Source organism: Carcharodon carcharias, chromosome 5, assembly GCF_017639515.1.
Source record: "Carcharodon carcharias isolate sCarCar2 chromosome 5, sCarCar2.pri, whole genome shotgun sequence".
NCBI lineage: Eukaryota > Metazoa > Chordata > Chondrichthyes > Lamniformes > Lamnidae > Carcharodon > Carcharodon carcharias.
Window position 1 is genome coordinate 185,217,157 of NC_054471.1, and position 144,179 is coordinate 185,361,335.

General features: G+C 43.7%; 1 protein-coding gene across 1 annotated transcript; it reads left to right on the plus strand.

Annotated features, from left to right (window-relative positions):
* Positions 1 to 19,369: 19,369 nt before the first annotated feature.
* Positions 19,370 to 107,163, plus strand: apoba (apolipoprotein Ba). Its single transcript, XM_041187430.1, has 30 exons — positions 19,370 to 19,490; positions 42,282 to 42,422; positions 43,060 to 43,095; positions 43,681 to 43,796; positions 44,077 to 44,222; positions 45,647 to 45,800; positions 46,414 to 46,569; positions 46,692 to 46,813; positions 53,753 to 53,838; positions 63,377 to 63,602; positions 65,254 to 65,481; positions 67,946 to 68,063; positions 68,157 to 68,303; positions 72,966 to 73,177; positions 73,514 to 73,751; positions 74,728 to 74,907; positions 75,008 to 75,196; positions 75,606 to 75,773; positions 77,245 to 77,471; positions 77,566 to 77,748; positions 80,156 to 80,277; positions 83,367 to 83,577; positions 85,317 to 85,495; positions 88,092 to 88,291; positions 92,878 to 93,020; positions 95,202 to 95,608; positions 96,025 to 103,836; positions 104,233 to 104,347; positions 105,266 to 105,449; positions 105,697 to 107,163. The coding sequence occupies exons 1-30, from the start codon at positions 19,370 to 19,372 to the stop codon at positions 107,161 to 107,163; spliced, it is 14,034 nt and encodes a 4,677-aa protein (XP_041043364.1).
* Positions 107,164 to 144,179: the final 37,016 nt, after the last annotated feature.

The window sequence follows — 144,179 nt, forward strand, 5'->3', positions numbered from 1 at the left end:
GCCACCTGATCACCAGTCACCAAAGTGGGAAAGAGATGGGGGTCCCGAGGCCAGATAAAGTTCTCCTTACCATAGGAAAGATAGACACACAGCAGCTTCTATGACGCAAAAGCATAGGTCAGAACCTTAGTGATGTTGGAATGCAGACTGCAAGATCTTATCTGAATGAAAAGCTGTAAGTGGTGAGAGAGCGAGGGGGAGGCATTGCCCTAACTGGATTTTTCTTCACCTTGCAGGCTAACTGTGAGTTGAATGCCAGGGAGAATGAGAGGGCTTGCCTGGACAGCGTGTGTCACTGATGAACTCTGAGGAGCTGGTCCTTGATGTGGCCAGAGTATCAAGCCATAGTGACAGTGCAGCTGGGAAAATGGGAGTCTGCCGTATATAGAGTGAAAGCATCTCAACATCTCCAGTTTCAAGGGATGTGTGGCAATGCTCCCTGTGCAATGAGATATCAGAGCATGAACTGCCATCTCATTATTTTAAGCAGCTTGCGCATCTGTTGACTGTCCTGATCTCTCGTCACCATCTTCGGTCTCCCACACGACCAGTTGTAGAGGGGCAGACCAGCAAGTTCCCAAGGAATGAATTGATGAAGATACTTCAGAGCCTGTACCATCACATCTTTCTTGTGCACACTCCGTGAGCCCAGATACTTGCACCTTGGTAGGCTCTCACATGTTATTAGAGAGGTTGGCACAGGGTGAAGCATGCATTACATCAGAGCAGGAGGATACGCAGGGGGATACACTGTGTCCAGTCCCACTTGTAAGGTGGAAAACAGGCACAGCCCTGCTCAGCAGGATGGAGATGCAGTGTCTCGGAAGTCACAAAACAGGCTGCTATACTGGAGAACCAGGATTATTTGTGTATCCAGATGTTGGAGTTACCTAAAGTACAATGGAGTCATGGCATGTGAATGGAGGAGTCCATTTATCTCATTTGCTCCCCAATGTGTTGGTGCTTTGAGTGTATGTTCCCCCCCCACCCCTCCCCATTTGACAAATTGGCCAACTTCATGGAAAGCCATATGTGGAATCATTCAGAGTCGATGCAGGAACAGAGACACTGAATGCATGGAATGCCTGCCACAGTCTGTAACATTGACCTGTCAGCAGTGCAGTGAAACATTGAGTGGATGCCAGCTGTGCTGGTGGTTCTCTCCTGTGATCAAGGATGCCATGAAAGGGCTGAGATGACAACAGGGGAGCACTCCTGTTGGGGCACCTTCATTACCCAATGTTCTTCACACTGTCTTCAAACTGAGGACACCATCTATCGTATTGTGCGACACTGTCACTGTGCTAAAAGGGATAGATTCAGAAAGAGTCTAACAGCTTAAAACTGCCATGAGATGCTGTGCACCATTAGAAGCAGCAGACTTGTATTCAACCACAATCTGTAACCTCATTGCCTGGCATAGCCCTCACTATCATTACCATCAAGCCAAGCGAGCAACACTGGTTCCAGTGGATTGTTACTGCTTGGATTCGGAGCCTGGTGGCTGGGGTTCAGTCACCTTCTTAACAGCATTAGTTCACAGGTTATAAATTTGGAAAACTCACTTTAACATGAGGACCATGTGAAGGTTGCTGTCTCCCTCCCATTCCATTCCATCAGGTGGAAGAAGGACTACTCACTTGACCTTAGTTTCTTGACCCACGACAGCAATAGCTGACAACTGATGTGCTCCTGTCAAGTGCTGCTCATCTTCCCCCATTCCCAACAGCACCTGTTGTGATATCACTTTAAGGAATATGCAAATGAGCAAATAACAGAATGGAGAGCAGCATGTGATCAGCAGCAAGTTGTGTGTAGTGCAGTGCAGGAATTGCAGCTATGCTGTTCTCATGCATGATACTTGCTGACTCCATAAAGAAGATCTGTCTGCTGAGCCATCCTGTACTATATCTTCAAATAAACCAAACCTACATCTAGTTTACCAGTCCTATGTGTGAAATTGGTAAACTTGCGTAGTGCAAACATAAAAACACAACATGATGGCAACGATGTGAATTTGAAGACCACTGGATGATCCACAGACAAAATGTGACACAATGCAGAGGCTGTATGTACATCGAAATCCTGCGAGGCAGAGTCCCTCTACAGATGGACCTTGATTTGTGGACCTGCTGGATTTGTGGTTAATGGGAACAGCAAGTAGGTTCAGGGTTGTGCTGTGCAGTTGGTTTTGACTTGGGCAGGGAAAGCTGCAGGGCCATTTGCGAAGTCCTGAGGTGAACATTCTCATGTAAAAGACAAAAGCATGTGAAACAGGAAAAAAATCTGAACTGCGGTCACAGAACAAGATGGTAGAAAAAAAACACGGCAGCTCAAATGGTGAATCTCTCCATGGAATAGAATAGTTACAAATCCCCTACACATCAGGAAAATGATCACGAAAATCCCCAGCATGAATACAAGGGCCACAGATCTGAATTTAGCCTCTTCACCAAAAGGAGGGAACTATGCTTTTCCCATTTATGTCATAGGACTGGATATGCAAACGGTGAACGTAAAAGTAGCCATTAGAAATGAGGGGTTGCATAGAATCAACACTTGAGGTTTGTCCAAGAAGGATCTTAAGGGCCATGTTACGTCAGGGAACATGTTGGAGGGTCAGCTTCATGTAAAAGTGAACTTCAGAGTTCACTGTTTGGAGCTGATGTCCTACAGACAGCAGCCACACGAATAAACTGACCAATTTGTCAGCAGGATCTATGATAAGGGCAAGAGACTGCGATTTCTCGAACCCGAGCTGTCTGAATGGATAATGGAGCTGGTTGTAGCTTTGACACCAATTGAAGCTTTCCAAAAAGACCATTGGGAGAAAAAGAAAAGTAACAATATCGACACACCACTAAGAGACGACAGAAAATACAAAGCCATTGTGGCTGGACAACAACACCTGAAAGCATTAGGTGTAGCTACCAGTATTGGCATAGTAGCCAGGATGCAGAAAGCAAGCAAGCCATGTGCAAAGTGCAGTTAACTGCATGCACTGTGAAGCTGTCCTATATTCCAGGGTTTTTGCTAGGCATGCAGTGTAAAAGGACATTGGGCTCTCACCTATGTAGGAAATATGGTTCCAGATGTGTGACCAGTGCTTACAAGAAGATGCAACCAAACAAAGTATGTGCAGCACACTGGCAGCTACTGCAAAGAGTGCATCCGACACCTGCATAAGTGCAAGCATCATAGCGGCCACACGGACTAGAGTGAAGATTCAGAGTGGAAAAGTCTTTAACTGGGAAGTGAACAGGCTTTCCACATTGTGAATAATGTACAATGTGGGGATGAAGTCAAACAGTTAGAGGCTTTTGCTACCATCAGCATCATAGGCCCGAAGAAAAGCAGCAAACACACACTCGCAGCCAGCGTTGAACAGGAACGAGTGCGAATATCTTGCCAGTCAGGATCCTGAAGGGCACATATTTGGATAATTGGAAGTCAATAATACAAGCAATGAGAGAAAAATTAACTGCATACAATGGGCCACCCATTCATTGCATAGGTACATTGACATTGAAATGCAGGTATGGCAAGTCTGCATGAAAACTACAAGCGTTTTACCTGGTGGACACAAGCAGACCAGCAACAGCTGGGTATATTGACATGTAAGGAACTCAACATTCTGAACATACACGAGATCACCAATATACCAAGTGCGGCAGAAGGGGCCAAGAATAATTGCATTGAGTCAGTTCATGGCCTACAGCAGATATATCCAGTCCGATTCGACATTGTGGTAAAATTCAGAGGTGATGCTGTGCTACACTTCAAAGAAAATACAATTCTATTGATTGACCCTCCTAGAAAGTGCAGTGTGCATACAGAGGAGAAGTTTAAGAGTGAGTTGAATGAAATGAAGCATAACAGCATTATCCACAATGTGTATTAGCACACCGATTGGTGCAGTTCTTCATGTGAGCACTTAAATAAGATGCTAGAATCCAGGTATGCTTGGACGCAAAACACATAAATCTTGCTCTAAAGAGGTGTCCACACAAGATTCCAAATTAGAGGAATTGAATCCCAAATTTGCAGGAGCAAGGTTTTGCTCTAAGCTGGACACCAAACATGGATATTGATTGGTTCATTTGGCAAAGGAATCTCAAAAAGTCGCCCGTTCAGGACACCATTTGGAAGATACTGGTTCTGGAGATTACCCTTTGGTTTATCCTTCAGTCACAATTTGCTCCAGCTGCATCTGGACAGAATCACAAAAATATTCCTGAATGCATATACATTGTCAAGAAGAGCATGATCAAAACCTACGCACACTTGTTATGAAGGAATCATCTTCAAAAGCTGGAAATGCCAGGTGAATGTAGGTCAGGTAAACTTGCTTGGCTCTATTTACTCAAGTTCCGGGATCTGTCCTGACCCAGACAAACACCAAGATGCACAACACATGCCTACTCCCCAGGACAAAGAGGGCTGGCAGAGATGCCTCAGATTTTTCAGTTTCTTAGCTCCACACAGACCCAACTTTGCTATAAAGCATCATCACTAGGAGAGCTCTTAAGGGAGGATGTTCCATATGTAAAGCAGGAGGATGATCAACACATGTTCAAGTCACTTAAATAAGCATTGTCAGAAGAGGTATGCATTGTACAATAGTATGACCCAAAAGAGAGGCAGTCTTAGAGGTCAACACATCTCAAAAAAGGGTTAGGAGTGTGCATTATGTAAGATGGCAAACAAATTGTATTTGGCTCCAAAAGTCTATTTCAAGCACAATCCAATCACACACTCACTCTGGTATTTCAGTATCACAAGATTCCACACGTGCCTAGTCAGTAAATGATTAATTTGAGCAAACTGACCACAAACTATTGGAAATGATTTGGCGCAAGCCACTGATGAATGCACCACAACGAGTTCTGATAAAATACAGGGATACGATTTCGACGTCTGTTACAAAACGGATAGCAAAATGGTTACTTTGGACAAACTAAGCAGGTTCCAAATCTGAAAAATACTGTGGATATTTTGCTGGACCTACAAGTGGACGGTGTAGACATCAAAGTAGAAGATGTCGACCTGACGAGTTTTGGTCAACACAAACACAACCAACTTCAGACAGAAACAACAAATGAGTCATGACTGAAGGTATTATCAAGGGTTATTGTAGGAGATTGGCCTGATATGATACAAGAAGTGCCATATGCCCTCAGATGATTTTAGCCATACAGAGGTGAACTAGGTATTTCAAGAGATGTGATTTTCAATGGAAAACAGGTGCTTGTACCCAAAACTCTTCGCCAGGACATGTTTTCACAGTTACATCAGGAATATATGGGCATAGAGTGAACAAGGCACCTGTCAAGGGAAATTGCATTGGTCGGGATTAACAACAATATCAAGAAGGTAGTGAGAGTGTGCAAAGCGTGCCAGAGTCGACAACTACAGCACAAAGAATCTTTTTAAAATTCATTTATAGCTAGGCCAGTATTTATCACCCATCCCTAACTGCCCTTGAGGAGCTGGTAGTGAGCTGCCTTCTTGAACTGCTGCAATCCATGTACTGAGAGAGGGAGCTCTGGGATTTTGACCAGTGACAGTGAAGGAATGGCGAAATATTTCCAAGTCAGGATGGTGAGGGGCTTGGAGGGAAACTTCCAGGTGGTGGTGTTCCCATGTATCTGCTGTCTTTGTCCTTCCAGATGGAAGTGGTCATGGGTTTGGAAGGTGCTGTGTAAGGACCCTTGGTGAATTCCTAAAATGCATCTTATAGATGGTACACACTGCTGCCACTATTCATTGGTGGTGGAGGGAGTGAATGTTTGTGGAGGGGGTGCCAATCAAGCAGGCTGCTTTGTCCTGGATGGTGTCAAGCTTCTTGAGTGTTATTGGAGCTACACTCATCCAGGCAGGCGGGGAGTATTCCATCACACTCCTGACTTGTGCCTTGTAGATGGTGGACAGGCTTTGAAGGGTCAGGAGGTGAGTTACTCGCCACGGGATTCTTAGCCTCTGACCTGCTCTTGTAGCCACAGTATTTATATGGATAATCCAGTTCAGTTTCTGGTCAATGGTAACTCCCAGGACGTTGATAGGGGGTTTCAATTGATCCTCGTGAGATTCCATTATTCCATTGTACCCATTGGTCTAAAATTACAGCAGATTTATTCACTATCTGTGGCGATGACTTTCTCTTAGTGAGTGACTACTTTTCCAAGTTTCCAATCATCAGAAAATTGAAGGATACCTCAAGTGCATCTGTGGCAGACACCATGATTGCAATATTCAGTTTGTTTGGTACACCTGAAGAGGTCACATTGGACAATAGGTCAAGATAATTTGATGGACCTTTTAGGAACATGCATCCTAAGTGGGGCATGAACCATGAGACAGCCTCACCACACAATTCCAGATCCAACAGTCTTGCTGAGCGAATGGTTCACACAGTTAAGGCATTAATCATGAAGTGCAGGGAAACAAAGCAAGATCTTCGCATTGCCATGTCACACTTAAGAGCAACATCTTTGGATATGGGCTTACCATCACCAGCTGAAATCACATTCAGAGGCAGGTTAGGACAACTTTGCCAAGCCATCCATCCCTTGTTGCAGTTCTCAGAAATACAGGAGAAACTTCTTGAAAACCAGGGAGACAGCACAGACTGATATGAGGTGCAGAACTGCCTAGTCTGTGTGTAGGACAAAAGGTTTGGATCATACATCCTACCCAAGGAACCTGGTCACCTGCTGAAGTAGCCAAGTGTGCAGTGAGCTTAGAACCCATGAGGTCACAAACACCAAGGAGAAACAGAAGCCAGCTAAGGGAAATGTACAACTTTAAAACACTCAGCACTGCAAATGCATTTAAAACACATCCAAACTCAGAAAGTGAAATTGTGGAAGACCACCATGAAAACAACCAACACTCCAATAATACACAGGAGTCAAGAACACCTAAGTGACAAATCTAGATATCAGGAAGGTCATATCATCACGAGATCTAGGAGGAATATCATCCATACATTATATAGACTCTTGATTTTTTAAACTCTTAAACACAGATCTATGTTTTGTGTAATGTTACCTTGGGGGGAAAAAGGGGTTGTTGTGAAATCACTTTAAGGGATGTGCAAATGTGAAAATAGACAGGATGTAGAGCAGCATATAACCAGCAGCTAGAAGTGTGACAAATAGTTGCTGAATCCATAAGGTAGATGTGTCTGTCAAACCATCCTGTACTGTATCTTCAAATAAACTGAACCTAAGTCTAGTTTACCAGTCCTGGTGTAAGATTGGTGAGTTTGTGTAAAGCAAACTGATGTAGGGTGGCTGAGTTGTATTATTAATGACAGAGTTGATCTGCAAATACTTCTTGGGTGGAAACATTAAGTTTATTTACAATATACTCAGCAGAAACTACACGTGTGCTTTCAACTCCAACTCTATCTCTCCACTGACTGCTGAGGTAGTCTGTGCTACTCTCCTATTGGTTACTACGAATCGCGATCTTCCCTAACAAATATTATTCTTAAAAGTACATTACATACTAAATAAAACAATAATTATTACACAAACATAAAAACACAACAGTTCCCAACCATCACTTGTATTGGCCTCAAAAAACCATACATAAACTCAAAGCCAAGATAATGCTGGAATCTGCAGAACTAGGATGTCTACAGCCGACACATAGAAATCACCATTTAATCGGATTCCACCTCACCCTGAAAACTACAACCACCTTACTCGACTTCACAAACTGGCAGTCACCAAATTTATTCTCCGCAGCTTCAGAAAAACTTTCATCCCCTGCTGTATCCTGGAAAGTGAACGGCTCCTGGAAGAATGCAGGGATAATGAAGATCCCGATGTGGTAGCAGCGCTCTTATAGTCCTTGGATAAAGGATGCCTCATGGTGGGAAACAGTGGCCAGAGGAGATTGACTGCACATGTTTTAAGCCAAAAGGCAAGGAAACTCCTGTGCCATCTGGGTGCATCTGAGCAACAATTACACCAGTGGCCCAGAATCAATGCTGCTGGTGTTGTTTCACAGCTCCTAATAAACTCACAGGTACCAGCCAGCAGGGAAGATGAGTGGATGGTAAATATAGCCCTGACTGGAGTCTATCAAGACTGTGCCAGAGTTAAGAGACTCCTCAAACCCTTATATTCAAGAGGAACTGAACAACACTCTGATGCTAGCCGAGACAGGCAAAGCAACAGGAGCCGATGGGATTTACCCAAAATTTCCGAAGAACATCAGGAAGAAAGTGGCTAGCAAAGCAGTTTTACCAGCATCCACAGCACAGGCACCATTCCCAACACCATTCACCAATCCAAGATAGTGGTCATTGCCAAGCCAGGAAAACCACTTGAAGACAAAACACAGCTACTGCCCCATTGTCCTGCACTCAATACGATATAAGGTCATGGAACACCTCCTGCTAAACAGATTGAGTCCTACCCTGGAAGCATTGATACCACCCACAAGCAGGCAGGTTTTTGTTTAGGCTGCAACTGCTCTGAGCAGATCCTGATATTTTAAGGCCTTTTTCCAGAAAGGCCTGAAAAAAGGAACCAGCTTTATTGACTTATCCTGTGCCTGTGACAAAGTATTGCAAAACTCTATGTTGTTGAAATTCTCCAAAATCACCTGCCATGTGAAAACCCTATAACTAATCAGCAACTGATAGCTCCGTGTGCACCTTGGAGATCAAATTAGCTACCCAAACATTACCAAACAACAGACTCCCACAGGAATCAGCCCTCTACCAGCTCACTTCAACAGACTCCCACAGGGATCAGCCCTCTACCAGCTCACTTTAACATTTATCCCAGAGGATGGAGACTTCAACCAAACACAGGCAAGAATAATTTCAGCTTTCCACTTTGAACAACTCAAAGGCCGGGAAGAACTTCATGTCCTGTTCTGTGGTCAACCACTCCCTCACAACCCAAACCAAAATACCTTGGCATCACCCTTCACCGTACATTGACCTAATAGCAACACCTCCAGAATGCCTGAGCCAAGGTTAAGACAGGAGTGAATCTCATACAGGAACTGACAGGTACCATCTTGAGCAGCAGAACCAACACACTACGCACTGCTTTGCTCTACCAAACAGCAGAATACTGCTGCTGAACCTGGCTCAGGAACACAACATAAATCTACCTCTGGGAAGTGAGGATTTTTTTCTGGGACATTGAGACCAACACAGTTTGAGTGGATTCTGTGATGGCAGGTTATCAAACTTGCCGACAAGAAGGATGCTGCTGTTGTCTGGCGTGCTGACCTCTACCCGCAGAAGCCGAGCGCCAACTCTCAGACACTTCCTCCTTCTTCCCCCAGGACCATGACCCCACTACCGAACATCGTACCATTGTTTCCAGGACTGTCACTGATCTCATCTCCTCTGGAGATCTTCCCTCCAAAGCTTCCAACCTTATAGTCTCCCAACCTCAGATGGCCCGCTTCTACCTCCTCCCCAAAATCCACAAACAGGACTGTCCCGGTAGGTCGATCATGTCAGCCTGTTCCTGCCACATGGAACTCATTCCTTCCTATCTTGACTCCATTCTCTCTCCCCTTGGCCAGTCTCTTCCCACCTACATCCACGAGTCCTCTGATGCTCTACATCATATCAACAATTTCCACTTCCCTGGCCCTAACTTCCTCCTCTTCATCATGATCGTCCAATCCCTCTACATCTCCATCCCCCACCAGGATGGTCTGAGGGCTCTCCGCTTCTTTCTTGAACAGAGGCCCAAACAATCTCCACTCACCGCCACTCTCCTCTGTCTGGCTGAACTTGTTCTCTCACTGAACAATTTCTCCTTAAACTTGTCTCACTTCCTCCAATTAAAAAGTGTGGCGGTGGGTATCCGCATGGGCCCCAGTTATGCCTGTCTCTTCATGGGGTATGTGGAACATTCCTTGTTCCAGTCCTACTCAGGTCCCCTCCCACAACTCTTTTTTTAGTGCATCGATGACTGTTTCGGTGCCGCTTTATGCTCTCATCTAGACCTGGAAAAATTGATCAATTTTGCTTCCAATTTCCACCCCCTCATCACTTTCACATGGTCCATCTCGGACACCTTCCCTTCCTTGACCTCTCTTTCTCAATTTCTGGTGATAGACTGTCCACCAATATTCATTCCGAGCCTGCTGATTCCCACAGCTACCTCGACTACAGCTCCTCACACCCTACATCCTATAAGGACCCCATCCTATTCTCTCAGTTCCTTTGCCTCTGTCGCATCTGTTCTGATGATGCCATTTTCCAAAACAGCGCTACTGACATGTCTTCCTTCTTCCTTGACCGAGGTTTCCCACTCACAGTGGTTGACAGGGCCCTCTATGTCTGATCCATCTCCCACGCCTCTGCCCTCGCACCTTCTTCTCCCTCCCAGAACAATGGTAGGATCCCCCTTGTCCTCACTTTTCACCCCACCAGCCTCCACATTCAAAGGATCATCCTCCACCATTTCTGCCAACTCCAGCATGATGCCACCACCAAACACATCTTCCCTTCACCACCCCCCTGTCAGCATTCCACAGGGACTGTCCCTCCCGGACACCCTGGTCCACTCCTCCATCAGCCCTAACACCTCAACTCCCTCCCACGGCACCTTCCCGTGCAACTGCCCCTTTACCTCCCTCCCTTCACCGTCCAAGGGCCCAAACACTCCTTTCAAGTGAAGCAGCACTTCCCTTGTGCTTCCCTCAATTTAGTCTACTGCATTTGTTGCTCCCAATGCGGTCTCCTCTACATTGGAGACACCAAACGCAGACTGGGTGACCGTTTTGCAGAACACCTTCGGTCTGTCCACAAGCATTACCCAGATCTCCCTGTCGCTTGCCATTTCAACACTCCACCCTGCTCTCATGCCCACATGTCCATCCTTGGCTTGCTGCAATGTTCCAGTGAAGCTCAATGCAAACTGGAGGAACAGCACCTCATCTTCCGATTAGACGCTTTACAGCCTTCTGAACTTAACATTTAGTTCAACAACTTCAGGCCATAAGCTCTCTCCTCCATCCTCACCCGCTTTTTGATCCCCTTTTTCCAATATTCATTTTTATTTTTAATTTTTAATTTTTTTTCCACTTTTTTTTATTATTTTTTTAAAAAATTCGTTTTCATTTTCACTCATTGTTTTATCCCCACCTTTTAGCCTATTTTCGATCTTTTTTCCCACCACTGTCCCCTCCTCCCACCCCACCCCCACTAGGGCCATCTATCACTTGCTCATGTTGCTATTTGCAGAGTGCTTACCCTTGTCCGGCTATTATCACATTCTACTTTCTACCCTTGATGTCACCATCAGTACCTCCTTTAGCCAATATCACCACTAGCAAAACCCCTTCGACCTTTTGTTTATGACATCTTTGGCAATCTCTCCTGTGCCTCCACCTATCACTGGCCTTCTATCCAGCTTCACCTGCTCCACCCTCCTTAAGCAGTATAAATTTCACCACATTTTTACTTCTCTTAGCTGTGAAGAAGAGTCATACGGACTCGAAACGTTAACTCTGTCTTTCTCTCCACAGATGCTCTCAGACCTGCTGAGTTTCTCCAGCATATTTTGTTTTGGCACACATTAATCTCCTGATGTTCACAGGGAAAACATTCTCCTCAAAGAACATTGCCAGCTGACAGCTAACAAAGCATTCCCATTGACATAGGACTTAAAAAACACCACACACTCATCTGAAATCCTCTACTGGAACACACTACACACTCTACAGGCTGATGACAGCCCCACATCTCAATGATGCACCTGCTGGTTGACTGCAAATATCACCAACCATAACCTGGTAACTGACCTGAGTGGTGAAGTCCCAGGTTTCAACCTTCCACATAAAATCTGGGCAACCCTCAACCACTTGAGGACGGACCAGGGAAGATGTGGCCACTCGCTCTTAAGTGTAACATAAGGAACCACTTAAATTGTGACTATGACCATCCAAGTTAGACTATCGCCCAATAACTGAAATTCTGCCTTAAGAGAACCATCCCTGCTGGCATCACAATCATTCAAACTGTGTCAGCTGAAGTCATTGAATGGATTATAAAACTCGACATTGAACTATAACTGCTTTCCCAGCCATACAAACGAGCCCTGGTTCAATAAGGAGTGCTGGATAGCATGCCAGGATTAGCACCAGGTATGCCTAAAAACAAGGTGCTGACCTGGTGAATCTACAACACAGAATGATATGCATGCTAAGCAGCACAGCCAGAATGCAATTGACAGAGCTGAGCAATCTCACAACCAAAGGATCAGATCAAAACTCTGCAGACCTGCCACACCCTGTCATGAATTGTGGTGGGCAATTAAACAACTAACCAGCAAAGGAGACTCCACAAATATTCCCATCCTCAATGATGGGGGGGCCAGCATGTCAATGCAAAAGACAAGGCTAAAGCATTTTTAATCATCTTCAGCCAGAAGTGCCGAATGGATGATCCATCTCTGCATCCTCCTGAAGTACGCACTAGAGGCTTACGCTAAAAATATAAGTTGAAAACCTTTTCCTTGTTTTATTTTAGAGCTGGTAGGAGCAGTCCTATTCCCTCCAGCTCCACATTAGATGTGTATGCTCTGCCAGCTACTGTTATTGCCCCACCCAATTGCTTCTTCCTCCATTCACCCTTAGACTCTCCTTACAAGCTGTCTTGTTGTTTCCCTGGAAATGTCTCTCGAGCCGCAACTGGAACCTACTACTCACCATTAATAAATGAGGCTGGCAGATCAATTTCCTGTGACCTGTCATGGGCCTCAATAGACACATGTAGGGTATGTTGCACCAGGCATGACCCAGTTTCTAGGTCACTACATCAACTGTTATCTAGTTCAATCTTTGTTAAAACTTACATAGAAACAAAGAAAGTTTACAAAATTAAGGAAACAGTAACCATGATAAAAGTCCAGTGAATTATAATGAAAAGTCAATGCGCACTTTTCATTCCTGAATTTATGTTCAATACTAATAATAATTCCGTCTATAGTACTGTATAATTCATTGCACCATATATCTAATTCAAATAAAAATATGAAAGGTAATTGGGTACTATGAAACTCTATATATCCTCATTTAGTAAAACCCTGAAGCTATTTAGCTCAGTTATGCCAAAGAAACATTTTTTTTGAAAATTTTTGGAAAACAAAATAGGGATTCAAAAAGATTGATTTTATTTAAAACAATGTAAAATAACGATTATTATTTTTATGCACAAATATGATATCAAATACTATTGCTGTATTAACTTATACAAAACTATGATGATTTATTTTGATACAATTTACTTACCAGTGAACTGAATTAGAACTGACTTAAAGGAATATTTGACCGCTAGTCTTCAATTCTTCAGATCATAATCACCAGTTGGCTACATCACACAGAGCAATATAAATAAATTCTTCCAGCCATAAAGTAGTTAATCTACATCTGCACACTGAATGAATCTCCTAGTCCTACATATAGATGGATCCTTTTAAAAAAATTAATTCAGTTCGAAACTCCTCTAGGTTACAGTCACTAGAACTGTGATTTTTTTGTATAACTGCAATCAGTTTCAGATCAGCCTCATGAAGAAGCAAAGAATGCAGCACCTTTGTTTGATTAGGGAAATGTTGAATCAATGGTTGGGCTAAATTTTAACCTTGGCACAATAACATGTGCATTGTTTGCATCACCAAAGATATATTTTGGTCCCTAGTCCTAATCATAAACAGAATGTTCACTGGGCACAACCAGCAAGGTACTTAGACTTTTCCTGATTTTTCTCCTCTTGCTTTTGTTGCAAATTCGTGTCTTCCGTTGGTAGCTTTTTGGATATCACTTGCTAAGTAGATCTCACACTACTTACGCACTAAACTAGACTCACAGTGGCCTACTTACACAAATAGGTAATGCAGGGGCCTAACAAGGGTACTGCCTTGTGATCAGAGCATAATATCCATAAATTTTGATTCTGCTACCATATGCCTCTTCAAAGGCAGACTCCAGCAAGTTAGTTAGACATGATTTTCCTTTAACAAATCCATGCTGACCCTTCCAAATCAATCCACTTTTTTCCATGTGACTATTAATTCTATCCCAAATAATTGTTTCGAGAAATTTCCTCACCACCGAAGTTAAACTGACTGGCCTGTAATTGCAGGGCAGATCTTTACAACATTTTTTGGACAAGGGTGTAATGTTTGCAATTCTCCAGTCCTCCGGCACCTCCCCCAAATCCAGAGACCATTAAAAAATTATTGCCAGTGCCTCTGAAATTTTCACTCTCACTTCCTTCAACATTCTTGAATGCTTCTCATCCGGTCCTGGTGCCTTATCAACTTAAAGTACCAGCAGCTTATCCGACACCACCACCTCCTTACCAATTTTAAACCCTTCTGGTGCATGAGTTTCCTCCTCTGTCACCATGGCCTGGACAGCAGCTGCCTCTTAGGTAAAGACAGATGCAAAGTGTTCATTTAAAACCTCAGCCATGCCGCTTGCTTCTATGTGTAAATCCCCTTTTTGGTCCCTCTCCAGCCCCACTCCGCAATTTACCACCCTTTTACTATTGATGTGCTTATAGAATACATTGAGATTTCCTTTCATGTCAGCTGCCAGTATTTTTTCATAATCCCTCTTTGCTTCTCGTATTTGCTTTTTCAAATCCCTTCTGAACGTTCTGTATTCAGCTTGTTTCTCAATGTATTTGCTGCCTGTTATCTGTCATAAGCACACTTTTTCTTCTTTAACTTAATTTCTGTCTCCTTTGTCATCCAGGGAGCTCTGGATTTGTTTGTCCTACTCTTTCCTTTTGAGGGAACATACATTGACTGTGCCCAAACCATCTCCTCTTTGAAGGTAGCCCATTGTTCAGCTACTGTTTTTCCAGCCAACCTTTGGTTCCAGTCTATCCAGCCCAGCTCTGTTCTTGCCCCATTGAAGTCAATTCTCTGCCAGTTGAATATTCTTACACAGATTGAGCAATGTCATTTTCCACTGTCACCCTAAACATTTTGATACAATGATCACTGTCTCCTAAATGTTCCCCCACTGTCACTTGATCTGCTTGGCCCACCTCATTTCCAAGAACCAGGTCTAGCAGTGCCTCCTTTCCTGTTGGACTGGACACATACTGCTGTAGGAAATTCTCCTGAACACAATCTAGGAACGCTTGTCCCTCACTGCTCCTTACAGTACTACTATCCCAGTCTATAAGGGTAATTAAAGTCCCCTGTTATAATTACTCTATGATGTTTACACCTCTCTGTAATTTCCTTGCAGATTTGTTCATCTATATCCTTCCCACTAGCTGATGATCTATATATTACACCAAGCACCAAACTCCTAGCTATGGGCTCCACTGCCTTTTGGATACCTCAGGAGAGTTGAAACTAAAGGAATAAACCCTGACAAAAAACCTGGAGTGGAGCCCAAAGTGGATTGATGTCTAAGTATGCTATCTTTCTGGCAATTCTTGCAACCATGCCATTGCCAAACATAATGCTTTGCATTTCTTTGGGCTCAACTGGTGAGGTAGGGAGGGGGACTCTGACATTTGGGTAGCACAAGTTCTTTATAAATTTTGACCAGGTTTTCACCCTGGAGAACACACTCCGGTTTTGCTGCAGAGAGTTAGCACAACACAGGAGACAGCAGTTATGAGTGATAAGCCCAACTCAATTGGAGTAGAGTGCTGTACAGGCTGTCACTGATGCTGGGAGGGACCAACGTGCCCCACTGATCACTCACCACCCCCCCGCACCACCCCCCCGCATCTCAATGGCTGATAAGATGCTGAACTGCCAAGATCTATCTGCTTCAATGGGTGATTGGAGTTTAGAATCTTTGCTCAACAGTAGATGGAATTTATTGCAACAAACAGACAAACAAACAAACAAAAAGAAACAAGATGACAGCTCTTCGATTGGCAAGCTGAATGTAAGGACCATGTGCCGGGCTTGACAGGCAACTTGCAGCTGGTCAATAACACAGGCAAGACTGTTGTGTTCAGCATAGAGCTTGACAGGCTAACATTGACACAGCTCCCCAACAAGAAACCAGGCTTGCCGCGAGCAGATGACTGAAAGAGAAGCATTACACATCCACCTGGCAGAGGAAGAGTTCAGAGGTAGCACATAAGCAAGGTGAAGGCTTCCATGTAAGGAACCCACTATTCTTGATGAGAGACCACCCAATGAATGGTTCAGAACATGTTCTCTCCAATTGCCTCTCAATTCAAATAGGGCCAGTTAACCTCATGAACATCCATGCACCAACACTTTGCTCCTTTACAGAGACAAAAGACCAGTTCTATGAGAAGCTTGACACTGCTATCAGCAGAACCCCAAGGTCAGAACATCTTTACTTACTGGAGGATTTTAACAGAGGAGTGGGTGCACACCATGAGGCATGGTCCTCCTGCCTCAAGCACCATGGCCTTGGAAAGGTAAACAAGAACAGAGACTACTTCAGCTTTGCTGCTACCACAAGCTTTGTGTTACTGACACCTTCTTTCAAAACAAACCATGCTCAAGATGTCTTGGAGACATCCAAGATCAGGCATCGGCACCAGCAGGACTTGATCATCACCAGGCGTGACTCTCTAAACATCATTCTCAACACAAACAGCTACCACAGTTCTGACTGTGATACAGATCATTCCCTAGTGTGCACCAGGGTAAAGGTACAACCCTCAAAGCTTTTTCATTCAAAGCAGAAATGCCATCCTGCTATCAAGGTCAGCCACACTGTCTACCCAGATAAAAACCAATAGTTCCTAAACTCAATTGAACAGGCACTTTCTGGCATTCCGGCGCAGGGCACAGAGGTGAAATGGATCCTTCTGCGAAACAACATCTACAAAACACAATCTCAACATATGGGAAGCAAGAGCGGAGAAATGCTAACTAGTTTGAGGCTAACATCACTGTGATGGAACCTGTTATTGAAGCCAAGTGGTCTGCTCTCATTAATTGCAAGAGAGATCTGAATGAAAATACTATGAAAGCTCTAAGAGCAGTTTGAAGTAAAGTCCAATAGACTGCTAGGTGGTGCACCAATGTCTACTGGTTACAACTTTGCCAGGATATCTAGATGTCCTTTGACACATGGAATGCTACGGATATGTATAAAGGGATTGAAAGGCAACAGGTCTATCAGCAAAGGAAACAGCTCCATTTAAACAAAGTCAGGAGAGGTCATCACCAATTGCAATAAACAATTGGAAAGATGGGTGGAACACCACCTTGACTTGCACTCCAGGGAGAACACTGTCACCAAGGAAGGTGTTGACACCATAGAAATCCTGCCTGTCATGGCAGAACTGGATAGTGAACCCACAGTGGAGGAGCTTAACAAAGTTATTGACTCACTTGCCCTGAACAAAGCTCCAGGTGCTTTTGCTATACCACCAGAAGGCACTCATGCAACATCTGTGTGAACCTCTCTGTCTCTGCTGGAGGGAGGGGACAGTGCCCCAAGATATGAATGATGTGCAGATTGTAACCCTGTACAAGAACAAGGGTGACTGCAGTAATTTCAATAATTATTGAGACATCTCCCTTCTAAGCATCATGGGAAAAGTAATTACTCATGTTGCCCTTGTCAGACTGCAGATCCTGACTGAATGTATCTACTCCAAATCCCATGATGGTTTCAGATCTGGAAGATTTACAATTGACATAATCTTCTTAGTCCGGCAGCTGCAGTAAAATGCAGAGTACAAAGGAGTCTACTACATTCATTGTTCTCACAAAGGCATTTGACCATGTGAGCAGAGGTGGTCTATTTAAGCCCCTTGAGGAAATTGGCTGTCCACCAAAGCTGCTCAAAATAACCTCTTCTTTCCATGACAATATGATGAGTAAGGTCAGCTATGATGGGGCAACATAGGAAGTCTTTGAAATAGCAGAGGGGTCAAACAGGGCTATGTTCTGGCACCTTTCTCTTTGGCATATTCTTCTTTTTGCTGCTCATATGCCTTCAGGTCATCTACAGAAGGTGTCTACTTGCATATGAGAACTGATGGAATTGATGGAAGAGCATAAGGCCCTAAGATGTAGGAGCAGAAGTAAGCCGTTTGACCCATCGAGTCTGCTTCACCATTTAATGAGATCATGGCTGATCTAATAATCCTCGACTCCACTTTCCTGCCTTTTCCCCCGTAACCCTTGATTCCCTTACTGATTAAAAATCTGTCTATCTCAGCCTTGAATATACTTAACAACCCAACCTCTACAGACCCCTGTGGTAAAGAAGTTCACAGACTAACTACCCTCTGAGAGAAGAAATTCCTTCTCATCTCTGTCTTAAATGGGTGACCCCTTACTCTGAGATTATGCCCTCTGGTCCTAGACTCTCCCACAAGGGGAAACAATCTCTCAGCATCTATCCTGTCAAGCCCCCTAAGAATATTATATGTTTCAATAAGGTCACCTCTCATTCTTCTAAACCCCAAGGAGTACAAGCCCAACCTCTCTTCAGAAGAAAATCTCTCCACACCCGGCCTCAACCTAGTGAACCTTCTCTGGGCTGCCTCCAGTGCCAGTATATCTTTCCTTAGATAAGGGGACCATAACTATTCACAGTGTTCTAGATATGGTCTAGCTAGTGCCTTGTATAGTTTACAAAGACTTCCCTATTTTTATACTCCTTTCCCTTTGAAATAAAGGCCAACATTCCATTTGCCTTCGCTGTTACTTGTTTAACTTGTATGCTAGCTTTTTGGGATTCATGGACGAGGACCCCCAATTCCCTCTGTGCTGCAGCTTTCTGCAGTCTTTCTCCATTTAAGTAATATTCAGCTCCTTTATTCTTCCTGCCAAAGTGCATAACCTCACATTTTCCCACATTATATTCCATCTGCCAAGTTGTTGCTCACTCACTTAATCTGTCTATATCCTCTGTAGACTATTTGTGTCATCCTCACCACTTGTCTTCCCACCCATTTTTGTGTCATCAGCAAACTTGGCGACAGTACATTCATGTCCCTCACCTAGGTCATTAATATATATTGTAAATAATTATGGCCCCAGCACTGAACCCTGTGGGACTCCACTAATTACAGGCTACCATCCTGAAAATGCCCCCCTCATACCAACTTTCTATTAGCTAGCCAACCCTCTATCCATGCTAATATACTACCCCCAACACCATGGGTTCTTATCTTATTAAGTTGTTTGCCTGACATCCAAGACAATGGTGTGCGAGGTCCCCATCAGAAGGTTACTCTACACTGAAGAGGCTGCCCTAGCATTCCATACCAAGGAACACTTTCAGCTGCAAATGGACAGAATCTCTCATGCCTGTGAAGAGCTGGGTTTGACCATCAACATCAGTGAAGACAAATGTCATGGTCCAGGAGGTTGCCATACCACCATCCATCAGCATTGACAACATGACCCTAGAGGTTGTTGATAGCTTCACATATCTAGGCTCTACAATCACCAGTAATCTGTTACTTGATGCTAAAATCAGCACACATCTTGCAAAAGCTGCACCTCTTATGCCCAAACTGAGTAAGAGAGTGTGGAACAACAGAAATCTGACTGAAAACACTAAACTGTGAGTCTACCAAGCCTGCATCTTCAATGCACTCCTCTACAGTGATGAGACCTGCGCAACGTGTAGACAGGAGAAAAGGCTGAACAGTTTTCACTTTTGCTGTCTCAGATGTAGCCTTGGCATCTCTTGGCAGGACAAGTTCACCAACTCAGAGGCCCTGTGACATGCTAATTCCATCAGCATGCACTCATTCCTAAGCCAAAAACGCCAATGCTGGCTCGGCCATGTTCATCGGAAGAATGCTGGTTGCATACCCAAAGACCCGTGGTGAACTGGCCACAGAGTCATGATCTCTTGTGCTTCCATTCCTCTGCTACAAGGATACCTGCATGTGAGATATGAAGGTGGTGCACATTAATATTGAGGAGACAATTGCTGATGGGCGTAACCTCTGCAGGCTGATTGTCTGCAAGGGCATTAGGAGAAGCAGGCAGAAATGAAAAGCTCAGTGGACCAAGAAGAGAACCCAGAGAAAACAGAGGCCAGTGAATCGTGCACCTCCTCAGCCCACTGTCTTCCTCTGCTGTAAATGTGGCAGACACTGCCGTGTCAGAGTGGGGCACCCGAGCCACACCAGGTGATGCTTAGTACAGAGTTGACCACCACAGCGTAAAACAATGTTTTCATGTCAACTTTAGACTAGCTTTTCAATTCTGGATTATTATTCAAATTAAAAATTCCACCAATGAAACCATTGTCGATTGTCGTAAAAACTTATCTGGTTCAGTAATGTCCTTTACGGAAGGAAATCTGCCGTCCTTAGCTGGTCTGGCCTAAATGTGACTCCAGGGCCACAACGTGGTTGACGCTTAACTGCCCACTGAAATGGTGTGGCAAGCCACTCAGTTCAAGGGAAATTAGGGGTGGGCAACAAATGCTGGCCTTGCCAGCAACGCCTGCATTCCCTGAAAGAATAAAGACTAATCCACAATGTACCTCCCTTTTAAGAGATGCCTTTAAGTAGCACCAGCCACTCATGGGTCAGATTTTCCGGTCCTGCCCACTGCAGGAACCGTCGCAGGTGGGAACAGAAAATTTAGAAAGGCTGCCAAAAGTCCATTGACTTTCAGCGGAAGTGGAAAATCCTGGCCATGGGTGGGGGCCAGACAATCCTGCCCATGGTTTCAGCCACCCTGCTGATGAGTGCAGCCAAACAACAGCCTGGGTAGGCCAGGCAGCATGTAGCATTCATGTAAAACAACTGGTATCACAAATTTAATGTTCTGCCTGCAACGCAGTGAAGAGGTACAGATTGCTGGTAGACCAGTGTGCTGGCTGATGCAATGTGCAGGGGTATATTGGTACCTGGGTTCACACAACATTGCCCAGTCATCTTCAATGCAGTGAAATGTCCATTTCCATTGTACACAGCTAACTCTTGAGTTTCTCTGAGAGATTCTTGCATGACTACCCATTGAGCCTTGATACATGGATACCCTTCTGGACCTTCGTGCCCCGGGTGTCTAGGGGTATAGATCTTGATGTTTAGTTTTGAAATGACAAGATGGTGGTCAGTCTAGTATGCCCATCCCACCTGTCCTTCTACCTGATGATGACATGGTCAATTAGATGCCAATGCAATGAATGTGGGTGTGAAAAATGACCATTTGGCCTGAGCCACCTATGTGCAGGTTCATGGCTACAGCTCCCAATGAATCCACACCTACTGCTACATCGCTTTCCCATTGCAACAGGACTTGTGACAAATGAATGATGGATGACAGTTGATAGAAAGATGATGAACATGACTTGTGTGTGAATTGGATTACAGTGAGAGAGAGAGTTGCACAGCTTTACTCTCTCATCCTGGCTTATCTTAGCCCAATGGCAAGTTGAGTCTAGATGGCTGGGGGTGGATCCAGATGTAGTGGGTGACCAGAATGTCTTCTGTATCTTGTCAAGATCTACACAATCCACAGCACATGCTGACCTGCCTTAAAGACCGTTGAATCTTAGATTGGTCTTAGTCACCCCGTCAGCCAGACTCAGTCTTTGCATGCCAGGGTAGATAAATCTCTAAGTCACCAAGGGTAGGAGACCCAACGCTACATTCATCTGGTTTAGCCCACCCATTGAAGTGGTTTACCAGGCTGTAGCTGTTGCCACATGCTAACAACAACTTGAAACCACAGGTGAACGCTGGGTGAAGTTGAGGACCAGTACAGGATAAGCCATTCCAAACATTGCAGCCCACCTATGAGAGGTGCTATGGCTCCTTTACAGCCTTGACACCACCACCTTCCCAGCAGCAATTAGGCATGTGACAAATTCTGCCCTTGCCATCTCACATTACAGCAAGGAATAAATTTTAGAAAATCTAGGGACCAAAAATAAAATTGGGTTGTCAGCATAAATGTCAAAAGGGAAGGCCATGCTTCATCAACTTTACTGAATACATTAAAGAAGTAACGGAGAAGACAAATGTAATATAATAGATGTAATATTTGCATTTTCAAATGACCTTTGATAAGGTACTTGTTATGAAAACTATACTTACCTCAATATTGCGAGAGGAGATCGGGAACTTCAGCTCTTGACGGACATCGTAGCTTTGGCGTATGCACAGAATGGGAGCGGGATACACATGAGCAGTTCTATATTTTCACGTTCTTTGGGCCCAGCATGCCTGTACAGATAAGAAAAATGTTGTGAAAGTTCAGGTCAGGTGACTGGGAGTGAAGCGCCATCAGGAAGGCAAATGGCCCAGGCAGGGGACAGGGAGAGGGGACAGGGAAAGGTTCCAAAAGAAGAGCCCTGGGGAGGGGACGGGGCAGGGAAATGTTCCAGCTCCGTGAAAAAGAAAGGAGCAGACAAACAGGTTGCGGTTAATTGAAGAGGGCTCAAGGAAAGCCTTGGTAATCAAAGAGAGCTCAGAAGAAGCCTGAAGGCCCAGAAAGGTGGCCAAAGGCTGGTGGCTCCGTGCTTTGGGCTGTTGGGACAAAGGTACGCCTTTGGAGTGGTGGTGTTCTGCTTGGCATAACTGAAAATCTGAAGTTTCGCGTGTGAGTTGGTATCTGAGTGCACACTCAGCAAGGACCAGAGGAAAGGACTCTCAGGAGACAAGATTGAAACCCTTCAAGGTGGGCCATCATTGAAGCCATCCGAGTTAGAACGACTTTTGGAGAGAATTCCAAGGCGAGATCTTCAAAGGCGAAGATTGGAATCCCTCTTGAGAGAGACAGAGTTTGAGTGAGATTGGTTGACTCACAGTGTTTCCTGACACCTGGGTGAGTTGTTGAGAAATCCATGGACTCTGCCTTGGTTCCACCTACTATTTATTGTGTAGTGTGGCGTGTTTTACCACAGCTAGCTTGCGAATTCACATGTACATCATACTTACTCTGAAAGTTAAAGTGTAAGATAGAAATTGTAAATTATTTTATCTTTCTGATCTTGTATAAAAAAGTTTATTTTTGTTTGTTCAATGCTCGTGGAATCTTTCCTCATGTTGCAAGTATCTTAAATCTCAAACTTTTTCTACTTTAAACAAAACCTTATTAGTCTTAAGTAAATCTTACCAAAAACTTGAGGGGTCTGGTCAAGGATCATAATGTACTGCATTGTTGATTCATGACTAAGGTCAGAGCATGTGGAATCAGGGGAAAGTAGAAGAATGCATTGTACATTGGCTTTTTTATATTAATTTACAGTGAGCTTCACCGGCTAGGCCAGCATTTAATTGCCTATCCCTAATTGCCCTTGAGAAGATGGTAGTCAGCTACCTTCTTGAACCACCACAGTCCCTGTGGTGTAGGTACACCCACAGTGCTGTTAGGGAGGGAGTTCCAGGATTTTGACCCAACAGTGAAGGAATGGCGATATATTTCCAAGTTAGGATGTTGAGTGGCTTGGAAGGGAAGTTCCAGATGGAGGTGTTCCCATGTATCGGCTGCCCTTGTCCTTCTAAGTGGTTGTGGTCATGGGTTTGGAAGGTGCTGCCTGAGGATCCTTTGTAGATGGTACACACTGCTGCCACTGTTCATCGGTGCTGCAGGGAGTGAATGTTTGTGGAAGGGGTGCCAATCAAGTGAGCTGCTTTGCCCTGGAATGTGTGAAGCTTCTTGAGTGCTGTTGGAGCTGTACTTATTCAGGCAAGTGAAGGGCATTCCATAACACTCCTGACTCGTGCCTTGTAGATGGTGGACAGGCTTTGGGGAGTCAGGAGGTGATTTACTCACCTCAGGGTTCCAAGTCTCTGACCTGCTCTTCTGGCCACAGTATTTATATGACAAGTCCAGTTCATTTTATGGTCAATGGTAACTCCCAGGATGTTTATAGTGGGAGATTCAGTGATGGTAATGCCATTGATTGTCAATTGGTGATGGTTAGATTCTCTTTTTTTGGAGATGGTCATTGCCTGGCACTTGTATGGCGTGAATGTTACTTGTTACTTGCCAGCCCAAGCCTGGATATTGTCCAGGTCTTGCTGCATTTGGACATGGACTGCTTCAGTATCTGAGGAGTTGTGAATGCTGCTGAACATTGTACAATCATCAGTGAACATCCCCGCTTCTGACCTTATGATGGAAGGAAGGTCATTGGTGCAGCAGCTGAAGACACTACCCTGAGGAATTCCTGCAGTGATGTCCTGGAACTGGGATGATTAACCTCCAATAACCACAACCATCTTCCTTTGGGCTAGGTATGGCTCCAACCAGTGATTCCCATTGTCTCCAGTTTTACTAGGGCTCCTTGAAGCCACATTTGGTCAAATACGGCCTTGATGTCAAGAGCAGTCACTCTCACCTCACCTCGGGAGTTCAGCTCTTTTGTCCATGTTTGAACCAAGTATGTAATGAGGTCAGAAGCTGAGTGACCCTTGCGGAAACCAAACTGAGCGTCAGTGAGCAGGTTATTGCTAAGCAAGTGCTGCTTGATAGCACAGTTGATGACTCCTTCCATCATTTTACTGATGATCAAGAGCAGACTGATAGGGTGGTAATTGGCTGGGTTGCACTTGTCCTGCTTCTTGTGTACAGGACACACTTGCACAATTTTCCACATTGCCAGGTAGATGCCTGTATTGTATTGGGAAAGCTTGGCTAGGGGCCTGGCTAGTTCTGCTGTCCAAGCCTTCAGTACTATTGCCGGAATATTGTCAGGGCCCATAGCATTTGCTGCATCCTGTGCCTTCAGCCATTTCTTGATATCACATGGAGTGAATTGAGTTGGCTGATGACTGGCATATGTGATGCTGGGGGCCTCCAGAGGAGGCTGAGATAGATCATCCACTTGGCACTTCTGGATGAAGATAATTGCAAATGCTTCAGCCTTATCTTTTACACCGTGGTTTTGGGTTCCCACATCATTGAGGATGTGGATATTTGTGGACCCTCCTCCTCCTCCAGTGAGTTGTTTAATTGTCCATCACCATTCATGACTGGATGTGGCAAGACTGCAGAAGATCTGCAATTGCTTAGCTCTGTCTATCACTTGCTGTTTATGCTGTCTGGCATGCAAGTAGTCCTGTGTTGTAGTTTCATCAGGTTGACACCTCATTTTTAGGGGTGCCTGGTGCTGCACCTGGCATGCTCTCCTGCACTCTTCATTGAACCAAGGTTCATCTTCTGGATTGGTGGTAACGGTAGAGTGGGGGATATGCCGGGCTATGAGGTTACAGATTGTTGTTGAGTACAATTCCGCTGCTGCTGAGGCCCACAGAACCCCATGGGTGCCCAGTCTTGAGTTGCTATACCTGTTCGAAATCTATCCCATTTAGTGCCACACAACACGATGGAGGGTATCCTCAATGTGAAGAAGGGACTTCACCTCCACAAGGACAATGTGGTGGTCAATCCTACCAATACTGATATTATTTAATTAACTGAATTTTAAATACTCATCTGCCATGGTGGGATTTTAACTCATTACCGCAGGCCTCGGGATTACCAACTAATTAACATAACCACTATGTTACCTTACCTATTTCAATTAATGCTTTCATGAAAGGGAAACTTTATACCAGGGTGGTGGCATCTTAGGACAAACACATATATCCTTGCCACTAGCCCCTCTTATTCCCATGATTGAGGGCAAAGATTTTATATATGGAGGAGCAAACTGATGTCTCACTGTCCCAGAGCACAGTTCATTAAGGTTTCATTGAACTGCTTCACAGCACATGATAACCATGCAACTTTAAGTCGGCACTATCAACTTCTCATCTCACAGTTACGAAAACAAATCTGATAAATTGTGGCAGACTAACAGCAAGATTCAAAGGCCACATTTCAGGTCGTTGAATCACTGTGTTACCAAGGGAGGCCTACCTTTGTTTTAAATGTCAAAATACTGATTTGTTATTATCCAGGCAGAAAAACAACATCAACAAAGTCAAAAGAATCAGACGAAAAACCTGTGTGTCATAGGTCAGAATTCTCTGGCTGATTTGTCTGCACTTTGCCCCAAGCCTTAAGTTAAAGGCAATTACTTGATATCTCTGGCGTGTACTGGGAAGCTGTGTAAAAGAGCCATAGAACTCTTGTGTGTACATTTCTTCAGAGCTGCAATGATTAAGGGTGGAATTGTTCCAGATTTGTACTAAATGCTGGCTGCGATGGCGGGTTTTCACACCATATCGTCCCAAACCCGCTGCATTGCTTCTGCATTCCTGGGAAACACACTGTTTCAAGGACGGCAGCTCCTCATTCTCCCTCCATGCAACCACCTCGCCACTTCATCATGCCGGGCGCCATATTTAAAGTCCAGCCACGCACACACAGCTCACGGCTACTGCAGAGAAGACGTCCAAAAAGACAGCAGCCCCCAGCTTTAATGATGCGTCACTGAAATGCCATTTGTATGCCGTGGAGGCCCACCGTGATGTCTTCTATCCCCGCTCTGGCTGCAGGACAGGCAGCGGCATCACCATGGCAGGTGGTGGCAGCAGAGGTCAGTGCCAATGCTGCACAGAAGAGGTCAGCCATCCAATGCACATAGAGGATGAATGATCTCATCCATGCAGCCAGGGTATGGAAACCAGCTCATTGCTCTAAACTCACACGCTCAAGCCCATCACACATTCACTGGTATCTCACTCACTGCCAGCTCAAGGGACATCACCACCCATTCTCACACACACACCCTCACATCTCAATTTGGCCTCATCTCCTCTGGAGACTGCTTCCTCAGCCCTCACCATCTTGAAGCCACTTGCACAGATCTACATGTGCCCCCACACACTCCCTGGGATACCCTCCTTCCCAGCACAGCTCTCATCCTGCAGCCTCGTCCCTTCCCTGAGGCCAGTTTTCCCCCTTCCTTAAGCAAGCCCTAGCCCTGCAGCCATTGACAATACACCCACAGCTTATGGCTGGTCTGGTCTGCCCGTTAGCCTCATTAAAAAGTGATGTGGTGCTGCCTGCGAAGCCTGGCGCTGATGACTGTGAGTGCTGACCGAAGCAAGGTGGGCAAACAAATCATGAAGTCCCGAGCGAAGTGCAGCCTGTCAGGTGCTGTTGTGAAACACGTTGGCATGTTTTCCCACTGACGTGTACAGATGATCCAGCATGGGGTAATGGCTCCGGCAGGCTGGCCTTATAATGATTTGCAGATGTGTAACAATAAGGTTCCCAATGTTCAATGGTGGGAAATGCGACCCATCATTGATGGCTGAGCGGACGATCGCAAGCTGGTTTCACAATGTCGTGAAACCGATTTTTGGCCTTCTCGCTATATTGTCTGCTCAAAGCGCCAAACATGCCCGATGCTAGCAGACACGGAAAATTCCACCCTGAAACTCATGGGCTCATCGACATTTACAGCACAGAAGGAGGCCATTTGGCCCATCGTGTCTGCACCGGTCAACAAAGATCTGACTACACTAATCCCATTTTCCAGCGCTTGGCCCATAGCCCTGGAGGCTATGGCAACACAGGTGAATATCTAAATACTTCTTAAATGTTGTGAGAGTTTCTGACTCAGCCAACCTTTCAGGCAGTGAGTTCCAGACTCCCACCACCCTCTGGGTGGAAACATTTCTCCTCAATTCCCCTCTTATCCTTCTACCTCTTAACTTAACTCTATGCGCCCTAGCTATTGACCCCTCTACTAATGGAAAAAGTGCCTTCCTATCCACCCTATCTATGTCCCTCATAATCTTATACACCTCTATCAGGTCCCCTCTCAACCTTCACTGCTCCAAGGAAAACAACCCCAGCCTATCCAATCATTTCTCATAGCTCAGACCTTCCAGCCCAGGCAGGATTCTGGTAAGTCTCCTCTGCACCTCTCCAGTGCAATCACATCCTTCCTACAATGTGATGATCAGAACTGCACGCAGTACTCCAGTTGTGGCCTAACCAGCATTTTATACAGTTCCAGCATAACCTCCCTGCTCTTGTATTCTATCCCTCGGCTAATAAAGGCAAGTTTCCCATATACCTTCTTAACCATCTGTAGATATGCACACCAAGGTCCCGCTGATCTTCAGCACTTTCCAGGGTCCTGCCATTCATAGTGTAATCCCTTGCCTTGTTAGCCCTCCCCCAGTGCATTACTGCACACTCTTCCGAGTTGAATTCCATTTGCCACTGCTCTGCCCACCTGACTAGTCCATTGATAGCCTCCTGCAAGGGTCCCAGCACTGAGCCCTCCAGACCCCACTGGAAACAGACTTTCAGTCACAGAAACATCTCGCTACCATCACCCTCTGCTTCCTGCCTCTCAGCCAATTTTGGATCCAACATGCCACTTTACCTTGGATCCCATGGGCTCTTACATTCTTGACCAGAATACCATGAGGGACTTTATCAAAAGCTTTGCTAAAGTCCATGTAGACCACATCAAATACATTACCTTCATCAATATTTACAGAATCACAGAATCACACAGTGCAGAAGAGGCCCTTCTGCCCATCAAGTCTGCACCAACACATGAGAAACACCTGACCTATCTACCTAACCCTATTTACCGGCACTTGGCCTTGAATGTTATGATGTGCCAAGTGCTCATCCAGATACGTTTTAAAGGATGTGAGGCAACCCACCACCACCACCCTCCCAGGCAGTGCATCCCAGACTGTCACCATCCTCTGGGTAAAAAAGATTTTCCTCACATCTCCCCTAAACCTCCTGCCCCTCTCCTTGAACTTATGTTCCCTTGTGACTGACCCTTCAACTAAGGGGAACAGCTGCTCCCTATCCACCCTGTCCATGCCCCTCATAATCTTGTACACCTTGTATTCCTGGTTACCTCCTCAAAAAATTTGATCAAACTTGTCAAACACAACCTTCCCTTAACAAATCCATGCTGACTATCCCTGATTAATCCGTGTCTCTCCAAATGCAGATATAGTCTGTCCCTCAGAATTCTTTCTAGTAACTTCCCCACCACCAAGGTTAAACTGACTGGCCTCTACTTTCCTGGTCTATTCCTTCCTCAGTTTTTTAATAATGGGACAACGTTAGCAGCCCTCCAGTCCTCTGGCACCTCATCTGTGGCCAGAGAGACTTTGAAAATTACTGCCAGGGCCCTGAAAGCTTTTCCCTTGCCTCCCTCAACAGCCTGGGATATACCTCATCCAGTCCTGCGGATTTATCCTCTTTTAAGGCCATTAATCCCACTAGTACCTCCTCTTTCATTATGTTAATTTCCTCTAATATTTCACAGTCCTCAATCCTGATATTTATGCCTGCGTCATCCTTTTCCAGTGTGAAGACTGACGCAAAGCACTCATTGAGGACTGAACCCGCTGTTGAATCTGTATTGGGATTACATTGTTGAAAAATTGTCACCTGATAATAGCTGATATTTATCATTGCTTTCTGACCCTTGTTAAATTATTTATCATAACTGCACTACAGCATGAATACATTATCTCCCTTTGATTGTTATGCACCTCTTCAGCTGTTTCTGTCACTTTGTGTAGGCAAGATACAAGGGCCTGATTTTAAGAAGACCTGTCTGGCCTAAATGGTGTGGTAGCTCAAAAATGGCATAGTATCATCTGCCAACATCCAGTTTACACTGATGTACCAACCACCACAAGTTAGAATGGGTCTTCTAATGGGTGGCCAGAATGCCCAGCAGTTTGTAGCAGTAGATCCTTATAGTATGCAAATCAGGATCTTATGCCATAGATAGGGCCTTGGTTGCAATTTTGAGGCACAAATGGTCTCATCTTTTACTTTATTTTTGTAGGTTCTACAAAAATATTGTGGGCTACTGAAACCCCATGGTTGCCTCGCTCTGCGATCGGTATCCCTCTCACCCCTTCCAGACCTCCCCCCTGCTTGTCAGCCAGAATGAAATTTTTACCAGACAGGATTTCTCCACTGTCCAAGTGGCCATCTGCAAAGGGAAATCCATGGACTATGCTAATGAGACTTGAGCCTCAAATTGGTTTAAATGTCCTTGTTGGCTCAACAGGCAGATGCTGTAGTGGTCCAATACAGTTTTGTAATGATGGATAAATGACAAAGAATTTGTGTAAATTCTCCCTGCTGCTTCCTTCCACCACTGCTGAGCTAGACTGTGGCCACCTCCACAGCTATTATCGATGGTGCTTTGGACTGGCCTACAAGAGTCACATCGTCATGGGATTGTTCAGGTCACGTCTGTTCTGTTTCCCTGAGAAATGCTCTATCCTTGCATATGCTTCTAGCTTTCCCCTTTTGAAATTCATTTAAATATCAATAAAAATATCAATATTCCCTTCTGTTATAGCAAAAAACACTTGAACCCAATATTTGAGATGTCATTAAAAAGCGAAGTTAAAAATGCTCTGTGCAAAGTGTAATATATGGATAGGCCATGTGTAACCAGTGTTCCACTAAGGTTAAAATTCCATTAGGTTTCAACTGCTCTCCTGTCTTTGCCAGCAGCAGACAGCAGAACTCTTATGGAATTTCAACCCCAATAGAATGTGAGGTCATTTAATTATGACATTTTCTTTTAACAACCTATTGTTTAGAGTTCATTATTATAAATAGTAAAATGCATCTGTGCTTTGTAAAGACACACTGTTCTTCAAAAGATCAGCTCCTTCTTTACTCAGTCAGAGAATGTTCTACTTAACTATACCCCCCTCTGTTAGTCCAGGTAAATTTCAAACATGTTTCCCAAGTATGATTTTTCATGCCATAATTTGCATACCAGCACAAAATATTGAAAGCCAGCTGGATTCTTCAAGATAGCTCTCAGTTGATTATCCTGCTCTCAGGCAAATGATGTAATTACAATGCTTGTTGTGAACTATCACACACATTGAGAGATTGTGTGAAGATACATGCAGGTCCTCTTGTTTAAGGGTTGTTTCAAAATGTTTTGGAACCTCCAATTTTTATTTCATGATGGATGATAGAAATCTTTTTTGCTTTGCAGTTTGGTTGAAACCTTGTACTACTTTCCCTTCTAATTTCCACCTCTCCTGCCTGTTGTAATATGCCTTTAAGGGAGTGCAACATGACATCACTAGAAGGGAAGTGTGTCATGTGATCCGGTTTTTAGTTTCACTTTTGCTTTTAGGCAGAGCAGAGCACATACAGCTCTGCTGATGTCTCTTCGAACTTTCTGTTCTCATGTGCTTACTCTTAATAAATGAACCCACAAAGTGTTTATCCAATCCCTTATGAGTGATTGATGCTTTTATATCATTATAAAAATATGACATGGGGCGGAATTGTCCCAGATTTGCATTAAGTGCAGTAGTGGGTGGGAAAAAGAATGTTTTTCCCACCAGCTGCAGTGGTGGGTTTTCACGCTGTATTGTCCCAATCCTGCCTCATTAATTATGCATTCCCGGGAAACATGCCATTTCAATGGCAGGTGGGCTCTTGTTCACCTGCCACACCGTCACCTCACTGTTTCATCACACCAGGCGCCATATTTAAAGTGTGGCCATATGTACACCTCTCAGTGCTACCAGCCCAGGACTGTTGCACGGAAGACATGGCCCTGAAAGGCAAGAAGACAGCAACCCCTCGATTCAGTGACACATCCCTGAAATGCCTTTTGGACGCCATGGAGGTCGTCTACCCCCGCTCTGGCTGCAGGAGGGGCTGCATGGGAGGCGGTGGCAGTAGTGGTCAGTCCCAATGCCCTGCAAAAGACAACAACTACGCAGTGCCGCTGCAGGATGAATGGTCTCATCCGTTCCGGGTAACTCACTCTTCTCATCACTCTCAACTCACATACCCACAACCCATCACACATCCACAGGGCCCTCACACCTCAAGGGACCACACCACCAACTCTCACACACACCCTCACATCTCCATCAGGCTCATAACCTCTCCAGCCCACGTCCTTATCCCTTCCGTGGCTCCGCTTCTCACACAAACATTCCACGCAATGCCTTTTGTCCTGCTCACACTCTCTCCATCTGTTTTCATGCAGGAGAAGCTGGCTGACAACAGCAAGGAGAGGTAGACCGAGTGTGGAGTGGCCCACATTAGGCCACTCCCTCACTTTGAGGAACGTGTCATCACACTGACTGGTGAAGATGTGGAATGTGCCTACGGTGACGGTGAAGTCGGCGGCGAACATCCTCATGAGAATCCTGCACCACATCATCCCTCTCTCAACACAAATGTGGGTGCTCTCTTCTCTCCTGCTTTTGACTCTGCTGCCATGAACTAATCATCTCTACTTTGGTTCACCGGGAGCTCTGCCAAGTGACTGACACCCTCAGCCAGCCAGTTCCCTCAACTCCATCCATATCCTTACCTCCAGCCAAGAAGGCAGCTCCTACATTGAAGAGCTGGAAATAAGCAGCCACGAAGACCAGTCACATTTACCCACTCTCTCCACCAGTGCAGCGACACACACCTCGGTGGGACGTATATCTAGAGCAGGCTCGGGTTCACAATCTGGTGGTCACCACATGGACACAAGTCTGCAGCAGGAGGTGGCAGGTTCAGCCGAACCCCCTAGCACTCAAAGGACTGCTGGGAAAGAGGCATCTGTGAGGTCCGATTCAGATGACGAGCCTCTGGATTTGGCCTTTCAGCTCATCTTGGAGAGTCAGCAGAAGGTGTGGGAACATCACACAGAGCTGTTGGAAGCCCCCAACAGAATGGCATGCATCTGCCTGCTCTCTGATGAAGTGATGCCCACATGTGCACATATAGAGGTCTCATAGGGAAGATGGCGTATGCCATGGAGATCCTGGTGCAGCAGAATGTGGAGATGTGTGCAGACCTGAACTCCATAGTGGTAGCCATAGGTGAATTCCTACAGTGATGATGCCAGAGGGAAACGATGTCCTCCCAGGTGCCCCTTCCCCTCAAGGAGTCAAACCAGGGCCCTCGGACACCTGAAGGGAGGGGGAGCAGCAGCTGGACACTCCTGGGTCATCCACTGTGGAATCTCAGAAGTGTCCACTCCCTTCAAGTCCCCTTTGCCTGTGGCCCCCCTCAACCTCATTCTCTGTCACCACAGAGGGAGCAACTGTCCCACAGGAAGGCAGCCGAAGCAAGCTGGGGCACCCAAGGCCTCGGGTCTCCAGAGGACCCACACACAAGGCATTAAAGGCCACAGGGCCAACCATTGCACAGGTTGTGTCCACCCCTGCTGTAGATGTCAGGGCTGCAACTAGAAGATAAGGCATTCAAAAGTTAAGAAATTCTGATCACAGTCGGTTGCATGGCTGAACACATTTTCTCACTTCACAATCTGGAAATATATGCACTTTCACTGAATGATGTGCAATGGTGTCTTTCAGCTTCATTGACAGCCTTTGCGAGTCCTCCCACTGCATCTCCTCCCACTAACAGTTCAGCTGCATGCAACCAGCCCACAAGTGATTTTGGAGGGAGAAGTGTATGTGTGGCAGTGCCTTTCGGAGCCTTGTGCAAACACTCTCCCACGCACACGGATCATTCCCACTGAACACTCATCTCAATGTCCTGAGAATTTTCAATGCTGCCTGTTAGGATTCTCTTTCAGTTGACCACCTGAGCTGACCTGTGTTTCCATTCACCCACTAATCACACTCCTGATCTCACCCACCACGACTCTCATTTCACTTTCGATTTGACAAGCATGGGTCCTGCTTTCTCCTATGCTCCCCCATCCTTTACCCTCCCCAAGTCACCCATTTCCTTTCCCCCATCATCACCTTCCTCCTCCACTCCGTGACCTATCAGCCCCAACCCTTTTCTTTCGGGGATGTCCAGGTGAACGTGCACATTCCCTTCCTACCCAAAAATCCCGCCCCCATCAACATTAACCTCCCTGACCTCCTCCTTCCCACCCCCAGGATCCGTGCCTGCCTCTGAGTTCCCCACCAACCACCCTCGCTGTCCCTTTTATCAATACAGTCGCACCCTCACCCTCCCACCCTACCCTCACTCTGCTCTCACTCATCCTCATCATTCCTTCATACCACACCCACCCTCAGTTCACTCCCCAGGAGGCAGTCATGGACTCATCAAAGCCTCCCTTGCATGTTCACCCTGACATCCCACCCTTAGACTCCTTCCCCCCTTGAAATTTCTTCCCCTCTTGGAACTCCTTCTCCCTTGGAGCTCCTTCCCACCTTGGAAATTCTTCTCCCTCCTGAATTCCCCCAAGGAGCTCCTTCCCCTCCCCTCTACCCCCCGCTTAGTCCTTCCTCTTCTCTGACTCCTTCAGACATTTCTTCCTCTACCCTTACTTCTTCCTCCACCCTTACTCTTTCCTCACCCCGGACTCCTTCCTCCTCCTGCACTCCTTCCCCTTTCCACACTCCTTCCTTGCCCTGGACTCCTTCCTCCTCCCACGCTCCTTGCCCTCTCTGGATTTCTTCCTCCCCCCCCCTTACTCCTTCCTCCCTATGGACTCCTTCCCCTCTCTGGACTGCTTCCCACCTCCAAACTTCCCTTACCCCTTCCTCCCCCTTTACACCTACCTCCCCAATTGCCATATTCTCCCCCGTTACCCCCTCCTCCCCCATAGTCCTTACCCTGCCCCCCCTCGCAACCTCACACCTAAAACCTTCATTCACCCTTCCCAACCTCAATCCCCCTGACATGTTCATTCCCCTCCACTCCCCCACAACACCTTTTCCTCCCTCAGTCAATCCTAGCCTTCCTCTCCCATCCCCGGTACATCTTCCTCTCCCAAACACAGCTGGACCTTCCTCTCCGCCCCTCAACCATCATTTGTTGTGAGCAGACCCTCAACGATGACTTTCCAAATTCCGTGAGCTGCTTCACGGCAGAGCCATGTCCATGAGAATCCACTCAGCATGCCATGGACAATCCTCCAGGGTCCCATTGCTTTTGGGCTCTAGCGTCCTCTGCTCCTCGAATGTCCACAATGTGAGCAAGACCCCTGGTGATAAGTCCCAACTTCTGCACGTCACACATGTCAAGATGTATTCTGCACCGGCGAGTTTTCCCACTGATGTGGGTGGATGATCCAGCGTGGGGGAATAATTCCGGTATGCTGGGCTTATAATGGTGTACAAAAAAATTACAATGAGGGTCCTGATATCCGATGGTATGAAATGCAGCCCACCATTGACAGGCAGAGTGGATGATTGCAAACTGGTATAATGACCTTGTGAAACCAATTTTTGGCCTTTTCATCATATTGCAAGCTCATGCTGCCAAACACGCCTGACACCAATGGGCACGGAAACCTCCACCCATGGGTGTTCAGCGGTGGTCAAACAGCGTGGCAGCAAGACTCAGTACATATATGACAGGTTGAACATCCTTAGATCATGCTACATGGCATGAGATGACCCTCAACGTTCTGGTCAAACCACAACAAAGCCACAGAGTTAGGGAATGTTGAAACTGCAATGTGTTAACTGCACAGAAAGGCTTTGAAGAGACAGTGCAGAAATAATGCTCAAAAAGAGAACTGGGAAGCAGACGGATCCCTCATGGTTAGATTGCAGCACTTGGCCTGCCAGTTCAGTGAGTGGGACAAAGCATCAAGAGCATCAGCACTGGGTTAGCTCAGTCAGGAAAGGTGAGTGACCAGGTTGTGGGCTGGATCGATAGCGAGCAAGGGAGAGTCAAACAAAAAATAAAATATGAAAAGCTCATAAAAATTGGGACTGTGAAGGTTGCAATTATAACAGGCGGAGATTCGGAAAAGCACCCGAAAGTGGCCACCGCAACACTCATCCCAGGTACTATAGCAGAAGGAATGTCGAAGGGATATTGTCAGAATATCCACAAAATTCCCCAGTTTGAATTGAGATGCTGCTGACCTAGTATCCTAATGCAAAATGTTCAAACAGCGCACAGAGCAATGGTTTCTTGATTCAGGTGTATCTGAACCAGACAAGCAAGCCATAAAAACTCACCTAGCAATTTGGAATGAATGTCTACACGGGCTGAACACATCAGGTTTAACAGCAGAAGAGCTAAAGTATTCCCAAAAGATATGGACTACGTTGGAAGGCCAGTTCAGAATCAGGTTAAACTTCCATATTCATCGACTAAAGTTCATGTCTTTTTGGCAACAGCCCACAGAATCCATGCATCACTTCTTCAGCAGATGCAGGTGTTAGGGGGAAGGAAGTAGGTAAGAATTTATGGTAAGGGAGAATTTATTGAAAAGGAATGAATTACTTAAAATCTCCAGGCAACCAGGGCTACCAAGTACATTGGCAGTTAAAGGTTACCAAATGAATCTTGCACAGCCTTAGGGCCTGCAAACAACAGAAAGGCCTTGGGAGCCGGACTGCAGTCAGAGCACTGGCAATAACAACTAAGATTAAGTGTGCTCCTCAACAGATTGGGGGGGGGGAGAACAGATGGTCCCAGCTTAGATAGCAGGGATGGTCTCTGCCTGGGTGAAAATAGGGACATACGATGCATGTACCTGTTACAAGATGTCTGTTTAATGTAAACCTATAGGTCGACGAGATTGGAATCTGGAAATTGTTCTTGGACGTGACCAATAATGTATAAATATGTTGAACATTTGTAATTTAGCAGAGTGCTATCTCAAGCTGCATTGAGATGGTTCTCCCCTTGCTATTGCTCGAATAAACGATCGTGACCTGTACCTGAGAGTCCATTTGTCAAAGTGACCACAACACAGGGAAAAGGGTATATACTGTGATTTTTCAAATGCAGAGCTAGCAGAGAGAATAGTTGATTTGGTGATTGCAACCACTTCCATGGGTGCATTGCAGGAAGATATGCTAGACAAGCACAAGCATCACTCAAGGTGGACATAGCTACAAATGGACCTTTGCAGGTCAACAAAGCTTCCAGGTCCTAAGCACAGCCCCAGTTGTTCACACACTTACTCACATGCCCAAACCTAGCAAGGCATGTGGAAGGTGTGGCCTTCTGCATACACCAAGGAAATGCCCAGCTTCCTAGCAATTCTCAAATGTAGACAGGCCAAGCAAGATCTACACATTGCAATATTGCATATGAAAGCGACACCTTTAACTGCAACTATTCCAGTACTGGCAGAGCTCATGTTTGGCAGACTAGTGTGTACCTATCTACTCACTCTACCCAAACTACTCTCTCAGAAACTAGAGGGCAACTAAGATGACTAATGTGCATGAAAAAAATGCGGGAACAGAATTGCCAAGTTTACCATTGAGACAACAAGTTCGCATCCAGGATCCCACAGAAGGCACATGGCAACCAGCCAAAATGATGAAATTTTGTTTGGAACCAAGATCCTATTAAGTTATTACACACAAAGGCACGATGGTGAAACGTAGCCGAGGACAAGCCAGATCCATTCCAGCACCTCAGCTCTTATATGGTCCTATTGCAGCTAGAACAAGATCCCAAATGCAACCAGGAATAACATCCAAGAATGACAATCCCACAGATCACTGTGAGCAATTAAAAACACCTCCAGACAAGGTTACCGTTACAAAATCTGGGCACATCAGCAGATTACCTCTAAGCTTTACGGACTCATAGATTTATCACTTATGTAATGGTAACTAAACAGGTATTGTAAATAGTTATACTTCTTTGGAAGGGGGGGAAAGTATCTTTAAAAAGAAAGGGGGATGTTGGAATATGCCTTTAAAGGATTGCAGCATTACATCACCAGAAGAGAAGTGTCATGTGATCCAGTTTTTAGTTTCACGTTTGCTGTTAAGCAGAGCACAGCACAGACAGCCCTGCTGCTGCGTCTTCGAGCTTTCTATCCATGTATATCTGTTCTCATGTGCTGTCTTAACAAATGAACCCGCAATCCGTTTATCCAATCTGAGGGTCATCTCAGATTACCTTTCTTAACAGATCATTCTTCCTGTGCAAGGAAGGAATTGTAGTACAGTGATTATGGTACTGAAGTGGAGCTCAGTGGTCATGAGTTTGAATCCCACCATAACAAGTTGAGAAGATGACTCGCAGAAATCTGGACTAACATTAGGAAAATAGCCATGAAAGCTCCTGCTTTGTTTTAAAAGCAAAACCAGGTGATATTTAATGCAAATGATGGTGGTCTTGTGAGCCATGTCAAGTCCACTCAGGCACTTGACAGGCCAGTGGTAGGCTTTCCTCAGGGTCAAGGACACCTTGGGCAGAAGTCCCACCCACCGAGAGCTGCTGGGGAGGCGGTGGCTGCTGCTGGTACAACACCAACCTGAGGCCTCGGATTGTGGAAGGGCCAAGGCCATTGTTGAGTGATGGTGAGGGCAGGGTCACAGGATGGGGGTTGTAGGGGAAGGGTGTAAGGGGGGTCAGCATCAAGGGTGGAGGAGTGGCTTTCAGTGAGCCCCCCTTCCTGATATCATGTCCCTTGATCAGGCACTGAGTGCCTTTGAACATGGCCCCCACCTCCACCCCCAGGGAGCCAGCAAAGCTGGCAGGCAACTACACACGGGTTTGCTTGTTGTGCTTCCCACATGGCGAATGCCCCCACTCACTGCTAGGTTAACACTAGCAGCAGCAGGCCAAGGTTCTTAAGTGGGTATTAATTGCCCACTCAAGAACCTCAACTGGTGGCAGGGCAGGAAGACATCGGGGCCCTACCTGCTACCCTCCTGCCTGATTAAATGCCCACCCCACCACTGAACCCGCCACAAGGGAGGGTAGTAAATTACACCCTAGGTCACTAATGCTTCTCTGGAAAGAAATTTACATGCATGCCTAGTCTGATGTACCTTAGTCCTATACCAAATGGTTATCTCCTAATGCCCTCTCTGAAGTGATCCAGCGAGCCTTTCAGTTATAAAAAACATTCACTCAACAACACAACTTGGTATTTATAAAGCACCTTTAACAGAGCGAAATCTTCCAAGCTTGGGTTTTATCAAACAAAATTTGAAACGAAGCCACATAAGGAGATACTTGGACAGATCATCAAAAGTTTAATCACAGTGGTAAATTTAAGGAGTGTCATAAAAGAGGAAAGCCAGGTAGCAATGTGGAGATGTTTAGGGAGGAAATTCCAGAGTCTAGCATCTTGACAACTGAAGGCACGGGCGCCAATGGTGGAACGATTAAAATTGGAGATGCTCAAGAGGCCAGAATTGAAGGAGCACAGATATCAAGATAGGCCATAAGGCCTGGAAAAGAGATAGGGAGGGGTGAGGCTACAGAGGAATTTGAAAGCAAGGATACGAATTTTAAAATCCAGGCGTTATTTAAACGGGAGCCATTGTAAGCCAGCAAGCACAGGAAAAAGCCTGCCCCTATCTTCTTAGGGCAATTAGTGAGCACCAATGTGACATTGTCAGCTTCAGTATCATCAGAGAATAAATAAAATAGTGAATTTTAACATGCTGTATAAATGAAGGGAGATGGTGGCATAATGTGATATAGCATGAGTGTTGGAGTCAACAGTTTTCAGGTAAACTCCAAATGAATCTGTTCCTGTTCTTTTGGGAGATCTTGATTCTCATTGACTTTATAGCAAATTCTACACACTTGGAACAGACTTTGTGAAAAGCAGACTATCCATGCTGGTGAAATTGCTTTGTGGAGTTGCACATCCGGAACATGTCTAAGTTCCATCTCTAATTGTGGAAATTTCCTTGTACAAAAGCAAACATACAATCCCTGTAATAAGATGGGGAAAGAGAATTTTTTGGAGCAGGAAGGATCAGTAAACAACAGATGCTTTACGAGTCCTTCTGGATGATTCAGAATGGTAATCACCAGTAAGGTTGCAAGTGTGGTCTTTGGTCTGCGCTGAGTTAGCTGATTTAACCCAGTGCAGTTTTGGAATGAGCAGTTTGGCCAGTGCCATTACCCTCAGGACCCTGTCCTAAAGGGGAAAATCAATCAGGTTCTGTCTGTCTTCATTGTTATCCAGTACTTCATGCTGGAAATACACCCATTTGAATATGATGTAAGGGCCTCAATTATGAGACACCCTGCTCTCCCTGTTCACACGATGGGCAACGTTCCATAATTGTGCTCATATGTGATTTTTTGAAAAAGCTAGCAGTGTATCGATGGCTGCTGCTGCCTAGCTGACATACCTCATCGCAGGACCAAAAAGGTTTCTCAGAAGGATGTAGGCCTGGAAGAGGTAACAGGGATAAGAAGGAGCAAGGTCATGGTGGGACTTGAAACAAAGATGAACATTTTAGTATGGAGTCCAATGTAGACCAGCAAGCACAGAAGTGATGGGTGAACGGGATTGCAAGTTAGGATATAGGTAGCAGAGTGTTTGATGGAATATGGGAGACCAGCCAAGTCAACAGTGATGTAGGCAAGGCTAGAGATATCCAAGAAACGGGTGAGAATTTTACAAAAATAGGCTGAGCGAGCATGGGGTGCCAGGGCCTGGTGTGGGGATGGGGCGCTGGGGATATGGAGTGAACCAGGGTGCCAGAGGAGCCAGAGTCTACTCACCTTTCTGTGGGTTGAATTGGGATGTGAGCCTGAGCAGGCTGTATAACTTTTAGGAGCAGCTCTAAAACAATCCACTGTAAAAAAAAACAGTGTAAATGCTGAGCAATCAGCCAAGGTTCCCAATTCATAGGTCCTGGCACAACCATCAGCGTGGGATCCTCCGCAGCTCATTCGGGCACATGGAACTTCCAGGTGTGAGCATAGGTGAGCTCCCCAGAAGTTGCGCTGCAGTTGGGGCCCTCAAGGACTGGTGAATTTCTCAGGGTTCACTATTGTCGGGGCCGTAAGATCCAGGCCAATGTGTTTTTCGATGGTGTTGCTGAGGTTCAGCATTGAGATGAGATATGCGGGAGGAAGGTGGGGATTTTGCAAGAATAGATTTTTGGAGGGCTCCAGAGCTAACTTTGAGGGGATGGGGAGAAGCCATTGCAGCTGATTCTTTGGCTACTACTGAAATGGAGCCAGGAAAGGGCAGTCGCACCCAGCTGGGTGACAGAGAGCGTTGGAGGAGGATGGGGCATCAGCTCCATACAGTTAATATATACAGTACATCCCGTTTCATACAGTGCGATGAAACTCGAAAGGAAACTTACCTTAAGTTGGCTTCGTGAGTTGCAAGTCGGAAGTTGAGAGTTTGGAGGCCAGGAACTTCAGTTCCCAGCAGGCCTCAGGGTTTTGGCACACGTGCAGTTCATTCATGTTCACACTTTTAGGCCGGGAACCGGTCCTGCGCAGAGCGAAAGGAAGGGAAAAGGAGTGAAACCGCAGGTCAGCTGACTTGAACCGGAGCACCATTCGAGAGAAGGCACCCCAGGGAGCAGGACACCAGGAGGGGGATGGGGAGAAGGTCCCAAACCAAAGAGTGGGACAGAAAGAGGTCCCAGGAGTAAAGCTGAAAGAAAGGAGCAGGGAAATAGGCTCCGAATTAAAGGCAGAGCTGCAGGGAGCAGACTTGCAGCAAGGCGGGCTCAAGAGAAGCCCTGGGGGCTGGAGGAGGCAGCCAAGTGTTACCGTGGGCCAATTGGAGCAGTGGTGTTCTGCTTGGCGCGGCCAAAGATCTGAAATTGCGCTTGGAAGGTGAAGCTTGACTGTACTCGGACATCCAGGGGAAAGGAACCTTGGAAGGTGAGATTGAAATCCTGGCGATGGATCGGTGTTGAAGCCGTCCGAGCGGGAGTGACGCTCGGAGAGAATTCCAAGGCGAGATCTTCGAAAGTGGAGATCGGAAACCCTAGGGCGAAAGGCAGGGTTTCAGTGAGGCTGGTTGGCTCAAATGTGCCAACAATTATCCTCAATCAACTTCACAAAAACAGATTATCTTGCTGTCACCACAATGCTGCTTGTGGGAGCTTGCTGCGCACAAATTGGCTCCCATTTTCCCCACATTGCAATAATGGCATCAAAGATGACTTCTTGGCTGGAAGGTGCTTTGGGATGTCCTGGGCTTTTGAAAGGCACTATATAAATTCATCTTGTTTTCTTTGTGTTGCCTAGAATCACCCTACAAGCTGATTCCTTGTCAAATCATCGCAGGTCGTGACTTGCTACCAGAGAGAGAGAGAGAAAAAAACTTCCCAAAAAAAGTAACTCCTCCCCACCCCTCTGTAAACTCCACCTTTATTCATTCGAGGTAAAAGTATATTCACGGGCACCATCACATCTGGAGTTAAAATTATCTTGATGAACTGGCTTGAGTTTCGCTCTGAGTTTAATGATGTCATCTTAACTCATTCTGTGTGAAACTAGTTCTAACCAATTTCAACTCGCGTGGGTCGTTTTTTCTAATCATATCAGCTTAGCATCGACGGTTGGTCATCAGTATTTTTCCCCGTTGACCAGAATATTCGATGGCAAATATACTTACACAGAAAAGCTATTTCTACCTCCAAATTATAAAGTTATTATAAGCAAAGCCTCAGTTCCCTTTGTCCCAACTGCCTAAAAAAAAACCCTCCCCAAGTTTTAACCTTTGGACTCTCTGATAACTTTTGCAACTGCAATGAACTTCATAAACAGATTGGCTCAGCTTCACTGACTATATAAGGTGCACCAGAGCACAACTTAAGTTACTTCAGCAGGAGATCGTAAACCAGTTCAACATGGGCTTCAGCACGAAGCTCTTTTTCCTTTTGGTTTTCGGTAGCTGTGTTGCTGCACGTAAGTTTTCATTCATTTTTATCATAGCAAAGCAGGGCCCATCAAATGCGATGTAAAATACAGTCTGTATCGGTATCACGTTTTACTTGCTGAACAGTCTAATTTATACGCCATTTACATTGTAGCCTACATGAATGCCTTCCTGAGGACAGGCAGTAATTCGGATACAATTCTTTCGAATAGAATTAGTTAGAATTCGTTCAGATGAATTGAAAAAAAAATCACTTTACCCTCCAGGTCAGTGAGTGACTTCAGTTGGTTAATCTGTTAAATTCAAAAGATTTTAGTTTAAAAGCAGTATTCAATTGTACTCACCTTTTTATACTCCAGATTACTTGAAATATGTTAAAAACTAGGTTGCATTAAGATTTTTTTAAAAAAAAATCCTTTGACTTGATAAATATTTGACTTGTTTTTGCATCAGTGAGAGGCAGAACACTACTCGAGTGTCTGTGCTGTTTGGTTAGCGCGTTTCGTTAACGTAGAAACAAAACCATTGAAAGAGGAACTTGTTGAATGCTTTGCGTCAAGAATAGTAGCAGAGATCTTTGAAAGGAAAGATGCACTGTTAAAAGCTGTTAACTTTAGCTGTATTTGTTAAAAAAAATGCACATATAAATGTTTATTCTCTTTTCAGAAGGCAAACCTGAAGACAGAAATACACGCTGTTCAAGTAAGTCGTGCTGTATTAAATAACTACCTGACTATTTATTGTTGAAAATGATCTGATCTCAGTTATTAAATATTTGGGACCACCTTCTGGAAACCAGAGGAGACCAAATCGCACCTTGACTTACTTGGCATCAATCAATTAATACAAACCAGGAAATTTGATGGTTTGTACAGAACAGACTAAAAATGTTTAAAAAAATTGTCATTCTGAGGTGCAATCAGACCTGCAAGGAGGGTGTGAGGGGAATTCTGGAATTTGGAGTTGGGGATTCGGAGAACAAAAAAAATAAGTAAAATGGGGAGATACAACCCTCCTGCCTCCTGGGGACTGCCGCCTATGAAGGTGTGTGTGATTCTGTTTGTGGAAACTTGCCGTTTTACTTGGGAAGAGCGCCCGGCTGGTGGAGTAGCGCCGCCCGCTGGGGAACAGGAATGCTGCAGCCCCTACAGACCCATCCTGACAAGACATTTGTCAAGCAGCATCTGGATCTGTTGATCAGCATTATGGTATAAATCTTGGGGCGTGGCGTTGTTTTGGTTTGTTCAGCCTAATAATTACAACATATGCTTATTTTTCCCAATGTAGGGCAAACAACTCGCTTCAAAAATCTTAAGAAGTATTTTTACAACTATGAAGCTGAGACCTCCACTGGAATGGTTGGGACTGCAAACTCTCGCACCGGTGTCCATATATCCTGCAAGGTAAGTTGAAAGTTGCAGTCGATGTTTGCCTGCATATAGAACATCTAAATCCAAAGTTCACTAAAAGACAGTTGAAGAGCTCCCAGATCTTTACATATTTTCAAGTGATTAGTAGGCTGGAAAGATTGCTGGAGCCTATTCTTGATAACTTAGTATCTGTATCTATAATTTAATTTTTCCTTTGCTCAAATATATCTAACACAGTGATATGCTTCAGCTTAAATAATGTAAAAGATACAATTTCTTTGTCAAATGAAATAACCTGGCTTCTTTTCGACAGGTGGAACTTGAAGTTCCTCAGTACTGTTCCTACTCCATGCAGATAAATGCATGCACCCTGAAGGAAGTAAACAGTGTCAGTGCTGATGGAAAACCTAACTTTGAGCTTTCCAAGGACTCTGAAGAATTCCAGCAAGCTATGTCCAAGTGAGGAATTTTGGCATTTCTGAATCTTGATGTGGGAATTTCAGTGGAGCTTCTCATGTCATCTGTGATAGCATTAGCAGAACAGTCCCAGGCTGGTAAACTGGTGTAAACAGCAGTATACCGGGGCAGGCGGTTGCAGCACTTCTCCTGAAATTATTCCAGATGAGCAGCGGAGCTCAGCAATACAATCTGCTTTCTTTGTCTGTAAAAAAAAATGATGCTGTCAATGACTGCTTGTGATACAGGCAGCTGAATACTTAATACATTCCTAAGACATTCCTCTGTTCTTGACTTTACCAAGGTTTTAACTTTTTTTTATCATCCATGGGATGTGGGCTTCGCTGGCTGGGCCAGCATTTATTGCCCATCCCTAGTTGCCCTTGAGAAGGTGGTGGTTAGCTGCCTTCTTGAACTGCTGGAGTCCATGCGGTGTAGGTACATCCACAGGGCTCATAGGGAGGGAGTTCCAGGATTTTGACCCAGCAACAGCGAAGGAACGTCAATATATTTCCAAGTCAGGTTGGCGAGTGACTTGGAGGGGAACTTCCAGGTGGTGGTGCTCCCATGTGTCTGCTGCCCTTGTCTTTCTAGGTTGTAGTGGTTGTGGGTTTGGATGTGCTGTCTAAGGAGCCTTGGTGAATTCCTGCAGTGCATCTTTTAAAATAAATTAGTAAATACCACATTGAAAACAATTGACAAACCAGCTTTAAGTGCCTCTTCGCTATATGCTGCTGGTAGACTTTCTTTGTCCACTACTTCTTGTGACTGGTGGATGTCGCTTAGCTTACAATATAATTAATTTAGTGGGATTGTGGTATTAGGACACATTGGACCAGTCATAGTTGTGGCCCATTTAATATTTGAGGCCGACAGCTGCTTAGACTGTAACAGCCGCTGATGCATTGAGAGCAGAGCATGCCTAGCTCCTCCTCAACTTTGCAATGTCCAATTTCAAAGAGGCTCTCTTAAACAGGTCTTAACCTCTCACTTCTGTATGTAAGGACCTTTATCTTTAGCTGTCTAAAAAAATGGTTCAACCCAATTTCGGATATCTTTTAGGCATCCTTTGGTTGTAGCATTTTGGTCTTTAATACTGGCCCTAGTTGCGCTCATTTTACACATAAAACAGGTGCAATAAGGTCCAATTTCTAGGCCATCATAACTAGAATTCCCAAAAGGAATTTGGCAATCCTGGAATAATTTAAGAAATAATTTAATGCTGAAGAGGGGGACTTTACAGTCTTTCTGTATAGACGAACTAAAATGCATCAAGTGACTTCCTCCTCCTGTAATAATCTTGTGATATGGGAAATGACAATGAAATGGGATTGGATTAAGCAACCCATATGAAGAGCCAACATTGACTATCTCACAATGGACCAAATACTTGACTTCTAAATTTTATGAAATGCTTTTCCTCATAGGTATGAACTGAAATTCACAATACAGGGACACACGGGTGTCAATCTGTACCCAAACAGAAATGAACCAATCAATATTCTCAACATCAAAAGAGGAATCATTTCTGCTCTTCTGGTGCCTCTGGAGTCTAATGAAGATGTACAGACAGTTGACATAGTAAGTTTTTTTTTAATTAGCTTATTGCAGTTCAAGTGGACTTAATAAAGATTTCAAATGGATGCTCAGCTTTCAAATGTCCTTTCTACAGTGAACTTTCAACAATAAAATTACTTGCCCCAAAGCTGAAATGTTATGTAATGTCGAAGAGCATTATTAGCTGCCTCTACAGCTTGATGTAGAGTGTTCAGCCTGGGACTGAAACTGGTCAATGTTTAATTTAAAGTTAAGAAAATAAAGTATTTTTTCTTATGAGTTAATTCCCTGAAAATGTGCAAAATTGAACCCGTTTTGTTAGGTTCATTTGAATGTAAGCTCTCTAAGTTGAGAAAAAAAAATTAGGACGTTTCCAAAACTGTATTATTTTCATTAAGCTCGTGAAAAATGTACTTTTTAATCAAAATCTTTGAATGGTTTTCATTGACTTTCCTCAAAGAAAAAACAAAGTAGCAGGAAAAGAGAAAAGGACAAAACATTGCTGGCTTCATTTTTATTTGGGATGTTAATTACAAGAGGGCTTGGCATTAGCATTATTTTTTTTTCTTTTGAAGAAATTAAAAGCAAGTACACATTTATTAAAAAAGTAATTTTTTTTCTTTCCTTTGTGGCTCAGGGTACTGTGTATGGTAACTGCACAAGTGAGTTCACAGTGAACAACAGAGCAGGGAATGCAGCTACTCATATTACAATTGGAAGAGATCTTACTGCCTGTAATAGATTCACACCCATCATAGACTACAGAAGTCCTTTGGCTTTACTTACAGGAATGGTAAGAAAGTAAAAATACTTATTGAAGTGTGACTATTGTTAAAATACTGTATTTTTTTGTTGCAAATTCAAGTTTGATTATGTGACATTTCTTCCTTAAAAACATTTTATTTGTATACACAGCATACACCCCTGGCATCTTTGCTAAGTAGCAGTCAATCTTGCAGTTACTCCCTTGATGGGAAGAAACATGTAACAGAAGCCATTTGCAACGAAAAGCATGTTTTGCTGCCTCGTTCTCATAAGTAAGTTGTTTCACTAAAATACCAATTAATAGCTCTGGTTCACAGATCCTGCAGTAGATTTTAAATATATATATTTCAGCACAGTATAGCAAGAAAATACAAGAATATCTGCTCTGATAATTTTTTAATGTTAATGTTTTAAGGTTAATGAACTGCGTTTTAAAGGGTTTAGGATTTTTTTTTTAGTTTTACTCTCTGTAGATTTTGGGTTGTCTTGTGTGACACTGTTGTGTGTGTCACTATACACCAAGTTTAACCCTCCTAATGTGTTCCTAAAATTGGCATGCTAAAAAACAATGTGCTAAATGAAAATCACTTTCGTGTTAGGAAACATGTAATAAGGGTGGGTTGTGTTCCTGAGCTGTATTTTTTACATTAAAAGCCTATTGGCTGCCTTGAACCTTATTAAATCCTTATTAAATGCTTAACAACTTAAGAACTCTTAATTACTTACCAACTCTTGATAATTACTAACTCTTTCAACTTACCTCCTGCTCACCACTTCCCACTCACCACCTCTTTCGACTCGCCGCTTCCCTTCCTGACCCTCCCATTTGCCCCCTCTCCTGCGCGCTGCTTCCCTCTCCTATTCTCCAGACTCGCCACCTCTCCCAGTCTCCAATCCTCTCCCTGACCTCCCTCTCTCCGCCTCCCACCCTGACCCTCCTGCTCACTGCTTTGCTCTGCCACTCCCTCTTGCTTATCGCTTCCCTCTCCCGAACCCTCACTAAGAGTGAAGGCCTGGGAGAGGGGCAGCAAGAGGGAAGGAACAAGTGAGGGAGTGAGAGGAGTTACGAATGGGAAGTAGGAAGGGGGAGGGTTGCTGAGGGAAGCAGTGAGTGGGAGGGTCAGGAAGTCAGGAGGGCCAGGGAGGGCAGTGGTGAGCAGAAGGCCTGGGGGAGGGAAGCGGTGAGTGGGAGGATCAGGGGAGGGATGCAGAGGTGTGTGAGGTGACAAGTGGATTGGTCGTCACATGGGAGGATCGGCGAGTGAAAGAGGTGAGGAACAGAAGGATCAATGAGTCGGAAGAGACGATGAGCAGGAGATGTGCTGAATTGGGAGAGGCAGCGAGTCGGGAGAGACAGTGAGAAGGAGAGGTGACAAGTTGGGAAAGGTGAAGAGCAAGTGAGGTGCTGAGCCGGGAGAGGTGACAAGTTGGGAGAGGCACTGAGCGAGTAAGGTGGCGTGTCGGGGAAGGCAGTCAGCAGGAGGATCAGCGAGTTGGGAGAGGCAGGGAGTAGGAGAAGTGATGAGTTGGGAAAGGTGGTGAGTGGGTGAGGTGCGAGTTGGGAGTGGTAGCGAGTGGGAGAGGAGGTGAGCGGTGTCATGCTAATAGCTGATTGTGGTTGCAGGCTCAAATACTAGATGCTATACTGTATACGGGGTCACCTGACCAGGGGTTTGTAGGTCAGATAGCACATGTTGGAGGCTGTCCTGATAGAGTTCAGACACTGCAGATATGTGTTCATGTTAGGAAAATGTGTTATCAATAAAGTTAGCCCAGCTACGTTGTGGATGGCCTGTGTGCATCATTAAAAGAAGGAGCGAGCTATGGTGTCAGAAGTAAACTAAGTGCAACAATGGAGGTTCTGAAACCACCGACAGAGCTCAGTTTGGACGGCAGTCTCGCCAAAACCTGAAGTAGGTTCCAGTAGTGATTCGAGCTTTACCTTGCAGCGATGGACAGTGATAAAAAAGACCCTCAGGTACAGTCTTCCATATTTCTTCACATAGCAGGGGAAGAACCCCAGAAGTCTATATAGCACATTCACGTTTGAATGCAGCCCTAAGAAAACATGACGTTGAAAGATACCGATTTTTTTTACGTGCACACAACGCATTGACAACGTTAGTCTGTAACTGTGCTGAGAAAACAAGCTAAATCATGTGAATTTGGAGAACTTGAAAAATCTCATCTGAGATAGGATCATTTGTGGGATCGCAAATGACTCTCTGAGAGAACAGCTTTTGAGAGGAGTTGATCTCACGCTGGAGAAAGCAATAAAGATCTGCAGATCAGCAGAGACAACAAAATGCCAGATCAAACAGATGGCAGAAGATGATAAGCAGCAAATGATCAAGCAGCGAAACAGAAACAGCCCTGGGAAAGAACAAATAGACAACCTGAAGGTAAAAAGAACAAAACTGCGATTAAAACATTTAAATGCAGCCGATGTAGCACAGAGAATTTACCACCTAGTTTTCCAGCCTATGGAAAGCAGTGCAAGAACTCTGTTAAACTAAATCACTTCGCTAAGATGTATAAATCGAAGAAAGTGCACACGATTGACACAGACACTGAAACTGAACTTTTCATAGGTGCAGTAACAACAAATTCCAAAGAAGGTGAATGGAAGGTTGATTTTAAAATTGACAACATTATGGTGAATTTCAAGCTTGGCACAGATGTACAAGAAAATGCCATTCCTATAAGCCTGTACTGTAAGATAAGCAAAGAAAAGCAGCTAGCTAAAACAAAAGTGAAGCTGTCTACTCATACAGGTGATAAAAGTTGCTGCAGAAGACAAGTGCACACTTAAAGTGAACTAGAAAAAAACTGTCTCAAGCACTTCCATTCATGGCGGTGAAAACTGATGCAAAACCCATTCTTGGAATCAAAGCTCGTGAAAATCTGAAGTTAATCAAGAGAATAATAACTGTCACCACGGATGACATCCTGAGTGAATATAAGGATGCGTTCCAGGGGGTTGGCTGCCTAAAAGGAGAACATACCATTAAGATTGACAAAACTGTGACATCCAAAATACAGCCACCCAGGAAAATATGTAGTGCTGAGAGATCAACTGAAAGCAGATTTGGGCAGAATGGAGAAGTTTCACATCATCAAGAAACTTGAAGAGCTGACAAAATGGGTTAATTCAGTTGGAATTATAGAAAAATCAGATGGGAATCTGCGAGTCTGTCTGGATCCCAGAAACCTAAACCAGGCAGTACAAAGAGAGCATCACCAGTTGCCCACAGGGGAATAGATCACATGTAATCTAGCTGATGCTAAATACTATTCAGTCATGGATGCGAGTTCAAGCTTCTGGCAGATCAAAGTGGATGAGTGCCACCATGTGGGCGATACAGGTGTTTACGCTTACCTTTTGGTATTAATTCGGCTCTGGAGGTGTTCCACAGAACGGTGAAGCAGCTGTTAGAAGGGTTAGAGGGCGTGGAAACCTACATCAACAATGTGCTGGTCTGGGGAGCCTCACGAGAGGAGCACAACCATGGACTGAGACAGGTGCTGGCCAGAGCTGGAGAAGGGAACCTCCAAGTTGAAGAATGAAAAGTGCATAATAGGTCTTCATGAAATCAAGGACTTGGGACATGTGTTAACAAGTGAGGGACTGAAGCTGGACCAGAGTGAAATCAAAGTAGTCATGAATATACCACCCCCCCAGAATGTAAGAAAGGATTAGGAGAGGTTTTTGGGAATAGTGACCTCTCCAGAGAAATTCATTCCAAACATGTCAGACCTGACAGCACCTCTCAGAGAACCTCTATAAAATGATGTGGAATGGCACTGGGAACACAGTCACCAGAAGCTTTGACCAGTCTGAAGAGAACACTGACCCAGGCACCAGTGTTAAAGTATTACGATGTCAGTCAGCCGGTCAAGATCTCAGTGGACGCTTCAAAGACTGGTCTGGGAGCTGTCCTCTTGCAAAATGAGGCACCAGCGGCATACACTTCAAAGGCACTGCCTGAAACACAGCAGCGGTGTGCCCAAATGGAGAAAGAAATGTTAGCAATTATGTTTGGCCTAGAACACTTCCACCAGTTTGTCTATGGCAAAGATGTGGAGGTAGTCTGATCATAAGCCTTTCGAAGCTACACTTTAAAAAAAACCCTGAACTGTGTCCTAACAAGAATCCAAAGATTATTATTGTATCTACAGAAGTACCAGGTCAGAGTTAAATACAAACTGGGCAAGGAAATGTACATTGCAGACACGCTGTCACATGCATAGCTATCCATCACAGAGGAAGAGGATAAAAAAACAGAAGCATTGGTTCACATGCTGACAAAGAACTTATCTGTGGCTGTAACCAAACTGGATGAGATCAGGGAAACAACAAGACTAACACCACTCTGAGAAAAGTGCAGCAGGTTGTGCAACCTGTCTGGCCCACACATCGGAGCAGAGCCCCTTCTGATGTACAAGAGCACTGGAACTTTTGTGAGGAACTTCATGTAGCAGAAGGAATACTTTTCAAGGGATGTAAGATTATAATTCCTACAACACTGAGGAAAGAAATGCTGCAGCACATGCATGTCACCTCAGCATAGAAACATGCAGGGGAAGAGCTCGAGATGTAATGCATTGGCCTGTAATAGGAGCACAAATCGGGGAAATGGTGAATGCATTTGCAGTGTGCCAAATGTACAGTAAATTCCAACAAAGAAAACCACTTCAACCACACAGTGTTCCAGAGAGGCCCTGGCAGAAAATTAGAATGGATTTGTTCACATTTGACAATAGTAAGTACTGTCTAGCAATAGATTATTACTCAAAGTTTTTTGAGTCTGTGCTGCTGAGAAATGATAGTAAGAGCATCACAGTAAGAGCATCACAGTAATAACTCATTTAAAATCATTTTTTGCTCACCAAGGCAAACCCGAAGTGCTGGTCTCAGATTACAGTCCACTGTTCTCAGGCACTGAGTTTCACAAATTTCCACAGGATTGTGAGTTTTGCTACACTACATCAAGTCCCAAATACTCACAATCCAATGGAATGGTGGAAAGTACCACGCAGACCTTAAAACACCTGTTGAGGAAGGCAAAGACAGAAAGAAGAGACCCCTACCTAGCTCTGCTGGATTTCTATCTGGATTTCAGGAATACTCCATTAGAGAGCATTGGATCATCTCCAGCACAGCTCCTGTGAAGAACTAAGCTTCCAACTGTGCTCCAATTGTTATTTCCACAGCCAGTGAGATACATCGTGCAGGACCTGATCACACTGAGACAGCAGAAGCAGAAACAATAATTTGATCGAGGCGCCCGACCTCTACCTGACCTGAACATGGGAGAGACAGTGAGAATTCAGCATGAAGGGATCTGGAATGCTGCTGTTGTCACAGGAATCTTAGGAGAACCAAGATTTTGCATAGTGCAGAGTCCAAATGGACAACAGTACAGAAGAAAACGGAAATGAAACACAACCCTGCTCTGAACCAGAAAGTGTAGCTGAAGATCAAAAACTGAAAGAATGCGCCAGTGAAGCAACAGATAACCAGACAAAGCCTGAGAGTCCTGAAAACTATCCAAGGGGTGGTAGTGACACAGAACTGGAGGAAGCCCCTTGTCCTTCAAAATCACCTCTGTCACTATTCAGAACATCCAGTGGAAGATTTGTGAAAAAGCACAGAGATACAGAGTAAAAGACAAAACAGACTGATCAAAACAGAATGAGAAAGAATAAATAAGAGACTTTGTGTACTTGAGTAGCAGAGCAGTTTTTGTTTAAAAATAAAAGAACTGTCATGATAATAGCTGATTGTGGTTGTGGACTCCAATATTAGAACCTATATGATATGCTGTACTTTTTATGGCATCACCTGACCTGGGGGTTGAAGATCAGATAGCACATGTTGGAGCCTGTCTTGATAGAATTCAGTTACTGCAGATATGTGTTCATGATAGGAATACATGGTATCAATAAAGTTAGCTCAGCTACAATGTCGACTACCTGTGTGCGTCATTGAAACAAGAAACAAGACAAGCGGGTGGATCAGCAGTTTGGAATGGTCAGCAAGCAGGAGGATCGGCAAGTTAAGATGGTCAGCGAGTGGGAGAGGTGATGAGTTGGAGGGCTGGAAGAGGGAGGCAGGAAGCAGCAGATTTTTTCTCAAAAAGAATGAGCATGCTCAGTGACTATGCTGAAACTAAAATGGCAGCATCACTTTTCGGGGGATGTCCCTAATTTACCAACCACACTAAAATGAAAACTTGACATTAGAATGCATTTTAAACTGGGATACCTGGACAACTTTATTGTATTTCTCAAACTGGTAACTATCAAAGAAAAATGTAAATATTCTTTTAAACTCCTTTTTAAGAATCTTCGGTTAATGTATTCATTTTGTTGAATGCACATTCAAATGGCAATTTAAGAAAAATAAGCCATTTATGCTTTGGCTATTGTAATGTTCTTTGGCACACTTTCTGTTAATCATTGCTCCCTTCATGTATCCTCCATATTAACCTATACCCCATAAACATTTTTGTACACATAAGTTCACGGCTAAACTACCCACTTGGTTAAAGAAAGGCTAACTTTTCAACCTTCCAATTTGATTAGCGTTTCCACTGTGAAAAACAATTAATCAGATGTCAGGAGAAAGCTTTAAGCCACTTTCAGCTGCTGCGACAGTTGCTCAATTCAATCTCCACAACAAGTATGGCCAAAATAGAGCATATGTGAGGCCTTAGATTGCTTAAGCAAGGTGGCTTGTTCTCCTTTCCAGTGGAAATTGTCACAAAAAACCCACTCATTAGTTTTATTGAATTCCTGAAAATAGGAACAATTTTTATTGCATATATTGTTTCAGAAGTGCAGCAACGGGGCATGGAACCATTTTATGACAGCACTTCTCCATTGTTCGCTGTATAGGTCAATGGCATTTCATGTACCAACATCAGAGTGCCAGTTACATCTTGATGTTACCAGAGAGCCCCCTGCCTATCTGTTAAACATAAAAAAGTTTACAGCTGAAATGTTCTCAGTATACTGGGCAACAGAGGAACATTTCTAGGCATTAAAATCAAAAGTTGGAGGTGATCTCCCACCTCTAGTCCAAATGCACGTTAAATGTTTTTGCACCTAAGCTTTATGTAATTGGAAACCTAAAACTGTCTTTTGTCAGTATAGCCATTATAAAGTGCTTGATGTAGTTGTGACTTAAGATTTTATTTCTTTGTTAGAGATCAATATGGAGCTATGTCACATGTAAAGCAGACACTTAGACTTGAGAGTTTCAGTCAGACCAATATCAGATACTTTGCTAAAGGTAAGATACAGATCTTAAACTATGTTTTATAGATCTTGTTTACAGTATTATTTTATCTTGGTTTTATACTTTGAAATCTTTTCCAGTGGGAATGAAAAAAATCAGTCTCTAGCTTATCACTACTTTTCTGTAAAAGTCCATAAAATACTATATGATTTGGATTATGGTAAATTTAAATTATTGTATATTGAAATGAAGCGTGGAGGTAATTTTATGCCTTTACACTCTCAGTTGGGAGCCTAATCCACTGAAAACTTGTCTTTGGAAGTTTGGTGTGATCTCCTCATTAATGATTGGAAGATCATGAGCAATAAGCAATCAGTATTGCACTATGTGCTCTAGGAAATAAATGTGAGGGGAGGATTTTAATATAGATTATACCATTCATGGGAAGATTAGATGGGGGGGAGATTCTCATTTCTTTCTCACCCCAGCTTTCAACATGAATGGGATGGTACCCGGATGAAAATTGAAAGAAAATGCTGAATTCCTACCAGAGTCCTGCTCGCTGTGACTTTCGCTTGAGCCTCAGTTTTGGTGGTCAGCACACCCACTGGAAATGGATGGCAGCTTCATTTATTATTTTCAAAAAAAGAGGAGGAATGTGGAAGGGAGCTACACCACCATTTTCAGCCCAGGAGTGTGCTGGGTGTTGCGTTCCCAACACGCCAATGAAACCTGGTGGGGGAACAAGACATGGGGCAAACTTACAGTAAAATGCTTACCTGGCCTAATCAATGCTAATGTTGTGATAACAACCTCAAAACCGGGTCAGCTAATGTACTGTCCCATTAAGGTCAGGATTTTAGTGATTGCCATTTTTAAATGGGCTTCCAGGGCACTAACCTGTTACAGGCAGTCAATCTCGTCGTCCGGGCATTAGTGACCTAAATTGTAGTTAGGACCTCAGTCATAATTTGCAGAGGCTGATGGGCGGAGTGGTGCCATGAGCATTCCACACTTATTTCCTGGCATTTGGAGGCCTGAATAGTTCTTAAATAACGGCCTGGAAAAGTTTCTAGATAATATTTTAATGGAGCTTTTCCTGGCCTCACAGAAGTGGCCTAGGTCCAGGCTTGGGCTTTAAAGCCATTCCATGTCCGCCTCCCCACTCCCCTGCCCAGAGATAACTGCAGGCCAACATCATCATCATCATCATGATCATCGGCTGGCCCAGAAATGTCGAGCTGCTGCCGTATGCCCATGTTGTGTGTGCAGCTCAGTGGGGAGATATAAATGAAGCCCAAACACAAAATAGCTTGCATGGCCACCTTTTGGACAAAATGTTAAACCAAGGTCCCATTTGCCTGCTTGGGTGGATGTAAAAGTTCCATGGTACTATTTCAAAGAAAAGCAGGGGAACTTCTCTGGAGTCCTGGTCAATATTTATCCCTTGATCCACATCATAAAAACAGATTATCGTTATCACATTACAGTTTTTGGGGGGATTTGCTGCACGCAAATTGGCTACTATGTTTCCTGCATTACGATAGTGACGACATTTCAGAAGTAGTTCATTGGCTGTATAGTTCTTTGAGATGTCTGGTGGTCATGAAAGGTGCTATTTAAATGCAAACCTGGTTTTCTTTTTCATAATGCATTCCACCCAACCTTGTCCCCTGTGACTTCACTTGAAGGGAAAATCAAGGGGGGCTGTGCCATGGGAAGCTAATCAATGTTGTCTGCTTTACCCCATCACCAGTAAAACCTGGGGAAGGGGAGGAAGCCCATAATGGGACCTCAGAAATTTTCTTTAATGTGTACAGACCATGCAGGAGTATTTCTCCAGACCCACAAAAAAGTACGGTCTCTGCTGCCTTGGGATTCCCTGTTCCTCACTCACAAAATAGCCTGAAGTATCCTCCCACCACTTCCTTCATGCACCTCTCCACCCATGTATGGGTGGGTGGACCTGCTATTCACAATTGTGACCTTCCCAAAGCTGGGCAATTGTCTTATTGGGCAATTTTGAGTGTGCAGCTGGCCTCAAGGTATTAAAAATAAAATAAGCTATGTTGATTAAATATATAAACTTCAATTAATTCAATAAATAAAAAAAAGGTTACATACGGCAGTATAAATAGTGTGCACAACTGCAGCATGTGGGAATTTGAGGGGAGTATTATGGTCCCGGGCAACCATGTGCATCTTGAGGAACTTCAGCTCAAAATTGTTAAGCTGGAGTCTGAAGTGTAGACATTGAATGATATCAGGAAGGAGTGTGCTACCTGGACAGTTTGACTCAGGAAACAGCCAGACCCATTGCTTTTCTAAAGGCACTGGTCTGGTTAGTAGTTAAGGACTAGACCGCGTAACTGTGAGTCACTGTGTAGGAGGTGCCTCAGCCTTTGCCCTTACCAACGTGTTCGATGTTCCTGCTATCTGTGTGAATGAGTGTAAAGTCTGCAGGATGGATGAGTAATCTGACATGGCACCATGGTACAGGAGGTTATTCAAGTGGGGAGAGCGAAAAACAATGAAATGATGGTAGAAGATAGTTTGGTCAGGGAAATAGATACTGTTCTGTGAAGCTGCGACCAGGAGTTCCGAAGGTTGTGTTGCCAGCCCGGTATGAAAGTTAAGGATGGTCTCCTCAAAGCTGGAGAAGAACTTGGAGCAGGAGAGGAGGATCCATTTGTCATGGTCCACAGTAGAAGCAATGATATAGATAAAACTGTGAATGAGATTCTATTGGGAGAGTTTGAAAAGCTAGGGTCAAAATTGAAATGAAAAGCTTCTCTGGAATGTTACTTGAGCCACATGGAAAATGGCAGAAAAAAAATTAGAGGATTAATATGTTAAATGGTGAAAGACTGCTGTGGGAGCCACAGGTTTCAATTCAGCAGAAATCTGGAAGTAGTACTGGTGAAAGAGGAAGCTGTTCTGTTACAGTGGACATCAAGGCAGCATTTGACCAAGTGTGGCATCAAGGAGCCCTAGCAAAGCTGGAGTCAATGGGAATCAGGGAGAAAACTTTGCACTAGTTAGAGTCATAGCTACCACAAAGTAAGATGGATGTGCTTGTTAGAAGTCAATAATCTCAGTTCCAGGACATCACTGCAGGAGTTCCTCAGGGTAGTGTCCTAGGGCCAACCATCTTCAGCTGCTTCATCAATGGCCTCCCTTCCATCATAAGGTCAAAACTGGGGATGTTCATTGATGATTGCACAATGTTAAGCACCATTTGTGACTCCTCAGATACTGAAGCAGTCCATGTCCAAATGCAGCAAGACCTGGACAATATCCAGGCTTGCTTCACAAGTGACAAGTAACATTTGCACCAAACAAGTGCCCGGCAATGACCACCTCCAACAAGAAAGAATCAAACTATCACCCCTTCATGTTCAATGGCATTATCATCGCTGAATCCCCCACTATCAACATCCTGCGGTTTACCATTGACAGAAACTGAACTGGACTAGCCATATAAATACTGTGGCTACAAGAGCAGGTCAGATGCTAGGAATCCTGCGGTGAGTAACTCAGCTCCTGACTTTCCAAAGCCTGTCCACCATCTACAAAACACAGTTCAGGAGTGTGATGGAATACTCTCCACTTGCCTGGATGAGTGCAGCTCCAACAACACTCAAGAAGCTTGACACCATCCAGAACAAAGCAGTCCACTTGATTGGCATCCATCCACAAACATTCACTCCTTCCACCACTGACACACAGTCACAGCAGTGTGTACCATCTACAAGATGCACTGCAGCAACTCACCAAGGCTCTTTAGACTGCAACTTCCAAACCCACAACCACTACCATCTAGAAGGACAAGAACAGCAGGTAGATGGGAACACCACCATCTGGAAATTCCCCTCCAAACCACTCACCATCCTGACTTGGAAATACATCGCTGTTCCTTCATTGTCGCTGGGTCAAAATCCTGGAACTCCCTCCCTAACAGCACAGTGGGTGTACCTACACCACATGGACTGCAGCGGTTCAAGAGGGCAGCTCACCACCACCTTCTCAAGGGTAACAAGGGATGGGCAATAAATGCTGGCCCAGCCATCCATGAATGAATTAAAAAAAAAGTAGGCAACACTTGAACAAGGCTGGGGCCAATGTCCTGATGAATCAAAAAGCTAGAACAACAAACAAGGCTTTACATTAAAGGACACGCGGGATTGGACGGATTCAGGAAAGTTTAAGTTCAAAAGCTGGCAGAGCAAATTGGCAATTTGGGTAAAAATAAGCAGAGTGATAAGTACAGCGTTGCTTTCTTTACTTGAGAGAGGGTATACTTGCTTTAGGTCAGCGCCAACCAAACCTTTTCCCAGTCTGATCCCATTTTAATGCTTCAGACCTGGTGTGACTCCAGAGTGAAAATCTGCGGAGTTGGGGAGGCTCCCATTGTTGAGGTGGGGTGGAGGCTTCAGTTGTTGAGCAGGGGGCTTCAGTTCTTCGGAGGGGTGGGGGGGATGGGGGGCTGGGTGGGGGAACAGGGGCCTGAATTTTGCATTCCAAGGTCGGGCGCGCTCCTCAACCCTAACGCATGTGAAATTGTGCAAAATGGCATTGGGCGTGCATCCCGACATCATCGTGCACGCGAGCAATGCTGAGGTCAGCGGGCATGCGTGGGGGTCAGAGCTGCACCCACCAACAACTCAAGGACCAATTAAGGTATTAAAAGGCCGACAGTCCACAATTTCGTCGCATGGGCAAAATGGACAGATGGGCAGCTCATTTTTAACAAATTGTCATCCAAGGGCAGGATTAAAAGGGTCTGGAGCATTGCTTTGTGATCAATGAGGAGTTTAGGAGATAGTTTGCTGCTGGTTGCTTAGTGAAACTTGACAACTTTATCTCTGTTTTGAGCTTTTGTATTTGCATTGCTAACCTTCATTTCAGGAATCATTGGTGCCTCTTCTAGTCACCAGACAGCCTTCTGTTTCTCTGGTAATGGGGATTGTCTACTGCACTGGTGGCACCTCCTCTGAGAAGGAAGAGAGGGGCAGAAGGGAGAAGAGGGCATGTGACCATAGGCAGAGTCCAAGAGAGCGACCTGGGAAAGAGAGACGCAGGCCCAGGGGGCGCAGGGCCAGCAGGGAGTCCAAGGCAGAAGGGACCATAAAAGACGCCAGAGTGTACAGGCAGCGATGCAGCTACCTCAACATGTCAGAGGTGCAGTGTCAAAGGAGACTCCGACTCTCCAGGGAGACCGTGACCTCCATTTGTCATAGGATTAGGACAGAGATCACCTCCAACTGTGTAGGTAGCCATCCCAGGCCAGTGGTTCTGAAGGTCACAGTGGCCGTCAACTTCAATGCCTCTGGCTCTTTCCAGGGGTTAGTGGGGGATCTGTGTGGAGTCTCCCAATCAGCTGTCCACAGTTGTGTGCAGCTGGTGACTGATATTCTGTTCAGGGGGGTCATGACATTTATTCATTTCTGGACAGACAAGGCTGAGTGAACCAGAGGCTTCGCTGCAATTGCTGAGTTCCCCCAAACCCACGGTGACTGCACACATGTGGCTTTCAAGGCATCAGCGGGTCAGCCGGGTGCCTTCGTCAACAACAAGGGCTTCCACTCCATGATTTCCAGATATTTTATGACCACAAGAGGCAGATTCTTCAAGTCTGTGCAAGGTACCCTGGCAGCTCCCATGATGCATACATCCTCAAACAGGCACAGGTGCCAGAGCTCTTCATGGCTCCAGCTCAAATGGATGGATGGCTGCTGGGTGACAAGGGCTATCCATTGAAAAGGTGGCTCATGGCACCTCTCCAGCACCCAGAACAGAAGCAGAGCAGTGTTATCATAGGAGTCACGCCTTCACAAGGGCGGTGATAGAGAGGACCATAGGTCTGTTGACGATAAGTTTCAGATGCCTGGACCGTTCAGGTGGAGCACTACAATACCCTCCAGAGCATGTGTCTCTGATATTCATTGCATGCTGTGCCCTCCACAATTTGGTTCTGGCAAGGGGGGACCCACTGGAGGAAGAGGATCTTGAGACAGCTCCACAGGCCACAGATGATGACTCCAGTGGTGGATCAGAAGAGGAGCCCGGGGAAGAGCACCGAGAGGACATGGAGGTAGACCCCGGAACCTTCAGAGAGGCAGGGACGCCAGGGAGGCCTTGATCCAATGCTCCTTCAGCTATACTGCCAAGGCACTGCTTTCACCTCATGCCAGGGGTGCTACCTCCTTACCGAATGTTTGAAATGACCCATTCTAAAGACCACTCAGTTCCTGTGTAATAAAGTTTAGAGCCACTCATGTCCAGCATTAGATACTGGCGTACCCTGCATCTACTAAACAATTGAAGCATACTCAGGCCATTAACACAAAAGCAAAATTCACATGAAGTTCGCACTCACAGAAAATGAACATAACAACATAAGGTGTTAATAGTCACACCAGTAAACATATTAACAAAATATGGCGGAACAGAGGATCACCTGATCACCTGTGAAAAGTCCCTCTTGTGCTCACGGTGCCTTAAACTTACATTTGCGAGCGCTGTGTCTTGGCCACTGCGCCTCCCCCCACCCCCGCCCTCGCTGGCAGCGACGTTGGAGACAGCCTGTTGCTGTGCTGTCCTGTTGGTCTTGATGACCTTGCTGGCGGTCGTCCTCTGGCCAGTGGAGTCGGTGCAAGCCCCACCTGGGAGTGAGCATCCAGCACCATGGCCGGGCACTCCACAGTCATCGCGGCCTCATCAGATGCCACGGTCACTGGCAGAGGTGGAGGAGGTGCTGCCATCATTTAGGGACCCCTGAGATGAGCCCACAGGGATGACAAGCAGCTCATGCACCAATGTGATGTAGATCTGGACCTTTCTGTTCGCCATTGATGGCTGGGCACCTAGGAGAAATATTAGGTGTCTCATCGATCTCTCACTGGCAGTGACCTCCTAAGGCCATTGCCTATGTGAGAGCTTTCAAGTCCGAGTGCAACCCCAGGAGCCCCTGATTCTGTTCCTGGAGCTGCCTCTCCATGTTAGTCACCAATCTTTCATTTGGAGGAGGCATTGTGCTCGGTAATGAAGGTCAACGCAGTGCCCATGCTCCGCATGGACTCCTCCATGACAGAGACATGGCACGCAAACCCTCAGGAATCTCCACCAGATCCTCCTGCACATCCCGCTGGACATCCAGCATCTGCCGCCTAACGGATGACTCCAGAGGCTCGTGATCTGCCTTGGACACAGCATGGTCCTGGTCTCCAGCAGTCCTCCGACTGCTGGCGCCCTGGGCACTCTCTGCCTCCGCCTGCTCTTCATGCAACTGTGTCACGCTCTCACTGCTGTGCAGTGACATTGTAGCCGACAATCTAGTGCCCTGGTGCAGAGCGGGGGTGTGACACAGGTACATCTGATGGCCGTTGGTTCTCCAGCATCAAGGGTGGCTCATCGGGGTCCTGCAATTGTTTGCTGCATGGCGATTCTAAGGGAGAAAACGACATGTCTTTAGTATTAGTCATCACACTGTCACTGTGCATGTTAGGTGGGCTGGTGAGACAATGGGGATCTGCATCATGGTGCCCTTGTCTTTCAATAAGTAATGGAGACTCCAGGTTTGAGGTTTCCACTACAGGTGAGACAGCACAACAGTGTTTACACACTCCAACACTCTCACATCTGTGCACTACACTCTTACCTACGTCAGAGACCCCTGCCTTTCCAAGACTGGTGAAACGAGCTGGGCACCAGACTCCATCTCTGAAGCATCCATCTCATTCCATGTCAATATGAGTAGGTTTGGGAGGCCTCCGCCTGTCCTTGACTTCTCAATGTTGTTCTGGTTTCTTTTCTCCTGAAAGGACAGAGCAGCATTGATTAGTCCGCTTTCTACCTGCAGCGCCATTGTAACCTGGCCAACCCCACCTGAGGAACCTTGCAGGGTACATTCAAGTCGTGGCCCTCAACCCGCAGAACAATCAGGCCAAGCTGGAGATCACCACCTTGGCTGGAACTGATGTCATTCACAGTTGGCACTCAGTCTCTTGCACCTCTGGGCATCATGGAGGGGCAGCCAGCCGTTAACACTTCTCCGCACAAATCCATGCCAACTCAATACTCACCTTTACTGAGCGCAGCAGATCGTTGAATGGTTTGCGGTGCTGCGCCCATGTGCGCTGCACAACATGATGGCCATGGGGCTGGACTTCCACCTCTGCCCATGCTTTCTTGGCCAGGTGCGGTGGCCTCCTCTTGCCATCCCTGGGGATGAGGATGTTTATTGGCCTCCTCCACGAGGGTCTCGAGGCACTCATCCGAGAACCGGGAGGGGGAAGCGATTGCCCACAGGACTTGCCCTCCTGCCTGGTGTGCCCAGCAGGTGCAGGTCCCATTGCTGCTCAAAAAAGACGTTTTGTCAAACAACTGCAAAGCTACAAAGTGCCCCCTGGCAACCTTCAGGGAGATGCCTCTGCTGCTTTTAAATTCCCCATCAGATCGCCATTGGACCCGACACCTGATAGGCTCCCTCCCCACCCAGGCCTTCCGACCATTGAGAAGACGTGTTTCAGTCTGGGCTGCCCTTAATTGGCCACCCAATGTGAAATCGCATTGGAAACCCAATCCCACCCGAGAGTGGATAATAGTCCGCTTCCAGGCCTGCCGATTTGCCAGGGGTTTAGCACGGGGGAGATGTCGTAAAAAGCTGGGTTTCTCCAATAAAGATGAGCACCGACCTATTCACAGTACTTTTTTTTACAGCAATTGGGACCTCTGAGAGTAGACTATTGGGCTATGCCCCTACCCAAACAAAAGGAAAGAGAGAACATAAGCATTTAAAGGGGGTTTGCAACTGTTAGAAACCAGTTACAGCTCCAAATCAGCTGCAGCTTGCAATGCCAAAACCTTATTTTGCGATCCCACCGTTTGGGAAGCTAACCTCAGAGGAATTGCAGCAAAGGCTCACTGGACTGATTTCTGGGATGAGGGGATTGTCCTATGAGGCAAAATTGAGTCGACAAAGCCTATATTCTCTTGAATTTGGAAGAATGAGAGATGATCTAATTGAAACAGATAAAATTCTTCAGGGTTTTGACAAGGCAAACATTGTGCAGATATTTCCTCTGGCCAGGAGTCTGGGACAAGGGGGTCATAGTCTTAGGACAAGGGAGTATGCCGTTTAGAATTGATATCAGGAAAAGAATTGTTTACTCTAAGGGTCATGGACCTTTGGAATTCTCTACTGCAAAGAATAGATGCTTAGTCATTGAGTGTATTCAAGACAGAGTTTAATAGATTTTTGGGTACTCAAGGGATATGGGGATAATATGGGAAGGTCTAGCTGAGGTAGCAGTTCAACCATGATCTTATTGAATGACGGAGCTGAATGGTCTAATCTTGCTTCTATTTATTATGTTCTTATAGTCTGGTTCTCAACCAGGTGGGTGGACTTGACATCACCCCACTTCCCACCTCCCAAACCTACTTCCAGTTAAATTATCCTTATAATGTCCATCATAGCATGATTAACAAGGATATAAAATGTTAATCATTTTGAACAGTAAAATTATTATGGATAATAGATTTATTTCAGCGTGGACACTAAGAGCTCTTTTTAAATGATCTTTTATAGATGAATCAACAATCAGGAAAGAATTGACTTTGGAGCGTGCTGATAATAGAGCAAAGAATGCAGATTCTGCACTGTCATCCCTACAGGATCTGGTCAGACTATCTGAGAGCGGTCAGAACCAGCAAAGAGCTAATCTGTTCCAAAAGTTTGTTGGCGAATTGAGGATGTTGGAGAAAGATACATTTGAAACTGCTTTACCTAAATTCATCAAAATGGAAGGATCCAGGTAATCAAGATAATTTGGTATTTGTTCCACAGTACCTATCCATAAAAGGAGCATAAAATAGTTGTTGCTAAAAGGACTAGTTAGTGACATTAGCACACTCAAAACTTTCTATACTGTGAGAAAAGTATTTGTTAGTACCAACTTTGCATTTATAATTTAAAACGTGCTCAAGTATTTATTAGTACCAACATTTATAATTTAAAACATGCTTATAGCTGGCAGAGCAGCCAAAGTGGTCCTGTACTTTTTTACTGTACTGCTATTTTGGGACTGGGATTCAAAGAAGTGCTCCTCTGGGTCCAACATAATGAGGATCGGACCACTGCCACTCCAGCTTTTCCCTCTAAAAATCAGATCCCCCCCTTGGATCTACATTCTTCCAGCCCAGAGGGTTGGCTGTGTCACCAGTTATGGCATCAGCTAAGTTCCAGTAGGTGTTTGTTTTTCACCTGCAGCCTGTTGGCTAGATGTCAATTTGACTTGGTCCTCGAAGCAGACCAGACCTATTGGGACATTTGGCACTGTGCAGGCAGTCTCCAACTTGCTTGCTGCCCCAAATCCACACCAGGTGCTAACCTAGGTCATTGTATCTCCAGGATAAGCATGTTGTCGGGCTCTACAGATTCATTAGCCTGGACTTTGCAATCAGGGGCGAAGGAAGGATGCTAGTCATTTACCTCGCTGACAGCTGCCCACAAAGATTTGGAGCGCACACTTTCTGTCATTGGACATCTTTTCCAGCACATCATGCTCTAAAGGGGATCTGTGGCACCTGTGAGCAGGATAAGAAACAGTCAAGCAATCAATCATATTGATGGATTCTCATTGAACCACACATAGCCCAAATGAATAAGTGTAGAGCAGGAAAGAATATTGGATTTAAGTGATGTACCAAAAGTGAAATAAATACTGGGAAATGCAAATAGAATTAAAATAAGAGAGATGAAAGACATAATCATAAAAGATAAAAACAAAAAAACTGCGGATGCTGGAAATCCAAAACAAAAACAGAATTACCTGGAAAAACTCAGCAGGTCTGGCAACATCAATGCTGCCAAACCTGCTGAGTTTTTCCAGGTAATTCTGTTTTTGTTTTGAATAATCATAAAAGAGACAGGCAGAGAAGTAAAAACAAATGTTATCGTAATTTTTACTTTAAAATCTCCAATGCTATTTTTTCTGAGGGGATGAAATTGCACACTTGTAAAATTACTTTTTCAGGGTGAGAGAGATTTTTCAGCAGTAGTTATCATTTATCAGAACATTAAAAGCCCATTAACACCTGAATGCACTAACTTTTTCAGCCATCAGCAATTGGGAGCTGGTGAGCAAGTGTAGCAAGTTCACGCCATTTCAAGCATTTCAGTGTAAACACTATTGGTGAAGGCTGCAAGCATCCTGTGAAGTAGCAGGGTGCCTCTGACAGCAACTTCTGGACTTCTGTGCTTAACTGCAGATGTTAGAAGTTGCTGTCTGATTAACCCTGCAATAATGGTGAGCACTGATAACCTGACAGGGAAGATTAAAAGGACAAGGTGCTGTTTAGTTCAGAATTTAATAACGTATGCTCATTATTATCATAAGCTGTTAACTTTGGTATATAATGCTCACCTGAGTAACTGTACTTAAACATACTTTGTCATTTTAAAAGGAATGTTACTTTTCAAGCACTTCTCCAGTGTGGTACTCCAGAGTGTTTTGAAGCAATCCTGAATATTCTACAAAGTGAATCAGTCCCTCCGTTGGTGGCGGATGCAGTTACCTATACCATAGGACTTATGGCTTCACCATCTGCAAGTATGATTCAGGGAATCCTTAATGAAGCAAAGACCCGGCATACACGAGGTGTCTTTTACGCCCTGAGTCATACAGTAAGAAAGTAAGTGCAGTAGTTAATAAATGCATCTATTGTATATATAGCAAGCTTTTCCAGAAATAGAACTTGTATTGTTGACTTCAAATACCAAATATCCTGAAGATTTTTATGGAACTATATCAAACATTCTTGAAACAGCTATTTTTATACAGTTTGCCCTTCCCTTTATTTCCTTATATAGATTGATATATATGTAGAGTTGGTTCTGCTTGTGTTTCAAAGGACAGTTTGTATGGGATGCAGGCCTTGCTAGCTACTCTCAATGCACTTCTGTGAATAATTAGCAGAAGATGAACTCATGCAGAGTGACACAGACCCTGCCAGGTTTCTGAGAGGAAGAACTGTGACTCTACAGTGACCCATCTAGTGGAAAATCAAATAAATGGCTATGATTTTTCGATGCAGGCAGAGAAGTTGGAATATAATTTCCAACTGGGGTTAGAGTTTCAGACCTCAATTGGAAAGCTATAACTGTTGCACTAGAGTTGCTCTACTTCTTGATACTTTAAGCAAATAGAAAAAAAGTTGCTGTTACTCAACAGTTGTACACCAACTAGCCTAACTGTTGAGGCTGTAAAATATTTGCTGTCCAGAAGAGTCCTGATGTTTTAGTTCAATAAATGTTAATCACTTGCAAATTAATGGTGCCAAATTTTGGTTACCAGCTGTGACCAAGATGAGGTGCTTACAAAGATGTCTTCATATTCATCACAATGCATAAGTACAGCTCCCTTGTCTCTACAAGGCACAATGCAGTGACTTTAACAACATCGGAGTGCATTATCATTACACTTGAGCATGCCATGGGTGAAACTTAATATTAGTGATGGGGTCCCATTCACCACCTCATTGCTGGAAAACTGGTGCGAACCCCGCGTCGCATTTCTCCAGGAACTCCAGTGCTATTCCAAAGCAATCAGGCACTTACCTGGACAACCTTGGGCCCCCTGTTGAATTAAGCCCCAAACATATCCGGGATATCCCGCCCCTGAGACCTGTTAGCCAATCAGAGACTGGCAGTTTTCCAGTGCCAACAATACCACTGGGAAAGGTGGCCACTGCCAGGTACTACACTTGTGCCTCCACCAGAGATTGTTGCTGGATCCCTGAAGAGAGATAAGTGTGGGTGGAATGGGGGTTGCACGCAGGGAGGGGGGGGGGCACTGACAAAGGTGGAGAAGGGCTTCACAAGCAGGGTCATGGGGTGGGTGTCTCCGGGCCCACCCCTCTTAATTAGGCACAGCGTGCCTCAGAATGAGAGACCCTCTCTCCTACTAGGTTGCAGGCAAACTCAATAGGGTTTGCTGGGTGGTCTTCCAAGATGGCAAATTCCCCACTTGCCATTGGTTGAATACTAGTAGCTGCAGGATAAGCCCTTTAAGTGGTCCTTAATTGGCTACTTAAGGGCCTCAGTTGACCACCAGTCAGGAAGGCTGCCCTCCACCATTTTCTACCCAGAGCTTGAACAGGGGGAGTTGGGAAGGCAGTGGGGTCTCCACCCCGCCTCGCATTGAATTAAGCCCCAAGCAAGGCAAATATCAAACCCTGAGAGCTGCTGGCCAATCAGAGGCTGGCAATCGGCCAGTACGCGAAACACCACCAGGAACAATGGCCACAGCCGGTACTATACTTGGGCCTTCACCAAGGATCATCGCTGATTATTTGGCTCCCCGCTTCCAAACCTGCCTCCGGGGGTGAAGTGGGGGGGGGGGGCATTAAATTCAACCCATGGTCTTGCAAAATTGATAGTTCGCACTTCTCAAGCAATTAAAATTTAGCTAAACACAATTTCATGCATTTTGTATCTATTTAAATATTTAACATTCATCTTATACTGTATAAATTAGTTAATGCAAGTGATTAATTTAGTGGATTATCTTATACAATGTGCAGATTGTAAAATAATTAGAGTGAGGTATAAAATGAACGTCTGAATGAAAATTAAAATATCAGAAGTCTATAGTTTACTATTTATGAGGAGGATATTGTAAATTAATTAATGATTATGGTGGCATACATTTATAGCTCAAAAAACATAGATAAACCACTTCTGATCACTTGGGAAACACAAGAAACTTAACAAATAGAAGCTGGAACAGGCTATTTGGCCTTCAGAGCCTGCTCCACCAGTCAACAAGATCATGACTGATCTACCCAAACTCCACTTTCTAACATCATCCCCATATCCCCTAAATCCTTTAGTGCCCAAAAAATCTATTGACCTGTGCTTGAATATACTTAATTTATTATTCCGATAATTCCAAAAGTCATTTTACTGTTGAAACAGATGAATTCATTTTAAAAATTACATTAATAATAAAAGCATTATTAATGTAATATTCATTTCTAAATAGAAATATTTCTATTATGCTGTAAACAATACTGAAAGATTTTGATGTCATGATATGTCTTTATAGATGGCACTAGTTTCATATTCTAACAGTTAATCGTTTAATAATCCTGCTAGATTTTACGCTGAAACAAAGTCTGTAGTTCCAGAAGTAAAAGCAGTTGCGGATTACATGAGGTCCATAATTGGAAGTGACTGCTCTGGTGATGAAGACATCGTCTACCTGACTCTCAAGGTAACAGGATAGAATTTGCCAAATATGGATTTCTTAACATTTGGAAATGGATTGAATGTGGCTACAATTGTAGTATGTGTTTTCATTCTGCAGGCACTAGGAAACATGGGACAGGCGATGGATAATGCAATGCCTGGAATTAATGCAGTTCTTGTATCATGTATTAACAACGATAAAGTTTCCTCCTCTACTCAACAAGCTGCAATTCAAGCTCTGAGACAAATAACCTTGAACGATGAGGTAATGTCACTTTTGGAAATTTAGAGGTGTCTATATTTGCTGTTTTTATTGAGAAACATGTAGAACAAGGCACTACAAAGGAACAATCAATTAATAATACTTAAGTCACATCAACCCTGAACTTTAAAAATCTGTTAGAGAAGGAACAAGAGACTTAGGGGAAAAAGCAGTTCTGCAGTTCTGCAGACCATGGAAATGAATAAGTACTTAGAATGACTCTTGCTACTCTCTAACTATGTCATCACAAGAACATTTTCAATTTGTAATCTATTATTTGCAGTAATGATGGTGATTACACTTATAATATATGTACCTAGTTACTTAAGGTCCTTTTAGGAGTGGACATCAGGCAGCCCAGGAATAGGTAGGCTAGAAATTGGGATGGAATCCACCTCCAACAGGTTTCTACCCTTCTTGGCAAAATTGATAACTACAGACCAGAGTAAAGGAGATATATCTTCTACATATCCCTCTTAGCCTTGAAGCTATTCTTGGGGACATATACCTCGGAATGCTGGCTAGAGTTTCAAGCTTCTCAGGAAATCTAACGAGATGTGTCCTTGCAGTAACCACAGCTATATATACATGCTGTGAGTTTTATTACTGGGCCACATTTAGATTCGACAAAACTGGATTCAAGTGACAATGGATCGATAGATTTTTAACATTGGTCTTTTTGCCAATGTTTATGTTTTTGTGCCACATTGGCAAGTTAACAACAGTTTAATGTCTATCTTAATGACTGTGTTAATCTGTAACACAGTCTAGAAAACCCTGGGTGATGCACATCCCAAAAATAATGCTGTACGAGCTTAGAGCTACCTGCTGAAGCTTGTTGCATTGGAAAAGAGATTGCTGAGAGCTCCAGAGAAAAAGAACTTGCAGGAGCGCTCTACATCAGGGTGCTGTGTACAGCACAGTCAAAAAAAATCCACTCATCTTCTTTGAGGGCTCATTCCTTGATTCTTTGAGTGGGTCCCTTATTGGAGTCGGTGCGTAGGTGAGACCAGTGGGTGGAATTTCCTGCTGACATAATTGGGAAAATTCAGTTGAAGTTTTACCAAATTACCTTCCCAATGATGTCCCCAGGAAATCCCAAATATTCTGCCAATTTTATTAACCATCAGACCATAAGGTGGAGGAGAAGAAGTAGGCCATTTGGCTAATGGAGTCTGCTCCACCATTTAATGAGATCATGGCTGATCTGATAGTCATCAACACCACTTTACTGCCTTTTACCCATACCCCTTGATTCCCTTACTAATTAAAATTCTGTCTACCTCAGACTTGAATATACTTAATGATCCAGTCTCTACAGCCCTCTGCACTAGAGAATCCATGGATTCAGTATCTTCTGAGAGAAGAAATTCCTCCTCATCTCTCTTAAATGGGCAACCCCTTACTCTGAGATTATGGCCTCTGGTCTTAGATTTTCCCACAAGGGGAAACAACCTCTCAGCATCTACCCTGTCAAGCCCCCTAAGAACCTAAGAATCTTATATGTTTCAGTAAGGTCACCTCTCATTCTTCTAAACTTCAATGACTATAGGCCCAACCTACTCAACCCCTCCTCATAAGAAAATGCCTCCATAACCAGGATCAACCTAGTGAACCTTCTCTGGACTACCTCCAATGCCAGTATGTCTTTCCTTAAAACCGGGACCAAAACTGTTCACAGTGTTCTAGGTGTGGTCTAACTAGTGCCTTGTATAGATTTACAAAGACTTCCCTATTTTTATACTCCATTCCCTTTGAAGTAAAGGACATCATTCCATTTGCCTTCCCTATAACCCACTAAACTTGTATGCTAGCCTTTTGTGATTCATGCACAAGACCCCCAAATCCCTCTGTGCTGCAGCTTTCTGCAGTCTTTCTCCACTTAAATAATATTCAGCTCCTCTATTCTTCCTGCCAAAGTGCATAACCTCACATTTTCCCTCATTATATTCCATCTGCCAAGTTTTTGCCCATTCATTTAATCTGTCTACGTCCCTCTGTAGACTCCTAGTGTCATCCTCACCACTTGCCCTCCCACCTATTTTTGTGTCATCTGTAAACTTGATGATAGTACATTCACTTCCCTCACCCAAGTATTGATAAAAAATGTAAATTATTGTGGCCCCAGCACTAAACCCTGCAACACTCCACTAGTTACAGGTTTCCATCCTGAAAATGCCCCCCTTATCCCAACTCTCTGTCTTCTATTAGTTAGCCAATCCTCTATCCTCTATCCATTCTAATACCTTACGCACAACACCATGGGCTCTTACCTTATTAAGTAGCCTTATGTGTGGTACCTTATTAAAAGCCTTTTGGAAATCCAAATATATTACATCTGCTGATTCCCCTTTATCTATCCTGCTTGTTACCTCCTCAAAGAATTTTAATAAATTTGTCAGGCATGATTTCCCCTTAATGAATCCATGCTGACTCTGCTTGATTATATTATGCATTTCTAAATGCTCTGCTATTTATATACATCCTTTATAATAGAGTAACATTTTCCCAATGACAGATGTTAAACTAACTGGCCTATAGTTACCTGTTTTTTTGTCTCCCTCCCTTTTTAAATAAGGGCATTACATTGGCAGTTTTCACATCTTCTGGGACTTTTCCAGAATCTGAGGATTCTTGGAAGATTACTACCAGTGAATCCACTATCTCTGTAGCTACTTCCTTTAATATCCTAGGATGCAGCCCATCAGGTCCAGGGGACTTATCGGCCTTTAGTTCACTTGTATATTACCTCTAGTGATAGTTGTTGTATCTATTTATTCCCCCACTCCCCTTTTGGCCCTTGATTGTTTAGTATTCTTGGAATGCTATTAGTGTCTTGTACCATAAAGACTGGTGCAAAGTATTTATTCAGCTCCTCTGCCATTTCCTAGTTTCCCAATATTATTTCCCTAGCCTCATTCTCTAAGGGGCCTATGTTCACTTTGGCCTCTCTCTTCCTTCTTATATATTTAAAAAAACACTTACTGTCCATTTTTATATTACTTGCTAATTTACCTTCAAAGTTTATTTTCTCCCTCTTTTCTTTTTGGTCATCTTTTGTTGGTTTTTAAAGCTTTCCCAATCCTCTGGCTTACCATTAATCTTTGCCACATTGTATATTTTTTCTTTCAATTTGAAACTATCCTTAACTTGCTTGGTTAACCATGGTTGGTTTATCCCCTTCCTAGAATCCTTCTTCCTCACTGGGATATATCTTTGTTGTGAGTCATGAACTATTTTCTTAAATGTCTGCTATTGTTCATCAACTGTCTTTTCTGCTAAACTCCTTTCCCAGTCCACTCCAGCCAACTCTGCCCTCATTCCTTTGTAATTACCCTTATTTAAGTTTAGCACAAATGTTTCTGACCCAAGTTTCTCATTCACAAACTGAATGCTAAATTCTGCCATGTTATGGTCACTGTTTTCTAGGGGATCTTTTACTCTGAGATCATTTATTAAATCTGTCTCATTACACATTACCAGATCCAAAATAGCCTGATCCCTGGTTGGATCCACAACATATTGTTCTAGGAAATTGTCCCGAATACACTCTATAAATTCTTACTCATGGCTACTTCTGCCAATTTGATTTTCCCAATCTACATGAAGTTAAAATCACCCATGATTAATGTACTGCCTTTTTTTTACAAAACTTGTAATCATGATGCCATAAAACTGCATTCAGAGAGATAGAGAATACAGCATAGAACTCAGTGAGGATAGATTTTAAAAATCCCTCAGAAAATTGCAAAACAACAGAAAAATGACTTTGTTTCCTGAGGCATCAAAACTTCCGGGTTTAAATTTACACCATTTTGCACCAGCATAATTTAAATGGTCCTTTAGCCTAGAGCAGAAGCCATAACATGAGTTGGGATATGTTCAAGGAAGGGATCGATAGACTGGTGCAAAAGAACAAGGAAATTTGGTTGTCTTTTCGATTGTTAAGGTCAGGTACTTCCTTTACACCCCAATTACAAGTGTCTCTGGATGCAAGTACACTGGCCTGAATTTTCGGCTCTGTGAGTGGGGGCAGGGCCCCAGATGTCACCACGCGTCATTTAGATTTTCAGTTCGGCTGTGTGTCCGCCGAACTGTCAAAGGCCTATTAAAGCCATTTAAATATCAATTAAACTAATAAACTGAGCTGCCCGTCTAACCTTAAGGTTGACAGCTCTGTGCCTCAGGGAGATTTCTGCGCTCCTCCATGTGCACGCGCGAAAGAGCACAGGCATCGACTCAAGGAACCCCCCACCTGTCCGCACAGGAAGCGCTCAGCACTTCCAGGTGCATGTCATGCTGGGTGGGCCTTAATTGGCCCGCCCATGTAAAATGGCGGCGTGGACCCGATCGGGGGCACCGATCAGGTCTGCGCCCGCCCCCACCCACCACCGCACAACTCCCCTGACTGGGGGGAAATTCTCCCCACTATTTTCTCCCTTTAATGTCTCCCCCTCATCTGTATCAATCTATGCAGGAATAACTGAAGGAATCTGAGCCATGCTTTGGTGGGTTTTGATTGTCCTTTTGTACCTAGCCTAAATGACAAATTCTTATTTGTAAATCTATTTGGTGAGCATCTCTACAGTCGCCTTTGCATGAGCTACTGAGCAATATTTTTGTGTGCGGGTCAAATTATTGTCATATCGATAATTTTAATTTCAGCTTCGCAATGAGCTTCTTGAAGTATTCAAAGATTTGAATGGATCTGTGCTGAAGAGACTAGGAGCCTATTTAGTAGTGATGAAGAATCCATCATCAAGCCATCTAAAAAAAATCATAAACTATCTACCAAAGATTGAAAATATCCAAGTCAAAAGTTTTGTTTCCACACATCTTGCCAATATTCTCAAATCTCAGGATCCTAATATCCAAGCGTAAGTGAACTACTATGGTACAAATTTTAGCATTAGTATCCACGCCCATGTTTGACTGTAAAGATATTGGTGCGTCCATTGACTTGTAAATCAATAGCATTATCTGTGTCATTTCAGCTTCCATATTCATCTAATATGGACTTAGCTTGCTGATCATAATGGATGATTTTTATCTTTCCCTTGGCCTAATTAATAATTAGGACCTAGAATTGTTGGAATTCATGTATGTCTGTATATGTCTGTTCCATGGGTATTGCTGGTATTTTTAAAGAAACCTGAATGTAACAATGTTAATCATGTGTGGCTCAGCTAAATTCTGTATTTTCTTTTGCACAGACTGAAAACAATGTTATCAGCTGCTCTACAACAAATTAATCTCCCAGAACCCATGGCTTTTAGAAAGTTTTCTAGGAACTATAATGTGTATGAAAAAATTAACCTTCCAGGAAAACAGGGTTCTCTGGCAGCTGGATTGCAAAGCAATATCATTTTTGAGCCAAATGCCTACTTGCCACGATCAGTAATGCTGGAGACTACTTTAAATGTTTTTGGTAAATCCATGGATCTTTTTGAGGTAGGTGTATATATGGTGCCACCCAAACATGATTGCCTCTAATTTATATCAAATTAAAATCCTCCCTAGATAAATGCCAGTGATTATCAGCTACTCAGTGAAGCCTTTGGGCATCCTCCTGCCAATCGTAGCCTCTCCTCATTGCTGTGGATCCTAACGTCTTGTCCTCCCGCTGCCCACTATTCACTCAATTCAGTGGCAGTCTCTTCCTTGAAATTGCTGGGAGTTGACATTTGGCAGAAGCTTTGCATCTCATGCCTCTCCACCTCACTGCTCCCTCATGCCCAGCACAACATCCAACTTGTATTTATACAGTGCTTTTGGCATACTAAAACATTCCAAGGCATTTCACAAGTCCATAATAAAGCAAAATCTGACATGGTGCCGTGCAAGACAATATTAGGGCAGATGGCCAACAATTAGTCAAAGAGGTGGGTTTTGGGAGCATCTTAAAGGGTGAAAGAGAGGTAGAGAGGTGGAGAGATTAAAGGAAGGGATTCCAGTGCTTAGCACCTAGACAGCTGAAGGAATGGCCACCACTGGCAGAACAATATAAATTACAGACGCTCATGCAGCCACAATTGGATGAGTGCAGATACCATGTAGGGTTGTGGGGCTGGAGGAGATTACAGAGATGGAGAAGAGGGAGACCATGGGGATACTTGAAAACAAAAATGAGAATTTTAAAACCAAGGTTTTGCTTGATCAGGAGCCAATGTTAGTCAGCAAGCACAGTGGTAATGGGGGGACATGACTTGGTGTGAGACTCTCAGCCTCCCTGTAAGTATCAGGGTGGGTGTCTCTGGAGAGGAAGATAGAAAATTTCAAGCAGGAAGGGCAGAAAATGGAAAAATAGATAATGGACAATTAATACAAATAAAAATAATAGAATTAAATTAAAACTGGCAATTATTAATGCTAATTTATAATTTAGAAGCAATTCATACAAATTAAATAAGATTATCTTTTTAAACAGTTTGGCCTGGATGGCAATGGATTTGAGCCATCTCTGGAGGCAATTTTTGGACCAAAAGGATTTTTTCCAGACAGTACAATGAAGTCATTATACTGGGCGAATGGTAAAGTTCCAGACACGTTATCACAAATGCTATTCAATTGGTTTGGAATCAGGAGAGATGGTGAAGTTTCAAAAGAAGTACGTATTTGACATATACCCTTAATTAGTTCCAGAATTTATCTTTTAAATTATGCTGTCTCATGTTTTACCTATACTTTGCTTTTCTGCTGTTCACTAGGACCTAATGAAAACGTTCAAATATAACTTCCAAAACATGTTGAAGAAAATGGAAGAGCAAACACCAGAAGCAGAGGCTTTCTTGAGAATATTTGGAAATGAACTAGGATATGTTAAAAGCAGTGATGTCAAACTGCTGGGAGAAATGTTGTCAAAAGGCTTTCAACTATTCCGAAGCCTTCCATCAAAGGTACCACACATCAAGTCACAAGGCACAAAACTGGATGTAAAGATGATCATTTGGTCAAAAATAAATGGCCAAATTTTAAAATTAATTGGCTTTGTGGTACTGTAATATATTTGGTTGAGAAAAAAAAATGTCTGGCTACAATTGGTTAATTTGAATGTGCATTGTAGTCAGTAGACATTACCTGATGATCAATGTGATATGCCTCCTTGAAGATGCAAAGAATGATTCTTAATACCGTGAAACTTATATAGATGTAGTAAACTCACTTGCTATGTTGCTAAAAGAAAGAAGTTTGTCATGAAATACCAATAGGCATATGACTTTTTTAAAGTTTTACTTTTTTTAGAAACTAACCATTGTTTGAATATCTGATTTATGTTATAATACATATTATTCTTTGCATTTGCAGCTCATGCCAGCTTTGCAAAAAGGATTAGGTGGTGACCTGTTTGCTCATTACATCTTCATGGATTCCCAGTTTAATCTCCCCACTGGAGCTGGTCTTCCTCTCAAGCTGTCTGTGTCTGGTACAATTACACCTGGTGCCAAAGCAGGGATAAGATTTGAAGGAAAGAAGGTACTATTTACCTCATTTGCTCAAGATTAGCATCTGATGTTTCATGCGGGAGATCACTGACAGATCATTCTTTCTCAGTCTTCTCTTGACATCTTCAAATATTTAGTTTTTTTTAATGTAAGTATATTTAGGAACAAGGAGAGATATCACTCCTTTTTTCCTGAATTCACATACAACTGGTAAATACATCAGTCAAGAAATCCAAATATATTTATATATTTATATTTATATATATATTAATTAAATTATTACAAAATTGAGTAAAGTTCAAATGGATTTATTAAAACTCTTCATCAAAGTATATACTGGGGACAGCTTTTTCGATTTTGCATGTTGGTATGCGTATCCATTTGGCATGGCTTTCCACTAGAAGCATGAAGTAACAATTACACCTCCTAAGCAATTTATTTATTGCTTGGTGGTACAGAACTTGAATATTGCTGAAAAGAAAGACATATTGCCAAAGCTTTTCATTTTGCACTCATCAGGACAAACACAAGAATGCCAAATTTGAAATGAGCACAACAATTTATACTACAAGTGAAAAGGGTGCTGATTGGTAGGCAAATCAACTCTGATTGGCCGAGGTGTTGCCAGTTAGTAAAGCAACAGGAACTATAGGGTCCCCAAGCTCCCAAGTAATTTAAAAAAGGTGCATATTCATTTATATTGAACATATACATATATCAAACATATTTGCACATCTTCCTTTTGTTTGCAGACAACAGGTTCCTGTGTATGGATGTATGTTGCTTCTAGAAGCGTAAATGAACTATGTTACACGCTTATCTTAAATTGGTTGTGTAGTTATTTGCTAATATTGAATTTCAATATTGAATATATTTCTTTAAAAATAATAAATACTTAACCAATTTTCATGTTGACTTTCAGTGCCGGTGTGTTGCAAGGTACATAAGCCATAAACCACAACTATTGGCTAATCGAATCAAACAGCGTGCTCCTTCGATTGTTCATAATAGGCAGAGCACAGACCATACTGAACCAGTGCGCACTTGCAAAACCCAAAGCAAAATGTTTACTGTTAGATGTGATTCCATGATTGGACAGCATTTGTTGAACAACCCTGAATGGTCGAATAGCTACACAAATAATCAATTTAAGACAATCAGTCAAGCTCATAACATGGCTCATTTCAGTTACTAGAAGCAACATTCATTCAGACACAGGGGCCCGTTCTCTGCAAACAAAAGGATTATGTTCAGGCAGTGTACTTTTATTTGAATAACCCGGGAGTTTGGGAAGCCTACTGATTTCTCCATGGCAATGCCTTGGCCAATCAATCAACGCCCTTTTCTACTGTAGTATAAATTGTTGTGAGCCTTTGAAATTTGCAATTCTTGCATTTGTCCTGATGAGTGCAAGATGAAAAGCTTCGGCAATAAGTCTCTCTTTTCAGCAATGTTAAAATTACTTATTGGTCACTGATTTGGAAAATTATTGTTAATGAAAGCAAATATTCTTTCTATTGCAGATCGAAGGTCTGATCAAGCCAGCAGTTGCAATTGAGTTTGTGACTCAACTCGGGGTTAATGTACCTAATTTTGCCAGAAATGGAATACAGATTAATCAGAATTTGTATCATGAATTTGGGTTTGAAGCCCGGATTAGGAGGAATAATAATCAGATAAAACTCAGCATTCCAGTGCCCAAAGAATCAACCAAACTCTTGAGTATTAGGTTAGTGTAAAGTTAATCCTTCAGCCTTTTAATTTTCATGTAAATCGAAGCATGGCCATACATTTAACAAGACGTTTCTCTGTACTTTTTACAGCAGTGCACAGTCTCTGATATATAGTACAAAAACTGAGGCGATCCCATCCATCATGGAGAACAGACAAGAATGGAAATCATGCAAACCATTGTTTACAGGGCTTGAAATTTGTAGCAGTGCCACATATTCTGATGCAAGTTCAATTGACAATGCGCCCAGTTATCCACTGACTGGAGAATCAAGGTCAGTAATCAATGTGGATATGATGGGCAAGCGTAACCTGGTTTGGGACAGTATATGATGACCATAGTTTTGGGTAAGCTTAGATTTGTGGAAACATGGTTAAGAGAGTAATGGACTAATTGAGTCTCAAAATGAAAAAAAATACAGAAATGATGGTTTCAGCAGCAGGTAGAGTGTAGGAGTGAGATGTTGTGACAGGAGGAAAGATGTAATTTTTTAACATCGACCCAAAATGGGCATAATGTTGGTGCTGCATCCATGGCACTAGGCAAGAAGCCACCATTTGAAGCCAGAACTATTTATCATGGAGCCTGATTTGAATTTGCTTGTTGAGCTGCAGCTGCTAAACTGGCACTCTGCTTCAGCTCACTTATTTTAGAGGTTTGAAAATCATTTTGATTCTTGCAGAAACTGGCAGCCAGTTCAGGCCGCTTGGTGAGGAATCGATCCCAAGTGGGAGGATGAAAATGTTATAGCAGTTCATCCTCCAGCAGTACAAATTGTCCCCCCAAAAATTCTCAAACTGTTTTGTCACAGCAGCTGGTAAAGGCTGAGTTATGTAAAATCCCAACTGTCATAACCTATATTTTCAATTGGTATGTTTTGAGTTGCAGCTCTAAAATCAGGAATAAGATCACCAGTTCTCGAGAGGTTTTTAAATCAAACTAAATGAGACATTTATTAATTTACAACAAATTAAACACAAACATATGGCTGCAAATTATTTTTAACAAATTCCAAAATTAATCCCCACTAAGGCAACAATAACCAATAGACTTAAACAGACACAAGCAAAGCATTTTTCAAGTTACAAATTCAAAATGAGGACCCTTTCAATTTTGTTTCTTTGCAGACAATTGTAGGCTTACAGGCTAGTTAAATCTTACATGCCTCTGACCTGCACACACAAACTCTTTTCTGTTATACCCAGCCTTTCTCTTTGAATGTAAATTCTCATTGTATCACCAGGCCCTTTGAAACCCTTTCATTTTACCAGTTTTATTAGTAATATAAACATTGCTTGGTGTCTCCTAGTTAGGTGTAAGATTTCACTCCCACTCTTCTTTACATTCAACAGTTCAACCCATGGTTCAAGATTGGCACTTTTGCAGGAACCATTGAGGTGCCTTTGCAAGTGTGATTCACCTACCTTGACCAAGTAAATTATCCCACTGCAGCAATTTTTGATGGGGTTCCAAACTTTCAGCATGCGTGGACAGAGGGTTCTGCATTACCACCTTGAACAAATTTGCCATGTCATTTCTATAAACCCAGGGCAATTTGAACAAGCAATTAAACAATTCTCAAAAACTTGAAAGCAGGACCCCCAGGCGTTTTAAAGCCCCTATATCCAATGCCGTGCTCTTCTTAGCTAACTTAGTTGCTCACTAAAAGCAAATTTGTGAGGCACAGATTATTGCTTTTAAGTTTTTTGTTCCAATTCCTTATCATGTCTGCACTCGAATGCATCATTTCTGGCTTTCTATAGAATCGTATAATGCAGAAGAAGGCCATTCAACCTACCATGTTTGTGCCTATTCTTTGAAAGAGCTATCCAATTGGTCCCACTCTCCTATTTTCCCCAACCCCTGCACACACCCCCCCCCCCCCCACCCCCCACCCCGAGTCCTGCAAATTTCATCTTTACAAATCTACATTTGCATATTTATTCAATTTCCTTTTGAAAGTTACTATTGAATGTGCTTGAATTATTCTGGTCTAACTTTCCCACTATGCATTCACAGATTATTTCTGAAGGGTTGTTGTTCTGTGTGATTGTAGTATGCAATCACATTTGTGTACACTGTCTGGTATTTTAGCAAACACATTAATCCATTTCTTTTAATTAAGTTACCATCTTTGTCTAAGTACCAGAGGAAACATTAACTATGTTATTGAGCATCACAATCTCACCTCAATAGAACAAATTATTCTGAGACCGGAATCTAATTATCAATTGTTTGAAATTTTTGAGATACCTGTACTTTTACTAGCTTGTTCAGATATCCTAGGGTTCATACAAATGACTAGGCAAATTTAGAGTTGGATGGTATATATTTCTATTCACACTAGCAGAGGTTATCATTATAAAACTGACAGCCAGTGTTTTTCACATCATTGTTGCACAATAGACATTGATGTTTGTGATATAATCACCAAAGGTTATAAAGAAATAACCTGAATTTTACTACTACCAATGTTATAAATAAGAGCAATTCATTTCTTGCATTGATTCAATTAGGATTCTCGATTGTCACCAATAATTAGAATAAAATTTAAGTGTTATTAAGAAGTACCTTGTGATGATGTAACATCACTTTTTGTATAATTACTTACTCTCTATAGTTGGTACCGGTTATGATTGTGTTGGTTCATTCATTTTTCTTATTAATTTTTTGTATCTTAGGTTTGTGGTTGAAATTCAGCCCACAGGCACTGTAAGAAACTATGCTGCGTTAGTAGATTATCAATCACAGGTAGTTGAAGAGGATCTCGAACGCTCTCTAAAGTTTGCTGTTCAGGTAGAAGGTACGTTGATTTACATTTTCTTTGTAGAATGTCATAGATCTACAACATTCTCTTAGCTAACATAGAGTCATAGTGTTATATAGTACAGAAATGGGCCCTTCGGCCCATTTCATCCATGCTGGCCATCAAGCACCTATCTATTCTAATCCCATTTCCCAGCACTTGGCCCATAACCCTGTATGCTATGGCATTTCAAGTGCTCATCTAAAAACTTCTTAAGCATTGTGACGGTTCCTGCCTCAGGCAGTGTGTTCCAGATTCCAACCACCCTCTGGGTGAAAAAAATGTTCCCTAAAATCCCTGCTAAACCTCCTACCCCTTACTTTAAATTTATGCCCCCTGGTTATTGACACTGCCACTGAAAGGAAAGGTTTCTTCCTATCTACCCTATCTATCCCCCTCATAATTTTGTATTCCACTATCAGGTCCCCCCTCAACCTTCTCTGCTCTAAGGAAAACAACCCTAGCCCATCCAGGCTCTCGTCATAGCTGAAACGCTCCAGCCCAGGCAAAATCCTGGTGAATCTCTTCTGCACCCTCTCCAGTGCAATCACATCCTTCCTATAGTGTGGCGACCAGAACTGCACACAGTACTCCAGCTGTGGCTTAACTAGCATTTTATACAGATCCAACATAACCTCCCTACTCTTATATTCTATACCTCAGCTAATAAAGGCAAGTATCCCATATGCCTTCTTAACCACCCTATCTACCTGTGCTGCTGCCTTCAGGGCTCTATGGACATATACACCAAGGTCCCTCTGATTCTCTGTATTTCCTAGAGCCCTACCATTCATTGTGTGTTCCTTTGCTGTGTTAGTCCTCCCAAAATGCATCAACTCACACTTCTCAGGATTAAATTCCATTTGACACTGCTCTGCGCATCTTACCAGCCCATTTATATCATCCTGTAATCTAAGGCTTTCCTCCTCACTATTTACAACACCACCCATTTTTGTGTCATCTGTGAATTTACTGATCTTATGTCCTATATTCATGCCTGAATCCTTAATGTACACTGCAAACAGCAAGGGCCCCAGCACCGATCACTGTGGTATAGTACTCATCACAGGCTTCCAATTGCAAAAAAAACCTTCGGACATCACCTTCTGCCTCCTGCCATTAAGCCAATTTGGATCCAATTTGTCAAATTGCCCTCGATCCCATGAGCTCTTTCCTTCTTGATCGTTCTCCCATGTGGGACCTTGTCAAAAGCCTTACTGGAGTCCATGTAGACTACATCAACTACACTACCCTCATCTACACAACTAGTCACCTCCTCGGAAAATTCAATCACATTTGTTAAATATGGTCTCCCCCTGAAAAAAGCCATGCTGACTATCCCTGATTAATCCTTGCCTCTCCAAGTGGAGATTTTTTTCCAATAGTTTCCCTACCATTAATCTTAGACTCACTGGCCTGTAATTACCTGGTTTACCCCTACTGCCCTTCTTGAATAATGATACCATATTTGTTGTTGTCTAGTCCTCTCCTGTGGCTAGGGAGGATTTGAAAATTAGGGTCAGAGCCACTGCAATCTCCTCCCTTGCCTCACATAGTAGCCTGGGATACATCTCATCTGGGCCTGGGGATTTATCCACTTTTAAGCCTGTTAAAACCGCCAATACCTTCTCCTTTCAATGCTAATTTGTTCAAGTATATCACAGTGCCCCTCTCTGATTTCTACACCTGCATCATCCTTCTCCAGAGTGAATACAGATGGAAAATAATCATTTAAAACCTCACTTACGTCTTCCAACTCCATGCACAGATTGCCACTTTGGTCCCTAATCGGCCCGACTCTTTCCCTGGTTATCCTCTTGCCCTTAATATATTTATAAAGTGCCTTGGGGTTTTTCTTTATCTTGCCCACCAGCATTTTTTTCATGCCCCATCCATCCATTTGTGTCCATTTGCTTCATCCGTTCAAGTCAAAAGTTCATGGGACCTATTAATACACTCCCAGCAAAACTTCCCTGGGCGTGTAGCAGCGGAAGCAGGGAATTGGCTGTGACCTGGATAAGTTGGGCCAGACTATGAGTTTCTGATGAGACTTGTTTGGACAAAACCCGAATCCATCCCAAATATGCCCCATGGCACTGAAGGGGCAAGATCAAGGACGGAATTCTGACTTTGATAATTTCCCTAGACATTGCCTCCTTTCCACTGAGTATTTTGTATGCCGTGATATAAACATACCAGCACAAATGGGGGTGAGAGGCCAAACTGGGGCCCAGGCCTGGGGCTTGGCTTAGAGGCACCCTGAGATCTTCCTTAAACTTCACTGAGATTGGCGGCCAATTGGTCAATTGGGATGGAGAAGTTACAGAAAGTCAACATAGGTCAGCAGCTGCACTCTTTTCTACTTAGTGCTATTCTCACACTTCTCTGATGGTCACCTTTTTGTCATAACTGACCCTAATCCTGGAGCTCACTGGCAGACATTACCTGGCACATATGCCAATGGAACAGTTTCGCAAATTTTCTTAGTGATCTTGCTCAGTTCTGGGCCAAGGTAGTCTATGAATTAAAGACAGCACTCCTGACCTAAGAAAAATTTGATAATGCCACCCACTGTCTTGGAAAAGAATGAAAAGCAACTTAGATGTCTTACTCAGGAGGGTTAAAGTGCCTCCTGATATTTATGGATCTTATTAAAGATAAAGAAAGTTATTGCTCGTTTTAATGTATGATAGAATGGGCAGTGAGGGACTGCAGAATAAGTGCCACTCAAATCGAAATAATAACTTATGTCACCTTATCACTGATGAAATACATTGTATTTTGGGAATTTTACAAAGGCATTGCTTTGGCACAAAGTTTCGCCCACCAGCAGCCAATGGCAATAATTCAAGTATATTTTACCAAGTTTTTCAATATATTAAAACCAAAGTACAGAAAATGGAGGGAAGTCTCTGCCTGAAATCCAGATAGAATGAGCCTTCATGTTGTCAATGTCTTATCTGAGTGTCTCCCATGTATCTCACATTGGTTAAAAGCTTTTAATCTATATACGTCGCCTATTGAAGTTCCTTTATTGTGAAGGTAGAAGTGTTTTGTGGTAATGATAATTTATTTTGACTAAACAGGCACCGAAAATACAGAGGCTACAGCTGAAATTAAGTACAACGTCAACAAGCAAATATTTACAGGAGATGTCCAGATTCCAAAATTTGATGTGGAATTAGGATTGAAGGTGGGAGTTGAAGATAAATCTGCACTGCAAAGGACCGCATATGTTGTTAAAGTTGATATCACAAACAAAAATGAGCCTGAGGTGACCCTCATAGGCCGTGCAAGGTATGTTTCAAAGGTTGCATTAGCCCAGTCATTTTTAAATAACAGAAAAATACTAATACTAACGCCGAAAAAACAAACAATCCTTATCAGGCAAAATATAGAATCATCTGAGAAGTCAAATAGCAAATTGTGAAAAAAAACAGCTTCTCAGAATATATGAAGGTTGAAAACACGTAAGGCAATGTATTTCTTACCCAATGAAAGACGGGAGGAATTCGTTGGTAATATTTGATTAAGATTTTTAGCTTCATTTTTAAAATTTAAGGAAAAACCAAATACTTGAAATGCATTGCAGTCTTTATCAACATCTGAAAAGATAAAGGGAGCTTTTAATGTTTCAAACATGGACCTTTCACTTCTTTTCAGTCCAGCCCAGGTGACTGAAGGACTCCTTCTAGTTTTCAGCTGCAAGCTCCTATCTGAAATGATTTTGTCACGTCTCAGGCTCTTAATGAACTTAGAGCCACAGCACAAAACTACCCACAGGCCAAGATTTTCCGGTCGGCGGGCAGGGGGCAGGGGGGGGCCCGCTCACTGACGCGTAAAATGACGCAGGATGACATCAGGCAGAACTCCCAACCTCACCCCGCCCCATTTAAATTTTCAGGTAGGCGGGGGTGCAGCAGAATCAGCTGTGTGCCTGCTGACCTGTCAGTGGCCAATTGAGGCAATTAATGGGCCTGCCAATAACCTTAAGGTTGGCGGGCAGGCCGGGAGCCCTGGCGGGCATTAGAAAAAGCATGAAACCTCGTCCACGGGAGGGATGAGATTTCATGTAGGGTTTTAAAAATGTAATTAAAGTGTATTTAAAAGTGATGGACATGTCCCAACTCTTGTAGTGTCACATGAAGGGGCATGTCAGGAAATATATTTTTCTATTTTTAATATTTTTTACTGTAGAGCCGATCTCCCTGAGGCAGCACTTAGCCTCGAGGAGATGAGTGTGCTCTTTCGTGCGCATGCGTGGAAGAGCGCACTTTCGGCTTAGGCATTCCCCCCCCCCCCCCCAAATGGGGCCGCCGATCAGAGGTGCGCCTCCACACACCCGCTCTTAAACTTCCCCCCCTCCACCCCCGATGGGGAGGAAATTCTGCTCACAATTTAACAGAACTTGGCTATAAGGTGTCAATTTCATTCATAAAAATCCACAAGCAAAAAGGTGTTCAGAGAAATTCACAGTGTGCTGTAAGTCCCAGGCATGTTTTTGGCCAGAGCTAAAGGATCTTCAACTTTTGTTCAGCCCCTGTTACATAAGGCTGGAAAGTTCTTAATGCTGGCATTCAGTGCAAAAAACTGATAAATATTTAATTCTACAATACCGCCATCTCACACTTTGATGAACAGTAAAATGTATATTCAAACATTAAAAAAAGTAGAATTAACAATGCAGATACAACACTGATCTTTTGGCTGAAGTCATAGTACCCATGCCTCTGAGCCAGAATGCTCCAGGCTTGAGTACCACACCTGGACCTGTTTTCCACAAAAGACAGGCAATGGTGCAGGCAGTCAGGGCATATCAGGACCAGTCCCCAATCTGGATAAATGGGCAAGGTTAGTGGCAGGAAGAGCATCCGTCCATAAAACCACCTACCAAATCCAGAAAATAATGGTTGACGTGAGTGCAGGTAGAAAAGGGTGACCCATTTAACATGGGAAAGCTGAAAGAAAGAGTGAGCAATGCAGATATAATGGCAATGAAAATATCAATTCTCACCTGTGCTGTTTTCCTTTTAAAGGTATGACAATGAACAGAAAGATCTCTTGCTGCAGGGTCTCTTTTCCATTCCCCAACTAGATATAAAGACAAATGTTGCAACTCAGATTCGGCATTCATCTGATGAATCATTTACTGAATTCAATATAGAAGCTCTGATCCCACATTTTAAGGCTTCACACCAAACTAATTTCAAATATGGTATGTTACTCACAATGTTTATTTTATATCTGCTATTTTATGAAAAAAGCTTTCTGAAGGCTAAGCAAGTAGTGACCTTTTGTGTTTCCTTTTCTCTTGTGCTATGGGAATGTTCTTAATCTTCCAACAATATGGTTGAGGAACCGTCAGCATGAATCTATAACCTAACACTATCAATCCCGCCATATTTTCCCTCAAAATGTTGGTCGTATAATATTTCGTGTAAATCTTTCCCCATGTTGTAAGACATTGGGCTCTGGGCAAAATTTCCAATTATCACATTAACTGAAAGAGTAGAATTCATATCCTTAATAAATGTATATTTTAATAGTATTTAGTGTTATAGAGCATATAGTCAAGAAGTAAATAAACCTGTTGTTTCAGTGTAGAGTACCACAACCCTAATCATTGGAAAATCATTCTGTATCCCACTGCAACCCAGAGTAATGGAACATTTGAGCTGTGCCTACAATTCCCCACACAATAAGGTCCTGGTTTCAATCATTCCATTGTGGGCAGTTGCAAAGTAGAGATCAGGCAGGGGAAGGGAAAGCAAAAGGCAGGACTATATAACTAATTTTTCAAATTCAAAAATACTTGCATCCTTTTGCTGAAGCAAGATGACACGCTAAGGGAAAAGTTTGTAACTGTTGTTACAAACTGTGAAGAGCAATTGAAAATCAGAGGGCGGTGCTGAGGGAGTGTGTGTGATCACCTTGATCGGCTCACTAAAGCTCAAGGTCCGCCTGATTTACTTTCCAGCTCTGTAAATGGGCCTGAAACAAGTGGATGACTTTTAAATGTAAAACTTGGAGCTCCTATGCCAGTTATAGAATCCAACGTGCAGCTTGTAAGTAAAAATGTGTGGGGCATGTGCCATGCACACTCTACCCAATTGAGCAGTTGAATCTGCAGGGCTTAGAGGGACCACTGAAGGCCAATCAAAGATGATCCAGGAAACATGTAATTTTGTTCTGGTGTGCACAAGAAGCAAACTTCTCCTTCTGGACCCCAAAAAAACTCCATGCCCCTTTTGACTGCCCCTTTCGTGACTTCATTCAGGATCACTTATCCACTTTCCCTAGCCTGATCTGTTGCCTACCTCAATATGGGATGGACTAATTACCAACCTCTTGTAGCAACATTCCTGCTTGATGCCTGCAGGTTGCTGGCTGTTTGTTAATGAGGTTTGGGCTTCAAAATGGCTCAAACCAGCAAAAACGGATTGGATAACTTACTGACTTTGCACCCATTTAGACGCTACTATAAAAGCATCCCACATGGCTGACCAGTACCACTGACTTCGGCCCAGATTTTCACCCCTGAGTCAGGTTCGCTGTGTCGGGAGATTTTGGTTGAATTTTTGGCATGCGGTCTGAAACAGGAGTCGGAGTGGGTGACCCTGAAATGAATGTGTAGGCTACCAGATGCAGAGGCGGGCTGGGTGAAAGGCCTGCCTCTATGCCCCAGTACTGTGTTTAACTAAATAAAGAATAATAATAAAACAAAACAAATCCCCCAGCCCTTGCCCCTTTGAGCCCCAATACATTCTCTATCCCCTGTCCATGCCAACCTATGCCATCCCATGCCCCTCACCCAGCCCCATGGTCCCCATACCACCAATGTCGACCTAGTGCCTCTCTACCCACCTCCCATGGTCCCCATATGTCCTATGCCAACTTAATGCCCCCATATCCGCCCCATTGCCTGCATACCCCATGCCAACTTAGTGCTAGCTCATTCCAACCCATGGCCCCACAGACCACTGTTTACCCTTACCCCTTCCATGCCAACTCACCTAGTATCCTTGGACAGTTTCGACAAATCCTGGGTAGCTTTGATAGGTTTGACAGTTCCTGGACAGCTTTGACAGGTCTGACACTTCCTGAATAGCTTTGACAGATTTGACAACTAGTCAGCTGCTTAACATTTCTTTGACAGCTGGACAGTTCCTTGACAGCTGGGTAGTTCTGTGACAGTTCCTTGACAGCTGGGAAGTTCATGGACAACTGGATAGTTCTTTAACAGTTCCTTTATAGCTGGACAGCTCTTTGACAGCTTGACAGTTCCACTGAGTTTGTGCGTAAAAATACATAATCATGTTCACTTTTAACATCCCGAAGGGTGCCTTACCTCTCCCAAAGGGTGCTTTACATCTCCCAAAGGTATCCTAGGACTCTATCCAATGGAGTATCCCGTGTTATCCAAACACATCCACAAAGCTCAGATCCCCTCTTACCCGTTCTAACCTGCACACTCTGGATTCCACACTTCTGTTCTTCCAAATTCCCACTTCAGTTGAGGAGGCTAGTGATTTAATTGGCCAGCTGTCTCTGCAAATAGTGCATGCACGAAGCCTGGCCCAGTCCCACCCCTGCAAAGATGGGAAATGCCAGGTTTGTGGGTGTGCCTCACCGGCATGGCAAAAATCCAGGCCTTAGCATACTGTGATATTGAAATGATCATTCGATGAATTTCATCCATAATTAAACTGAATTTACGGAGTAGTTTAAGAGTCATAAAATGAGAATCTTTTTTTGTGTTTAGATCTGGGACATTACCTTTTTGACTTTATTCCACTCTGTTACACTTTTAGATAACAAGAAGATTCAAGTTGCTTGGAACTCAGATGTAACATCTGATCTCAAACCAATTAATGAGAAAATCACAAACATGGAAATGCCTGACATGTCCGAATACCAAAAGAATGTGAATAATTATCTTAGCAACATCTTAGATCGAAAAGTTCCCCAGACTGATATGACACTAAGGCACATTATTTCCAAATCCATGGAGGTAAGACAGTGTATTTTAACATGGGAAATGTGTGGTATTGTACTCAGTAGCACTCAAAATTGTGATGGTCTTGAAAATGATGTTTAAATACATTCCACTAACAGAAATAATGTAAACAAACGCTGGAAATCTGACACATAAACAAAAGATGTTAAAAATGCAGCAGCCTGGATTTTCATGCTCGAGGTGGGTAGTGGGAGTTGACAAAATTCCTAGTTTAGCCTGTCCGCCTAGGGAGAAAGTACCCGTAAAGCTGAGAACTTCATTGCTGAGAGGTGGGTGCAGGCTGAAGTTGGACCAGCCAAGCTTGAAGAAGTTTGGAGGCAGTCTCTTTCCACTAAGTATGCCTTAGGCCTTCTGACTGTATATTTACTCTCCATAAACACCAAAAAGACACCTGGGGCAGAACTTTACGCGTCAGCGAGCGAGGGCGGGGCCCGCTCACTGTGCGTAAAATGACGCACGGTGACGTCGGGGGGAGCTTCTGATGTCACCGCGCCCCATTTAAATTTTCAGGTAGGCGGGGGCTCAGCAAAATCAGTTGCTTGCCCGCCGACCTGTCAATGGCCAATTGAGGCCATTGATAGGGTCAATTAAGTAATTAAAGGACCTGCCCGTCCAACCTTAAGGCTGGCGGACAGGCCAGGAGCCCTGGCGGCAACTAGAAAAAACATGAAACTTCATCCACCGGTGGGATGAGGTTTCATGTAGGGTTTTTAAAATTTTAATGAAGATTTTGTAAAAATTATGGACATGCCCCAACTCATGTGAAATTGTCACATGAGGGGCTATGTAAGGGAAATTTTATTTTCCTATTTTTATCCTTCTTACATGTACAGCCAATCTCCCTGAGGCTGCACTTAGCCTCAGGGAGATGAGTGCACCCTTTCATGCGCATGCGCAAAAAAGAGCACTCTCGATTTTGGGATTTCCACCCCCCCCCCCCCCCCACCCCCCACCACCACCACCCGCACAGGGAGCGCATAGCGCTTCTGTATGGACATCACGCTGGGCGGGCCTTAAATGGCCCACCCACGTAAAATGATGCCGCGCCTCCAGCTAGGGGTGCCAATCAGAAGTGCCCCCGCACGTGCCCACCCATCAACTCCTCCCCCCTCCTCCCCAACCCCACCCACCGGCCCCCCTCCCAACAGGGGGCAAATTCAGCCCCTGGTATAACTATAACAACACAGAAGACCCACTTAAATAAATAAAAACAGAACATTGTGTCAATTTACAGCAAGTGGGTTGGCATTTTGTACGGGAAATGACATGTTATGATGTACCCTTTGTAACTTCAAAACTTGCCTTTTCACTTTAAAGGTTTTATCTAACATGCTGGCTTGGATTTTCACTGAGTCAGAGTTAAAAATGGTGATTCCGGATTTACAATCTTGTTAGTGGGCTGTCTGATTTTCAGGAGTACTCTCGGACAAGCCTCATTAACTGAGAGCCCAGACATTCATTAAGCTTGTTGAAATAGCTGCATCCCAGGGAAAACATTGCTTATATGACAGCTCAAGCCTCTGATCTCTGCTGTCAATTTCATAATGTTTGTTTGCACAAGTCAAGCCATTTTGGGGCTTGTGGTTTTTGTTGTTGATACTTTAAAGGGTTTGGATGATTGACACTTTTATTAGCTTGTAGTAAAATGACTTTTTTTTAAACATAGGAAGAAGTTAAGAATAAGTTACTTTTTTAAATGCTTTTTTTAATATGTCCAACTCTCACTGTAGGTTTCTTTGGTTCTATACATTGTATAGTGGTCAATGGGCATGGAGGTGCCATAGCTTGGAATGGGGTGCATATAGTTATAGTTATACTGGGTGTCTTTTTGATATTTATGGAGAGTAGTCAGCAGGCCTAAGGTATAATTAGTGGAAGGAGTTAGGAGTTCAGGGCAGGAGGGAAGCCCAGCAGATCACTCTGCTCAGACCTCAGGCAGGAATGGTGTGTGTTGGGGGTGGGAGTGGATGGGTGTGCCTCCCTCAATGGCCTCCTTTCCACATCGGTCATCAATCCTGCCACCCCACCACCACACAAGGTCCCTATCCCAGGAGGTGCTCCTTTTGCCACACCATCCCCCACCCAACTTCTCCACGAAGACCTCCAGCTCCCCAACCCCTCTTTCCCCACCTCCCTGGGCTTCACCCCTCCACCCTGCCATGAGACTGCCCGCATGGACCTGCTCCTGGACTCTTGGGCTTTGAATCTGGGGACTGCTTGCAGCCGCAGTCCTGGCCACGGCTGGGATTACAGAGATGCTGGCGAATCAGCTTGGCTGGCAGCTCTCTGAGGCAAGGTAAGGCGAGTAAGGGGCAGGAGTCCCACCTCCAGTCAATTAACGCTCATGGTTGAGGGGCAGCCAATATCGGTGGGGATGCATTCAAAGCCGACTCCCTAGGTGGCGGGATGAGAAACCCCACCATCCAAAAAATCCTGCCCCACTTTACAGAAGTTGAATTATAACTTTGCCCTCGGTAAACAACTCCCTCCCACACATGGACATCCTCCGGCTTTTAATTCCAGATTTTTATTGGATTCAAATTTCACCATCTGCTGTGGTGGGGTTTGAACCCAGGCCCCCAGAGCATTACCCTGGGTTTCTAAACATGCGAGGCAGTGACAATACCACTACGCCACCACCTCCTCATCCCTCAGTCAGCCAGAAGCCCTGCCTCAGAGAGCTCCCAGCCAATCTGATTGTCTGGCAGCTCTGTAAGTCCCAGCACAGCCACCTGGAACTGTGGTCACTGCCGGGGCTACAAGCAGGCCTCAGAGTCTTAGGCCAGACCTTGTCGGGCGAGCTCGGCAGGAGCGGGCAGGAGTGGTCGGAAAGCTGCCTGTCACCCACGATCGGGACACGACCACGATTTCACACAATGAAGGCCCAGTCAGTGCTGCCTGTATTGGTGGGGGGGGGGGGGGGGGGGGGGGGGAGGGGAAAGGGGGGGGTCACGAGCGCACAAGTTCATGCAGGAAAAGCTCCCTGAGGCACAGAACTGTCTCAGAGAGATGAAGATGTAAAAGAAATCAAACGAAAACATTTTAAGACATTAAAAAACATGTTGAGCAGGGGCACGATAGAAATTAGTATGAACATTATTTTTTTAACAATGGATCAAAACCTCATCCCACCCATGGATGAAGTTTCGCAAAAAATGCCAAGGCCGCTTGGCCTTTTCGCCTGCCTGCCAACTGTAAGGTTGGATGGGCAGCGAAAAATTTAATTCAATTAAGACCTTGCGGGAGGGCATCCATTGCAGAAAGGGAGTCTCTGAGGGTTGCCCCTCCACCTCACTGACCTGTGGCCAACCCGGGTAACCTATCAGGCTTGCCCCCTGCCCCTGACACTCTCTCGCATCTCAAAATTGATAGAACCAACGAGCCATATAATAAGATAAAAGCAAAATACCGCGGATGCTGGAAATCTGAAACAAAAAGAGAAAATGCTGGAAAAGCTCAGCGGGTCTGACAGCATCTGCGGAGAGAGAAACAGGGTTGACGTTTCTAGTCCATAGGACATCTGAAGAAGAGTCACACAGACTCGAAACGTCAACTCTGTTTCTCCCTCTACAAATGCTATCAGACCTGCTGAGCTTTTCCAGCATTTTCTCTTTTTGCGTGAGCCATGTTTTAACACTGGCAAGCCTTTGAAATGTCCCTGAGACTGACAAAATAAGCAAACAGGATTTAAAAAATGCCCCTCTTGCAACCTCACGAAATTGTCGGTCAATCACACCAGACTTCAGCTTGACCCCAACTCCTAGAGACAAAAATCCCATGGGACCTCCCTGACTTTTAGAATCGGGAACGTGTCGAGAACTGACCTGACTTGGGGCTCCTAACTCTTAAGAGGAAAATCTGACCCATTGAATACCAAAGCAGGGAAGTTATGCTGAATCTTTATAAAACTCTTGTTAGGCCACAACTAGAGTCTTGCATCCAGTTCTGGTTGCCACATAGAAAAGATATGAGGATCTCTGAGAGGGTGCAGAGATTTACCAAAATGGTTCCAGGGATGAGGAGATTTAGCTACAAGGTTAGAGAAGCTTAGATTGTTCTCCCTGGAAATTGAAGAGAGATCTGATAGGGTTGCACTAATTATGGCAGGTTTATATAAGGTAGATAAAGAAACCTTTTCCCATTAGCTGATGGTACATGGACCAGGAGACACAGATTTAAGGTTTTGGAAAAGAGATGCAGGGGAAATGTGAGGAAGAAATTTTTTAAACAGTGAGTGTTAATGATCTGAAACTTGTTGCCTGTGAGGGTGGTAGAATCAGAGACAATCAATAATTTCAAGAGGCATTTGGATAGGCATTTGAGGGAAATAAACTTGCGTGGCTACAGAGTTAGAGTGGGAGAATAAGACTGACTGGATTGCTCTACAGGGGGCAAGTGGCTTGATGGGCCAAATGGCCTTCTTCTGTGATTACGTGACCCTGTGAACAGGCAACACAAAGTTTGCATGCCTCAGCAGGACCGGGTGTGAGGTAATCAGGCCTTGTCCAATTTATCTGCTTTTGTATTTTTCACGGATAAGGCACAATAAAAAAAAATACTGATGTTTTTGTTTTTGGCAGGCTAGCAATAGTTGGTTACAACAGGCTGCTGTAACTGTTCCACTTGCTGACACCTTTCAAAGCAAATTGCAGGCTGTGCGGGACATGGATCTGGAGCAAATAAAATCATATCTTACTCCTCCGGAAAGCCTATTTCTGAACAGGTAAGTTGTGTTTTCTTATTTTCAAGGAGCAAAAGGTTGCTTTTAAAGCAATTTCTATCAACGTTAGATAAAGTCTTCTTTTCTCAGCACAGTGTTGAATTACATGAATCCTGTGGGCACTCATTTTTAAAACAATGTTGTCAGAGAAAGGGCTTCTAGAGGCCACATTTCCTGTGCTCTCCAAGTGAGCAGGGATTCGGGACTGGGCTCTTCCTCTTCACTTGCAGTTATTTGGACAATTACTTGGTAATATGCTAAAATTCAGCGTGTTCTTGTCCTTCCACCAATGGGAACAGTTTCTCCCTATCTACCCTGTCCAGACCCCTCATGATTTTTAGTACCTCTTTCAAATCTCCTTTAAATTTTCTCTTCTCCAAGGAGTACAGTCCCGACTTCTCCAATCTATCTACATAACCGAGGTTCCTCATTCCTGGAACCGTTCTTGTGAATCTTTTCTGCACCCTCTTTAAAGCTTTCGCATCTTTCCTAAAGTGTGGTGTCCAGAACAGCTTCAATACCCTAGTTGAGGCCGAACCAGCGTTTTACACAGGAGCAATATAAATTTGTATGTGATAATATGCGAAAGCACCATAATAACTGGTTTTACACACTGACCTATTTTCCTTTTCATCAATACAAATTTTATTCCTCGGATTTCTGTGGAGAGTTGGGGTTACGGAATTTAGCATTTCTTAATTTGTAGAAATTAATTGAAGATTACTCCAAACTCATTGATGTTATACTTTAAGGATAGTAGGGGGGATGGCGTGACAGAAATAGCATGGCAGAAGGAAGTGATTAAGTGTTTCTTAACAAGAAGTGAGTGAATTCACCTGTTCAAAATGTGTCTGTTAACTAAAGATTAGAGGTACATTAAAGTGGTAGAAAAAGACATTTTATTAATGCATTTGTTCTTAATGTGCAATAATTTTAGAAAGTAGACTTTAAATTAGGCAATAATATTAGTGTTATTAAATCCAGACATTTATTTTGCAAAGTTAAAGGTTGTTCCAGCAGCTTTTTAAAATAAATACAATTCTAAATATGCTTCAAGTTGCTCTTTCTTTCATAATTAAATTTCTTATTTAAAGGGGGGGGGGGGGGAATTAAGACTTTAGCATTTTAGTGGGCGGTGTTTGGTTATTACGGGGTGGGGGAGCAGCAGGAAGTCAAGGTCAGTCATGGGTGTGGCCGAGTCTATAGCCACAAAGGAGAGCTGGCGGTGACGAATGGGAGGCATGCAGTGGGGCAAGCAGGTAGCACTGGGAAGCTGTTTTCAATTCCCAATGCTATTCTTTCTGTGTCACTGCCCTCCCCCAATGATTGGTGTTCACCATAGCCTGAATTTTCAGCTTGGCAAGCGGGCGTGATCGACAGGCCTGGGAGCGGTCGGGAAACCGACCACGATCGCCCCCCCCCCCCCCCCCCCACCGCCCCCTCCGACCACAATTTCAGTGTGAAATGCACGTTGAAAAGCTTAGCGCTGCCGGGGTGTGGGGGGGGAGGGAGGGGGGGGGCGGTAGGAGGGCGGGCAGTGACCTTTCCGCGGGCGCGGGCAAGGGCTAAGAGAAAGCTCCCTGAAGGCTAAGAGCTGCCTCGGGGAGCTGCAGGCCCGAAAACCATGAAATAAAGTTTTGAATATCAAGGGAAAAAAAAATATCCAAGCATCACAATCAGACACCTGAACATATAGATGATAAAAATGCTGCCCATTGATTTTTATTTTAATTTTATTTAATAACGGGAACCTCATCCCACCCTTGGACCAGGTTTCGTGAAAAATACAAAGTCGGCCTGGTCGATTCTCCCGCCCGCCAACTGTACGGTTGGATGGACCATGAAAAATCGGTGTCAACTGCACCGTTAATGGGCTTAATTGCCCTCTTAAATGGTTCGTGGGCACACTTCTGACTTTCGCCCGCGCCCGCTGAGCGAAGTGTGGTGCAAGCGCGGGACGGTGTTGGGGCACTCGCCCGATGTCTTCCCGCGCGATTTTACACCCAATCAGGTCGGGCGCGTACCCGCCTACTGGATGTAAAATTCTGCCCGTATCTCTTTATTCCTTACTGCAAAGTGCACACACGACGAATGCATTTTTTTTCTTTTGTTGTGCTTAGATACATTTATGAAAATTCTATGCTTTTCTTCCATTTTATTTATTTGCTTGTTTTTCTCTTACAGTCATGGTTCCATCGCCGGCACATTAAGCAGCAATAAGCTGACCATTAAAATTCCAATTCCTTTCGGTGGAATAATGAATGAAAGAAATCCTTTGTTTTCAAAAATAATGAGTGTACAGCCAATGGTTATGAAAGCACTTGGAATAAATTCACCATCTGCTGAATACACCAAGCCACCAGTATTCATTCCACCTATTGGAGAAAGAACTTCCACACCAACTACTGCTACTCTCCACCTTCCTTTAATTGACAAGCTGGAATTCTCCACACGGATGAACAGTAATTACTACAATTATTCCTCTAACTTCATGATGGAATACAGTAAAAAGAAAAGCAGAAAACAATTTGCTGCTGATGTAGATATCCAAGCAGTCTCAGCACTGGACTATCTGTCCTATCATCTGAAAGGTAAGAGATTTCTTCATGAACTCTGTTGAAATAATTGAATCTTTGTCTTTAAATTCTGTGGATTTCTGAAAATTTACTTGCCCTTTAAGAGCATTAATTTTTCACAGTATGATATATTTTACTAGAGCATGTCTGAAGTTATAAATTTGATAGTAAGACCAGGAGAAGATTTACGCTTAAAATTTGAAATTGACATTGCAAAGCTCATACTATGGCAAATGAAAAGAACAAAATCACAGATGATGCTGGTTAACAGTTCAGTTAAATTTACTTATTTTTGAATGTTATTTTGTACAAATTGCACCTGGTATGGAACCTAATTAGAACTATTAAATATTAAAATATCCATAGCTATAAATATTAAGCTTTGAATACATTACATTATTGCACTCACAATTTAAAATTATGTACCATAGGTTCTGTACTTTCAAAACAACAAAAAGAGGACATGTTTATTCGCAGTATCTCTTCATCATTTCAACATAAACTACTACAGTCTTCCATGAAGCTATCTGAGAAGTATAATTCTTCAGATGAGATGATAGCTGAGGCAAACTATGAATGGGTTGCACTCAGTAACTTAGGAGCAAAAGCCTCTTTGCTTTCATCATATGAGGTTCTGAATAAATCTTTAATCATAGAAATACAAGGACGTGCAAGAGGAACTTTAAATGTAGCTTCATATGACTCTAATTGGAATTACAGGATGACTCAAACAATTGATCCCATCAACAGTGAAGGCAGTGGAAGTTCTATTTTAAACTTTAATTCAGCGCCGCTCCAAGTTACCAACAGAATGAATGGTGATTACAAAAAGGGTGTTTTCACATTCTCATCAAACACTGAAGAATCATGGTCAAATTTGAAAAATCTCATAAAACTAAAAGTAAAAACAGAGAAATTTGAATTGAAATGTGATACTTCAGGCGAATTCAGGAATGGTAACTTCAGCAGTAACATAAAAATGACCAAAAGCCCTGAAATGCTGAAGGTGGTGAATAAACTGCGTGGTGAACTGTTTGGTGCTACCTTTGAAACCAAAGATGAACTGAACTATAATGAAGACCAATTCAGTCTCTCCTCGAACACAACTGGAAAGTACAACAAGATGGCTGCAACAAATGGTCTGAGTCTTATAGTATTAGCAAGACATGTTAAAGTTGAACAGCAATGGGTTGCAGATTATTATGACAAGAAGTTCCACAGCATCTTGTCCGGCACACTTAATGCTGATGCTCTAGAGGTAAAGTCTGTTATTGATTTTGCTGGTGTAACAAACCAAGGTATTCTGAAAATTGGTAACAGTGGTCTGTCAACTGAAATGACCTCAAGTGTAAATATACATCCTTTCAATCTGAAACATGCATTCACAACTGTCATTAATCAACATGGAATCATCATGAGCATTGGTATCAATGATCAAAAAAATGATTTCATTAATTTGAATATGGATGGAAAAGCAAACAGTAGTGGAATATATACCACCAGTTCATATTCAAGTGCTTCTCTTCAAACTAAAGCAACCAATATCATTGAACTTCAATTTACTAAAGAGAAAGAGCTGATGTTTTATGCAATGACCGATGCATTGTTCAAAGAAACTACATTTAACAATGTAAATCACTTTACTGTTGGCTTCTGGACATTAACTGCATCAAATACAATCACAGCTGGCAATCAATTAGATTCTACTATCAAATACCAGCAAAAATTTGAAATGCATATGCAACCTTTCATAGCTTCAATCAATTTTGACAACAGATTCAAATATCACCAGCTAGATGTTTCCCACATTGTGCAACTTTCACTTGAACCTCTCAAGATTGAATTTAAGGGTGAATTGACAGGATCGCAGCAGGACAATCACTTGGTTCATGTTTATATCTTGAAATATGCTGATTGGAAAACTTTGATACAGGCAAACACAACTGGAAAATTAAAAAGTATGAATATTAACCACAAGCTGAACCTGGAAATTAACGGACTTTCTGCAAAATTCTCCAGTGACACGTTGTGCAATTCAAGAGCAGTGAAGTTTCAAAATAATGTACACACTACAGCTATACCATTTGTGTTCACATTTGAAGCTGATACCTCTGCTAAAGGATATATTGATGGTTGGGGCTTGCACAGTGGAGAGCTTAACAATAATCTCCAAATGAAGGCAGAGCCACTAGCCATTGCGCTTCATCATGATTTCAAAGGAACTTCTGAACATAAACTGCCAGATAGAAGATTGACACAGACACTTCTGGAAAACAATTTAAATGTTATGCTCATTCCAACTGAGCAGACAAGCAAATGGACATTAAAGAGTCAGTTAAACGATAATACTTACATGCAAACTGTTAATGCCTACAACATTCCAGAAAAAATTGGCATGGATATTGCATGTGATGCAGAGGTTGATTTTAGTTGTCTAAAGAAAGTTAATTTCCTCCCCTCCAATGTGCTAAATTCTGTTGATCAAGCTGAGCTTCAGAAGTTTCAGATTTCAGGTAGCCTGAAATATGATAAAAACGGGAATGTTCATGTTATTAACATGCCATTCTTGGAACAGCTGCCCATTTACTTTGAGTCATTTAAAGTTGTCATTTTAAATACTTTGGAGGGCATTCAAAATTACTTGAAGGACATTAAAGTTAATCAATTTGTCCAGAGATGCAAGAAGGCTTTAGGCCAGGTGAATGATTCCATTAAGGACATGAATTTAGACATCAAGGTTAATGATGCAAAGGATAAAGTGTTAATGTTTCTAAAAGAGTATCAATCAATACCCGAACACCTTAAGTTTGTTTTAATGCAAGTCCACAACGGTACATTGACCAGACTCCAAGAAGTTATTTTCTATCTGAAAGAAATTGACAAAGCTAAATTAAAGGAAGCCATTGAAAATTTCATTAACCGAATTGTGAATAAACTGATAGAAATTGATCAACAATATGAAATAACTGAAAAATCTGCCAGGATCATCATTCAAATGCAGGAAATTCTCAATAAATTTTACGAGAATGTTGATTGGATTCAAAGTCTCGAGGAAGAATATCAAATTAAAGCTCGGCTTCAAGTTAAGTTAAAAGAACTACAGGTGCAACTCCAGAATTTCAGTCTGCAGGAATTTGCTAATGGATTAATGCAACAAAGTAATTTAAATGCACTTATTGAAAAATTGGAACAATGTCTAAATACATATAATCAAGAGATAAAGAAAATAATTGAGACAATGTATAATGGGCTCTTATGGCTGTTGGAGCACTATGAAATTCATGATAAAATTAACAACATTAATGCCAAGATACAGCAGGTTATCACTACATACAAAATTGACGTATTGGCTCAGAAACTTGTGGCTGAAACAGTAAAACTCATTCAAACATTCAAGGTAGAAGACACAATACAAGGAGCTATAACTACTCTCAAAAAAATAATCGGGAAATCATATAGTGGAGCAATTGAGTACATTGATAGTGCAACTAAACAGATAAAATCATATGATTACCAAAAATTGATTGACAAAATTAATGATTTCCTCAGCAATATTATTATAGAGTTAAGACAGTTTGATTATAATGCTTTCGTTGATAAAATAAATGCTCAGATCCTAAACATAATCAATGTAGTCAAGGATAAAATGGAAGATTTAGAACTATCACAGAAAGTTAAGGCTGTGAAAAAGTTTGTACAGGAAGTTCAGTCAATAATAGTGCATTGCGTTACACAACTGAAACAAAAAAATCTCAATGAATTGATCAACCCGTTGGCAGATGTACTCAGAACTATAGGTACATCATTTCGCAATTTCCTGGAAACTTTATTTGGAGAGACACTCAAGGATCTACAAGTTAGGATCAGTAAAATGGATATCCATGAGGAACTGCAAAGACATTGGCAGGATGCTGTGAACTTTTACAAAATAATTGTTGGTCACCTCTCATCAGGATATGAATACGCAGAAAAGGGAATTATTATTTTGGCAGAAAAGTACAACTTCAAAGAAATATTCGATGAAATCCAAATGTACCTGGAAGAAGGTTTTATTGTTCCAGAACTGCACTTAGGCCTAATATCTGTGCCTGAGTTCGAGATAAGCATTCGTGCTATTAGAAAAGGAGAGTTCAACACACCATCATTTACAGTACCTCTGACGAATCTAACAATTCCATCCTACCATGTCAACTTAAACAACCTGAAAGACATCAGAATTCCTTCCAGAATTGATATTCCATCATTTATTGTCTTGAATTTATTTGTTGTCCCTGCTGTCACAATTGATTTGGAAAAGCTTAAGAATTTTACTATCACAACTATAGATAATATATGCAATTTTGACATTTCCATAGGAGACTTCAATACATTTTCAGATTTAAATTTCCAGGTTATGTCATTGCCAGATGTAAAATTTCCTGAAATAGATTTCAGTGCATTCCACATGCCTGATTTAAAAATTCCAAAGGTGGATTTAGACAACTTCCTGTTAGATGACATTAAGATTCCAGAATTTCAACTTCCTCGTATACCTCACAAAGTGTCAGTTCCTGCATTCGGAAAACTCACTGGCATGTTCACTCTTAAATGTCCTGTCTATGGACTCCATACTAGTGTTGGTATTCATAACATTGACGTTGTTAAAGACAGAACAGAACTTCTAGCTTTTATCACAGCAAATGGTGAGTCAATTGTAAACACCCTATCCTTCAACTTAGAAGCAAATGCCCGTCTGTCAGCTCCTGACCAAACTCACTTGCAACTCAGTGAAAGCATGAAGTTTGACCACACAGCTATAACTTTTGATCACATGGGTAATCTTACTTTTGCAAGACCCTTTGTGAATGGAAAAGCAGAGACTAAGATTGCAATTACCACTGAAGCCTATAATTCAGAAACAATAAATGTAATAACAATGAAAATACAGGAAGCACTTTCCGCAAAAATACGGACCATCTATGAACACAACCTCAATGTTCCACATAAACAGTTATCAAGCCAAGTTTCACTTAATAACATTATTCAAACCTCTTCTAATGAAAAGAGTGCAGCACTATCTATCACAACTATTGGGAATGGAAAATGGTCTTTTAAAGACTTTTCTGATGAAGGAGCACACAAAAGTGAGCTGAAGTTAAACCTGGATGCACCTGCTCTTATAGTTGCATTTTCAGGTGATACCAACACCAAGTATGTAAAGATGAAACAGAATTTCAAGACTGAGATCTTCCCTTCATTTTCTGCCAGATTAACTTTTAATGCAGAAGCAAATATCACTGACTCTGCAGTTTGTGTCATGAATGCAATTGGAAAAGCAGATCTAGCACCTTTAAAAGTCGAACTGACAGGATCTCACAATGCTAAACTTAATGGTGCAGCAATGGGTACAGTGGCAAATTCATTTCACTTTACAGCAGAACCATTTGCGATTGGCTTTGTGGGAAAGAATGGTGCTGATTTAAAGGTTTCTTTCCCTTTGACGCTCATTGGAAAAACAGAATTCCTAAATAACTATGAGTTGACACTAAATCCAAATGAACAACGATTCTCATGGCAAGTAAATTCTACATTCAACCAGTACAAATATATGCATGATATTTATGTAAGTAACAGTGAAGAAAATATCAATATGCATCTTAGAGTGAATGGTGATGCAAACCTTGATTTCCTAACCATACCCGTTTCCATCCCTGAAACTTTGATTCCTTATTCATCATTCAGAATTCCCCCTGTTCATAATTATTCTTTGTGGGAACATGCAGGACTCAAATCCCTTTTGAGAACAACCCGACAATCACTTGGCTTAAGTATAAAGACTGAATACAAAAAGAATAAAGATTTTCATAGCTTCAAAATAGATACGGAGCCAATTTACAATAGGGTCAATGATTTCCTTTCGGCATCAGCTGATAGATTTCAACAGGCAAGAAACAACATGTTCGACTTAATAAGAAAAACACAATATGATATACAGCAAGAAAATCCTGCAACAAGAATGCTTAATGTACCAGGATATACTATACCAGGACTAAAGGCTGAAGTCTCCCCTTATAGGCTAGAAATCCCAGTTTTCAGTTTTGTTACTACTAGAAATATTACTACTCCTACATTTACACTACCCATTATTAATTTCATTATGCCTTCGTACACATTTGCTATACCATCTCCTGGGTTAAAATTAGTACATATACCTGACAGTTTTTATACCTTGTCATTTCCAAAGATCAAAATGCCACGTATACAAGATACCATCAAAGTTCCTGCTATCGGTAACTTGACCTGTGATTTCTCACTCAAATCAAGTTTAGTGGTTCTGACCTCTCATTTTGAACTCTTCAACCAGTCAGACATAATTGCCCGTTATAGTGCTTCATCTTCATCTATCTTTACATCAGACTTCAAAGCAAAAGGAACAACAAGTCTGGCAAGACGGCGAGGACTGAAATTAGCAACAGCCATTTCTGTTAAGCATGATATCATTCAAGGAAAACATGAGAGCACCATAAGTTTAACAAGGAGGAACATGGAGGCTTCAGTTTCTACTGGAGTAATGATTCAACTTTTCAACCTTGCTCTTAATTTCGAACATGACCTGAATGGAAAAACAAAGCCCAAGCCTAATGTGCAATCAAAGATGTCCCTTAACTTTGGAGTGCCTTCAACTGACAACTTGCATTTAGTTCAAGGAAGTGTCACCCATTCTCTGAACTTGGGAGACTTTGCATCCTACTTAAATGTGGAAACTTCAACCAATGCTCACATTGAAGGAAATATGCAATACAAATTTTCTGGCAGCATGAGCAATGAAGCAAGTATTTATCTGAGTTCAAACAATACGCGTTCCAATGTAAAACTTGAGCTAAGTTCATCGGTTGATTCAGCTTCTGGCAATGTTTGGAAGATCACAACGAATGAAAACCTTGCTGTAGCGGTATCCACAGAACGTTTTTTTGCCGTCTGGGATCATTCTGCTGATAACATTCTTACACTTCCATCAACATTTGAAACACTTCCATCAACATTTGAAACAAAAGGTAATCAAAAATCTAAAGCAACTTTAGAATTAGCATTCTGGAGTTTGACTGCACAGTTACAATCTGAGATTTCTCAACCCAGTAGCTTATGGAATGAGGCAGATTTACAACATTATGTGACTGTAGCCATCAAACCAAAGGTCCAAGAAGTGAAATGGAATAATAATGGTCACCTCCTGTCAGCAGTTTTCAGTGATGAGATGGAGCTAGTAAACAATGGATCAGGAATACATCTTGACATGGCTGGTTCCCTGCAGGGACATGTGCATTTTCTGAAAACTATTTCATTATATGAAAGAAGTTTGTGGGACATTTTGAAATTTGACTTGACTACTAGTGAAGAGAAGCAACAATACTTAAATGTATCTACATCAATAGTGTTCACAAAGAATGGAAACAGTTTATTTAATACTTTATCAGTGCCACTATTAGCTAATGGTCTGAAGATAAATATTCCTGAGATTACCCTTCATGTTCCTGAATGGATCAAAAATGTACCGGAAATGATTCCTAACAACCTGTCTTCACAGATTGGAAAAGTTCACATTCCTGATGAAATTGAGTTTCCAACGACCATAATACCTCTGATAAACATTGTTGTGCCATCATATAAATTCAAGTTTTCAGAAATAAAGCTCCCCAGGATAATCATCACTCCTGAATTTAGAGTTCCATATACTACCCTTCAGGTACCATCATACGCCATTAATTTTACAGATATTGCTATACCATCAAACATAAATACTCTTCCATTTGATGTATCTTTGCCAAATTTTCCTACAGTTAGCTTTCCTAAAGTGAACATTAATTCTACTTACTTTGAGGATTACAAGATCCCTTACCTTGAAATTGCAATACCAAAATTCAAAATCATGATTTCTCAGTTTGCTCTGCCAAAATCCTTCAGAATAGCTGGAAATTATCTGCAGCTGGACAACATTGCAAAGCAAATTGCAGACTTTGAGCTACCAACGATAACAATCCCAGCAAAGACAGTGGAGATCCCACCACTGAAAGCAAGCTTACCTCTAGCACTTGTTCTGCCAGCATTTAACTCTTTTACTGGAAATGTCAAAGTTTCGTCACCGATATACAATACTACATGGATTACAAGTGTGAAATCGGATCAAAATGGAGCAGATATCTTCACTGCAGCAGTCGATGCAACATCCAGTTCTACACTGCGGTTTCTGGAATATGAATTAGATGGTAAGTTGAAAATACAGCAATTTGTTTCTTTAAAAACTGCCACATTTACTTATTGACCTATTAAACTATACTTTTGCCTTTGTGCCTTTTTCTGTCTAGTCTATTCCTTTTAACAGTCACTTCAATTAGACAATCTAATTCAGTAATTTTTTTTACAATTATTTAAATGTCTTATATTTAAAACCATACGCTATTGTATCTGATATGGAAGATGTCTGAAATATTTTTGCAATATTGTCTAGATAATTTATTTTGTTTATTTAACATAATTAATATAATTATGATTAAAGCATCTTGGAGGGTTCAATATATTTCTTGTAGAGGAATTCAACATACAAATTAATAGATTTTTATGTGTATTTTTGAAAGGTGATTTATTTTCTCCCTTTTTTAAAGCAAGCACAACTTTAAGCACCACCACTGATACCTACAATCTTATTGGAAAATATACATTTGCCCATCCTGATTTAAGTGTCGACTGGCAGCAGAATTGCACTTTTCAGCATTCAGGGTAAGTTGTACATTTTCGTTAACTTTTTAGGTGATAAGTTATCTGATGGAGTTTTTAAGTTTGCGTCATTACCAAAAAGCATCCTCAATTGCTTAATAAACAAGTTTTCTGGTAGAGCTTAAAAGTTAAGCCTTATATAGAGATGCTGGTTTGAATGGCAACCAATAATAGATCAAAGTCTCAGTCACATATATGGGACCCAGCTGTGTAGAAAAGGGTTGCACCTGACTAATTAATATAAAATAAGAGGAGTTTTTTCATGTTTGGAGCAGAACTAACAGCTGTAGCAGGAGCATAAATGGATAGTTAATTAATTAGTTGCCGATTATACAGCCGTTCCTGGTTGACTGCTTTATAAAGGAAAATCAAAGGGCTATATTACAAGGGTGTTTCCTGCAGGAAGTTCTGCTGATTTACAACAATTGCCAACTTAGATTGAACCAATATAGTAAGATTTTCTTTAGATGGAATTGGATAGTTTTGTATCAGAGACAGAAGTTTAGGGTATGAGAAATAAAGTAGTGTACATTTTTCTTAGTTTAGGATGGGTTATATAGGCTATAAATCCTTCTCAAATTCTGTATATCCTATATTTATTCCCATCCTCTATTTAAGGTTTCTTTTGGTTCTGATAAGGCATTTGTCCCCCACTAAATTTAGTTGTGATTTATTCTCTGAATTTTGCCTGCAGTTCATGGACAAGTTTTGATCTTCACCACTCCGGTGATAATTTGGTGCAGTAGATCACACACCCTTTACAGAACCCAGGTTCTGCAAGTGGTGATCTGCTCATAAATAAACAAAAAATAGTAATGGTTTTTTATTGCTGTAAATATGAATTATGATATTGTACTAATAGAAAATGTCATTTTCTTATTACAGTAAATAGCTATTCCTTTTTAACATTTTCTCTGTTAGAATAACAAGTCATCTGGGAGTAGATGTCATCAGTCCAACTTTCACAGACCTTAGTATTCGTTGGCAGCAGAGTAATGATAGAATTTCTTCATCAGTCTCCTCTCCAGCTGCTGGATTCCTAGGAATGGTAATCAAAAAGAAAAGGCCAAATGTTCTGTATGCAAAACTATATATCCATGAGCCAGTAAGTAACTTTATTCTTGTGTATGAGAAATATGAACTGAATGCAACAAAACAAAAAATGTTTATGTAATTTATTGGACTAGAAATAATGATGCTTCCATCCACAGCCCTTGCATGTATAATGTAAAACAGCAAATATTAAGGATGAACTGCCAAATTTTCTGGATCTGTCACTTCTAAGCTATTTCAATGATTCATATCTCATTCTTTGCATGAAACATAAATGTACATAATTTTTATTTCCACAGACATCCTCTGAAATAATTATTTTGGGTAGTAAAATTTCATTGGAGAACCCTGACAACATTCAAGTGCAGTTCAACTGGACAAATGGCGTTATTACAGACATGGCAAATGGCCTGAAGGAAAGAATACCCAAGATGATTCAAGCCATCTATAATTGTGTAAACAAGTATCACACTGAACATCTTGGAATAGAGTTGAGCGTTGTACCCTCAAAAGCCAAAGAGTCGATGAAACATATTGTTGATAAAGCACACAGAAAAGCAATCAATGGCCTTAAGGAAGCTGACAGTCGTCTCCAGTCTGCAGTTGATAATATCGCTTCAAACTATCAACAGGTGAAAGAAACAACAAAGAAATTGTATAAGAGAGCAGCAGCTGAAGTAGAAAATGTAGACTTTGAGAAAAAGATCACCACATTATTAAATGTCATTTCAAATTTGATACAAGAATATCAAAGTAAGTTGAAGGACTTAATTGATGCAGCAATCAGATTTTTAAAAGACACCAAATTTCAGCTACCTGGACTTGACGACGAGTATACAGGGCAAGAGCTATACATGATGTCCATAAATCAGGCAACACAATTTATTGTGAATCTTGATAATATTGTAGAAAGAAATCTTAGAGATGCAGTTGAATACTTCAATGCATTGGAATTTAAGATGATTCCTGGTGATGATACAATCATTAAAGGCTCAGAAATACTCCCTCTATTAAGAGAGTCTCTGAAGCAAGTTCTAACAAAGGTACTTGAAGTTTTAAGGAGCATGCATAGTCTTGATGCTGAACAATATCTAAATTCCTTCAAAATAAATATACAGGCCGGGTCTGAAGAATTTATTAAAGCCAGTGTTGCAAGTGTCAATAATCTGAAGGATGGAGTAAAGATATTCATTACAAATTCTACAGAACTTTTTAATAAACATTTTGAAGGCTTACGCACTCACTTTCAAGAAATTGGAGAAGAAACAATTCCTGAATATCTTGAAACGGCCAAAGAAAAATTGAGTGTTGCAATTTCAGACATTAAGAAGCATACAACTACATATAAACGGACAATTAAAACTAAGTTGGATGAAGCTATTTTTCAACTAAATGAAACCTATGAAAATTTAATTGCTCAAGGAGAATATTCAGTTAATCGATTTGTTGAAAACTTAAGCAAATTTGCTGAACAACTATTTAGATTCTTGGAACAGATTGTAAACAAACTAACTGAAGGAATGGGACTATATGTGGAAAGACGACCTGGGCAGCTTATAATTAATGTTCCTCACCCCCTTGAGTGGAAATCATTTGATGATGTACCTCAATTGAAAGAAGGAACTTTGAGCCAGTTAAACATCAAGGGACAGCAGATCCTTCAAAGAAGCACAGCTCTAGCATGGGACAGGATTGTGGAGAGCTATCAAAAAGATAAAAAGTTCCTGAATGAGAAAAGAACAAAGAACGTCAAATCAAAATTTTAAAATTCATCTGAATATTTAAAATTGTTATGAATCAAACTATGTAGTGTGCATAATATACTATGCTTGTGAATGAAAAAGAAACAATCACATGTTATTTCAGCATTTGTAATGAGATTAAATATAAACTTGTTAATAACTTGGCAAGCTTTTCATGTATCATTTCATTTTCATATTTGCTAATAGAAAACAAATGAATGTTTACAAATATTCTGGTTATGGTAGATAAATAGAGGGATTCAAGTCAAAATATGAAGCCCTTTTGGATAATTTTAGCTGGGTAGCATTCTCTTTAACTTAGACAAGTACATAAGAGAGACAAACTTGCTCAGCTTTTTCTGCAATACAGCATCATGTAGTGGCAGATGGGTGGGACTTGATTACATTGGGTTCTGTTCTTTTTTCCCCAATCATCTAAATCTTAAATCCTTTGTAGGTAAGTGCATGTTAAACCTGCTTATTAATCAGCAAATGAAACCCAACGTAAAATAATGTTACAAAGTGTCAGTGCTGGACTTATGCCCTCGGCAGCAGTAGGTGCAGGGAAAATGATCATGTTCAGCATTGCGAAAGGAATACGAGACTGCGAAACTGCTGAAGGCCATGGTTTCCCAGAAGGCTTGATTGCAGAGGGAAAAAAAAATACCCTAATAAAGGGCCTTCCCAGTAATACAGCAACCAACCCTGCTCCTGAGGCTGGGTGTGCCACAAAGACAGCAGGCTCCCACCCGCTTCATGTACATACCCTGACCCGAGGAATTCTAATTGGATCTGGAACACCTGGAGTCAGCTGCCAGAAACCCTGCTCCATCGCAAATATTATGGCCCCCAAAACCTGAAAGAAATTTGGGGCCAAGAATTTCAACCATTGGCTGCGTGCAATCTGAATCATGTTCCCGTGTAACTTGTTACAAATCCACGTCTGCAAAATGTGCTTGAGGGTGAGCCCAGACGCTTCAATCATAAGTAAACAAGTTTGTGGTTGAGTTTATATTCTAGCAGCTCCTTTTGAATTGCACTTGCAAGTTATTTAAATTCAACTAGTCCCAGCAACTGTTTTATGTGTATTCAATTAGGTTGAACTGTCCAAATTATTGAATTATTTTCCGGTGGCTTTTTACTGCATTGACTGGGAGCCCAGTGGCCTTCTTGATAGCATTAGTTCACACATTTTCAAGTTGGTAAACGTAAGTTAACAGGGGCACCTTGTGAAGATTGCTGTCTCCCTCCCAAAAGACTAAACAGACTAAGTCCTACCCTGGAAGCAGCGATCCCCCCCACCCCCCTCCAACCACTGTCCCCAACAGGCAGCTCTTCATACAGGCCACAGGCCACAACTGCTCTGAGCAGGTCCTGACATGGACCTCACATGCTGGTTTACAAAAAGGCCTGAAGACAGGAAGCACCTTGTTGACTTATCCTGTGCACATGGCACGATGTGGAGCACAAATATACTGCTGAAACACTCCAAAATCAATCAGTGCGTGAAAACCGTACAACTAATTAACTCCATGATCAGCATATGACAATTCCATGTACACCTTGGAGATCAAGTCAGCCGCTCACACATAACCAGCAACGGGCTCCCACAGGGATCAGTCCTTGTACCAGCTCTCTTCAACATGCACCAGTGATCTCCCTCTTACAGAGTCATGGCTCTTAGATATGCTGACAAATTGGCCCTGGCTTTCCAGACTCAAGAGCTTCAGGACATTGAGAAAACATTAACTGAAGATCTATGTTCTCTGGAAGCTTACTTTTAGAAAGTGGGGCTGATGACTTGGACAAAGTGAAAGAGAAAGAGAAAGAGGACTCAAATCCCCGATCTCTTCCAAAGGAGAAGAGACCTGTTCTGGTCGATTTGTGAAACCACCACAGCGGTTGTCCCGAAAAAAGGTTGGAAGGAAAAAAGAGAAAAGGAAACAAGACTAAGGACTGCAAAACACCAGGTTTAAAGCTGTGGTTCATTTGATCTTCATAAGAGTAGCTAAATAATAGAGCTAGCGAACGTACTTAAGGTAATCTAAAACTCAGAAGACAATGTTCATAGAATAGACTTAGGATTTTCCCGTCGGCGGGGCCCACTCGCTGATGGGAAAATGACACGGGATGGAGTCATCCCGGTCCCTTTAAATTTTCAGGAAGGCGGGCGGACAGCGAAATCAGCTGTCCGCCCACCGACCTGTCAATGGCCAATTGAGCCCATTGACAGGATAATTGAAGTAATTAAAGACCTGCCTGTCCTACCTTAAGGCTGATGGGCAGGCCAGGAGCCCCCAGCAGGCTTCTGATAATACATGAAACCTCATCTGCTGGTGAGATGAGGTTTCATGTTCCTTTTTAAAAACTTTAATAAATGTAATGTGATATTTATTAACATGTCCCATCTCATCTGACATTGTCACATGAGGGGGCCATGTTAATACTATTTTTATTTCTCTATTTTTTACATTTTTGACAGTGTCACTAATCTCCCTGAGACAGCACTTAGTCCCAGGGAGCAGTGCGCTCTTTCACCCCCATGCGTGAAAGAGCGCACTTTGATAGCTGGGGATCCCCCCCCCAACACTTTGATAGCTGGGGATTCCACCCCCCCCCCCCACCCCCCCGTACAGGAAGCCCATAGCGCTTCCTATCGGGAAGGCCGCTGGGTGGGCCTTAATTGGCCCGCCCACTCAAAAGAGCGGCAGGCCCCATTTTGGTGGTGGGGGTTGGCTGTCCACCTGTTGCCCAGCTGGTGGGGCCCGCACGCCCACCAAGGGCAAAATTCTGCCCAGAGACTTTCCAGCATCTAGTGGTACACGAGGCAGACAAAACATTAGCTTATGCCTGTTTCCATAGCTAGTTTTTCCTCAAACAGGCCAGTGGCCTGTCACCAGAGGCTGCAGTTTGAGGGGTACCACTCCACATCAAGCATGGCTGACCAGGAGACTCTGCCACTCTTACCAGCACAAACTGTAGAATTGCAGCTTCTGGTGCTAGGTGCTTTGAGTTGGCATGCCAACAGGCGGACAGAGGGCTCCTATACTTGGGTCAGCTTGGGCCCAGATGATAGGAAAATGGCCTTCTGAAATGGGCCTCTCCCACATCCATACCAGTGAGGATTACAGTACTATGGCCTGGTGGGTTGCTATGGATCATTTTAAATATGGTGGTTAACCCTGTCCCGTCACCTTGCAATTCTGCATTAAGGTGGGTGAGCATGGGGTCCAATCTAATTGGGGTCCCTCCACTGGTCAGTTGCGTAGGTAGGTTCTGTATCTTTTGGGACACTACTGCCCTGTTGTGGAAGGTCAGCTCTTGCTGTACCTCTTGGTGGCTTTTCAACTAAATGAGTCATCACCCTCACTGTTTCTGGGCCAATTTGAGAACCTTCCTAGTCCACCTTTAAATATGCCAGAAAGCTACCAGCCAGGCCAATCAATGACTTCCTAGCTGTGGCCTTTGGCTTTGGACGGGGTGCTCTCTCAACTTGTTCCACATCCCCTTTAACACTGCTGCCCTCAAGTGGAGGTGTGCAGCTCCAGCTACACCACCTAATGGCTTTTCAAATAGGGGAGGCATCTCACTCCCTATCTGCTCACCTGTTTGGGGATTCCAGTTGTCTCTATTTAATGTTGGAAATAAAGTTTCTGCAGGCCATAATTCAGGCAAATCCTTAACCATTTCCTTTCCTGGTTTAAAAGCTTGCCTTCCTTTAGGCTCTTTGACTATGTGGGGCATCTCCCTTACTATTTATTTCCCTGCTTTAGGACTTCTCTGGTCCCTATTTCATTCTGGGATACTTGGTGAATCTATTTTAGATGCTAGGGGCCTTTCCAGGGCCTCTTTTAATTTTACTGGCTTGTCTTCAGCTTTGCTACGTTCAAACAACACTTGCTCAATATTTATGGGGGTTATTTCACCTTTGTGGGCCTCTTTTCTTTCTCTGGCTAACTCCTTACTGCTAGCCAAACCATTCCAGAAGAGGTAATTGATTCCTGCTACTGGTAGTTCAGGGACAATTCCCACTGTAACAGGACCTGAAACATGATCACACTCTGGGTGGACCTGAGGGAGGGGTACAAAAACATATCCTCCACCCACTCCGCTGATCAGTGCTTTGGCCTTCAAGGGCAACTTGGAAGGGGGTGAAGGGGAGTTAGGTTTAGGTTTTCCTCTAACATTAAGGATTGAGTGGCCCCTGTGTCCCAGAGCAGTACAACGGACTTGCTCACATTTTGGGACAGGTAGAGGGACTCTGCTCCTGGCAGGACAAAACTCGAGAAGCTCTCTGGGATTTTGTCTGGCTCAGACATGTAGTGCCATGTCCTCCAGGGGTAAGTTTCTGTCACGAAAGTCTCTGCCTGCTCTGCTGCACAACCCATTGGGGCGTCCTTCAGAGGGCTACTCAAGTGAAGCTCCATTAGGCCAATGGGCTTGCCTTGTAATCTCCAGTACTCATAGCTGGAACGGCCTATTTTATTGCAATGAGAACACACTGGCCTACAGTAGGGGATTCTCCTTTCCAGCTGCAGCTGGGCTTCTCACACCCCCTTTTATGTTTTCTGCGTGGGAGGCCTTCCCTATCCACATGGCCCTGGTTATCTTTCCAATGCTCATGGCAACGGTTTGGAAAGGGTCTGCCTGAGTTTCCAGGCCTATGGCCAGAATTTTCCATCACCTTTGGCATCGGGATTCATGGCGGGCCTGAGCGAACAATATGGAGAGAAGGCCGAAAATCCGATTCACGATGTCATGAAGCCAATTTGTAACCATTCGCTCCGCCCCTCAACGGTGAGTCACGTTTCCCACCCCCCGCACATCGGGAACATCATTTTAATGCATTTTCATCTAAGCCCTGCTCGCGGAAATCATCCCCCACGTCAAATGTACAGCCCACGTCGGCAGGGAAACACACTGGCCCAGCACACGTCTTGACAAGTGTTCCATGTAGAAATCGGGAGTTATCATTAGGGCCTTGCTCAGATCACGGCCATCTGAGGAGCAGAAGATTGCTGGGACTCCTACAGCTACTGGAGCCTGGGGGAACACGTGCATCATAAGCTGGGTGGGTTCCACCGCAAGGCTGCTCACTGAAGGTGGGAGGTGTCGGTCGATGTTTCAGGTCCGCTTCGGGACATCACGGTCTTGGCCATGGGCTGCTCTAGGTGACCTTCGAGGTGGAGGACTGGATAGTCTAGCTGGGAGTGGGAGAGGAAGGTAGACTGGTGGGGTGGGAGAGGAAGCTCTAAGTTTGACTGGGATTGGGGGTTAGTGAGGTAGGGAAGCAGGGAGGGAGTACGGGGGGGTGGGTGCGGAGAGTGTAATGGGGGAGAATATGGCAACTAGAGAGGTAGGTGTAAGTGGGGAGTAAGGTGTGAAGGACGGAGTTCGGAGTGGGAAGGAATTTGGGGAGAGGAAGGAGTTCATGAAGAGGAAGGAGTTCGGAGGGAGGAAGGAGTCCAGGCGAAGAAGGAATCCAGAGGGGAGGAGGGAGTAAGGATGGAGGAGGGTTTTCGGAGGGGATGAGGGTGTAAGGATGGAGAAGGGAATAAGGGTGAAGAAGGGAGTAAGGGGGGGGTGGATGTCCAAGTGAAGGTGCAAGGGGTGTGTGAAGTCAGTAACTGCCTCCTGGGGCGCTGTATGCCTGAGGTCAGCAGCTACTAATTTTTGCAATTTTGTATTTCTGCTGCTTTGCTCTCAATTTCAAGCCTATAGCAAATGTGTATTTTGTATTAAATCTTACTTGGTAGACGTGGATCTTAACCTGCTATGATTGTGCTTTGATTACTTAATCAATAATAACCAGTAGTGACATGTTTTCCCAGACCTTGTTTTTTCTTGCTGACTACGCACAGCTGGTATTTTGATATCCGATTTTCAAGCTAGAACATTAAAATAAACTGTCTCTTGTTTATCAGACGTCCTTTTTCATACTGCATTCAGGGGTCACGTGATAGGGTTCATTCGTCAGTGCAAAGGGTGGGTAATCTTAGGGGCAGAGCTTTCTTGTCATGGACCTGGTTCAAGCATGTAGCTTCTACATGAGCTCTGTAATAAAGTTAGCTGTTTCAAGTAAGGAACTGCCCAGTACATCAAGTTTATTACAATTGGCGACGAGGATAAGTAGGTCCAACGCTGCACCTCGCCCTTGTGAATGTGAGTACGTTAATTCTTGAGGAAACAAAGAAAAGTATACTCACCGGTCATGTCGTTTTTTGGCAGAATCGACCCTTATAATTCATCCCTGGAAGGCTGGAGTCAGTGCGTAGAGACCTTAGGTTTTTATTTATTTCGTGGCAAATGAAATAACAGTGGAGGAGAAGCAGAAAGCAATTCCTTTAAGTGTCTGTGGGAGCAAGACATATAACCTCATTCATAGCCTGATAGCCCAGAGCGCACTCAATTCTAAACCTTTTAACAAGCTGGTGGACCTCGTGAAGACATATTTTCAGCTGAAGCCATCAGTAATTATGCAGAGATTTAAGTTCAACTCCAGAGTAAGGGCCTCGGGTGAGTCAATCACAACTTATATTGCAAAGTTAAAACAGTTGACTTTGGAGATACACTCAATGACACGTTGCCGGACCGTTTGGTTTGTGGCATTCATGGTGACGCTATTCAGCGCCGTTTACTTGCACAAGTTAATATTGATTTGAAGCGCACCATAGAAATAGCACTAGCAATGGGGAGAGCTGAGAGAGACTCACAGGCTTTGCAGAGTGTGCAACATTTTGCCGCTCATCAGTTGGGACAGAAACCTACTGCTGGGCATGCTGCAAAAACCAGAGAGACATCCGTGAAGCGGGAAACAGTATCTACTGCTCGAAAAATGAAAAGCCCTACTGGAAGCATCTCACCAGCGATTCAGAAATTAATTTGTTACTGATGTGGGGGTAACCAAGTACCGGAAACCTGCAGGTTTAAAGAGGCAGAATGCCACTACTGCCACAATTAAGGGCATGTAATAAAGCAATGCAGGGTGAAATTGAGGCAGTCAATCAGACTGCAGATCAAGATAATTGAAGTGCGCAATAAAAGTTGAGCCAGAAGCTGCCGATACTGAAATCTATTCCCTATACAAAGCAGCAAAAACCGAAACAATAACCATCACCCTTCAAGTGAATGGGAAGCCTCTACTCATGGAGGTAGACACAGGAGCATCAACCACAGTGGTGAGGGAACATTTAAATACCTAAATGAAGGTGCCCAGCTACTGAATCTGGGACAAACCATGGCTCAGCTGAAGGCATACACTGGAAAGTCAATTGCCACAGCACCTGTGTCCTACAGGTAATAGACACTTTAGCTTCCAGTGATCATTGTAACAGGCGACCTAGTCTTCTGGGCTACGATTGGTTAAAAGAAATTAAGCTCAACTGGTTAGAAATATTTCAAGTGAGGATAGGTGGAATTCCTGAACTGTTAAGGAAAGGCGACAGCGTATTTCATGACAAATTGGGAAAGATAAAAGGCCTACAAGCAAAAATATACATCGATTCGGAGGCAACACCCCAGTTCTTTAAGTCCAGATTTTTGCCTTATGCCCTAAAGGAGAAGGTGGGTGCAGAATTGTGCTGCTTAGAGATGCAACCAATCCAATTTTCAGAATGGGTAGTGGCCATGGTCCCAGTGATGAAACCAGATCAAACTATTCACATTTGCGGATACCACAAAGTAACTGTGAGCAAAGCTGCTAAATTAGATAAATGTCCTATCCCGAAGTTTGAAGATTTATACGCTAAGCTAGCTAGAGGAAAATCCTACACCAGACTGGACATGAGCCACACATACCAACAGCTAGAGCTAGACAGCATGTCGAGAGGGTGTGTAGCCATCAACACACACAAGGCCCTGTAACAATATACACATCTATCATTTGGTGTAACATCTGCCTGTGCGATTTTTCAAAGAACCATGGACTGCCTACTGCAAGGACTTCCCCGAGTTGTAGTGTACCTGGATGACGTGCTGTTCACAGGATCAATGGAAGACGAACATTTGGCCAACCCAGGAGAGGTTTTAAGAGGATTTTTGAAAGCTGGTATATGATTGAAGAAAAAGTATACTTTCTAAGCGACTGATATCTCTTACTTGGGTCATCAAGTGGATGCCCAGGGAGAGGTTGCATCCAGTAGAGGAGAAGGTCATGAGGTCACACAATCAAGGAGGCACCCTCTCCTGCCAGTGTCACTGAACTCAAGTCTTTTTTGGGCATGGTAAACCATTATAGTTGCTTCTTGCCAAACTTGTCAACAGTGTTAGCCCCTTTACAGTTATTATTGAAAAGGACCATCGTTGGTCATGGAAGGCACAACAAGAAGAAGCCTTCATAGCAGTCAAGAAGCTATTGCACTCATCATGTCTACTAGTACATTATGACCCATCAAAAGAATTAATATTAACCTGTGATGCATCCCGCTACAGTGTGGGAGCGGTGTTGCCGAAAGGCTAATAGACTATGTCTCCAGAACCCTCTCTGTAGCCAAGAAGAGTTATTCACAACTTGAAAGGGAAGGTTTATCCATAATGGTTAGAGTAAAGAAATTCCATCAATATCTGCATGGTCGACATTTCACCACGGTGTCAGATTATAAGCCACTAATGGGTTTATTTAGTGAAGATAAAGCAATTCCGCCAATAGCCTCAAACAGAATTAAACGTTGGGCTTTGATATTATCAGTGTATCAGTACCTTTATGCACCGTCCAGATGTGCATATTGCAAATGCAGATGCACTCAATTGAAACTAGGGTCCTAAATCGTAACAAAGGAAACTACGAAGATATGAGGTGTAGTTGGCTAAGATAGATTGGAGAACATCATTGAAAGGCATGACTGTGGATAAACAATGGCTAATATTTAAGAACGAACGTATACATTGCAACGGTTGTACATTCCTTCTGGTGTAAAAAAAACAACAGGAAAAGCGTCCCAACCATGGCTAATATAAGAAATTAAAGATAGTGTTAGAGTCCAGGATTGGAGTCCTCTTTGGGACTCCAAAGAGGAGTCCATATAAAGTTTCTAGAAAAAGTAGTAAGCCTGAGGTTTGGGAGCAGTTTAGAGTTCAGCAAAGGAGAGCCAAGAGATTGATTAAGAAGGGAAATATAGAATATGAGAGTAAACTTGCAAGGAACATAAAAGCGGACTGTAAAAGCTTCTATAACTATATAAAAAGAAAAAATTACTGAAGACTACTGAAATGTAGGTCCCTTACAATCTGAACAGGAGAATTTATAGTAGAAAACAAGGAAATGGTAGAGCAATTAAACAACAATTTTAGTTCTGTCTTCATGGAGGAAGACACAAATAACTTCTCAGGAATACTAGGGAACCAAGAATCTAGTGAGAAGGAGGAAATGAAGGAAATTAGTATTACTAAAACAATAGTGCTGGAGAAATTAATGGGACTGAAAGCTAATAAATCCCCAGGGCCTGATAATCTCCACCCAGGATACAGGTTAATGAGTGGGCAGACACATGGCAGACGCAATATAATGTGGAAGTGTGAAGTTATCCATTCCAGTAGGAAAAACAGAATGGCAGAGTATTATTGAAATGGTGATAGATTGGGAAATGTTGATGTACAAAGGAATCTGGTTGTCCTTGTACACCAATCACTGAAAGCAAGCATGCAGGTGCAGCAAGCAGTTAAGAAAGCAAATGGTATCTTGGCCTTCATTTCAAGATAACTTGAATACAGGAGCAAGGATGTCTTACTGCAGCTGTACAGGGCCTTGGTGGGACCACACCTGGAATATTGTGTGCAGCTTTGGTCTCCTTAACTAAGAAAGTATATACTTGCCATAGAAGGAGTGCAGCAAAGGTTCACCAGACTGATTCTTGGCGTGGCAAGATTGTCATATGAGGAGAGATTGGGCTGGCTAGGCCTGTATTCACTGGAGTTTAGAAGAATGAGAGGAGATCTTACTGAAACTTATAAAACTCTGATAGGGATGGACAGGTTGGATGCAGGGAGGATATTTCCTCTGGCTGGGGGGTCTAGGACAAGGGATGAAATTCTCAGGATACAGGGCAGACCATTTAGGACTGAGATGAGGAGAAACTTCTTCACTCGAGGGTGGTGAACCTATGGAATTTTCTACCACAAAAGGCCGTGGAGGCCAAGTCATATTTAAGAAAGAAGTAGTTAGATTTATGGATTCTAAAGTCATCAAGGGATATGGGGAGAGCACAGGAGTACGGCATTGAAATAGAGAATCAACCATGATCATATTAAATGGTGGAGCAGGCTCAAAGCGCCAAATGACCTACTCCTGCTCCTATTTTCTATGTTTCTATGTCTTTTGTTACCAGATAGCATTGTACATGTTCCACTGCCACAAGAAGTTGCACTTGTGTTGAATTTCTTGGGCTCTTCACCACTCTGTACGAAGCAAACAAGGAACAGGACAAACCGATATCCAATTTTGTCAAAAGTCAGAGACCAGGTATTGCAAGGATGGTCGAATGCACCAGTCTCTGGAGAGATAAGACCATTCCATGCCCGTAAAACTGAGTTAAGCTGTCGAGATGGAGTCTTGTTGGGGGGGGTCAATAGTCATCAATTCTTCGCAAGGAAGAGAACCACTAGTGACAGAGCTTCATAGTGCTCATCCTCAAAAATGAAGATGCTCGCACAAAGTTATATCTGGTGGCCAGGTATAGGCAGTGATGTAGAAAAAATGGCTAAACACTTTCTCCAAAGTCAGCAACAAAAGAAGTTGCCCTTTAGGTTGGACAGGCAGCAAAAAATTTAGCTTAATTGATTATTTAATGGCCTTTTAATTATCAGTGGGCGTGCTGCCAACTCCGGCGTGTGCCCGCCAACTGAACTATCGCGTGACTGTGCATTGACATTGGCACGTTCAGCCAACGTCAACGCACCTAATTTCACGCTTGAGTGGCTTGGGCATTAGAAATGCAAGTTTCACACTTTCTTCTCAATTATCACATGACTCCTCATGCAACTACGGGTTCAACACCATCTGAATTACTGAGGAAATGCTGCCTTCATACAAGGTTAAGTCTGGTATTTCCAAAATTAGAGGGTAAGGTAGAGAAGAACCAGAGTAGTCAGAAATTGTATCATGATATTCATAATAAAGCTTGAAGATTTACTGTGGGAGAGGCCGTTTTCATGCGAAATTTTGGAAACGGACCTAGTTGGGTCCCTGGTTTAATTGTCTCTGAAACTGGACGCTTGTCATACGAAGTGGAAGTGAAAGACCAGATTGTTTGAAAACATGTGGATCATCTAAGGAGTAGAGAAACATTCCAACAGACAATTATTCCAACTGTAACTGATGTTGAAATTTTAATCGCTGAGGTGACAGATCGACCTAGGATAAACATACCTGATGTCTCTGGTGAATGAAATAATTCTGAATTACCATTGTCTAAGGATGTCCCTGATGCTGCAGTCCCTGGTCATGCTGACTCAATGGGAGAATCTCAAGTTGTAGAGCTATGTCACTCTAAATTAATTAGAAAAACATCTCAGAGATTTAATCTTTAATCACATGACCTATATGTGTGTGTATATATATATATATATATATATATATGTTGTGCATTAATATGTTCTTGTAAATAAGAAAAGTAAAAAAGCTAAAGGGGGAGTAGTATAGTGATTGCAGGTATAACCTTTCCTACTGCTTTTAGGGGGGTCACTTGATTGTACTGACAAATCAGCCCGAAGCACGGGTAATCTTAGGGCTGGAGCTTTATAGTCATGCAAAAACAGAATTACCTGGAAAAACTCAGCAGGTCTGGCAGCATTGGCGGAGAAGAAAAGAGTTGACGTTTCGAGTCCTCATGATCCTTCGACAGAACTGAATATAGTCATGGACCTAGTTCAAGCGTGTAGCTTTACGTGAGCTCTGTAAATAAAGTCATCTGTTTCAAATAAGAAACCTGTCCGGTACATCAAGTTTATTGCAGGAACACACCTTCAAAAGATGCATAAACAACTTGGATATTGCGACGTCTGCATGGCCTTACAGTGCCTGTGAGGAGAATTGCTAAGAACTGAGACTTGTTTGAAAGGGCTCTACCAGACCTCAGAAGGCTGAAATAGAGGCAGAAATTTGGCTTAAAGGGACACTGCTTCAAAGACTCACTGCTGTAGCCATAGTGAAATAGTTACCACTGAAGACTGGAGGAAGGCCCAGGAACAGAGTGACTAATTGTAATGTTCATCCATAAGGTTACTCAGCAACTTGGTAATGTACGTACCAAGGAGACAGTGACGCATGTACCAATTTAGGGTGCTTTCATGGAACAGAGTAAGGTGGGGTTATACACTTTGGGGAGCTGTTATGGAACAGACCAAATTGGGGTTATTGTTTCTGCTTTAAAAAAGTCTGTCTTTCTTCTGATATATATATATATATATATAAAATGCTTTCACCTTTCAATAAAGTTATCTTTTTTCTTTTTACTCTTTTTTATATATTATCAATTATAATTGTTTTATCATTATGATTGTTATTGTTATTATTATTATCATAAATTAATATTCAATAGTATTGTTGTTTCAACACATTGCTTGTCATAGTTGTTCATTCCTGTCACGTCCAGAGGCTCCGAAAGGGACTCTCAAGGCCAACTCCCCACAGAGCGAACTGAGGGGGGGCATAGGAGGTGGGAATGGTGAGTATGAGAGGGGGCAGAGTGAACCAGAAGGAGGGTGAGGAATCAATGGGAACAGTTGAAGCGAGGGTGGTTGATGGGGACTTGAAGGAAGACACGGACCCTGGGTGAGAAGGAGGAGGTCGGGAGGTCAATGTGGAGGAGGTGAGATTCTCAAGGAAGTCGGGAATGTGCACGTTCACCTGAATACCTCGGAAAGCAAAGGTCTCAGGTTGGTAAGTGACCATGGGAGGTAGAAAGCGATGCCAATGGGGTCAAAAGTGATAGGGGCAAGGACATAGGTGACTGTTGGGGGGAGGGAGTGAATGGGGGAGCTGAGAAGAAGCCTTATTGCAAACACGTTCTTGAAATCAAAAGTGAAAGGAGCCTCCTGTTGGGCAGGAACAGGTGCTGCATGGGAGTGTGATCAGTGGGTGGGCGGAGATGCAGGTCAGTCAGATGGACAACTGAAAGAGAACCTCAGCAGGCAGCATTGAAAATGCTCGGGACATTGAGATGAGTGTGATGTAGGAAGGATCTGCGTGGGCTGAGAGTGCTTGCACGAGGCTCCAGAAGGCCCTGCCACATATGCACCTCTCCCTCCAGAATCACTCGTGGTCCAGCTGTGTGCAGCTGAACTGCTAGTGAGGAGGATGCAGGGGGAGGACTCGTGAGGCCTGTAAATGAAGCTGAAAGACAACATTACACATTACTCAGCAAAAGTGTGTATTTTCAGATTAAAAAGTCACAAAATTGTTCACCCATGCAACCACTTGTAATCAGGAATTCTTAAATTTTTCAGGCCTACCTCATTTTCTAAGAGCTGCCCTGACATCCACAGGAGAGGTGGAGACAGCCTGTGCCATGGTTGACCCTGTTGCCTCTGATGACTTTGGCTTGGGTCCTCTGGAGAGCTGAGGCCTTGAAGGCCCTGGCTTGCTTTAGCTGTCCTGTGGGCCAGCTGCTCCCTCTATGGTGACAGACAAGGTTGAGGGTGGTCACAGGCAAAGAGGACACAGAGGGAGAGGACAGACAGACTCTGACATTCCTGAGTGGAAGACCCTGACGTGTCCAGCTGCCACTACTCCTCCCTGTGGGGGCCTGAGGGCCCCGGCCTGACTCCTTGAGGGGAAGAAACACTTGGAGGGGCATCGAGCTGCCCCGTTTCCCTCTTGCATTGCCACGTCAAGAACTCACCCATGGCTCCCGCGATGGAGTGCAGGTTTGCGCACATCTCCGCATTCTGCTGGACCGGGGTCTCCATGGCGTCCGCCATCTTCCCCATAGAGACCTCAATGAGTGCTCATGTGGGCACCACTTCATCAGAGAGCAGGTGGACATGCTCTTCCGACTCATGTGCCACTCTGTTAAGAGCTTCCAACAGCTCTGCCTGACATTCCCCCACCTTCTGCTGACTTTTCATGATGAGTTGGAATGCTGAATCCAGAGGGTCATCATCTGACTCAGACCTCACAGATGCCTCTTCCCAGCAGTCCCCCGAGTGCCAGAGAGCTCGGCTGAACCTGCCTCTTGCTGCTGCAGACACGTGTCCATACGGTGACCAGCAGATTGTGAACCCGAGCCTGCTCTAGATCTAGGTCCCATCGAGGTGTGTCTCTCTGTGCTGCTGGAGGGTGTGGGTAAGCACTGTGATGGGTCTTACAGGCTGCCTATTTCCAACTCTTCAATGGAGGAGGTGTCCTCTTGGCTGGAGGTGAGGACATGGATGGAGCTGAGGGGCTGGCTGGTTGAGGGTGTCAGTCGCTTGGCAGAGCTCCCTGTGAACTAAAGTAGAAATGATTAGTGCATAGCAGCAGAGTCAAAAGCAGGAGAGAGAGCACCCACATTTGTGTTGAGAGAGGGATGATGTGGTGCAGGATCCTCACGTGGGTGTTCGCCGCCAACCTTACTGTTGCCACAGGCACGATCCATGTCCTCGCCAGTCAGCGCGATGGCATAGTCTTCAAAGTGGGTGAGAGGCCTAATGTGGGCCACTCCACACCCCGGTCTGGAACCTCTTCCTGCTGTTATCAGCCAGCTTCTCCTGCATGAAGACAGGTGGAAAGAGTGTGAGGAGTGCACATGGCACTGCGTGGAATGCTTGTGTGGTGAGCGGAGCCATGGACAGGGGGTTGAGGACGTGAGCTCCAGAGGGTATGAGCCTAATGGAGATATGAGGGTGTGTGTGAGAGTTAGTGGTGTTGTCCCTTGAGGTGTAAGATCCCTATGGATGTGTGACAGATTTATGAGTGTGAGAATTGATCGTGATGCCTGAATGGGTGAGAACATTCATCTACATCCTGCACTGAATGAAAGTCCTCTTTTGCAAAGGGTTGGCACTGACCAGCGCTGACATGGCCTCCCATGTGGTGACCTTGGTGACCTTGCTTGCTGGTCTTCAGCCTGAATGGGCGTAGAGCACATTGCGGTGGGCCTCCATTGCATCCAGTAGGTGCTCAAGGGAGGCGTCACTAAATTTGGGACCAGCATGGTTCCTCTCTTTGGTAGCTATCAGTTCCCAGCAGCTTCATATCCCCTGAAGAGTCCTACTCTATGCAGGGTCAGCTTTTAAATATGGTACCTGATTTACTAAAGGCCTGAGGTGATGGTGGGATGGGCAAATCAGAGGTCACCTCAACAGTGACCTGGCATGTTTCCCATGAATGCATAATTAATGAAGCCGGATGCGCCGGGAATGGAATGATATGCTGTGAAAAGCTACCATTGCGGCCGGCAGTTAAAACATTCTTTTACCCACCCGCTACCGCAGTTAATGCAAATCCGGGACAATTCTGCCCTCTGGGTGAGATCATGGTTGTCTGCTTTGATGGCTGTGAGGATTCTCTGCTCCTCTAACTGCATTCGCAGGTTGGAGGCTAGGCAATTTTTGAATTCCTCCAATAGTACCAACTCATGCCATCCCTCATAGGTGCGTGGGATTCTTAGGGATCTTACCTATCGGTTGAACTTGATTGGTCTTAGCCTTTCAAATTCAACGTAGGTATGGGTTGGCTTCTTTTAAGCATTCTGGAATTGCTGCCGGTATGCCTCTAGGGCTAATTCATAGGCAGTTAAGATGACAGCCTTGGTCTGCTCATAATTCAGGGACACATCAGAAGTCAGCATGGAGTAGATCTCTTGGGCTCTCCCTGACAGCTGCCCTTAAATTTAAAAAGTTCAGATATCTGATGGCCATTTTAACTGTCCTGTTGTTTTCTTAAAACTGGGGAAAAATGACTCCACACCACTTTCTTCAAATTTGGAAATAAATCTACCATACATGAGGGCGTCAGGGAGTGATCCTGGGGGAGAGGGATAGGGGGTGCTACTGCGTAGAGGTAGATTTTCCCTGGTAGCCTCCAGCTGTTTGGTTTCTCCATCTCTTTGAACTGCTAGCTCCATTCCCAATTATCAGAGCTGGAATTCTCTTTCTCTTTCTCCGTCTTATTCTCTTTCCTGAGCCTCTCTTTCCCTGTCCTGAAATTACAGTTGCAACCTGAGCTTTCCTAGCTCAAAATTGCCTAGGGAGGAGATTCAGAGTCATGGTTGGGCTCTACATCTAGCTGCTCTACAAGTAACGTGAGATTCAAATGTTCCACCAACAACTGGATCAGTTCACTTTTTTTCATTTTACTGGGCAATTTTGACTCTACGTCCCGAGCTACAGCTTTCAGTTGCTCTGTGCCAAGAGGCTCTAGAGTTCCACTGTTCAAATTCCCTTGCTGAACAAACATCTGGGCATCAAACTTTACCATTTTATTAGTGTTAGGGGAAAGGAGTTTGCTGTGGTAACTTACTTGTGTTTCAAAATCAAAAACCTTTCTGTTTATCGATGGATGTTGAGAGGAGAAATCAGGACTTTCTGTAATAGAAATTGGGAGCTCAAGCCTGGGATACCCACTTGAATTTCACCAGAGTCCAAGTTAAGAGACAAGCCAAATCTGATAGAAAACAGTCAGTTGGAAGCCAAAAGTGGAAAACTCGGTGCCTACTCTCTGGGTGTGATTTTCCGGCTCTGTCGCTACTGGGATTGTCCGGTCCCTCTGAAAGTCAATGGGCTTTTGGTTGGGTTGCTGAATATCCTGCGGCAGGGTCAGCCACAACGGGGCTGGAAAATCCCGGCCGGTTTCCTGTTAGCGAACCAATCCTCTGTCCATGCTCATATGTTACTTCCTACACCATAAGCCGTTATTTTGTATAGTAACCTTTGATGTGGCATCCTGTCAAACGCCTTCTGGAAATCCAAGTACACCACATCCACAGGTTCGTCTATGTTCACGTTGCTTGCTGCTTCCTCAAAAGGCGCTAATAATTTTGTCAAACATGACAAAATCATGGGTGGAATTTTCTGTGCCCACTCGTGCCAGGTCATGACGGGCTTGAGCAGACAATATGGGGGAAGGCCAAAAATCGGTTTCATGACGTCGTGAAACCAGTTTGCAATCATCCACTCCACCAGTCAATGGCGGGTCGTGTTTCCCACTATCACACGTCGGGAACTTCATTGTAGTACATCTGCATATCGTTAAAAGTCCAGCTTGCTGGAGTCATTCCCCCCATGCTGGATCATCCAGGCACATTGCACACAGACATGTTTCACAGCTGTACATAAGCGACATGCGCCTTCGCTCAAGGCTCCGAGGTTTGTTTGCCTACCTTGCTTCAGGCAGCACTTACAGTCATCAGCTCCAGGCTTCACAGGCAGCACCACATTACGTTTGGGGCTTCACGGGCACATCTCTATCAGGCCAGCCATGAGGCGAGGGTTGCTTGTCAATGGCTGCAGGCCTAGGACTTGCTCGGGAAAGGGGGAGAAGTGGCCTCAGGCAAGGGAAGAGGCTGCAGGGCAAGAGCTATACTGGGAAAGGGGGGTATCCTTGGTGTGTGTGGGGGGGGCACATGTTGATCTGTGCAAGTGACCTCAAAATGGAAAAGGCTGAGGAGGCAGTCTCCAGAGGAGATGAGGCTAGATGGAGATGTGAGGATGTGTGTGAGAGAGTGAGTGGTGATGTCCCTTGAGCTGGCAGTGAGTGAGATGCCAGTGAATGTGTGGTGGGCTTATGAGTTTGTGAGTTTAGAGTGATGAGATGGTTGCCTTACCCTGGCGGCACGGTTGAGATTCTGACTGCTATGGGGATGGGTCATTGAGGTTTTCTCCAGAAAGTGAACTCAAGCCTAATCTACACTTCTGCCCCACCGGCATGTGTGTCTCTGAGCTGGTGGAGGATGTGTGTGAGCGCCATGACGGTTCTTCCAGAGCTTCCTCTTCAGACGTGGTCTGGGGGCTCGCACTGGTGCTGGACTGGCTTGGGGGGCACTCAATCTGCTGAGAAGGGATGGGGAAGAGGCTGGGTGAGATCTCAGCCATCTCAGCCTCCTCTGGAGGTCCCCAGTATCACAGATACCAGTCTTCATCCAATTCGATTCACTCCATGTGATGTCAAGAAATGGCTGAAGGCACTGGATAGTACAAAGGCTATTGGCCCTGACAATATTCCAGCAATAGTGCTGAAAACCTATGTTCCAGAACTTGCCACGCCCCTAGCCAAGCTGCTCCAGTACAGCTACAACATGGGTATCTACCCGGCTATGTAGAAGAGTGCCCAGGTATGTCCTGCACACAAAAAGCAGGATAAATTCAAGCCGGCCAATTGTCGTCCCATCAGTCTATTCTCCATCATCAGTAAAGCGATGTAAGGGGTCATCAGCAGTGCTATCAAGTGGCACTTGCTTAGCAATAACCTGCTCACTGATGTCAGCTCCTGACCTCATTACAGCCTTGGTTCAAACATGGACAAAAGAGCTGAACTCTTGAGTTGAGCTGAGAGTGACCGCCCTTGACATCAAGAATGCAATTGACTGAGTGTGGCATCAAGGAGCCCGAGCAAAACTGGAGTCAATGGGAAACAGGGGGAAACCTGTCCACTGGCTGGAGTCATACCTAGCACAAAGGAAGATGGTTGTGGTTGTTGGATGTCAGTCATCTCAGCTCCAGGACATCACTGCAGGAATTCCCCAGGGTGCTGTCCTCGGCCCAACTTCAGAACTCCATCTTCAGCTGCTTCATCAATGACCTTCCTTCCATCATAAGGTAAGAAGTGGGGATGTTCACTGATGATTGCACAATGTTCAGCACCATTCGCGACTCCTCAGATACTGAATCAGTCCATGCCCAAATGCAGCAAGATCTGGACAATATCCAGGCTTGTGCTGACAAGTGGCAAGTAATATTCGGGCCACACAAGTGTCAGGCAATGATCATCTCCATCATAAGAGAATCTAACCATCACCCCTTAAGGTTCAATGGCATTACCATCACTGAATCCCCCACTATCAACATCCTGGGAGTTACCATTGACCAGAAACTGAACTAGACTAGCCATATAAATACTGTGGCTACAAGAGCAGGTCAGAGGCTAGGAATCCTGTGATGAGTAACTCAACTCCTGACTCCCCAAAGCCTGTCCACCATCTACAAGGCACATGTAAGGAGTGTGATGGAATGCTCCTCAGTTGCCTGGATGAGTGCAGCTTCTACAACACTCAAGAAGCTGGACACTGTCCAGGACAAAGCAGCCTGCTTGATTGGCACCACATCCACAAACATTCACTCCCTCCACTGCCGACACAGAGTAGCAGCAGTATGTATCATCTACAAGATACACTGCAGGAATTCACCAAGGCTCCTTCGGCAGCACCTTCCAAGCTCAAGACTACTACCACCTAGAAGGACAAGGGCAGCAGATAGATGGGAACACCCACCAGCTGGAAGTTCCCCTCCAGGTAACTCACCATCCTGACTTGGAAATACACCGCCGTTCCTTCACTGTTGCTGCGTCAAAACCCTGGAACTCCCTTCCTAACAGCACTGTGGATGTACCTACACCACATGGACTGCAGCAATTCAAGAAGACAGCTCACCAACACCTTCTTAAGGGCAACTAGGGATGGGCGGTAAATGCTGGCCCAGTCAGCAAAGCCCACATCCCGAGAATGAATTAAAAAAAAAAGATGCATGTCCCCTGTGTGTGATGAGCCCTCCCCAGAAGGGCCAGAGGATGGAGTGTGAGCAACATGATAGATGGGCTGGCGGTGATGTGAAGGTCTCGGTGAGAGAATGAGTGTTGATATGCGTCCGCCGCTAATGGTTGCATGAGATCCCTGAAGAGAGAAGCCATTTGAATGCATGGTGCCATGATGAGAGTTTGATATTGGAGGGAGTTGAAGGAAAACTTACCCTGGGAGAGCGGATGAGATCATTCATCCTCTTCTCGTACTGGGCGTTATTTCAGGCTCGGTTACCCGCCATGCTGACCTGCTCTGCGATGCCCCCCCCCCACCCCCCAGGCCAGAGAGGTGAGGCTGCTGTGCTTCCTGCAGCCATCCCTGGGATGCAGGACTTGCCTGTGCGCTGCACTCCTCTGATCAAGGCCTGGAGAGCCTGATGGGGGAGGCAGGGCGCTGCCTTCTTCTTGAGGCTCTCGGCCTTCTTCTTCCAGCTGCCAGACATCTCTGTCCATGTCCAGAAGACAGGTTGGCTGGAGAGAGGGGGATTATGTGTTGGACTGGACTTTAAATATGGCGCCTGGACCTTCAACTGCACCAGCTGACGGCGGGCTGGAGCGAGTGAGCTTATGGGTGGAATTTAACCGCAGCGGGATTTTACCTGCCCTCCGAAGTCACTGCAGTTTAGAATAGCTCGCCACATTTTACGGACCCATCCCCATCCCCACTGCGATGGGGCCATAAAATTCTGGCCTATGTGTTGGACTGGCCTTTAAAGGTGGCGCCCGGACCTACGACCTCACCAGCTGACGATGGGCTGATGAATCAGCTCCCAACCCGTCAGGCGATTCAGCCCGATACTCACCTGGGTATAATTACTGACCCTCCAAGCCCAGAATTGGCCATGAGTTCCCGCCATTCTGGCCAGTGGGTTGGGCATGGTCGAAACTGCCCACCACCGCACTTAGTCTCATAAATGGAAAATTCCACCCTCAGTGTGGAAGAGTCACTATCTTCGACAGAATAAACTGAATGACGACAGGGTGTTCTGGAGAACATAGCAACTCTTGAGGATCAGGTGCAGTGGAGCTAGCTCTCAATAATAAAGGTCCTCAAACCAATCACAATATTTCTTTTGAATTCTCAGATATTTGGTAGAAAAATATTGTGGCTCTAACTTTGGAGAGACTACCTTGTCCAATTTCAACATTCCTGCATGATTAGATAACAGCAGCAATAGGGAGGACTTCACTGCTCTCATTGCTGTAAGATGGTCTTTTCCCACTGACCCTGGATAGGCAGAGCCCAGCAGCTGTCATGAGTGTGACTACACCCACGTTTCTCAGATGAGAATCAAAAAGAACCTGTGGAAAGCAGCCACTGCAGCAGTGGGGCCCATTGCAGGGTTATTTCATGATCCAACCCAAGAAGTCAGAGGACCACTGCAGTCTCAGGACCACCTTATTAACACCCAATAGCTCGCCACCTCGCTTACTCCTATCACTGGAAATCACCTAGATGGAGCACTAGAGTAGAAACATAAACATTATTACAAGGGAAAGCACTGGGTCAAGAAATACTAAGCATCCATACAATAATCACTTATGTATTGCCGAAAAAACAGACTTTTTTTGTCGAAGCTTTCCCTCATGCACTCATCAAGATAATTTGCAAGAAATGTCTCTTTTTTCAGCAATCCTCAAGTTCTGTACTACCAAAACTACCAAATGACTAATCTCGTATGTGCTACTAAATCTTGTTGTACTTTATTTCAATGGTGCAGCGGACAGTCTTGTTGGGATGGTGCAGCATAAGTCATACATCTTGTCAAAAGAATGGGCTGATAATGTAGAGACCAATCCTGGTGAAAGCGCACTTGGCCACTGCAATGCACACATGTGGAGAGGGCTGTATTCAGCAGATAAGGCACGTGCATGACAACTTCATCAATCGTTATTTGCTACATGGTGCTTATTGTCAAATGATAGTTTAGCAGGGACCTCTTCTGGCTTCAAGCGTCCTCTTTCTCTAGCTATTCCAGGCTTATATCTTTTTGGATGGAATAATTGTGAGACACACAAGAGGAGATCATGGGAAGGTTGTGTTGCAGATGCTCCACATCAGGCCAGGCATACGGTATGTGTGTAGTGTGTTTGACAATGATCCATTGGCTACGAGGCTTGATATATCTATGCTTATTTGGTGCTTGCAGCTTATCTCAATGGTATCATGAGCTAGAATTAAAGTGGCAAATTTAGTCTCCTGGAAGCTAACATAGGTTCCTCCTTTCTCTTTCATATATGCCCTGACAATGTATTTCCCTAAAATGTAAGTGTAATAACAACTACCGTCATGATTCCTATTCTGATGGTCAGAGAAGAGAGGAATGCTGATTGAATGGCTTATGGAATTATGTGCAGGGCACATGGGTGACAACAATTTTATCCTGGATATTTTGTGTCCAAATATTATTCATGATTAATACAAAGATTTGTGCCATATGAAAAAAAATATTTAGCGCCCTCTCATTTTGCTGTTGGTTGTCCATGAGGAAAGCAGTAAAACTGCTTGCTTTGGGCAATAATGCATCTTGCTTAATGCATCCATGAATTGTGGATTGTCTGATGTTGCTGATGTCTTCTGTGACATCATAGAATGAAGCAGAAGCATAGGTTCAGGGATGTGGTGGCCTCGATGCCTGTTGTGGAGTCGGTTGTAACTCAAATTTCAAGTGAATGTGCAACTCTATCACTGGCTCCCTAATAAAGCAGAGTCTACGAGACCAGTTGTTCACTAATATTTGTATGTCTCTGCCTATAGATAAGATACATCTTTGTTGGTAAGGATGGGTTCAGGCAACCTGCTTCTAATACAGTTTGACCTTCCTCACATCCCTTATTTCACCTGCTCCATGACCCTCCAAATACACTGAAAGCAGAGGAATCCCCATTCTCAGTATTATAATTGAGGCAACTCAAAATATTGTGGACAAAATTTTTAAGAAATTTTTTCCAAAATAACTTGCCAAAAAAAAGCATTAAAATAACACAGCATAGATCAAAAGATTAATTCCACTTTGTGAATTAGATACAATTCCAGTAGAGTATTATTACAAACCTTTCAGATAACCTAAGGTTATAATTGAAATAAAATACAATTATTACCTTCTTTCTTAAAATTTTATAAAAGCATCTCACTTAAATTGATCTATTTTTGCTGTTTGCTTTCAGGTTTGTAAGCATACTGATTCAGATATGTACATGGGCTCAGATTTAAAGTTTTAGCCTAAAGGGATCCATTTTTACTGTAATCAATTAACCTCCATCGCATAACTGCTTAACTTAGGAACTAGAATTTAATTTTCTCAACCCTAATATAACCACAGTATTAGAATTAGTAATTTAAAAACAAAGCTGTGGCAGATGAAAATATCCAACATGTTTTCCATTAAAATATGTGTATATTTTATGACCCTACAGAGTGAGCATTTAGTCTTGGGGAGATTGGATTCTTCAGAGAAAGCTATGCATACCGCAGGATTTTGTTTTATTGCTAAGAGCAGATTAAAATGGTCTCCTCAATGCTGGAATTACTGTTGGAATTTCCCATAATTGGCCTGTAAGAGGTCCTGAGCAATTTTTTTTTGGCTAATTTTTCTAAACGCATTTTAGGATAGGAGCAAGGCTCAGATATACAATTAACAATTAACACTTTCTACCAACTTTATCCTTGTTAACCCACATTTACTTTAAATTACGTTTAATATCCAGAGAAAATTATGGTCTGACTACCATAAACAATAGGAGAAACAATTTTTACATTCCTGAATGTCTTCTTCCTAAGTCTTTATTCAGCTGCTTTATTTTATGAAGGTCATAAGGTGGCGCTGCAGATAACAACAAATCATTTTAAACCTGGTATCCTCTGAGCTGTAGATCTCTCCAAGTTCATAAACTGACAGCAGCTGCATGTATTTATGTTGATTATGCCTTCTTACATTCTCTTTACTTATTTCCCCTGGATACCTGGTAGGAAACTGTGCCCCCTGATATTTCCAATATAGTCAACATTGGGATTCTGTAACAAATGTTGCTAAGTGAAAGACTGCCACCTGTTAGGAATCTATGACTTGGGTCTGCAGTGAAGTGTTCTGCTTTCCCACAGTAGTATTTTAAAAGGTTATAGATCATGTGCACATAATAGGCAGAACATTAGGTCGCTGTAGAAACAGTTGTCTCACTTGCAACAATAATCTAATTAGATATGGGTCAAATTGACAAAAAGCCCACCAATATCAAGCTATTGATAAAATGTCTCCTTTTATTTCTTTCTAACTAATGAAATTTTTTAACTGCTGGGTACTTTCAGTTATTAAAGCGTGTTTGACATCTGCTGAAGGAATGGTTACGAAAGAAAGAACTGAAGTTTCACTTTGGGATCATCGGAGAAACTTTGAGCTAATCATGCTGTGTCACAGTGTGGAGTCACATTAAGTAAAGCTACACAAAGAGTGGGTAAGGATGGACATTAATAAACAGCAAGTGAGAACCACACTTTCTTTGTATGTTTACAGTTTCACATTAGCCCTGTAGACAGAGTGAATTGCTTTTAAAGGAAATTAGCAGTGACAGTTAATATAAAAGCTATTACTTCTCAATCATTCTTGGAATATAAGATTTTCAATTATATGTGTTAATGATGGGGCTCAATAAAGAATTTCTTTAGCTCTGTATAATTATTCAAAGTTTAACACTTTACTGAATCATGCTATTAAAAGCTAAACCATGTGCCAAAACATGTCTTAAGTGAATGAAATAGAGAAGCAAAGTGTAGCTGACAACATCTGAAAGAGAAGTGTAGATTAAAGCTTTTGGTAGATCCTCTGGTTTTTGAGACAATTGATAAACAGCCATCACAAGCATTGCTTGCCAGGCTTTAAAACTAAGACGATCATTAGCAATTAGTGTTATGGTACACACAAGTGCGCACTTAAGATGGAATTTTCCATTTTTGAAACTAAGTGCAGTGGTGGGTGGGTTCCATGGCATGTTTCCGATGGTTAGAGTGATGGGAAATTGTACCTGATTCTGTGCCCAGAATCTTATTAATTATGCACAGACGAGTATCTCTGAATCACATGGTGGGCCAGGAACCGATTTGCCCGCCCCACCGTTTACCTAATGGGGTCGAAGGTCTAGGTGTCATATTTAAGCGCCACCCGAGCACACATGTTTCACTGGCTCCAGCCCAGCTGTCTTCAGCAGGCATATCGAGATGGCTGCACACAAGAAGAAGAAGGCTGAAGCTAGGTTTAGCCATGATTCCCTCGTGATTTTAACAGAGGAGTGCGCAAACACCGGGAAGTCCTCTAACTCAGGGATGGCTCTAGGGAGCACACCAGCTTCACCTCTCTGGCCTGAGAGGTGATAGCAGAGTGGGTCAGCTTGGCTGGCAGCTGCCCCCATCCCCCCCCCCACCTATGCAACCCAGAGTAGGAAGAGCAGGAATGAATCCACTCCACCAGTGTAAGTTAATCTTCAGCTCTCTCCAATATCAAACTTTCACCATGGATCATGCACACAAAGGGCTACACTGCTCAGGAATCTCACACAGTATTAGCGGGGTCACATATCAGCACTGATTGTTTCACAAATGCTTTTCCATCACCACCATCTCATCTATCATGTTGCACAAACTCCATCCGCAGCCCTTTCTGGGGAGGGCTCACCACACACAGGAGGCATACGTGTTTCCCGACATTTGCTCCATCTCCATCTTCTCATTACATACCATACCTTTGTCCTCATGCAGGGCAAGCTTGCTCACAACAGAAGGGAGAGGTCCTAGAAGGGAGGAGAGACAGCCAGCATCACCGAACTCCCCAGGTTCATGGAGGATGCACACTGAGACGGCTGAGGTGGACAGGGATTGCTCCTGTGGGGAAGGTGAGATTGGCTTCTCCCAGCAACCTAATGTGGATGAGACCTCCATGAGCTGATCACATCCTGACATTGACAGCGGGTGACACGCAATCCTATATTCTTCCTGCTCATGAACTAAACCCGTCTTCTCTCTCTTACAGGCACCAGCAGGTCCAGGCACACTAGGAGGGCCAAAATAAGCCCCAGACCCCAGCCCACCTCAAAGAAGGACGCTGAGGCGTGAAGCCAGGAAGATCTGTCGCTGCATTCACCACATCCTTCAGACAAGCTAGGCCAGACACCTTGGTGAATTCTAGCTCTGGATTAGGGTCGGGGTCACTTTCTGGAGAACACCTCACTGACATGTCTCCACAGCATTCGGAGGTAGTGACAGCCCAGGTCTGTGGAACTCGGAGGACCGCTGGAGATCAGGCATCCGCCGATTCGGATGATGATCCTCTGCGAGCAGCTGCCGAGACAACACTGGAGGGGCAATGACAGGCAGCGGAAAATCTGGTTGAGATGCAGGAGTTACTCAGAAGACGAGAGCGAAGATTTGGAGGAGTTCATTCGCGTTCTGTCTGATGTCACGGATCCAAAATGCGACGTCTCGAGGTCACCATGAGAAGGGTGACTGCCGCCTTGGACACCTTGGTCCTTCGGGTTTCGCCAGATCTGCGCTCAAACCTACCCACCATGGCAAAAGGCATCGGTGGGATCCATCAGTGGCTAGGCGAGAGCGAGTGGAACACCTTGACCTCCCTCCAGGTGCCCCTTTTCCTCTACAGTCAGGGACGGGCCCTCAGGTACCACAGGATGGAGGAGCGTCAATCAGATATTCGGGAGACCTCCACACAGGGTGCTCCAAATCCCCTCTGCCTGTGACCCCATCAACTCCAGCTGGTCAGGCCAAGGAGGGTGCATCTGCCCCTCAGCAGGAGACCATTATCAGGCTGGGTCCCTCCAGGCCTCAGGCCACCAGAGGGCATCTGCCATGGTCATCACAGGCAACAGGATGTAGCAGTCAGCAGCCTGCCTCCACCTCTGCTGCGGATGTCAGGGCAGCGCCCAGGAGTAGTGGTAGGGTTAGGAAAATTAATAAATATTAACATCATTTCTAGGTCACAGGTGTTCAATCATTGTACTTAACGTGGACTTTTGTAAATGCATTTGATGTCAGTGAGAGTGCTTTGATCATTTGAAGGCAATTTGAAGGTTTCTGATTGTTGGCCTCATTCCAAAGCTGAGCCCGCCAAGAAATCCGGCCTGGGCTGGAGGAGAAAATTCCGCCCTTAGTGTTTCATTTTCATGTGACTGCCTTTTTGTCATTGCAAAACATTATTGAACAGAAGTTTTGTGACAACTTTTTAAAATATACTGGACTTCAAATCAGTTTGTGAAAATAAAATGTTCAAATATTAGTATTTCTTAAGGATTGACATAAAAAGTGAAATAGACAATCCTGTCTGTTGAAAGTCAATTAACGGTTGTCTTTTGTGAATGTGAAGTGATTTTATCCACAAATGCCATGTAAATAAAAGATATTCTGGAGCCTACAATCATTGATGTTGAGTTATAACTACCAATGACCCAAAATGGATGAGGCTTGAAACGGTTCTGAAGCACTTATTGCACAGTCTGTAATCAATACACAAGAATCAATACAAAATACATAAATGCAAAAGGTACACATAGTAAACAGAAGACAGACATTTACATAAATGGATAAAACAAGCAGATTTTTTACTTAGCAACAGTGTTGCCCTGCTTTTCGAATGGGTTTGCCTGATTGCAAAGAAAAAGTCAATTTTGAACCTGGAGTATACTTTCCAAGTCTTTGCCTCTGGAATAGTGCCTGGTCCACTGTTCATGCATATCAAAAAGTTGACATGCCAGTGAATCCATGCTTACAATGGACAAGGTACATCTCCATGGGTAAGGTCACAGAAGGTCTTATAACAGTATTACCTTACCATGGTTTGGGTACAATATGCTGGTGGAAGGATCAACAGTTCAACTTTCTACACCTGATCTTGCCCTTTGGAACTGTTGTAACATGGTTCTTTAAATGTCTCGATGGTGAGATCTTGAGACTTGTATATTTAAACATGAACCCTTTATTGTTAACCTTTAGCTATTTACAGATCGCAGGTTACTGTCATGTATGCTGCTGTTCATTGTTGTAGGCTGCTTCCAGAGTGTTCTCTCTAGACTGTTCTCTCTGAGCCTATTATAATGTGATTCTATACATCATACCGTGGGTGGTGCTATTCTCCAGTCACATGTTAACCCTTGCTCTGCCAAGCATGTTTACATTACAATGGCATGCAGACATCTACAGCAGGAATCTAGAAACTGTTCTGATAGGACAGTCAGTAAAGGAATTTTCAAAGCTGAGCCCAAAGACCAGCTAAGTGGCAGGTTTGATCTGTGGTCTAAGTTGAATTGTCTGATCTCAGTAGGACAATTGGCCTTTAAACCACTGGCCAGGACTTTTCTTCTTTCTTCACTTTGGTGTCACAAGTGGAATTGTGGAATAATCAACACAGCAGTCATCTATGCCCATGATTTTAAACTCACAGAACCTTAAACATCTTCTCCTCTATTTCAAGGTTTTCCACAGTACTGTTTTATACACAGTGCACTCGTTTTTTTTCTGGGTTAAGAATGTAATGTTAAATTGATGGACTTTTAAGTAATATTCTTGATAAGTTTTTTTTTGCTGGAGATGCTTTTTTTAAATCGACTAGGCATACAAGCGCAAATTTATGTACCTAATAGATCACAATTCACTTACATGTGACATTCTGTGTGCAGAATCGTCCCAGATTTGCACTAAGTGCTTGGCGGGTGGGTACAATGCTGTTTTACTTGCCAGCCATTACATCCCAAACCCATCGCATTAATTATGCGCTCGCGGGAAACACGCTGTTTCCATGGCAGGAGGGCTCTCATTCGCCCACCATGCTGTCACCTCGCCGCCTCATCATGCCAGACGCCATGTTTAAAGTGCAGCCACACACACCCTTCTCAATGTTTCCAGCCCATGACTGTTGCAAAGAAGACATGGCCCTGAAAGGCAAAAGACTGCGGTCCCCACACTCATTGACACGTCCCTTGGGCGCAGCGGAGGTTCACCAAGATGCCCTCTACCCAGCTCTGGCCACGGGATGGGTGGCAAAATCACCAATCAGGCTTAGGAAGCAGTGGCAGCAGTGGTCAGCACCAATGTCCTGAAAAAGAGTACAGCCATCCGGGGCTACAAGAGGATGAATGATCTTCTCCGTTCTGGCAGGGCAAGTCATTTTTCTCATCACTCTCAACTCACACTCACAAACCTATCACACATCCACAGGGCCCTCACTCACTGCCAATTCGAGGGACATCACCATTCATTCGCTCACACACACCTTCATTGTCCTCATCCTGTCCATGGGACCACTCACCGCCCACACATGCCAGGCATACTTATCATCTGGCCTGGCAGGCGTCCTGCATACACTCTCCATCTCTATTATTGCAGGACTAGCTGGCACACAACAAGAGGGAGAGGTTGCATCACAGACTTTGAAAGCAGAGCCATCCAGCTGGCCGGCATTGACCAGGACCAGTCCTGTGCTGATAGTGAAGTCGCCGGTGCTCAACCAAGTGAGGATCCAGGTGTGCAACATCCATCAGACAACCATGGCGTGAGTGATGTGTCCTGTTTCACAGGACACTGCCATGCACTAATTATCTCTCCTTGCTTTCACAGGCACATCTGGGAAGCTGCCAAGGGAGTCCACAACCCAGGGCCTCCAATCAAGCCTCGAGGGAAGCTCAGGAGAGGGATCTGCTGAAACCCTCCCTGAAGTCCCATCACAGCCTCACCCACACCCTCCACCAGCGCAGAGACACGCACCTCAGTGGGACTTAGTTTTAGAGTAGCCTTGGGATCACAAACTGGTGAGTACATCGCACTTTCTGATCCACAGCAGGTGGAGGCAGGGACTTCCCAGGTTTCCGGCACTCGGAGGACTGCTGGAGGCCAGAACGTTGCTGAGTCCGAGTCAGATGACGAGCCTGTGGACTCAGTCATGTCGCAGTTACTGAAGCTGCAAAGGCAAGCTCAGGAACATCAGGAAGGGGTGTCTGCTGCACTCCTCAGTTGCAAGGCTCGATGGAAGAGTCCATCCGCCTTCAGGCTGAGGTGATAGCGCCAGCATGCCAACAAATCAAGGTCAACGCTGGTAGGATGGGGGCCACCTCGGAGACCCTGGTCCAGGACTTTGCCCCTGCACTGCTGCGTTGGCTGAGCTCCATCGCTGATGTCATAGTTGGCCTCCAAAAAGTGTCAACACGAGAGGGGTGCACAGCAGCCTGATCTCACTCCAGTTACCCCTTCTCCTCAAGGTGTCAGCCAGGGTGCCTTGGGTGCCCACAGGGAGGAGGATCAGCAGGTGCACGCCCCCCCCTTGCCATCCATCCAGGTGACTCCGGGAGGGTCTGGCCCATCCGAATCCCCTAACTTGTGACCTCAGCAGCTCCAGCTCCACAGGCCGAGGAGGCTGCCACTGCCACACAGCAGGACCACAAAAGCAGGCCAGGGCCCTCCAGGTCTTAGCCCTCCAGAGGCCGCTGGCCAAGGTCATCACAGGCAGGGGGTCACAGTCAGCAGGCTGCCTCCATCATTGCTGTGGATGTCCAGGGAGCACCAAGATGTAGCAGCAGGGTTAGGAAAGTTAAAAAGATGCAGTTGCACAGCCTGAGCATGGGTGTTAATCACTTGTACATACATAATGTTCACTATTGTAAATAAACTCCCACAAATATCTCCCTGCCTACGACTCCTTGTTCTGATGAGCAGTGTTCATGTCACTCAGATGTGAAACCTTTCTGCACAAGATAAAGGCAGGTGTCTCAGTCCAGGGCCTCTTCCCTGTGCTCTGTGCAGCCTTCAGACCAAAGTGATGGTCCAGCCTCACACACCCTGGACACATTACTGATGACGGCGGTGCTCGTCATGGCTGCCAGAATGTAGTGGGCAGGTGCCACAGAGTTCCATCATTCTTTCTGTGTGCTCCAGTACCTTTAAGGTGGGATGGCCCCCATCTCATCAGCACCTGTAACCAAAGGATTAGATGCTTTTAAGGTTTCATGGCTGCATTTCTATGATGTGACCCTGATCACAGAGTACAAGTGAGCTGCCCTCAGCCAGATAGGAGTCAGACATTTACAGAGGCTATGTGAAGATCTATAGAGTGTCCTCACTGCATGTCATCATCCTCCTGCAATAGAGGGACTATTAGGCCCTCCACTGCATCTCCATGACAGGATCATTATCACAGATGGTATGTGTACTGCCATGAGCCATATTGGAGTAAAACATTCATAGATGCAACATGAGGATCTTATGGTGTCTCCTCACTGCATGTTGTCATCATCCTCCACAAATCTAGCTGCTATGAAAGCATCCTGAATGCGCCTGCCTCATCTGGCCAGTGCGGCGGCCTCATAAGTGTCATCGTCACCTTCGAGAACCTCCTCACCCTTATCACCATTGAAGTCCCCATCGGAGGAGACTTCCAGCTCCTGCATCTCCTCCTCAACCAGCTTCTCTCCCCATTGCAGTGCCAGATTATATAGGGCGCAGCAGGCGACAACAATGCGTGACACCCTCTGTGCACTGTATTGCAGGGCTCTACCAGACCGGTCCAGGCACTGAAACCTCATTTTCAGCATCCTGATGGTTTACTCCACCAAGTTGCAAATGGCAGCATGTTATACCTTCACTCTGCTGCAGTCCGAGGCCACCACATAGGTGTCATCAGCCATGTCCTCTGTGGGTAGCACTTGTCCCTGAGGAGCCAGCCCTGCAGCCTCTGTGGACCCTGGAAGACTCCAGGGATCTGTGACTGATTGAGAATGTAGGAGTCATGGACAATCCCTGGAAACCATGCACAGACCGACAGGATGAGTTTGTGCAGGTTGCACACCAGCTGCACATTCAGTGAATGCAAGACCTTGCAGTTGACATAGTTGACCCCTTGCTGGGACGGAGATCTGAGTGCCATGAGTGCAGTCGATCACATCCTGTACCTGTGGGAAACCTGAGATGTGGGCAAATCCAATCGCTCTTGCATCCTGTCTCTCTTGGTCCCGGATGAAATGCACAAACTTGTGTGCCCTTGCGAAGATGGCATCCATGACCTCAAGGTGCATTTGTGAGGGGAGGCTTGTGATATCCCACAGGGATCAGAGCCCTGCCAGGAGCCACTGGCATAAAAATTGATCGCTGTGGTCACTTTCACAGCCACTGGCAGTGGATGCCCTCCATATCCCTGTGGCGCCAAATGCTGCAGCAGCTGGCAGATGTGACCAAGCAGTTCCCTAGATATGTGCAGTCTTCGATGGCACTGGTTCTCAGTCATTTACAGGAATGAAAGGCAGCATCTATAGACCCTGGGCCTAACTAAGCGCCGACCAATGATAACTCGCTGCCTCTTCTTCTGAGGGTGCTGCTCCTCCCTTTGCACAGCCAGCTGCCTCCATCGCTCTCTCCTCCATCGACTTTGATCGCTGTACACCAGGTGGCATATAGCTAGTTCACCAGGCTCCATACTCCTGATCTTCTCCTCCTGCAGGATGAAAGAGATACACATGCGTTAACATGGGTGTACTAAGAACCTCTCTTGGTTAAGTCTGGAAGCCCCTTAATGCATCCCGGAGAGTGCTGGCCACCTCTTGGATGGCCAGAGTTTAGTGAGCTGCATGGCTGCCCGGAACCCCATCCACCTCCGCCCCACTCCACCTGACCGATTGGCAGCAGCTTTGCCCACTGGACTGCATGCTGTGCTCTCAGCTCAGGCACAGGCATTCTCCTAACCCACTCTGCAAGGCTGCACTGTTAGCTTGAACCATGGAGGGGGACTGGTCCAAACCGGGATGATGACATTGAAAGGAGCTGTGTGCACTTCCAGCAGTGACTGCTCCATGGCCAGCTTTAGCAAGGAGATTGTACAACGTGCCCAGTCATCCAACTGTTCTGCAGTCCACTAAAACACTCATTAGTTTGCAGTCTGTGCCCGAGGGGGGAAAAGCTCTGGTGCACTTGGTGCCCCTTCCATGCCTCTGTGTTGCCTGGGTGGGCAGATGAGCTAGAGGCCTGACTCCACACATGTCAATGTGGCTGTGTCTGAACTGTTTCAGCTGCAGAGGAATGTTCAATTTATACAAGATTTCCCTAATGCACAGTCGCTTCCTTTCCCCCCACCCCGCACCTGCTTGTGCACTATCTTCAACCGCAGGGCTGCCCTTGCCACCCCCTCCCCCAATGCACCCAACCACAAGGCAGACCCTGTCCCCAAGCCTCCAACATGCCTCAATCTTGAAGCCCGAGTGAGCACTGCGCAACGTTACTGTGCACTCACCTCAAAGTTCCCCTCAAAGTGCAGCCCACCAAGTGCATGCCTTATACATGCTGCTGTGACACACGTCGGTGTGATGGGCAGATGATCCACCGGTGGTGGGGATGGGGGCGGGGGGGGGGGGGGGGGTGTGTGCGTGGGGGGAGTGGGTGGGGCTTCATTCCGGCGGGCTGGCTTTACAATGATATGCAGATGTATTACAGTGAGGTTCTCGACATCCGTTGGTGGGAAACGTGGTCCACCATCGATGTGCTGATCGGACGATCACAAACCGGTTTCATGAGGGTGTGAAACCATCTTTTGGCCTTCTTGCCATATTGTCCTCTCACACCGCTGAACACGCCTGACAGCAGTAGGCACAGAAAATTCCACCATAACTTTCAGCTTTTTAAAAGCAAACATAGATATTGGAAGGAAATAAATCTTGGAAATAAATCTGGTGATCCCTCTTCCACTAACATACAGTGCCCATGCTGTGTTCAGTTGTTTCAGTTAGTTTTGGTGGAAACCCTGCCATGGTGAGGTAGCTGGCCTGTTGTGAGCGTAACTTGGAAAATCACAAGCCTGTTGTTTTCAATTTCCTGACTTGCACTCATGGTACCTCATCAGAGGCAATGATTTAGAAAATCTATCACCGGTTCAGCTGGCTTTATCAGTTGAAACCCAGGTAAATATATTATAAAACGTTATTGCCATGTTGAAAATCTGCTGGCTTTACTTATATTATCACGTCACAGTGTTGGAGTGAGGCTTTGCCTTAGCGGGAGCCTCTGAACTAGAAGGTATGGGGTTTGAGCCCTAGTCCAACCAGTCCTAGCGAATGGAACGTGGAGATCTGGCTCTGTGTTTGAGTTCACATGCAATGTGATACTCATGCCCAGTGGATGCTGGCAGTGCCCCCTCCCAATGTCTAGGTTATGGCTTATATAGGATGCACTACGTACCCTATATTGGGGATTAAGATTATTGCAGCCATGGAAGGAGCATTCAGACTGTTACTTAGTCTGAGAATCCTTCATACTCTTTTCATATGAAAACAACAATGCATGACAAAGTTTCATAGAACAGAGTTTATCTCTTCTGAGAGCCAACGTCAAATCTGGGATATAATTGTCGGAATGTATCAGTGAACAATATCCAGCTACACGACCCCAGTCTTGATTTGGATCTTACATCTTCTGTGTGGCATCTGACCAATTCAAGCTCTGTTTATGTCCTTTTCCTAGTAAAGAACAAACATAGCAACTTCTCTAAACATATCACTTGTTATAACAATAATATTTTTAACAAATACCAAAAAAGGGGTGCCTGTTCTATTCGATTTATTTTATGGAAGTGACAATTTTAGAATGTTATGTGTGATGAGGATAAATGAAGTAATGTAGAACCAGAGATGCGGCACCAGCTAATTCAAGTAAGTGAAAGCTCATCAGACCTGAGTTTTAATTGTCTGTTTTTCTCCTCTATTTCTTTCCAAATCTGCAATCTTCCGAATCCTTATGGTCAAAGTTAAGGCAAGCCAAAGAAGTATCAACCTTTACTTTATATCCCCTAACATCTCACTACCTAATCAAATTCCAACTCTAATGGTTAAAAAGAGTAGCAGACCTACTTATGCATCTGCCTGAAGACTTCTCTCCTGCTGCATGCTCCTCCCACAAATGCTGCCAGATCTAAGTTAACAGCTTCAGGATAAAAGTAAAAAACTGCGGATGCTGGAAATCCAAAACAAAAATAAAAATACCTGGAAAATCTCAGCAGGTCTGACAGCATCTGCGAAGAGGAACACAGTTAACATTTCGAGTCCATATGACTCTTCAACAGAACTAAGGAAAAATAGAAGAGAGGTGAAATATAAGCTGGTTTAAGGGGTAGGGGTGGGACAAGTCGAGCTGGATAGAGGGCCAGTGATAGGTGGAGATAACCAAAACATGTCATAGACAAAAGGACAAAGAGGTGTTGAAGGTGGTGATATTATCTAAGGAACGTGGTAATAGGTGACATTAAGGATAGAAAGCAGGACGAGCAAGGTACAGATAGCCCTTGTGGGGTGGGGTGGGGTGAAGGGATCGAAATAGGCTAACAGGTAGAGATAAAGCAATGGATGGAAATACATTTAAAAATAATGGAAATGGGAAAAGAAAAATCTATATAAATTATTGGAAAAAAGGGGGATCGGAAAGTGGGTGGGGATGGAGGAGAGAGTTCATGATCTAAAATTGTTGAACTCAATATTCAGTCTGGAAGGCTTCAGGAAATCCTTGTAACTATCTTCAGACTGCCAGATCATTGTTTTGTGATTATGCCTTTAGATGCACCAAGTGTTTGATGTTTATTTCCCCATCAAGTACTCCAGGCTTCTAGGCAATGCTTGTCATACGCCATCTGATTAACACTCCCCAGTTCCCCTTCAGGTGCTACATGTATAAATTGTTTGGAATTTAATTTGTTTTAAAATACTTGCCAACGCATAATGTTAAAGCCCTGGCTAAAATGAATAGAAGGTTGTTTTCTAAATATTATAGCATTGTATTAAACTTTGCTCATCCATGCTAGGTATCAGGACTTAAGGGTACCAAGGATTGTGGACCAAAGGTGCACAAGAGCAAATGAGGCACAGAGCAAACAAGATCTGACTGAAAGGTGGAACAAGTTCAAGGGGCTGAATGAACAACTTTTGTCCCTCTAGTCTAGGTCCTTATCAACCCAATACATTAACTTCAAACCCCCTTCTTTGTCCCTTCCTGACATCAATTCCACCCTTCTGACTCTGAATATCAGGCTTCATCTCCCCCCCCCACCGTTACTCAATTACTAATGATGAGACTTCAACCATCAGCCACCACTGCCCTACTCTTTACCCCAAACCCTTTACCTTACTGAATCTCTCCCCGCCTTCAAGAGTTTTCCTACAATTTACTCCATAAGCCATCTCCCAAATTTGCTCAGTAGTTAAACTCCCCTCCCCCGTGAAACATTTTGTGAAGTTTCACCAAGTTAAAGGCTCTGAGCAACTATAAGTTGCTGAGTATCATGTTTTACCAATAGCAATTATGTGGTGACACCATGGTATGAAATGAGCCTTGCACTGGTGACATGTGATATTGGAAAGATTTGTACTTTACTGATGCACAGTGCGGCTGAAAATTGTATTTTCAGAGCTAGATCAATTAGACTCAATGGATAAGTTTATCCTCACCATGACAAATTTAATTTCACTTAAGCCCCACTTATCTGGGCAGATTTTACAAATTCACATTCCAAGTGTAGAGCCATGCACAGTGGGAGCACATACTTGGAATTCATTCACAGAGTTCAGTTTCAACAGGATTTTCAGTTCGTTCAAATTAATAGATGGAAAAGACTGCAAGCTGAGCCACGCATCCAAACTCCTGATATGTGCTCCTCCACTCAAAGCTCCGAAAGGTGTGGGGGGGTTTGTTTAATCTATACTATACCGTCGTCATAATTTTGTTAACAACATTGTCACCAATTGTGCCGTATGGTGCTTACAATTTTGGAACCGTTAGCAGCATCAATTGAAATAGTTTGACTTGGACTTTTAATCCTCTTGCCTGAAGTACAAGTGCAGTCCAAATTTATTTTATTTCGGACCCTTACAGACAGAGGAGACCTTCAGTTAATCAGTCCAGGCTGAACTCAAGCCAAATCTCAGAAAAAGGCTGGATTTTCGGCTCCCTTTGGGGCTGGTATCTAAGGCAACCAGGATGTCAGTTCCCTGGCTCAACACACCTCTAGGCCATTTTTGTGGAGGTGGGACTGATGACCAGCAGAGTTACCTGCCCGTACATGGCGAGTAGCTGATCAGGCTCATTAAAAGCCTTACTCAATTTAATTAAAGGAGAGTGACTCCCTCCCACTCTGGCAGGGGCCAGTTGAGGTGTTTGGAGGTGGACCCCTGAGGGCAGACTAGGGGTCCAGCCAGGCAGGCCTAGAGGCTCTCTCTGCCTGCCTGAGTACTGGAGGAGCCACAGGTCACAATGTAGAGGGATTACCATTCCCACAGTGGTGGCCTGGCTGCTGAAGCTAATTTTTAAAATGATTTATTC

Coding starts and splice junctions, on each gene's coding strand:
- apoba (XM_041187430.1), top strand. CDS start 19,370: ATGACCCTAGAGGTTGTTGATAGCTTCACATATCTAGGCTCTACAATC. Junction 45,801..46,413: donor ATGTACAGACAGTTGACATA/GTAAGTTTTTTT, acceptor TTTGTGGCTCAG/GGTACTGTGTATGGTAACTG. Junction 93,021..95,201: donor GAAAGCCTATTTCTGAACAG/GTAAGTTGTGTT, acceptor TTTCTCTTACAG/TCATGGTTCCATCGCCGGCA.